Source organism: Sylvia atricapilla, chromosome W (assembly GCF_009819655.1).
Source record: "Sylvia atricapilla isolate bSylAtr1 chromosome W, bSylAtr1.pri, whole genome shotgun sequence".
NCBI lineage: Eukaryota > Metazoa > Chordata > Aves > Passeriformes > Sylviidae > Sylvia > Sylvia atricapilla.
Window position 1 is genome coordinate 5,001,325 of NC_089173.1, and position 144,179 is coordinate 5,145,503.

General features: G+C 43.3%; 1 protein-coding gene across 1 annotated transcript; it reads left to right on the forward strand.

Annotated features, from left to right (window-relative positions):
• The first annotated feature begins 1,382 nt into the window (after positions 1-1,382).
• Positions 1,383-111,898, forward strand: LOC136373338 (Golgi phosphoprotein 3-like). Its single transcript, XM_066338245.1, has 4 exons — positions 1,383-1,870; positions 31,029-31,160; positions 63,208-63,322; positions 110,782-111,898. Exons 1-4 carry the CDS (start codon positions 1,655-1,657, stop codon positions 111,204-111,206), a joined length of 888 nt encoding a protein of 295 aa, XP_066194342.1. The 5' UTR covers positions 1,383-1,654; the 3' UTR covers positions 111,207-111,898.
• Positions 111,899-144,179: the final 32,281 nt, after the last annotated feature.

Consider the following 144,179-nt stretch of genomic DNA (forward strand, 5'->3'; position numbering starts at 1 on the left):
GACAGGGGGGCTGTGTGCAAGAACAGCAAGGAGGAATGCAAAGATGCCTGATAAAGGGGAGGATGCTTATCAGAACAAAAGACAATTATACAAGATTACCAGAGACACTGAGATAGTGAAGCGCCTTGGGCCCCCAGGACCAGATAAACCTGGCCTTAGAGCCTGGACTATGACCAGAGGATCAGTGGGCATGCGCAAGGCAGCAGGGTCAGAAGTTCATCTCTGAGGGAGACTAATCCTTCTTCATCTCTGAGACCCCCGGGATGACCACCAGAGACACCTGTGCAGGCACAAAGGACCAATAAGACAATTAGCATATGAAGCAGAGAGAGGAGGAGCCAAGGAATGTATATGCATAGGTGTATTGCAAAACTTGATGCATGTTATAAATGGCTATTATAAAGTTGGTTTTTCGCAAGATGTGTGCTATATGATTGATGGCTTTGTGGGAAGGATGTAGGTTTTTTATTTTCTGCTGTTAGTGGACAGGATTGGGCATAGTGGTAGTAGTGATGTGGTGTGCTTGAAATGTCTGTTTGGCTGGGATAGCATCCAGTGAACATGTAAAGAAGACTCTGCTATTGATACACCAACTATCAGCGTCTGCCATCCGAAAGAAGCATGGACCAAGGCCCAATCTGGAGGTGATAATGAAGACACAGCCAAGAAACACGCATGCTCTAAAAAGGCAGACCCAAGGAGGGGCCATGCAAAACAGTTCCTGGAATATGGAAATTAGTTCATGGAAAAATATGAATATTCAACAGACTGATACAACAGAAAGGGTATTTAAAGAAAGCCTGTGAAATAGCAGTTTGTGGACTTGGCTAAATGCCAAGTCACCCGGCCGGCCGTACTTTGCTTTTTTTCCTTATCTCCTAATTGTCTTATCTTTTATTAAAACCTATTTCTTAAAATCTACCAAAAAGTGAATCTCGTTTTTCACAATTCATATGTAACATGCTAGAGGTTAAAGGAGAATGGGAGTGAGTGAGGGGCGCGCGTGCCTTTGGGATCTATCCCGCATCGAGCCCAGCGCTGAATAAATCACATACCTACTTTAAAACTCACTTTGTCTCTGAGTTTTAGAGTCTTTCTGCGTGTCAAGAGTGTACTACCCAGCGCCCGGGTTATGCCGCGGCGGGCACCGGCTGTCCAGCCCCTATTCCCCTCCGCTCTGAGCGTTGGATTAACCGTCCTCCACAGCCCAGGGTAATGATTAGTAACAGTCAATAACAGCCGGCACCACCTGCACTCCCTGAGGCTGAGGGGGCCGCATCCCTGAGGGTCTCCGTCCACAGCTCCAGCCCAGTGAGGAGCTCCTCCCGTCCGCAGCACTTTCCGGTCGTACCCCTCCCGCCTGCCACTACCACATCCTCCGCTGACATCAGCCTGCGCCGCCATATTGGAGGAGAAATCACCTCCGCCAGCTCAGCCGCAACAGGCGGGGAATGTCGGCTCCCACCGCCACTGCCTCCGCCTCTCCTGCCTCGGCCGAATCCCGCTCCCCATGATTTCCCCTGGCCGGCCGCTGCCCCGGTGCGGGTAGGGCGGAAGCAGGAGCGGCTTGCCGTCTCTTCTTTTTCCTCCCTCCTGATCTGTCGCCAAGTTCCTCTCCCCGTGGCAGGCCTTTGACCTTCCACCGCCTCCAGCCATGACTTCCTTGACCCAGCGTAACTCCGGGCTGGTGCAGCGCCGGACAGAGGCCTCCCGCAACGCCAACGCAGCCGCCAAGGAGCGGGAGGCAGGAGGCGGCCCTGAAGAACAAAGCCTCCAGGACGAGCCCGGCGACCATGAGAAGGGCGACTCTAAGGAAACACGCCTCACCCTCATGGAAGAGGTGCTGCTCCTGGGCCTCAAGGACCGTGAGGTGCGGCCGGGCGCGCTGAGTACGGGGTGGCTGACGGGATACCGCTTATTCGGGGGCTTATGGAGGTTGTTGATGGGGAAGGGGAACGTAAGTGACGCTAGGGCGCGGGTGGGATGGGAGCAAAGATGCTGCTGGGTGAGCGTTGCTGTAGGTTTGGGGCAGAGGCGTTGTGAGGGACGGTGGACTGTTATGTAGCTTAGGGGTAGGGGCGCGTGCTGGAACAGGCTCAGGATTTAGGATGAGGTGAGGAAGGTGATTGGATGTTGAGCGGAAGGAAACCTGTCGGAGATTTTGGATTGCCCTTTGAATGCAGGGTTTGCAGAGGGGCTCTAATATTTGTAGCATCTCAAGGAAGGCAGAGTAGGGCTTGGAGGAGGAGGACCTGGAGCCTCTGATTGCGTTGGTAGTTTACTTAGAGGCCCTGGTTAGACCCTTAATCTTTTTCTACTCCTCTACTTACCTGTAACTCTAATGTGGAAGGCTTATGTACTCATATGTATTTTGTCAGACACAACTTTATGGTGCTTATGGGGTTCTCAGGTGCTTTAGTATGTTTAGTGGCTCTTTTTAATAAGACTTTCCAGATTACTGTTGTGTTAAAAATGTCTTTAACTTTGGGGAGATACATTTCACAAAAAATGGGCCTTGAATAATGAGAAGTTTGTCAAAATGAGGAAATGGCATTATTATGTAATTCTGCAATTTTACTGAATTTATAGCTTAATTAGGTGACATGAAACTGTTAATAACAGTCATTGAGGAAGGTATATTTCTACCAGTGTGCTGGATTTTTTGTTTCATTTGAAAGAGGTAATCAATATAAAAAGCATGCACACTACAGAAAATCCTGTCAGTTGTCTGATGCAATGTATGATGAAGTATAATATACCTTTATTTATGTATTATGAGTTTTGTTAAGCAACCTCCTCTTTTTTTTGTGAGAAATAAACTAATGAAGCAGTTCATTGATTTGGGTGGAAGTCTCCTAAAACTGTTTGTGAGTGCAGAATAATGGGGGGAAAGCTGCCTAGTTGTGTTTGACTCTACACTGCATCTAAAATAGATTTGATGGTTGATAAAGAATTGGTTAAAGAGTAATTTTCCTAAACATTTGTTTTTTAATGCATGTTTGTATATCTGTAATATACTTGCCACAATAACATATTTTATTTCTCCTTTGGATTGTGTATTTTGGGCCATATTCCTGTAATCACTTTTTTTTTTTCAGTTGGTCCTTGCCATGGCATCCTAATAAAGTCAGTAGATATTCAGTGTTGTGTTCTTCCATCTGTTGAATCTGAAGGCTTGTGTGTATGCACATTTCTCTTTCTACATACCTGAATAGCTGCATGAAAGTAAGTTAAGCATGACAAGACAGATATCTGTCAGGATTACCTAGGAGGTCTTGCCTTGAGGAAGGTGGGATAGACTGGATGATCATTCAGCCCTTTTTTTTCCTCCCCATGAGTGTGTGCTAAATCTGAATTTTGTAGGCATTAGGCTGTAAAGATTTCAAGGTAAGGTACAATCTGTCTGCCTAGAAAGAATATACGGTGCAAGTATACCTAGTATATCCAACATTTGGCCTAAAAATCCAGCTTTGCATTGGTGTGCATCAAAATTGTAAATCATCCAATGTTGCTAAGTGCAACAGTGGAAACACTGCAGATGATCTAATATTTATTTGCATGCAAAAAGTAGCTAAGTGATTACAGTGGCATATATATTCGTGACTCCCTTGAGATTTTGCAGTTGAGATGTCAGACAAAAAGGATGATAATGTCTCTAGGGTAGAGATCTTATGTGCACAAACCTCAGCATGCACCATGATTCATTGGGGTTTGTACTTTGGTTTTGTGTCTGACTGTACTTTTTTTCTAACATTATGTAAACGGCTTTGTCTCAATGAGTTAAAATCTCCATGATTTAAATTTTAAAATAAAACTATAGATTAATTTTCAAAGATTTTTTTTTTGTTCTCTGTTGTTCTAATGATAAGTTAGCAAAACTTAGGTACTTTATGCATCTGGAAATGCTTTTAATAAAATTTTTACTTATGATAAAATTTATTTCCCGTGAAATTTGTGTGAGATCTTGTCATGACAGCAAGCAGAGAAAAGTAATATAGGCTCTGGAAAGTATAATTGTGAAACTACATGAAGTGTAAGGGAAAGGCAAAAGAAAGCCAGTAAATTTAAAGCTGATAATGTTCTTCCTTTTTATTGCAATGGGATAAAATAATTAGTGTTGAGTTTAAAATAAATAAGTAAAATAGTCTGACTTAGCCTAAGAACGTTTCCCTAAAAATAGCATTTTTTCTCAGAAAAATCACTGAGAACTGCATTGATAACTTAGTTTTGAGGGTCTTTTTTGCTAATTTCACTTCCAATATTAAACATTGGTGAATATGGCTTAGCACTATGTAAATTCTATTAAAGAAACCCTGCATGTAAGGACCTGCCATTAATAATTTTTAAGTGTAGATTGCAGAACCTTTACTCATAGGAGAGAGAATTTCAGGCAGGTTTAGACAGTGATGAATTGATTACATCAGTGTTTCTAGGACACTGTTATATATTTATGTGAATCCTGTTTTCAGGATAGAGGAATGGTTGTAACAACCACAAACAAAAGTTTTGTGTTGTTGCTGCAGTATGGGTGCAGTCATGCAGTCATCATGGGAATGTCCAGCTGCCCCAAAACAAACACAGCAGACCTCAATCCCATTCTCAATGCTTGAACAGAATTAACTTTTTTTTTTTTTTCATTTGGACTAATTAAAGGGTAGTTTATGTATGTGGGCTGGTTGCCCTTTTTTTTTTTTTTTTTTTTTTTTAACCAGTGATTCTTCCATTTGTATCTTCTGTGTATATATAACTATTTCTGTATTTCAAGATCAAGATAGGTTTTAAGGGGTATGTGCTAAAATATATTCATGACAGATTTGGTGTCCTTAGGGGAACAGAAGCACTAGAACAAAAGAAGCATCTATAATTTATTTGGAAACCCTTCAGAAACATGACTGGGAAAGGGAATCATGTTCCTCTATTTAGAATAGAGCAATACTCTGTTGCTATAGGAATAAAAAATACTTACTGAAAAAAAATACTTTGCTGTGTTAGGTTAAAAATATTGCAGTAGGACCAGTCAAAGCCATAGTAAAAGGGAAGCTATTCTGTAGAATTACTGAAGCTTCTGAGGTCACCTCTCCCAAAAGAATGAAGTGGTAAATATTGTTAGCTGATTTACAAGTGACAGCTGAGATGGATACAGGTCCCTTTTTTCATTACAGTTCTTCCAGACATCTTGTAACTCAGTTCCATAGAAAACTGAGGGATTGCTAGATTCTCTGTAACTGTCACTCCATTTAAGTTTTTTATACATGTAGAGGAGTTTATGGTTGATTTGTTGTTTGTTTTTTTTTTGTGTGTGTTTTTGGTTTGGGTTTTTTTTTTTTTTTTTGAGTTCTCATTCAGTACAAGTTGGGAATCTATTAAAATACAGTAATACAAACAGCTGATCTTGTCCTCTAAACAATGTGCCACAGCTAAGGAAATTGAAGCACCTATAGAGACACAATACCTTCTTCTGTAGTTCAGGCAATTATATTCAATAAGATAAAATACTTATTTGATCTGTAACTAATTTCTTATTTGCTGAAAGAAAACTCACATAAGGTACACTGAAATAATTGCCATATACTGTAGTCTGCTGCAACAGTAAATATTTCTAATTTCATTTACACTTTCATTGGTGAAAATTAAAATGTCCTTTGTGAGAGTGAAGTAATGTTAATTCACTTCAGTACAGAAATTCTCTTGGACCTTAGCTACTCATGTTTGGCTTTTAGAAACTTCATTTACTGTTGAAGATTTAGTGTTACAGCATAGTTTCTTGTCATGTGAAGGTCTCTAGTTTATGATACTTTTCATTGTATTGAAATATGTTATTAGGGAGCTAGTTTGCCTGCTTCAGATGTGCTGTTTGTGTTGATTAGATTTATGCTAAAATGTAGTTTCTTTATTCTTACAAAATCAGAGTAGCTGGATTTCTTACTTAATTTTATATTTTAATCCTAAAGAGACTTTTTGGAAAGGTGAAATAGGAATTTTCAAAACCTTCAAAATACGAGTGGTATTTTCCTTAATTTTAAGATTTGCCTTTGTGAAATTCATATTAGGATTCCAAAGTCTGTGATTTTTTTTGCCTATGTAACAAACAAGTTTTCAGAAGGCATCTTTGTATCTTTTTTTTTCTCTCTTCCTCCTCTCTTCCCTCTCTCCCCTTAAAAAAAGTTTCAGCAACAGCCTGAATGTCGACTCAAAAACTCCCAAGTGTTTTTTTTAAATTTCTGAGACATATGAGTGAAGCATGAAGAGGCATCTACTGGGAATTTGCATTTCAGTTGAAGAATGATGTATGAATGTGTTAAAACTTTGGCAAAGGCATGCTTTATCTCCAATTGTAAAACCATTTAGGTTGGAAAAGCCTTCTAAGATCATAGAGTCCAACTGTTAAACTAACACTGCCAAGTCCACCACTAAAGCATGTCTCTAAGTCCCACATCTACATGTCTTTTAAATACCTCCAGGGATGGTGATTTGACCACTTCCCATGGCAAAATGTTCAGGTCCTAATAACAACAAAATGAAAATTTTTCTCTTTTGTATTATAGGCCTTTTTGGTCCTTTTTTAAATTTCATGTCCATACCTAAATTACAGGCTAGCAGAAGGTAGGAGGTATGTGCTACAAGATGCAGTGAAGTGCCTCTTTACTGTGCTGCTGAGTAAATCCTGCTTTTGTGCTCTTTGGAGAACAACATGCTGATTTGGAAGCAGCACGTTGGATACAAGTTGACTTTGTGTTGAAATGGTGTTTATATTTCATGGTTCTGTATGCAGCTAATGTGGTTATCTAGCATGGCTAATCTGTAATCTATATTATCTATTCATGGATAACTGAGTATAATGTAGTCCTTTCATGTCAAGCTGTCTAGTGTAAGACAAAGGCAAAAACAATGTTAAAGCCTTTTTAGTGATACTTCTCAGTATTTTTAAGCACTCCTAAAAAACCAAAGCTGTAACCTTTTCTTCTCCTTTAGCAAGCTGTTTTATAAAACATTTTGCATGAAGTATAGCTGAGAAAGTATTGCTGTTAATTGCTAGAAGTAGAACTAAAAGTTAACATCATTTTATGTTAAAGTGATGTTATTTTAGGTGTTCTTTGATCCTAAAGTAGTTGAAGTACTGCAGCATTTATCTCAGTTACTTAAACTTCACAGTAACAGGCCACCTTTGCAATGCTAAGTTGACCAGGCTGTTACGGATAGTATATTCAAGAACGACTTTGCTACTCACAGAGCAAATAAATACTAGAGCACATAATAATTTCTGTTTTTCATTACTGGGGAAATCATAGAGTGGTTTTAGTTGAAAGGGACATCCAAAAGTCATTTCATCCAACCCTCCTGCAATGAGCAGGGACATCTACAAGATCAGGTTGCTCAGAACCTTGTCCAGCCCGACCTTAAATGTTTCCAGGGATGGGGCAGCTATCATCTCTCTGGACAACCTATGCCAGTGTTTCACCACCCTCATCATAAAAAAAATCTTCTATCTAGTTTCTTATTTCTTCCTTATAGTCTTTCTTATATCTACTGTCTTTTAGTTTAAAACCATTACCCCTTGTCCTATTGCAACAGACCCTACTAAAAAGTTTATCCCCACATTTTTTATAAGCCCCCTTTAAGTACTGAAAGGTCACAATGAGGTCTTCCTGGAGTTTTCTCCAGGCTGAACAACCCCAACTCTCTCAGGAGAGTCTTCACAGGAGAGGTGCTCCAGCCCTCTGATCATCTTCATGGCCCTCCTCTTGATCTGATCCAACAGGCCCATGTCTTTTCTGTGCTGAGGACTCCAGATGGGGTCTCATGAGAACAGAGTAGGGGGGAGAATCATCTCCTTCAACCTGCTGGCCACACTGCTTTTGATGCAGCCAAAAAAGTAAAGAAAGAAAAAAATATTAGTCTGTTCATCATGTGCCACTTTTAACTGTTTTTTTTTCCAGTTTGCAAACAGGTCTTGGATCAATTTCAGTAATTTATTTTCTTTCCTTTCAGAAATATCCATAAAATGTTACTGCAGGATGATTTCACATACACATATCAGACATTAAAAACATTATTTTGTTTTCTGTTTGTGATGAATCATTAGGATAATAAAATAGTATGTCTTGTAAGCTAGATCTCTGTAATTGGAGAGCTGTTAAACACTCATAGGTCTTTAACTATTTGTGGATGTTACAGGATTTATGAATCACAACAGGAAATTAGACCATCAAGCTTTTTGCATATCTTTCTGATGCTGAATGTTCTTTTAAACACTTGTTAGTGCCCTGGTTCTGGCCAGGACACAGTTAATTTTTTGCAGCAGTCAGGATGGATACAGCCAGGACCTTCAGGTTATTTAATACCACCTCATGCCATGCACAGGGGGGAAGGAGTAGAGTGGGTACCCTTCTGATTTGGCCAGGGTATGTGGAGTCCTGGTCCCCCCGTGAGCAATCATGTGTGAATCATTCGCTTATCTTGTACACTCTGCTATTAGTATTGTTGCTGTTACTGTTGGTTTTCTTCTCTCATTGCTGTTTCTGGTAAATTGTTCTTATCTCAACCTGTGATCTTTGTCTTTTTATGTCTCTAATTCTCCTCGGGGGGGGGAGGGGAGAGTGGGGAGTGATCAAGTGAGTCAGAGTGGGTTCAAAACAAATTTGATCTAAGCATTTGTTGTATTAGGTCACAATGTTGCTTGATCTTTTCATTTGGGTATGGTACCTAACCCTGTATATATTCCTGTATGTGCTCCTCATGGTGCTCTTTTTCAGAGCAGGGAGAGGGAACAGGATTACTTTGTTGCTGTACTGTGGGATATCAGTTTATGGCATAACATCAAGGGCAATGGGGGTAATTTGTGATGTGTATTCAGTTTTGTTCTTCTGCCCTGGTCTTGGCTGCTATACCTCTGGAGATCCATTAATAATCATACCCAGCCTGTGGGGGGAACAGGGGAGAATGATTTTTCCAAGCCTTTCACCCCCTTCTCCTTCAGGCCTGTTACAGTAGCTTTTCAGAATTTTGAATTCCCTCTGGATGTTAAGGAAAGCATGTTCTTGTTGTTAAGTGTGCCAGGTCTCCTCAGTGTGGTCCACACCATGTTTACAGTCAGAGATTTCTAGGGAGGTTTTTCAGAGATCTGCCCCAAGGGTGGATAGTCATGAGTGGCATGGAATGTGAGAAGAAATGGGGCAGCTTTCAAAGGAGTATTCTGCTCCAATGGTTTGGAGGTTCACCCCTGAAAAAATACAGGACTCTGATAAAGTGGAAGAATATTTCAAAGAAAATCACTGTGGCAGTTCCAGAGAGGGGCAACATATTGCAGTGTGCTGGGCCCTGCCTACTACTGATTGGACACTGCTTGTCATTAGATGGCACCCTCAAGGGGAGAGGAAGGAAAGCAGATCTACATGCATTGTGTCCACACAAACTGCAACTGGACCAGAGGGACAACCCATGCCAGTAACAGTCGCCCCTATAGAGAAGAAATCCAAGAGTAAATCAGTTCACGTAGTGAGTCACGAGGAGGAAGTAGGGCCCTCACAACAGAAGGAAGAGGCAGGGCCAGAGATAATCATCCAATCCCTATTCCTGGGTGAGCTGTGAGATATGTGAAAAGATTTCAGCTGCCATCTGGGTGAGCCCCTGGTGACCTGGCTGCTCTGATGTTGGGATAGTGTAGCCCACAGTTGGAAACTAGAGGGTAATAAAGCCAAACAACTGGGATCCCTGTCCAGGGATGCAGGCATTGACGAGGGGTTTGTGAATAAGATTAGAAATCCTCAGCCTCTGGAGGCAACTCCTGTCAAGTGTGAGGGGAAAGTATCTTTTCCAGGACAATCTATCAGTGCACCAAGGCAAGTGGAACACCATGGAGAAAGGTACCCTGTACCTGAGAGAATTAACTGTGTTAGACATACTCTATAAGGATTCAAGTAACAAGCAGTCCCCTATAGATTCAGATGAAGTCCAGTGTACACAACTGATGTGATGGAAGTTCCTGCAGAGCAGAGCACACCATCATCGTATACCAAGTCATAGGCAGTGATGTCATGGAAGGAAGGAGAACAAACGGTGGATAATTTGGTTGTCCAACTCCAGCAGTACAAAGAAAGTCTCTCTTTTCCCCTTTGAGCCTGTGTCTTGTCCATGGGAAGACTGTCAAAGGACCTCCAGCAATTTAAATAGGAAATGTCCCATGCCCCGCCAGTACAGACCAATGTCTCTGCTATTGGGAGCAAGTGCCTCCCTGCTTGAGAGAGGATCCATACGACAAAGTAACCTGTGATTTTGACCTGCGTGACCATGGAGAGAGTATGTCCTGAAGTAACTTTATAATGCACGTATCCCCGATCATCTTTTCTGTTTGTGCTGTATAGTGAATTCTGTGCTATTAGAACTAGTTCTGAGAGCGAAGCAAGAAAAAAAGAAGCGCGGTTTGTTTTGAAAACAGCGTTCACTCCTCTACATTTTTTCTTGCAACAGTGTTATTCATCTGAGGCATGGACAGCAGCAAGACAGAAATCTTTTTTTGCTTTAATTAGTTTAGCTAGCTGAGGCAGAGAAGCTTCCTGGACTGTTTTGTTTTGTTTTTTTTTTTTTTTTTTCTTGAGACTGTTTAAACCTGCTCTAGACTGAAAAACCCAGAGTGTTGCAGATATTGGCATTGGGGTTTGAGCTACCCAGCCTGGGCCCCAGTGCAGGCCTGTGGGGCCTGTGGTGCAGCAGAAAAATTATGTTAATGTGTGCACATGGAATAGTGGGTTTCTAGGTGTAGTTTTGTGACGTGAACAGTTCAGCCACCTCAAGAATAAGATAAATAGTGTTTGTTTGCATTCCTTTTATGACCTGTAATTGTAAATTATCCTGGAGTGTATGAAACCCACCATTTGAGAGAGAATAAATGGAGAACATTATGCTTAACCACATTGGCTTGACGTACGTTGCTCTTTTCCAACCTACTATAATTCAGAGCCTTCTGTCAACACCAGAGGAGCACTGGGGAGCTGGCACCTGCGGCCCACTGGGGCCTGGACCGACAGAGAGATTGATAAAAGACTGAGCGAGTTAAGCTACACCCATGGCAAGAACTTTCTCAATTTACCATCTCACTCCAAAACAAGAAGTTTTATTTCATAGTATTCATTTTTTATGCTTGTAGGAACTTTGTTAAATAAATAATTTTTTCTACTTTTCTCAAAAAAAGTTATTTTCCCAGACTGACTGAAAAAGGGACTGTTTGAGTTTGCTCTCCAGAGGAACCCTATGTCAAGGGTTTTCTCCCAAATTTGCCCTGAACCATGACAGGGTATGAGGAAATGGGATGGAAAACCCACCTGTGCTCTAGGAGCATGGGTATGTGAGTTGAAAGGAAGAACAACCACTGCAGGAAATTCTTTAAGAATAAATGCTGCTTCAGTTTCCAGTGGGCAGGTCCTCAGACAGAATAGGAGGGCTGATGTTGCTTCTGATCCTCTTGAAGGGACCTCCAGGTCATATTTACAGGAAGTGAGTAATGAGTACTATGACCAGGAATAGGGGGGTCCTGCCTCCATGCAGGTGGAGAAAAGGGACAAATGGATCTACTAGACTGTGTGGACCTGATGGTCTGGCATATGAGACCCATAAGAGTAAGGCTTTAGTTGACACTGTCACACAATGTATCCTGATGCCATTGAGATATGTAGAATATGGCAGAATCCATCTGTTTCTGGGGTGACAGGGATACCAACAGCTGACTACTGGAAGCCAAAGTGAGCCTGACTCAGAACAAATGGCAAAAACACTCTACTGTGACTGGCCCAGAGGCCTCAGGCATCCATGGCATAGATTACCTCAGGAGAGGGTATTTCAAGGACTCAAAAGGGCACCATTGGGCTTTTGGGATAGCTGTTGGGGAGACGAAGGGAATTAGACAGCTGAATACCTTGCCTGATCTCTCAGATGACCCTTCTGCTATTGGTCTGCTGAGGGCTGAAGAATGATGGGTAGTGATCGCTACCACAATAGTGTACTGTCAACAATACCACACCAGCCAGGACTTGACTTGGGGATATTAACTGAATTTATAAAAATAAAATCAGAGCAGGATAATGAGAAGTAAAACAAATCTTAAAAACCCCTTGCCCTGACTTCTCCTTCCTTCCTGGGCTTAATTTTATTCCTGATTTTCTAGCTCCTCCCACCCCAGAAGCACAAGGAAACAGGGAATTGGGGTTACATAACCTTTTGTTTCTGTTGCTGCTTCCTCTCCAGGGAGAGAAGTCACAGAATCACAGAATCACAGAATCAACTAGGCTGGAAAAGACCTTTGAGATCACCAAGTCCAACCTATGACCTACACCACCTTGTCAACTAAATCATGGCACTAAGGAACACATTCAGTCTTTTCTTAAACACCTTCTATGGACAGTGACTCCACCACCTCCCTGGTCAGCCCATTCCGATGCCAAATCACTTTCTGTGAAGAACTTCTTCCTAATGTTCAACCTAAACCTCCCTGGGCACAGCTTAAGATTGTGTCCTCCTGTCCTTTTGCTGGTTGCCTGAGGAAAAGACACTGAGCCTTACCTGGCTACAAGCTCCTTTCAGGGAGTTGTAGAGAGTGATAAGGTACTTCCCCTGCTCCAACGTGGGGTCCCTCCCTTGGGAAGCAGTCTTCTATGAACTTCTCCAACATGAGTCATTCCCACGAACTACAGTTCTTCATGAACTGCTGCAACATGGATCCCTTTCCACAGTGCCATCCTTCAGGCACAGCCTGCTCCAGCATGGGTCCTGCACAGGGTCACAAGTCCTGCCAGCACCCTGCTCCAGCATGGGCTTTCCATGGGGTCACAGTCTCCTTCAGGCATCCACCTGCTCCGGCATGGGTCTCCTCCATAGGCTACAGGTGGATCTCTGCATCTCCATGACCTCCATGGGGTGGAGGGGCACAGCTGCTTCACCATGGTCTTCACCACAGGCTACAGGGGAATCTCAGCTCTTGCACCTGTAGCACCTCCTCCCCTTCCTTCTCGACTGACCTTGGTGTCTGCAGAGTTGTTCCTTTCTCATATGCTCACTCTGCTCTTCTCTGGATGCAATTAATTCTGTGCAATAATTTTTTCACCTTCTTAAATATGTTATCACAGAGGCATTGCTACCACCTCTGATGGCCTTGGCCTTGGCCAGTGGCAGATCTGTCTTGGAGCCAGCTGGCATTGGCTCTGTCAGACATGAAGGAAGCTTCCAGCAGCTTCTCAGAGAAGCCACCCCTGTAGCCCCCTCACTCCCAAAACCTAGCCACTCAATCCAGATATTCTAATCTGTCATCAATGAATGTTGCAGTGAAGCTTTTCCTTTTTCTCTTCCATCATTATTTTCTGTTGTTTGCATTTTCCCCCAACTTCTTATGAGTATGTTTAGTTATTCTGGTAAAAAGACTTTTAATTACCTCTCACTAGAGTTTAAAGTGATTTATATGCTTGCAGTCTGTGATACATGAAGGGATGAGACCTACCAGCAGAGAGAGAGTGAATCTGAGATTTTATTTGGAAGCATCAGTATATATAGCTTTACTCTTAAGAGCCTTTTATTTTTTTGTTACAGCATACAGACGTAAGCACAGTTCTATAATAAATCTGTCCTCTTGACATTTTCCATTGTTCTCTCCAAATCCATGGTAAAGGAGTATGAAGAGTGTACAGCTCTGTGTTGATGAAGAAGTAGAAACTCGTTCGTCCAGTTCTGTCTCAGGTACATGCTTTCCAGAGATGTGCTGATGCTGCTGGCACTGCTCTCTTTGACTCTTTCCTTACACCAACACCTGTTACTCCAACAATTCCCCCTTTTCTATTTTTTGGGGTCATGGACAAAGCAAGTGCAACCATAGCTTGTTTTTGTGTGCCTTTAACGGATCTGAATATGTTGAAAAGGACTAGACAGAAAATTAAAAAAGATATCACTGCCAGACAACTCAATCCAATAAAAACCCAAAGTTGTAAAATTATTCCTGAAAACCAGTTTTTCAGATTTAGCCAAGATAATTTTTTAAGGCCTTAGTATATTTTCCTCCCTCAGAGTTTGCAAATCTCTGAATTGATCTTTTGAGTGTGAAGTGAGTGGATATCTTGTCTTAAGGCTTTATCAAAGGCTCCTTGGAGGTGGTTTTTTGATTGTTTCCCAATTTTGTTTCTGTAGCAATGGGTCCCGACGATTAGGAGGTCGGACAGGACAAACGACACATCTCAACCGATGTGGCTACCATGTCGAATTCCGTTTATTCTCTGCCTGCAGCGAGATATATAGGTTCACCACATAGTTTACAGTTACAGGCTATACAAAGAATGCAAACAACCCTTATTTATCTAAGTCTTAAGGTGGCTAACATGTCAGAACTACAATTCTACATTTAGAAACCCATTACTTCCCAGAACACCTTAATATAAACTGTGAATTTTCTACTGCGCCAACAAATGTGAATTTCTAACTGCGTCACTGTGGCCTGCAGGCCCTGTGGCCTCAGAGGCCCACAAATCCCCCTTTTTCTTTTTGAGCAATTTCAGACCGAGTCAGAGGTATAACTAATTATTTTTTGCACACCTCCTACAGCCTTTCATGATACTGCAGACCAGGCTCAATCTCCACAAATGAGAAAAATTCCTGGTGGCAGTTCTCTTGGAACACCTGTCAATGGTGTCACAATGCTCTACCGACTGAGCTATCCGGTCTGGGTAATCCATCAAAAGCAATGTAACAATAACACATATAAAGTTGAATGATTATCTATTACTAAAATACTGTCTCATTGTCCCAGATTCTGCAACAGCTGAAAACTTTCCCAGTAATGACCTGGATATCCTTTCCCGGGCAAAGTTCTCAGGTTCATTCCAAAAGTTGGTTCAGCTGTCATATTTACAGGGTCAAATTGTCAAGTCAAAGTGACTTGTATCTAGTTTTTTCTTGTGCAGAAAACATCTGGGTTTGTTGATGAAAACATCTCCTCTAGTTAAAGTCAAAGTGTGGCCAGGACCATGGCTTTATCCTAGAGTGATATCCTTTAAAACATTTTTAAAACAAAGCTCTTAACAGTAGGTAACTACAAAATGCTTAAGCAATTAAAAAATATGTCTTTTAGATAATTATCTTAAACTTACTTAACTTACTTCTTATCTTAAAACAAAACACAAAAACCTTACAAAATAGCTTACAACTTATAACAATCCTGATATAAAAATCTTTTTTTTTCCCCATTCACAAACTTCTCAGTGTTTCATCCCTACTGTTTCTGTCAAAGCCATCTTATATCTCAGAAAACCAAGTAAACTCTGTAAATTAAATGAACATATTTTAACAAAACTTAACTTTAAAACCTTCATACATTAAATCTTTAAATTTATGAAATATAAATCTATCATCACTTAAACTTTATAAACCCTAATCTTAAATTCAATTAGTACTTAACAAAGCCTAAACTTAAAACAAACTACATAAAAATTACATTTAATATCAATAAAATAATAAAACGAAATCTAACTTGGATCCAAGTACATAAAATTATTACAATTAAAAATCCACTTTTATTTTAACAAAAAATAAATTATTGCTGTGTTTTCTTTCGTGTACTTTGCTTGTGATCATGCACCTGCATTGCAGGCATTCTGTGGGTTTCACATTTCTCCGTTTCCTGCATGAGGCGTGGGGGCTTAGAACTCTTGTGGGGCACATGTGGTTTTGTTTTGTTTTTTCTTTCTCTGTCTGGGACCGCTGTTTGCTCTGGAGACTGAAGCTGGAATTCTCCCATCCCCCGATGCTCGTGGTGGAGGAGGGAACACCATCCGCTGCCGCCATGGTGTCCTGTGAGTGAGCTGGTCGCACCGCCACCGCCTCTCCCGCTGCTGCGGGAGACACAGCCGCAGCCTTTGTCCCCCCTCCCCCCGACCCCCCCGCGCTCCGCCTCTTCCCCACTGTCCGGGGAGGGAGGGGACTGTGCCACCTTGCTCCGATCTCCGCCTTGCACTCCGCCCGCCTCCTGTGTCGTCCCGGCTGCCAGCCCCCCTTTCACTCCCAGCTCCGCCTGACCCCTTGTTTTTCACCACGCCCTCAGGGTCTGGTGGCTGAGCCACTTCCTGATCGGTCAGTTTGTTTTCAGAGCTGGCGAGAGAACTTCTGCTCCTGAAGCCATGAGGTCTATTCAATGCAGCGGAGTGCGACAGGCAGGAGCCATTGTGCCTCTCTCGGGACAGGGATTACAAATACTAAAAAAGTTCGCGATCTTGGAGGACTTTTGCATCTCTCTGCTTCATTCCTCCGTTCCGTTAAAAGCCTGAATGGCGGTCTCGGCAGTCAGACAGTCTTGGCAGCCTTTGTTTTCGGCTGGGACAGTCCACAAGGTAATTAAACTCTCTTCTCAAACCGTGCCAAACTCCCTAGTCATTGTTCTTAATCTTTTCACCTGTCTTAGAGAGAATATTCAAGAAGAGCCGTGTCGCTGTCTGAAACTTTCTATCCATATCTTTTCCCTTCTGTTTCTTTGTTTCACAAGTTCTGCTTACCGCAGCATACGTGGCTTACCTCATCAACCACGGTGTGTCGCTGTGCCGCACTTTTCAAGCCACGCGAACGTCTTCCGACCTCCCAGCTCCCACTCTTGCCTTCCCTGCTGGGTCCGGCCACTTGCTGATCCCAGTCCGGAGGCAAAGATGGAGTCTTCCCGCATTAAGGCAAAAATCCCACGTTCAGGTACTTATTTCTTCACATAAATTGCCGTGCCGCGTCCCGTGTGTGTCCCAGCAAAAACTACAACCACATTTAAGTGCAGTGATCTGTGTCCAGAATCGCTGAATGGCCCGTGTCCAGACCCCGCATCAAAGCAAAAAGAACAGGTCCCAAGCTTGAGCACCACTATGTAGCAATGGGACTCTGACGATTAGGAGGTTGGACAGGACAAACGACACGTCTCAACCGATGTGGCTACCATGTCGAATTCCGTTTATTCTCTGCCTGAAGCGAGTTATATAGGTTCACTACATGGTTTACAGTTACAGGCTATACAAAGAATGCAAAACAACCCTTATTTATCTAAGTCTTAAGGTGGCTAACATGTCAGAACTACAATTCTACATTTAGAAACCCATTACTTCCCAGAACACCTTAATATAAACTGTGAATTTTCTACTGCGCCACAACTTTGAGTTTCTAACTGCATCACTGTGGCCTACAGGCCCTGTGGCCTCAGAGGCCCACAAGCTCTGCAGGCCAAAGGGCCCAGTCTGGAATTGCTCACCCTCAATCAATCCAAATATAAATCATTTCTTCACTCTCTAAGAACTCTAAGAAATCCCAACAGTCCGTGTTGCAGGCAACACAGTCCAGGAGGCGAATGTGGAGGAGTGAGTGCAGTTTCTGAAAACAAACTCGGCGCTTCTCTTTCTCTCCACTTCGCTTTCAGAACTAGTCTTAAAGGTATAGAACATAATAGCCAGCATAAACAGAACAGACGACTGGGGATACAAGCATCATAAAGTCGTCCTAGGAGAAGGGCTTTCAAATTTCCTGCGCTTACAGACATGATTGGTCAAGTGTCTCAACTCCGTCTAGCTCACTGGCCAATGATATGGGTGTATCCATGCTTCAAAGGGGTTGGCTGAGGTCCTCAGTCTGGGTATGAATCTGACCTATAATTGTTGTTTCTAGGGACTTGTTTACTTCAAGCTTGGCTGGTCAAGCTGGTATCTGTTAAGCCACACCATCTGTGCAGATATAGTCCAGCTATATCTGTTGCAGTTCCCCCTTCCAGTCTTTATAAAATGCAAAGTGTTCTCTGTTATCTTAACTGCAAGGGCCCTTTGCAGATAAGATGACAGGATAGCATGATGAAACATGAATTTACCTTACTTGACAAGCCTAGTCTCTCTTAGCCCGTGATGCATCCCACATATCATAGAAAATGTTGCATCCATTCCCAGGAGTCGTCAGGCAGGATTACCAACAATACAAGCTTTCAATTGGCACATCACAGGCTTATTACTTGGAAGTTATAAACTTACAGCTTAACTCTATGAACAAGAAATATTTCAACTTTACAACCATGGGAAAACCACATAACAGGAAAAGCAATTTGTCCAGTTCAGTTTTTTTGCCTTAAATAAACTTGTCATCTCAAAAAGTCCCAGATTACAATGTATCAATTGCACAAAGTCATTCAACTCACTGCTCCATGACGTCTGCTGGAGCTTCATCAGGAAGATGTCATCTCCGGTCCCAAGCAGGACATAGGGCAGGGTGAACACATCTGGCCAGTATCCATCATGTTCCGGTGTCCATGGAAACACAGGCATACCCACATCCCCATATAATGAGGTCCCATGGACCTTCCCACTTGTTTGTGATAGTGTCTTATACCATTACTTTAGGTTTAGGTGACTGGGCATCTCCAGATGACTGCAGTGATAGGAAATTATTTAAGATTATTGGTTTTTGGGATTGTTCTGGTACTGTTAAGTGATTCAAGGTGTAAACAGCTTTTGCTACTCTGTTCTGTGGGGTTTCACTACACACTCCCCTTTTTTCTCTATCTAAGGTGCATTTTAAAGTGCCGTCTGCATGTTCAACGATGGCCTGTGCAGTTGGTAAATGGAGTATACAACTTTGGTGTGACACACCCTAGAGCTGCAGAAATTATCTAATTTTTTGTGATGTGTATGCACGTCCATTATCTGTTTTGATGTTATGAGGGATACCCAAAGCAGCAAAGACTAATTGCGATGGCATCCCGGCCCTTTTCTCCTGAGTGGACTGCTGCCCATATGGCAGAGGAAAAACTATCAATTGATACATGCACATATTTTAATCGCCTGAACTCAGGAATATGGATGACATCAGTCTTCCAGGTTTGTAATGCTTTTAAGCCATGGGGATTAACTCCCATCTGTGGTGGTGCAGTGTGGCTTTGTCAGCACAAGTATTGACTATGTTACGAGCCTCTGTGTTTGACAGCAGAAATTGCCTCTGCAGAGCTTGAATACGTTGATGAAAGAAGTCATGTGAGTCTTTTGCTTGTGCCAGCATGTCTGGCTGTGGTGCTGTCCAGGCAGGGCTAGCTAGGTGATCTTCTTGTGCGTTGCCCTCTGTAATAAAACCTGGGAGATTTGTATGGCTTCTAATGTGTAGAATGTAGTACAGGTAGTTTCTTGTTTGGATGGTGTGCCACAAAGTTTTTAGTAGGCCAAATATTGTGCATTGTTGATTTTTTTCAACAGAGCTTGGTCTAATCTCTGTGTTATGTCAGCAATGTAGGCAGAGTCCGTGACAATATTTAAAGGGGTATGGGGAAAACGCTGAAAAGCCATAGCTACGGCATGGCACGTAGCTCCACCAACTAAGTTGACCCATTCTTATAACCTTCCAATGTTTGCCATTCACTCTCTTCCTTCCATGTCACAATTGCCTTTCCCATTTTCCCAGAACCATCAGTAAACACAGTAATACCTTTTAAGGGTGTGTGACTGCTAAGGGGTTTTAGGGATAGTGCAATGGTTTTACTCATTTGCAGTAATGTATGACTTGGTAAATGATAGCAAATTTACCCTGAGAAATTTTGTAGGGCACTTTGCAAAGCAGTGCTGTTGGCATAACACAATTCAAATTCTTTTTCTGTCACATGTATAATGATTTTTGAGGGATCTTTTGCAGCCAGTTGTAAACACCTTTGACGGCATTTCATGATTGACTGGGCAATTAAATAAAAAATGGTGGAGGCTGTTTTTCTAGGTTGGTGAGGTAGGAACATCCATTCTAAAACATTGTCCTAGGGTGACTTTATGATGCTTGTATTCCCAATCGTCTGTTCTATTTGTGCTGTATATTGTGTTCTGTACCTTTAAGACTGGTTCTGAGAGCGAAGCAGGGAGAAGAAGCGCCGAGTTTGTTTTGAGAAAACTGCCTGACTCCTACACATTCCTCTCCTGGACTGTGGTTTGTCTGAAGCACAGATCACAGCAGGACAGAGATCTTCTTTGCTTTTGGTTAGCCTTGGCTAGCTGAGGCAGAGAAGCTCCCTGGACTGTTTTTTTTCTTTACCTCTGGACTGTTTAAATCTGTCCTGGACTGAAAAACCCAGAGAGACATCCGGATCTCATACCTGCTCCCCCCAGGGCCCAGTACAGCATTTTTCCAGTGCCCGAGGAACTTATAAGAGACTGAGTGAGCTGAGCTAGCCACAGCAAGGACTTTGTGAATTTACCATCTCACTGAAGAGCAATGAGAGGTTTTATTGTTTCATATTATTAATTTTTTATACTTGTGGGCACTTTGTTTCTTAAATAAATAGGTTTTTTCCACTTTTCTCTGAGTAAGTTCTTTCCTGGACCAGGTGGGGGGAGAGACCATTTGGATTTGCTTCCCAGAAGGACCCTATTCGGGGGGTTTCTCCCAAATTTGCCCTAAACCAGGATAAACATGCAAAGGGTCAGACCACTGACTATCCCAGTGTCCAATAACAGCAGTAGGATGGAAATCAACATTGAAAATAATTACAGTAATACACAGTTCTAGACATATGTGGTCAATCTGTCTTTTTGTGATGGCTTGGTCTACTATCTCAAGAGCAGTCTTTGCCTCCGGGATTAATTTTCTGGGAGAAATTAGATCAGGATCACCATTTAGAAGGTGAAATAAGGGTAGTAATTGTGGAGTGGTCAACCCTAGATAGAGTCTGAACCAGTTGATGGTACCCAAAAGTTTTTGAGCATCATTTAAATTTTGAATTTTTGTCAAGAATTGAATTGTCTGGTCTGATCCATAATTTTGAGTCCAAGGTACTTCCAAGGTGGTTGCTGCTGTACCTTTTCTGGTGATACTTGCAGCCCAAATGTTATTCATGCTTGCAACACACGGCCAAATCTGTGAGAGTTGCCTTTTTGTTTGGGTTGCTATATAAATGTCATCCATGTAGTGGTAACAGTATGCCCCTGGAAATTGTTCTCACTGATAAGAGTGCCTGAGCAGCATACCACTGACAAATTGTAGGGCTGTTTTTCATATCTTGAGGAAGTACTCTCCATTGATAACACTCCACTGGTACAGTATTATTAATAGAAGGCACGGTAAAAGCAAACTTTGAGGTATCATCTGGGTGTTATGGAGTAGTGAAGAAAAAATCTTTCAGGTCCACAATTAGAATATCTCAATTGGCAGGAATCATTGTAGGAGATAGCATACAAGGCTGGAGGGCACCTATGTTCTCCATGGATGAATTGATCTTTCTCAGGTCATGAAGCAGACTCCATTTACCAGACTTCTTTTTTGTAACAATCACTGGAGGGTTCCAAAGGCTTGTGGATGCCTCTATGTTCCCTTGAGCCAGTTGTTCCTGCACCAAAGACTTAAGGGCGTGTAATTTCTCTTTCTCGAGGGCTCACTGTGGTACACTCACTGGCTGAGTGATAAGCCAGTTTAAGGGTAGTGTGGGATATTTCACGTCCCTTAAAACACTGGGCCCCATTAAAAATCCGTCCCCACCCAGACTCCCCAAGTAGATAAAGCATCCCTCCTCCACAGGTTAAGTGGTTCTGCAGTGATGGAAGGTCGAATGGTAGCTGTTTGTTCCTTAGGATTTTTTACAAGAACAGGTTTGCTGCTCAAACAGCTCTGTGTGGTCCCTCTGAGGCCAGCAACAGTGGATCTCGCAGGCTCAGTGGGCCACAATGGAGGCCAAGTGTGGGCAGAGATGATGGTGACATATGTGCCAGTATCAATCATGCCACTGACCTTTATTTGGGAGAGTCTTGCTTGAGGCATCGTGAAAATACACACTATGTTGGGCCTCTGCTCACCCATTATGTGGGTCCAAAATACCCGAGATTCTACCTGTTGACCCAAAGCCTTGGTCTCCTCGCACTCTGGGATCTATATATGGAACACAAGACTTTTGCCAGACACTCACAGGATCGGGCAGGGTTGTCAGCAGTTCAGCAATGGCAGGGATATCACAGTGTTTCACAGGAGGCTGATGGTTCTGGCTTTCTCTGCTGGTATCCCTTGTGTCCCTTGCTGATATATATTCCAGGGGCAGCTCCAGTTCTGGTAATGGAGGTGCACTCAGGACAGCGGCAGTGGTGATTCCAGGGTCCCCAGGTCTGCTGTTACTTCCGGGTGTTATGTCTCCAGGAACTCCTGGTGGCGCATATCCTGGACCCGACCATGGAGGCTGGGTCAGAGGCACTGGCACGCCCCTTGGAGGCTGGGTTAAAGATGAAGCCACGCCCCACGGAGGCTGAATAGGTGGCAGAGCCACGCCCACAGAAGCTGGATTGGAAGCGCTGGCATGCCCCTAGAGGGCTGGTTTGGAGGCAGAGTTACACTCCATGGAGGCTGGGTCAGAGCCATGGTCTTGGAGCTGGCCCACTCGGTCTCAGGAGGAGGCGGTCCTGGCACACGTGTGCTAGCTGGGGGTGTAGATGGCTCCTGCAAACACTGATTGAATCCCTGCACAGATGTGGTTGGAACAGCTGTAGGGAGCCCTGCTCCTTCAAGAGCTGGGCATCCCCGTGGTGCGATTATAGAGCTAGTACAGTCGGGGGGGGGGGGGTCACAGCATGCTGTGACTTCTCCACCCATCCTCCTCTCCTGCTCACCTAGTGCAGTGTCTGAGCCCTCCATTGCCTCCCCTGGCACCATGCTTTTCACTGTTCACCTCTGCAGGCGCTGCCAGCAGCGATCCCTCTGCTGGCTTCACCTCCCACTCTCTCTTCAACTGTTCTAATAAGTCCATGACAAGCCTCCAGGGTTTCATAACACTGATGGCTGTCTCATCGCCTGTGGAGGCTGCGGCAAGTATACCTCGGCTGGCCTACTCTCAAGTTTTTAAGTCTAGGGTGTCCCCTTTGGACACATTTAAGTCATGGCTCTCACACTATGTCAGCAGGGCTAGGAGAGCCCGCTTTTTAAGAAAGTCCATACCTTCAGAGTGAGATTTTCTGGTGTTGAGCTCCCCACTTCCATGTTCCCAGCAGCGGCTCTCTCCCACAAGGGGGGGTCTAGACCTATGCAGCTTTCCTCGACACCTTCCGCAGCAATATTCTGCTGCTCCACCAGGACTTTGCAGCAATCCTGCTGCCCGTGGCAAAAACCCACGGTCTTTTGCAGCCTCACTGGCTGTCCACAGCAATCCTGCTGCCCTGCTGCACTATCCCACAGCCCCCTGTCTCCCCGCAATGCCGTGGCTGCTTGTTGCTTTCATGTCAGGAGGTCACTAGATGTCGCCGTTGATGGAGACAGGGATGCGACATTAACACACTGAAGATCATGCAGCAACAGCCCACATTTATTGAAGGGCAGCTTACAGACATAATTGGTCAAGGGTCTCAACTCTGTCTAGCTCACTGGTAAATGATATGGGTGTATCTGTGCTTCAAAAGGGTTGGCTGAGGTCCTCTGTTTCGGTTTGAATCTGATCTATCATTGCCATGTCTAGGGACTTGTTTACTTCAAGCTAGGCTGGTCGAGTTGGTATCTGTTAAGCCAAATCATCTGTGCAGATATAGTCCAGCTATATCCATCACACTGCCTGTCTTCAGTAGGTTTCAAATGGGTGACAGATGATGATTTTGTATTATATGTTCTGTCTGAGCTACTAGTGCTGTCCTGTCAGATTTAAAGAATAAAACTTCAAATTTATATTGAATAAGGTAATTATTGCTGAGGTCTAAAATGAGAAGCTCAAGGTAGCGCTGAATATAGTGCATATCTTAAGCATTATGTCCTTTGTGTTTTCTGAGCAGACTGTGCTCATGAATGGTTTGATATAGGTTGCCTAATAATGTATTGTTTTTTCAATAATTTTTTTTAGCTCTTTATCCCAAAGACTAACTTAATAGTTTTAGCTGTAACTATTCAAGTTGTGAAAACTATTCAGTTTTTGAAGTAGGCTTATCCATTGAACTGTGAGGTTTCACAGAAAGGGGTGCTCTTGCCTTTTGCTATCTGTCCCAACTGTGTTCCTTCCCTTTTCCATGATGCCTCTGCAATTTGCTCATTTTCTTACTGAATCAGGTGAAGAGACTGAACATTAGCTTTCAGACAGGTCATGTTCTCATCTAGTTGACTACACAAATGCTACTGAGACGTCAAAAGAGATAGCAGCAATGGGGGGAAAAATAAATACTTTGTTTTCAGCAGCAGTTCATGCTTTCTTGGACTTCACTGTTAGGTTAAGTCCTCAAATGACTAAAAATTAAGACATGAGGGTGGGTCTACCTTCTCAAGTTACATGGTTTTTTACAAGGTTAAAATGAGATGTGTGTCACCGATTTGAAAAGTCAAAAAACCTGAAATTATTATCTCAAAGAATAGTTGAAGTGGTGTGCACAGAAAGTAATGGTTCAAAAGAGATGCTTATGCCTTGAAAGTAATTAAACACTGGGATATAATTTTGTCTTCAATTTATTTTCCTGTTCCCCCTCCTCCATCATTTCTTTGCCACTTTAAGTATCTCTAAGAAAAGATATCTGAATTTATGTATATACAAAACATGAGTCTTTTTCTCAGCATTGAGATAGCTGCTCAGAGCAATCATTCAGGTATTCTCACTTCATGACACTGCTGTGTAAATGTTAGAAGCAAGCATACTTTTAGCCAATGGTGCTATGCAACATGAAAATCATTGCATATATAATTTATACCAGCAGACTACTCAATTTGCTTTGCCTAATCCTACAAATGACCTAGACTGACTTTCAGAGTTTCTCCAAGTTCCGTATTTGCTTTAGTACATCCATCTCTGGCTATGCATCTGTTGACAATTATTTCTTCTCATTCTCATTTTAAAAGTAGAACTGAACCTTGTATGTTTTACAGGTTTCAAGTTGTATTTTTATTATGCTGACATGTAAATTTTGTGAGGATGGTTAATGAGACCTGGAGATAATTGCTCTCAATAACTTCCCATGATGTCAGTAAGCACATAGTATTTTTCAGTATGTCATCTGTGATTTCTGAGAATTGTCATGGGTTGACCCTGGCTGGATGCCAGGCACCCACCAAAGCCACTCTATCACTCCCCTGCTCAGCTGGACAGGGGAGAGAAAATATAACAAAAGGCTCATGGGGCAAGATAAGTACAAGGAGGGATCACCCACCAATTACCATCATGGGCAAAACAGACTGGACTTGGGGAATAAATATTAATTTAATATCAATCAAATTAGAGTAGGATAATGAGAAATAAAAATATCTTAAAAACAGTTTCCCCCACCCCTTCCTTCTTCCCAGGCTCAATTCCTGAATTGTCTACTTCCTCCTCACCCTAGTGGCATAGGGGAACGAGGAATGGAGGTTGTCATCAGTTCGTCACATTCTTTCTGCTGCTCCTTCCTCCTCAGGGGGAGGACTCTTCACACTCTTCTGCTCAAACATGGGGTTCCTCCCACAGGAAACAGTCCTTCACAAACTTCTCCAACATGAGTCCTTCTCACAGTCTCCAGCATGGGTACCTCTAGTGGGGTGCAGTCCTTCAGGCACAGGCTGCTCCAGTGTGGCCTCCCCCATAGGGTCACAACTGCCAGCAAGCCTGCTCCAGCATGGGCTCCTCTTCCCACAGGTTCTGCCACGATCCTATTCCAGGGCGAGCTTCCCACAGGGTCACAGCCTTCTTCAGGCATCCATCCACCTGCTCTAGTGTGAGATCCTGCATGGGCTGCAGGTGGATCTCTGCTCCCCTGTGGATCTCCGCTCCCCTGTGGATCTCCATGGGAGGCAGGGGGGGACAACCGTTGTCTCCATGGTCTTCACCATGGGCTGCAGGGGAATCTGCTCCAGCACTTGGAACACCTCCTCCTTCTTCACAGATCTTGGTGTCTGCAGAGTGGTTCCTCTCATATTCTCACTCTGCTCTTCTCTGGTTGCAATTGTTTCTGCACAACAGCTTATTTCCCCTTCTTAAATATGTTATCACAGAGGTGTTGATACAACCATCACTGATTGACTTGGCCTTGGACAACAGTGGGTCCCTGTTGGAGCTGGCTGGCACTGACTCTCTGACATGGGGGAAGCTTCCATCAGCTTATCATAGAAGCCACCCCTGTAGCAAACCACTCTAACCTTGCCATGCAAACCAAATGCAAGAACATACCATAAAAATAGTCTGCCACATAGAATAGATGGCAAGGAAGAAACCATTGTTTAAGAAAGCTAGCTAGTTGTTTATGTATAAACAAAACAATAGTTTTATGTCTCACAGCTTTTGTATTGCTACCTACCATCGACACAGTACTTGAATGCCATCCATGCAGAATTAATAAATGTAAAATCAAACTCCAGCACAGTTCAGGAACTTTAGGTTTACTATCTTTCAGCATCCAAGTAGAGCTGGCTGAAATTTTTCCTCTGAAGTATTCTTCATATGAAAAACAGGCTATCTGTAAATTCAGAATTTACTATTTGCTGAAGTGAAAGCTTTCTCTAACATGCTTTCTGTCTCCTAACTGAGAAACCCTGAAATTTCATGTCTTCTTGATAGACTGTCAGATATATTGCCTTAGAGCTAGGACTTTTTGATTCCTCAGGAGCTGTAATTGTCTATCTTGGCTTTCTGTTTCTTTTCACATTGGCCATCTCCCTTTCTGATGGGACTATCATGACTAAAAAGGGTTAAAACTTTTTATTTCTACTGTCTCTAAATAAAGTTTCAAAAATTGCATTCATTACTAAATTTTAAAATCCTTTTTTTTTTTTTTTTTGTGTGTGTGTGTCTTTCATAAAAGAAGAATTTGGAATTTCCTGAAAACAGGTTTTGGGTAACTCTGGTGATATTCCTCCTTCAGAAGTTTCCCCTTTGGCTCATTTCAGTTTGGTTACAATAGATATTTTGTTTTGCTTTCAAGCAGAGGGTGCTAGGTGAGGATTTTAGGGTACTATTAAATATGAATATAAAATGAAAGGCAGTTAAAAAGTGAAGTTTAGACTGGGCAGTGTTACATGCATTGTCCCAGAGAAGTTGTTGTTCTTCATAAATGTAAATTGAGTTTGAGTCAGGGCCAAGACTTTGACCTAACACTGACCTTTAATACTGAATATGCAGATCCATCTGAGGATGGGCCCAAGGGGCCTGTTGTTGTGAAAGCAAATTGTCCTGGTTTAGGGCAAATTTTGGAGAAAACCCCTGAATGGGATCCCTCTGGAGAGCAAACCCAAACAGCCCCTCCCCCCAACCGGTCTGGGAAAGAACTTCCTCAGAGAGAAGTGGAAAAAACTATTTATTTAACAAACAAAGTGCTCACAAGCATAAAGAATGAATAATATGAAACAATAAAACCTTGTGTTGTTCTGAAGTGAGATGGTAAGTTCAGAGAGTCCTTGCTGTGGCTAGCTCAGCTTGCTCAGTGTCTTTATCAGTCCCTCCAGAGGTCCAGGCCCCGGTGGGACTCAGGTGTAAGCTCTCAGTGCTTCTGTGGGTTTTTCAGTCCAGGACAGATTTAAATGGTCCAGAGGTAAAGAAAAAAACCAGTCCAGGGAGCTTCTCTGCCTCAGCTAGCCAAGGCTGACCAAAAGCAAAGGAGATCTCTGTCCCATTGCTGGTCTGTGCTTCAGATGAACACAGTCTAGGAGAAGGAATGCAAAAGAGTGAACACTGTTTTTCAAAACAAACTGAGTGCTTCTCCTTCTCCCTGCTTCACTCTCAAAACCAGTCTTAAAGGTGCAGAACACAATATACAGCACAAACAGAACAGACGATTGGGGATACAAACATCATAAAGTCACCCTAGGACACAAATACATATTTTATTTTATTTTATTTTATTTTATTTTATTTTATGGTGAGCAGGCTATCGTAACCTTCCATTATCTTCACAGACTATTACAGGCCTTTATGATGCTTTTTTAAAGACTCAAAAGTTGATTACTATTTTCTGTGACTGTGGATCTACAAAGTAATCTATAATAGCTTGAGACTCACTGGGTTAGATCAGGAAATGTGTTGACAGCTAGTTTTCATTATGCTGTAGAAGGTTCTGTCAATAGGTGCCCTTAACCAACTAGGTTAAACATAACTTTTTATTTTGTTAGCATGTGTGTATCTTGAAGCCTCAGGTGGAATTCTGCAAGTGCTTTTTTTTTTTTCCTTTCTTTTGAATTGGAGATTTTCACGGATATTTCATTCTTCTTCAGCCTTTTCTGGCCTGTGCCAGGTATAGTAGACCTGCTTCTCCCCTATTAGGAGTTAACTGAAAAATAGAGAGAAAATGTATATTTCTGTAATGGGAAGTATTTGGGTTCCCAATACCTCTGAGGGTCCAGCCCTTGCAGAGAAATGGCATAAGTTAATTAGTGAGACAGCATGATCGAGTGTATCTTAAAAAAGCAAAAAGATTTTAATAAGGAAAGAAAATAATACAAAAACAAAAGTAAAGCCAAGCACAGTATGGGGACAGGTCCCATCCACTTGCTACAACACTCCGAAAATGCATTGAGCACCTTTGTTCTTTTATTTTTCTACTTAACAATTGAGGATGGTTCCATTTGCAACCTGACAATAGAACAAGGTACAGGCTTTGATGAACAGTCACAAGGTCCAACAGGTGCTTCTCTCTTGGTACTGAGCCAATTACTGTCAGAAGGGTATGGAAAGTTCTAGGTAAACTTCCTAAAATGTCTAGAGGTAAATTGAAACCCCTTTCCTTATATAGGAATGCCCACTGGGGTGTGGGGGGTGCCTTTTACAGGTAAAACAAAGTATTCTGAAAAACATTACATGAACTGCAGGAAAAACAAAAACCCTCCAACAACATTTTTAGAGAATCAAGGCATTACTTTATTCTGGCCAGGATGTTGTTCTGGCCAAGATGTGCAACAGATATCATTTCATCCACACATTGCCTGGGTTGCACAGAGAAAATCATTCTATCACACATGATTTCTACTAGGTTTTTAACATATACAGTCAAAACCCAGAGAAATTAATTGGTCAGTGTTCATTGGTCCCAAGTTACACAGTTCTTAGTATTTGGTTTCCTACTGGTTATTGATCCCTTTGCCTTTGATGTTAATTAGGTTCTCATTCTTTGTTCTCTTATCTCTTCCCAGACCAGGTGTCACCATGCCAGAGGTGATGTTTGGAGTTGATGTTTGTTAATGGTCGCTATTTTTTGTGCATCTTCTGTGCTACTCCCAGTCTTGTTGAGATGTTAAGCTCATCAGGCCTCGAGTGGTGAAACAGTCTTTTGAAAAGAAACTTCAATTCCTTTCCCCCCGGGCAACGGCAAACAAAGCCCCTGACTAAAGTTATATTAAAAAAAAAAAATAAAAATTAAACTTTGTAACATTTCCAACACTTGGAGTGGTATAGTAAAGGTCACTTAATTGAAAAATATTTTAAAAATAAATTCAGTTTTCATTGCTAAAGAAGGGGAAAAAAATTCTAGCACTTGAATTGTTTGCACTTGTAACACTTGTTTGCAATTGTAACACTTTCTGGAAATAGAAAGAAATATATATTTATCATGCCACAGCTGTAAGTTTGCTCGTGTAAAGTCTGATTTCAAAAATTATTTTCATGTAAAGAGGCTATTTAATTGAAAACAGTAGAGTGTAGGAGTCTTTCTTTTTGTATGCATTGCACACCATTTTGCATGTTTTTTGGCAAAGAAATGTCTGGTGTGAACCAAAATCTTAATTTACAGAATGGCTGACTTCTTTGTGAGTAACAGCTACTCTCAAGTCAGCTCTGAGTTGACTTACCCAAAATCTTAAATGCCTTTCCAACTTTCTATTTATGGCCTTTTAAAAAAGTCTGTGACATACTTCAGTAATTACTTTCTAGAGATCCAGAACTTTTTTAGAACTTTCTAAAATATTGGTCATCTATATAATCTATATTATCATGTTCCTAGAAATCTATATTTAATGGCATGCATTAGTGACTGGTTTGTGTTTAGCAGACTTCAGATGTATGCATCTGATATCTATATATTGGCAGCTTTTATTTGCAAAAAGAATAAAATAAAATTGCATTGCCCTTGATTTAAGTGAGTCTTTGCTACTGGTTAAGATAATTTTGTGAAAGGGCGTTTTTTTGTTTTTTTTTTTTTTACTGAATTTTTCTCTGAAGAAGCACAAAGTGGATGTTTTCACAGAGATGCAACAACATGGAAGTTTTGGAAAGTCTTTCTGGATTTTAACAAGTGTTTTCACAGTAATTTCTCAAAAAACAAATAATTTCTCAGAAATATTTTGTCTTAGATACTGTTCTTGCATGTTTTTTAATATTTAACTATTGCTACTCCTGTGAGAGACTGTAATGTTATGGTTAATGGCTTAAACATTGTTATTAAAGACTTTTTGCCCATTATGGCAAAACTGTATGTAAAAATATAGTTGAAAAAGTGTGGTAGTGTGGTTCATAGAACAAATGTAGCTTGAAGTTTGGCAGTCCATATTAGAACAACTGTATTGGGTTTGTGTGGTGAGGTTTTGGTAGTGGGGGGGCTACAGAGATGGCTTCTGTGCAAAGTGCTGAGAACTTCCTCCATGTCCAGCAGAGCCAATGTCAGCTGGCTTCAGGACAGACCAGCTCCAACAGGGACCCACTGCTGGCCAAGGCCGAGCCAATCAGAAATGGTGGTAACACTTTTGTGATAACATATTTAAGAAGGGGGGAGAAAACTTCATGAGAGCAATTGCAGCCAGAGAGGAGTGAGAATATGTGAGAGAAACAACTCTGCAGACACCAAGGTCAGTGAAGGAAGGAGTGGAGATGCTCCAGGTGCTGGAGCAGATTCCCTTGCAGCCTGTGGTAAAGACTACAGTGAAGCAGCTGTGTCCCTGTTCTTGATATCTTGCTGGTTTGTTTTACATATCTTTCCTGAAGTTTCCCTTCTTTTTAAAGAGCAGAGACCAAGTGTCAAAACTAATAGGAGATGAGTCTGTTTCCTCTTTCATGTTTCAGTACAGGAATGGTGTTGACTAGTGATGCTAGTGTATGAGGGCCAGAGTACTATTTAGAGAATGCTCTTTTTCTATTTGCTTTCAGATGGAAATGGAAATATCTTATTGCCTTTCATTCTTCACAGGGTTACACATCATTTTGGAATGATTGCATCTCCTCGGGATTGCGTGGCTGTATGTTAATTGAATTGGCATTGCGAGGGCGTCTTCAGTTAGAGGCTTGCGGAATGAGGCGCAAAAGTCTATTGACAAGAAAGGTAAGTGGAGGAAAATGGTCACATTTACTTTTGTGTCTGCTTCAGGCAATATAGTAGTTATAAATTAAGGGTGATTGTAACAAATATATTTTTTTTTCTTTATATGGATTTTGGAGGTGAGGATTTTTCCCTTTTCTTTCTGTTATGGAAATTTGTCCCATTTTTTGCTAAGAGACAATAATGACTGGTACTTAAGGGAGACAAAAGATGTAGCCAAGGGGGAGGGGGAGGAGTGCAGATGGAGGCACTATCTTAGCTGGGGGACTTTCTCTTGAGAAGGGCAGAGATACTGTGAGATTTTGGCTGGAGGATGAGGGACTGGGCTCGACTTCTCTCTCATTCTCTTGGGATTGAAGGAGAGAGGAGACAGGCTGCTGTCGCTGTGGGAAGAATTCACCAGACTGCTGCTGCCCTGCCCCACCATTTCTCTGCCACTGCTCTGGGTTTTTTGCTACACTGTAACTCCTTGCCCCCTGCCTGTTGGAAAATCCCACGGCTCCTGCTACAGCTGTGGAGTTTCTGTAACATTTTGTTTGCCACTCTGGGCAAACTGCCATTCCAGCTTGCTGCTTCCAAGGTTCCTGCTACAGCTCATTTCACTATCTGGAGGGACACTTGGGACCCGCTGTCCCTGTGAGGTTGTAAAGGAAGCCCTTTTTCACTATCTTCCACTGGCTGCACCCACTATTACTCACATGAAGAAGCGACTGAGATCGCACCACAGCACCCTCTACAGCCATGGAAGAATTAGTGCACCTGACTTGTCTGGCTGGGAGCCAACAGCACCCCTGCCGGCTGTGACCATAACTGCACCAAAGGGGAATATGCTTGACAGCTGAGAGAAGGCTATGGTTGGGTTTCTGTTTTTGTTTGTTGTTGCTGCCATTGTTTCTGTTTGTTTGCCTTGTTATACATATACCTACTAGTAAAGAACTGTTATTCCTTTTTCCATATCTTTGCCTGAAAGCTCCTTAATTTCAAAGTTATAATAATTTGGAAAAAGGGGTTAATATTTTCCATTTTACAGGGAGGTTCCCACCTTCCTTGGCAGACACCTATCTTTCAAACCAAGACAATGGGGATAGGGATTCTGAATAGTGACCTAAGATAGGTGCAGTTATTACCTAAAAAGTTTTAATGATGAGCTGAAGTACCTTATAAAATCTTCTGCATTTGTTCTCTGTTCCTGTTTGTTCTCTTGATGTGTTCATGCTGCACACAATCAGTTGGCAGTGGCTCTGGCCAGGGTATGGTGGCAGCATTTGCTGCTGAGAAGCCAGTTACACTAGTTGTAAACTGCTGAAGCAACTGGATTTTGCAATGTTCGTGAGATGGAGGTTGGGGTTGAGAGGGATGGCTGAGAGACTCAGGTGTATCCTGCAAGTCACCAGTTTAATACTGGTGTACACAGTGTTGCAATTAGTGCTTGCAGTGCATGTGTTGGGGTTTAGGAGTTCTCCTTTTGTTTCTTTCTCTTTAAGAGAATTTTCTCCCATTTTTTGTTGCTGAGACAATAATGACTGAGTACTTAAGAGAGACACAAGAAGTTTCCCTGGGAAGGGTGCAGCTGGCTGTCCTCTTATCTGGGAGGTTTCTTGTGGAGGGGCAGAGATACTGCAAGAATTGGGCTGGGGAAAAGGGGTTGGATGCAGCTCCCACCACTCTCTTGCTCTCGACTTCGGAGGAGGACAGTTGCAGCTGCTGCCTGGGGGGGGAAATTTGCTACTACTGCAGGAGCCCAGCCAGGTCCTTCTTCTGCCATGGGGTGAGCTTTTGCTCATGAGAGCAACCACTGAACTGGGACCTCATTAACACCTTACCTCACTAAAAAACAAGGACTTTCACCATCTGCTCAGGTGCCTCAGGGGAAAACCCTGGAATCCCCGAGTCCCCTCCCCCTCCAAGGGGGCCTCTCTCTCTCAGCTGTGTTCAGGAGCTGGGCAGCCACTGCCCAGCCTTTGCCATTTTCTCTGCCACTGCTCTGAGTTTTCTTTGCTACATAGGAATTTGTACCCCCTGCCTGCCAAGATGCCCCGTGGTTCCAGCTACAGATGCCAAGTTGCTGATACATCTTGTTATAAATGATTAGAAGCAAATCCAAAATAAAAGAATTTATTTAGCAATTTTCCAAAATCAAATTAAAGAGCCACAATAAAATCAGACAACACTGATCAAATGCTGGGTGGACAGGTAACGACAGCAAAGGTGCCATCCAACCCTGCCACAAATGCTGGGTCTCGGCATACGGTTTTTATACAATTTATTTGTCCCTAGGCTAAGTCTATTGAAAGTCCGAATATTCATGTATTTCTCTATTTCCAAGTAAGGTTTTGAAAGGGGTTCCCGTAAGTATGAAAAAACGTCTCAAGAGTCTTCCCGGATTTTTTCTTTGGGGTGCTGATTTGATCATCCTCCGGATCCTCCTCCAATATTGATATCAGGTCTTGAGCAGCTGTGAAGTGGAAGCCCATCATTGATGAATGGACCATCTCCAGTCTGGCCCTGTTGTTTCTGTTGCAAATTTTGTGGTTTCACAGCTGCACAATAGGCCTTGGAATCTCAGAGATGCCCTCGAGTAGCCTTTTAATTGTCCAGACTTTTGATACAATATTTTATACACAAATTTATACATTACATTTATCACAATCTCATCTACCGATCTGGGACTTTGCTTATCCCTGCCTTCCCAGCTTGCTACTCCGAGGCCCCTGCTACAGCGCCTTTTGCTGTCCAGAGGGGCCACTGAAATCGGTTTTCCTCGGGTGTTCATAAAAGGAGCCCCTCCTCCATCCCTTTCTGATGGCTGCATCTGACATTGTCCAGGTGGAGAAAAGATTGCTGGACTCATGCCACATCACCCCCTGCAGCCACGGGAGAATCATCGCACCTGCCCTGACCACTGGGAGCCTGCCAGCACCCCTGCCTGCTGCAACCATTAACTACACCAAAGAGGAAAGTGCCTGCAGCTGAGAAGGCTGTTACTGGGTTTCTGGTTCTGTTTCTTGTTGCTGTCATAGTTGCTGTTGTTTGTTTTCCTTGTTATACATACAAGTATAGAACTTTTACACCCAAGGTGGACTTTAAATGGTCATGAAATGGACGACCAGTCATGAGGTCTTACACTTTTATAAGTTTTGGTTCATTTGCATATTGGGGTTTAATTGTCTAATTACAACTTTGGATTGCAAAGCCTCATCTTTCTTGTTTTCTCTCTTCAGTCCACTGTTGTTTATGCTTTTGGGCCTGAAAGTTGTACTCATTGTCCTTGGTCTTCAGCAGAAAAAGGATTTCTTTTGTCTACCTACTCTGTGAAGAGAGCTTACTAGCACTTAATATGAGGCTCAGAACTACACCCCTAGGCAGCACAGAATCTGAAAAACATTAAATTTAAAACCTTAGGCATCACAACTAATTCCTTATCCACTGAACAGTCCATCCATTGAATCCTTCTTTCTTCAATTTTTAGAGAAGGATATGGGAAACCATGTCAAAAGCTTTACAGAAGTCCAGATAAAGGACATCTGTAGCCCTTTCCTTTTCCACTGATGTAGTTACTCCATTGTAGAAGGCCACCGGGTTGGTCAGACAGGACTTGCCCTTGGTGAAGCCATGCTGATTATCCTGAATCACCTCCTTGTCCTCCATGTGTCTTAGCATAGCTTCTAGGAGAATGTGTGCCATGATCTTCCCAGATACAGAGGTGATGCTGACAGGCTAGTAGTTTCCAGGGTCTTCCTTTCTACCCTTTTTAAAGATGGGCACAATGTTCCCTTTTTTCCTGTCACTTAGGACTTCACTTGACTATCCTGATTTTTTGAATATCATGTAGCTTGATAACTACATCAGCTAATTCCCTCAGAACTCTGATTCATCACATCATGTCTCATAGACCTACGTTCAATCAGGTTCCTCAGGTGGTCATGAACCGGATCTTTACTTACTGCTGTTGAAGCTAGAAATGTGGGATAGGGAATTTACATTGGAATTTTATAAAGCATATAGAAAAAGGAATAAACATATAATGCTCACAGTTAAGAGTCCTGCCCCTCCTAAATCACTCAGCTAGCCAGGCATCCCTGATAGGTTGTGTTATTCTATGTATTAAGTCCAGAAGATGTTGAATGTCATCATCCATACTAGCTGATTCAGCAGTTATGTTAAAGCAGCACATGCCTTCAAATTTGGAACAGCATTTATGATGTTGAAGAGAGAGGTAGTTTATCAGTAATCCATGTTGTAAGGTTCCTCAGTGTACAGCAGTTACTTCCAAATTTAAGGCAATAATTGCCATGGATGTCCAATTAAAACCTTGTACAAGGGCACACACTAGGTGCTCTTTATTTGCTTCTTGAAAAGAGTAATAGGTTAGTTACAGTAAAAACCAAGCACATACGAGTATTTACATATTGATCTTTCAGAAATGTATCCAGTGTATATGCTCATAGTACAAGCCTCCAAAGCATGATGAGCCAACCTGTGAAAAGGAAGGAAAAGAGGAGTGTCATCTCCTCCCAGTAATACATACGCTGTTCCTCCAGCTTCTTCAGCCAATATTGCTCCAGGCTTGGTAACAACATGGGGTAATTGCCCACAGATTGAAGAGCTGTGGCTTGTACTTTTTCAGATCAAACTGCTATTTGGTATTGGGTTTGTAATACCAATAACAGTTCCAATGCTATACCCCTAGATAAGGCACAGGAAATCATCAAACATACCTGAAATACAAGAAGTCAAGAATATGATTAAAAGAGGATGTAAAATAAGGGAAGAAGTCAGAGTATAGGACCATACTGTACTGTCAGGGGTGTTGCAAATGAGTGGTACAGCTGTCTCAATTGTCTGGGGGATAACTATCATCTATTTCAGGCCATGCTTTTGGGCAGAGCCTTTGTAGCTAGGAAAGCAGCCAGAGGGCCCAAGAATTTAGTGCTAGGGCATCCTGGAATGTGAGAAGTCACCATCACAGCCTCGCAGTCTCCATCTTTTTTCTCGCCATGACATGGTTGTTCCTGGATCCTGCTGACTATACGAAATGTTTGAGTTAACACAGGCAGAATAACCACAAACTCATGGCTGAAACACAAAGAGTAAATTTATTTTTGTTACCTTACTAACCAGAGGATCCTCAAAGGAACATGTGGGCAAGGGTACACAAGAGGGGATGCAGGCAGCATTAAGCTCCGTTCCTTCTAAGAGTCACCTTGTCATGGAAGGATATCAAGTTATTCAAGCAGGACCTGTTTTTCCTAAACCCATGATGGCTGGGCCTGATCCCTTGATTTTCCCATATGTGCTGCACGATGGCACTCAAGATGATCTGCTCTGCAACCTTTGCTGGCACTGAGTTCAGGCTGTCAGGCCTGTAGTTCCCCAGATCCTTCTTCCAGCCTTTCTTCTAGATGGGCAACACATTTGCTAACTTTCAGTCAACTGGGACCTCCTGGTTGTCCAGGACTGGTGAGGAATGATTGAAAGTGTCTTAGTGAACCACTGTCAGCTCCTTCAGTACCCTTGGGTGGATCCCATCTGACACCATAGACTTGTGTGTGTCCAAGTGGTGTAGCAGGTTGGTGACCATTTCCCCTTGAGTTATGGAGTTTTCATTCTGCTCCCCATCCCTGTCTTCCAGCTGAGGGGGCTGGGTACCTGCAGACCAGCTGGTCTTACTATTAAAGACAGAGGTGAAAATCATTAAGTACCTCAGCCTTATCCTTTGTTCCCATGTTTCTCCCTCATCCAATAAAGGAGATTTTCCTTGGCCCTTCTTTTATTGACAGTGTATTTATAGAAACATTTCTATTGTCTTTTATGACAGTAGCCATATTAAGTTCTAGTTGGGCTTTGGCACTTCTAATTTTCTCCCTGCATAACTTCATTACATCCTTGTATTCCTCCTGAGCTGCCTGCCCCTTCTTCCAAAGGTCATAAACTCTCATTTTTTTCTGAGTTCCAGCCAAATCTGTCTGTTCAGACAGGCCATTCTTCTTCCCTGCCAGCTCATCTTTTTGGCACATGGAGACAGCCTGTTCCCATGCCTTTGAGATTTTCTTGAAGAATGTCCAGCCTTCCTGGACTCCTTTGCTCTTCAGGACTACCTCTCAAAGGACTCTGTCAACCAGTGTCCTAAACAGGCTGAAGTCTGGCCTCTGGAATTCCAAGGTGGCAGCTCTACTAACAGTTCTTGTGCTGTTAGGACTCTGGAGTTAACCAAGAAGCATCTGTCAGTACATCTTCCTTCAAGAAAGAGCAGATTCTTGAGCATAGGAGAGAGGTGGATGTGCTTCCCCTGTTGTCTATCTGCATGTGCCGGGAAAAGAAGGGGAAAGGAAATACAGTGAAAATGTGAACCAAAATACTTTTGTTTGAGAGTAGGGTGTGCTGGTTTTAAAACTCAGTGGGAAAATGAAGTCCACTCAAACCACCCCCTTTCAAGAGTGGAGGAAAAAAACTAGGAGGGATTATAAGTTGGAGTCACAATTTACTGAAGAAATTGTAGCGAACATGCCAATTGTACAAAAGATTGGTTTACTCACAAAAAAAGGGTATTAACCACTGAAAAATGTTACCTGGCCCACTAGGACAAAACCAAGATGGTGGCTGTTCCCAAGCTGCTGACTCCATGTAGTTTCTCCAGAAAAAGACAAGATGGCAGCTGTTCCCACACTCTGCATCATGTGGCCCTCTGGGAAAAATGGCAAGCTGGTGGAGGGCTCCTGCACTGGACCAGTGGCTCAAGGGAACAAAGGAAACAATGTGGCAAATGAGTTTCCACGGTTTAATGCCCTCCCCTATCAAGAAAACAATAGAAAACAGAGGCAAAGCAAAACCTGGAAAGCTATTTTGTCCAAAAGGAGTTATGCTGCTGAGCTGCTAACTCCACATCACCCAGCAGAGTTGTCCCTGGTGGCTTTGATATCAGGTGGCAGCTGGGGTCTTGCAGGGCAACTCCATCTCCTGAGTGAGCCTGACAAAAGCCCCTCCATGTCTGCCCATGTTTTTTAAAAGGGACAAAACCACTACCTTCCACAACCAGGATGTCATGGTCTGGTCTGGTGGTGAAGGTGCTGCAACCTTCCTCACTAGAACTGTCTTTAAAAAGACACCTAGATCGACAGAGGCACAGGCACTCTCAGGCAGAGAGTGACTCAGCTCTTTGTGCACCCTTAAGTGCAAAGTGATCAGCCTTTTAGGTGCACTATCAAGTGCAATGATTTGCTCTTTGTGAGGCTGCCTGAGCAGCAGAGCTGCATTTGCCACCTCGGGTGACACAGGAGTAAAAGTGAGATGGGGTCTTTCTGAACTCCAGGAAAGCTTCTTTATTCCACGAAGTCCACAGGGAAAAAATCCCCTGCTCCCAGGGGAGAGGGATTATATAGGGTAGCTAGGGGTGGGGTTTCACAACTTGGCCAGTGGGGAGAGGAATTGTGAAAGGGTCCAATCAGGGGAAGGATCCAAAATGGACCAATCGGCTGGGGTAAATAAGAACCAATGGAGTATAACTGATTAACATATTTATTCATCATAACATAGAGAGCTGTTTGCCAGGGCTTCTCCTTTAGGGGGTTATGTTTATATTCTGTCTGGCCTAACTGCTCTCTTTCTAAGGGGGCATGTTTATAGTATTATCTGGCTTCTCTCCAGGGGAGTGTGTTTGTATTAACACTGTCTGGCTTAACAGCCTCCACAACTGCCCTTAAGCCGCAAGGAAAATTCTCAAAGGGATTTCCCAAAGGAGAGTCTCTGCAAACTGAGACAGCCTAGGGGCTGGACACTCTTCAAGGGAGTGAATAATCTTCTGTGAATGGTTCAGGGACCACCACACCAGGGTAAGAAAAATGTTCTGGTTCCTTGCCAAAAACTGCTCTCCCTCCAATGAAGTGGGTGGTGTGGAATAAACAGCACTAAAACTCTGCCCCTTATCCCTATACCTTGGACATAGGGATAATTAGAAGAGTCAGTGCAGTGAATATACAATGTAGCAGAGATGTGAGAAGAAATAGTGCTGTATGCCTGGCTGCAGAGAACAGTAAATTTAGAAACAAAATAACTGTATTTTGGTTCCCAAGAGCTTATAGACTCCTGAGCTGAATGGGAGAATGTCTTTCCTCTAAATACTTGTATGTTTAGGGTCATACGGTCATGATGTTTTATATTCAAAAGAGCTTCTTAATCTTCTTTATAGTGGTAGAAAAACATATCTTAACCCCAAGTAAAAAGAAAAGCTGTTTTCTAAACTTTTTTTTTAAATTGCTTAAAAAATGCTTTTACATTTAGGATGCATCTCTTTTGTGAGGTTTATGTTTATGTGTTGGTTTGCTTGTTTTTATAAAGCAGGTCAAAAAGATGATTTCACATCTTACCTGTTAAAGTGAGATGGTGAATAGTAGGTTACCAACTGCAGTAAACTGGAGTGATCCAATGTAACTAAGGTTACTGTGAAACAAATCATATTAATCACATCAAAGAAATTAAAATAATGATGGAATGTAATTTTTAAAAAGAAGTAAAGATAAATATGTTGGGTGGTTTTAGGCTAATTATTGAAGGGTGTCTATTAATAACCAGTCTAGTAGCTTAAAAACTCAAAGTATGCTCTTGTATAATTAGAGAAACTACAAAAAATTCAGTCTTGATACAAACCTGGAAGATATGTAATATCATTATATAAGGTTAATAAAGGTTAATGCAAACTTGTAAATCAGAAAGATAAATATGCATTGTTGTGTGTTTAGTTTTAAAAATGAACTACCTGGATTAAAACATTGCTATGTTCTTGAAACTAAATATCTGATATTTATGGCTGGGGTGATGTCCAGCTTCAAAAAGTGGAGGTCAGACCACTATCTCAAGGAACCATTTAATCTTGATGCAGTAACAGAAAATCATGTTTCTCTGGTTACTCCCTGTCACGATCCGCTAATACAAGCAGGGGTCATGATGGTTCATTTGTTGATCTCAGAGTGCAAAAGAAACAACAAAATTACAGTTTAAATCAAAACAATGCACCTTTATTGAGTGCCCATGTTGGGGGTTAGGTTTGTTCCTTTTTTACTCTAAAGAATTTTTTCCCCATAAGTTACCAAGGAAACTAAGTATTGGACACTTAAGAGTACTCAACCAAAACAAAGAGGTGGCCAAAGCTCGGAGGGAGAGATAACAGGAGATTTGAGGCAGGTAAAGGACAGAGCTTGAGGCAGCTTGGCACTCTGTTTTTTTGGTGTTTGGGGAGAGAGAATGGCTGGGTTGCTGCTCACTGCTAGAAGAGTTCACTGTCTCTGGAGGGGTCCAGTCCTGGGAAATCTACCATCATCTGCTCGCCCTGGAATTCTGAGCTTCTCTGCTGCCCTGCGGGAGCTGGGCCAGCCCTGCCCTGCTGTCGCGTTTTCATCGGCACTGCTCCTCTTGCTACAGGGTGACTCCGCACCCCCCTGCCCTGCCGGGACACCCTGCCCCTGCCTGCTGGGACATCCTGCCATCACAGCCACCAGCCTGGGACTTTCCACTGTTCCAGCTTGGTGCTCTGAGAATCCTAAAAGGGCACCAAGACCAAACTGCCCTGGGTTTTTGTGAAGCAAAGCCCTCAAGTTTCTTGGTACTGTTTTTCTTATTAATGCTGTAGTAAAGAACTGCTATTCCTATTCCCAAATCTTTTGCCTAAAAGCCTCTAACTGCAAATTTATAATTGGAAAAAGGGGAGGGGGGTTACATTCTCCATTCCAAGGCAAACTCCAGCTTTCCCTGGCAGATACCTGTCTTCCTAAACCAAGACAGCCCACAACATGGTAATGTGATAGAGGAGAAAGACAGAGAGAGAGAGACTAGAGAGAGGAAAAGAGAAAGGAATAGCTACCAACAGAAGACACTAAGTCCTCGTGGTCATCAGCCAATAGATCCGTCTTCTTCCGTGGGGAGATCTCCAGTTTTGGTTAAACTAGGGAGTATTTTTATAGTCTTTTCCAAAGCGACAGGCAGTTGGCCAAAAGGTGGGGAGATCGATATGAAGTTCATACAGAACAGACCAGTCCGGCAGCAAGCACAATCAGTCCACCGTGACTTGCCCATTGTTTCTGCTCAGGTTCTGATGGGAATGCATGCCAGGTTTTTGGTCCAGCAAACACACCTGCAGGCAGACATCCCACCTCAGCCAGGCCAGAACTCCTGTGTGAGGGTTTTAGTGTTTTCAGTCTCTGTTCTTGACCACAGTAGTGAGGCAGATGAGGGATCTTTGGACTGTCTCTTACACTCCCTGGCAGATGTTTAGTCTTAAAATTCTCCACTGAATGCAATTCAATAACCTCCCTGAATGTTTAATTTGCATGCTGAAGTTTTTGACAATACATCCTGCATCTTCCGTATATCCAGAATAAGCTGGTATATTTTATTTTCTCCAAAGTAGACAGCCGAAACTACTGTTCGATATCCTCTTTGTAAAAATATCTTTGTGCTGGTTCTGGTTGGGATAGGGTTCATTTTCTTCCCAGTAGCTGGTATGGGGCTGTGTTTTGGATTTGTGCTGAACACAGGGTTGATAATATCGAGATGTTTTAGTTATTGCTGAGCAGGGCTTACACAGAGTCAAGGTCTTTTATGCTTTTTGTATTGCCATGCTGGCAAGGAAATTGGGGGTGCATGGGAGATTGGGAGGAGAGACAGTCAAGACAGGTGACCCTAACTGACCAAAGGGATATTCCGGACCACATGACATTGTGCTCAGTATATAAAGAGAGAAGAAGGAGTAACTGGGGGGGGACTTTTGGAATGATGGCATTTTTCTTCCTGAGTAACCATTATGCATGATGGGGCCCTGCTCTCCTGGAGATGGCAGAACACCTGCCTGCCCATGGGAAGAAGTTAATGGATTCCTTGTTTTGCTTTGCTTGTGTGCATGGCTTTTGCTTTACCTAATAAACTGTCTTCATCTCAACCCATGAGTTTTCTGGTTTTCATCCTTCCAATTCTCTCCCCGATCCTGCTGGTAGCGGAGTGAGTGAGTAGCTGTGAGGGTCTTGGTTTCCAGCTGGGATGAAACAATGACAATCTTACAGGCTTCTTTTTAGATCTAAACATCATTGATTTTACCCTGGCATTGAGGACTGGTTCATTCTTGCTGATTTTTATTTAAATCTTGGTTTCTGTGCTTTACAGAGATCATCTAAATTGAACATAGTATTCCAGCTATGACATGTGAAGTATCCACAAAGATCTCTCGAGCAATTTCCTGTTAATACAGCTTTGAATGAAATTCTTACTTTGTTGAAAGACTTGGGTTTTGTTGATTCGTTTGGGTCTACTGCTAGAATTACTAGATATTTTTTCTGTCATTTTGAATAATATAGTTATTTATTGCATCTTTTATATTTGTCATCTGTTTTCTCACACTGACTGTACTATTTGTGTTTCTTTTTCATTTCATTTAATTGACTTTGTACACATCTGTGTTGGTTATGCACAATCTGGTTTTCTGGGCATGGAGGTGGCTTCTGTGAGAAGCTGCTAGAACCTTCCATCATGCCCGGTATAGCCAATCCCTGATGGCTCTAAAAATGGACATTCCACTGGCCAAGTCTGGGGCAATTAGAGATGATGGTAATGCCTCTGTGATGACATATTTAAGAATGAATTCAAAACAAAGTCACAAGGTTTTTGCTTCTAGTCAGAGAAGAGGAGGAGGTAAGAACATATGAGGGAAAACAACATGGCAACACCAAGGTTGGTGAAGAAGGAGGAGGAGGAGATGCTCCAAGTGCCAGAGCCAAGATTCCTCTGCAGGTAGTGGTGATGACCATGGTGAAGCAGGTTGCCCCCCTGCAGCCCATGGGTCCACAGGGGATGCAGAGATCTACCCGCAGCCCATGGGGGACGTGCCCACGTCATAGCAGGTGGATGCCTGGAGGAGGCTGTGATCTAGTGGGAGACCTGGTGGAGAGAGGGAGGCCCTGCTTCTAGGCTGGAGCATCCTGTTCTTGGAGGACTGCACCCCGTGGAAGAGTGACTCATGACACAGTAGTTCTGGGATGACTGTTTGCCCATGGGAGGTACTCACGGTTCAGCAGTTTTGGAAGGACTGCTGCTTATGACATTGGAACCATGCTGGAGAAGTTCACGGAGATCTGTCTCCCATGGGAGGGACCCTACGGAGTAGCAGGGGAAGGACTCCTTTCCCTTAGAAGTGGAAAAAGATCTCAGGTGACAAACTGACCAAAACCCCCATGCCCTGTGTCTCTGAGTTGTCAGTGAAATGGAGGGAAGGGCTGGGGGAAAAAAAGGTCTTTTTGAGGGCCTATTTTACTTCTCATTATTCTCCTCTGACTTTGTTAGTAATAAATTCACTTTGTACCTCTAAGCCGAACCTGTTTTGCCATTGGAGTGTTTTCTCCCAGTCCTTAGCTCATGAAGCCTTCATTAATTTTTTCTTTGCTCTGCCCAGCTGTGGTAGGGGAGGGTGAGTGAGCAGCTTTAGTAGGTGCCCAATGTTTGGCCTGTGTCAAACCATGACATCTCCAGTTTGGAATCATTTAAGTATTTAAGCTGTCTTGACATTGCAACTCATTTCAGTGTCATCCTGAAAATGTGTTGTACTCCTCTATTGTTTGTAGTAAGGATTATTAGAACTGCAGAACAGAACTGGAGATGCATTTCAATAGGACACTTAAAGCTTTTCTAGGGTACCTTTCTGACTACTGTGAAGCTTTACCAAAACGAAGATCTTTCACTTGTTGCTTCCCTTGTGCATATAGAACAGTTTTGATGTGTACATTTTTCCTTCAATTGCCTGTTATCTTTTTACCAGATGCTTATAAAGTGCTACCTTGTTGTTACATGAGGGAACATGAGACAGACAAACGACACAAACTCACCATCGATCATGAGACAAACAGCCTGTTTTATTGTTCAGAACTTCCTTTTATGGGGGCTTTGAATTTCCCAGGTTTAGACAGCTGATTGGTCTGGGTCTTAACACTGCCCAGCTCCTTAACCAGTGATATATTTGCACTTAGGATCAAATGGGGTTGGCTGAGGTCCCTGCATGGGTTTGAATCCAACCTATCCCTGCCTTATCCAGGGACTTGTTGTTACTTCTAGGCTGCTCGAGTTTTGGGGGTCTTATATGGCCATATTTATCTGGCAACTGCATGCCAGCTACAACCGTGACCATTCCCCCTTTTTGTTTTATTAAAAAATGCAAATTGTTCTTTGTCTTCCTTTCCAGGCACCTTGCAGTTAGGATGACAAAGACAACATGATGACACAGATAATAAATTTAGTTTGAATAAGACTTCCCACTCAACTTGACAAGCCTAGTCTCCCTCAGTCAGTGATGGATCTCATGTATCATTGGTGTTGTGACATTCACATTCAGGAGCTGTTAAAGGGGATTACCAGAAATATAAGTTTTTAAGATGGCATGCCACAGACTCATTACTGAGAAGTTACAATTTTACAACTTAACACTACAAATAATAAACAATTAACTCAAAACCATTTCAATTAAAAATACACATCTATCTGCCACTGATGTTTCCCAAATGTTTGAGTTTTGGGGTTCAAGTAGGGTGATGGGTAAATTGTCTTACCATTGACAATCTTCTGCTTGTGACAAGCTGTTGGCTTGCTAGGCTATGTTGTGAATTGATTGAAAAATATGAGATGAACATGAGAGCACCCAAGACTTTTGAGGGAGGTCTACATCCACCCCACACTTCTCCCCTTTTCTTTGTTTTAACAACTATAACAGGAATAAAACATGGACCTCTGAACAAAATTAATAAGGTGAAACTTATAACTGCCTATATGCTTTACCATCATCCAGGGTCTGCCATCACTGAGGAGCCTCCTTTTCACAATGAGGACTTGAAAGGACTCTTCCTGAAGAGTCCTCCATGTTTATCTCAAAGGAAAGGGGTTCAGTTTCTGCAAAGCCCAATCAGCTAGTCAAAGTGACTTGCTTTCATCTTTAGCACAGAAACACCTGGGTTTGATACTTTTCCTTCCAGTCAAGGTCATAGCCTGGCCAGGGCTAAGACCTAGACTAGGTGGAGCTTCCCTATCATAACTTTAAAAGAAATCTTTTAGTAATAACTCATAGAACAGCTGGCTTTGTCATTTATCCTTAGCTAAATAATCAGTGATATTATATAGAACTTATAAATAACTATAACTATGTACATATATATACAACTCCTTTGAAAGTACTATTTACCTTTTTGTTACAAACAAACCAATTCAAAACTATCAAAGGAAACACCTCCTTGTCTCAGGTTTTACAGGTTATATTGTGGTACAGGATTAAAAGTGACACGTCCTTGTGTCAGCAATGTCCTTAAAATATTTGATTTTTGAGGTCTTTTGAACAAAGTTATAAGTAAATTCTTATTCTAAGAGTCTCATAGATCATGTAACATGTATATGTGGAGTTTTCGGATTTCTCTTGTGAAGGCTTCTCTGGGTTGTGATTTTAGCTTATTATTTGATGGGTAGATACAATGTTGATAACATCATTCAGTTGGATTTGTAGAATTGCTTTGTAAAATCACAATACAAAAGACAGTGTAAAATTGGGTTGTTTACTTCTATAAATATAGTTTGTAGTACTACAGAACAGAGATAATAAAGGTGAATCATTTTGTTTTCTAAAGACACTTATGAAGTTGTTTCTTGAGGTTGGAAGAAATTAAGTTACACAGTTATTGTACTATTATTAGTATACTTAACAACATTGCTTAATGGCAGTAGTGTAAATAATGAGCCTTTTCCTTTTAAGAGTTTTGAAATTGAGTTAGACTTAGTGAAAAAAAAAAAAGGGAGATGAGAATTTATAGTATACATGGGCTAATCAACAATTTCAGTTAATTTAAGCATGCTTTTGGGATGATTATGCATTTTTATTTAATGTTTTTTTGTAGTACAAATAATTTTTGTTAATTAGAAATTCTTGTTAATACTTTCTCACACATAGTTTTTGACTTTTTTGTAATCTCAAATGACTTTAGTTGTGTGATTAGTATCTGAATACTTAGCTACAAAAATTCAATAATAGAAGTTATGGTTATATTTTGGTTTAAAAATAAGAAAACATTCAATTAGTATTTCAGATATGAAAAGTAGTTAGGGTTAGATTTTCCATTCTAGTGGTAATCTTTTGACATCAGGGAAAATGTAAGGTGGAGGTTGTTTTTCTAGAAAGAATACCTTGAAAAAACATTAGCTAATTTCTACTTGAAAGGATATCTTATTAATTAGAATTATTACATGAATATTTATTCACAAAGGCAATTAGAGCAATGTAGGGGTGTAATGGTTTCACCTTTGCCAATTCCTGTTTCCCAAAATTAGTGTAGTGGTTTGAGTGTCTCCCAGAATCATCTATTCCTTTTCCTGCTGTGAGATAGAATTAGGAGAAAAGCAAAGCACACTCAGAAGGTATAAAGGTATATTTATTAACAAACACTAAAAAAAAGAATAAGAATCAAAATGAAACCTTCAAAACACTTCCCCTCCCCCCACAACTGTTCACATTCCCACTGACAACAAAAAGAGAAAAAATCTGTGATTTTGAGTCAGTTTCATCACTTTAAAATAGTCTTTCATCAGTTCTTAGGGAGAGGAGCCTCTCTTAGAACTCCCATGGAGACATCGCCACAAGAAACAATTCTCTGGTGGCTCCCATGTCACGAATCTGCAGCTGCCCGGGGTATTCCTCACCAGCCTTGTTGCCCTCCTCTGGACACGCTCAAGCATCTCAACGCCCTTCATAAACTGAGGGGCCCATAACTGGACACAATACTCAAGGTGTGGCCTCACCAATGCCAAGTACAGGGGAAGAATGACCTCCCTGATCCTGCTGGACACACTAATCCTAATACTGGCCATGATGCCATCGGCCTTCTTGGCCACTTGGGCACACACTGGCTCATATTCACCCAGCTCTTGACCAGCACCTTCAGGTACTTTTCCACTGGGCCACTTTCCAGCCACTCTGTCCCCAGCCTGTAGAGCTGCATGGGGTTTTTGTGACCCAAGTGCAGGACTTGGCACGTGGTCTTGTCGAACTTCATGCCATTTGGCCCCTCAGTTTAGGAAGGATGTTGAGATGCTTGAGCGCATCCAGAGGAGGGCAACAAGGTTGATGAGGGGCTTAGAGCACAAGTCCTATGAGGAACGACTACGGGAGCTGGGGTTGTTTAGCCTGGAAAAAAGGAGACTCAGAGGTGACCTTTTCACTCTCTATAACTTCCTGAAGGGTGGCTGTAGTCAGGTGGGGGTTGATCTCTTTCTTCAGGCAGCAACTGACAGAATGAGAGGACATGGTATCAAGCTGCGCCAAGGGAAAAATAGGCTAGATGTTAGGAAAAAGTTTTTTACACAAAGGGTAATAAAGTATTGGAATGGTCTACCTGAGGAGGTGGTGGATTCACCATCTCTGGACGTGTTTAAGAAAAGACTAGATGTGGCACTCGGTGCCATGGTTTAGTTGAGGTTGGGGTTGAGTTGGACTTGATGATCCTGGAGGTCTCATCCAAACTAATTATTCTGATTCTGATTCTGACAAACCGTGAAGTCCCTCACATTTAGCAGCTTTCCTGTTAGCTGCACTCATGGGCCATATCAGCTTATTTAGGGTACAGTTTAAGGATGACTCTTCTAGTATAAAACAAAGATTGTCTTCATCTATCTCCAAAATCATCTTAATCTCAAGAAACAGAAGTCTTCTTTTCCCTGGGGACAGAGGGTGTCTCTATCTTCCTCAGTTCAAAATTCTCCAATGGATCACAGCTATATCAGTCCATGGCTATGACTAGAACTTTGCATCCCCCTCTCCTAGGGTGACTTTATGATGCTTGTATCCTCAATCGTCTGTTCTGTTTGTGCACTATTGAGTTCTGTGCCTTTAAGACTGGTTCTGAAAGTGAAGGGGGAGAAAAGATGAAGCACAGAGTTTGTTTTTGTTGTAAATGCATATTATAAAGTGCTATATGATTAATAACTTTGTGGTAAGGATATAAGTTTTTATTTCTGCTGTTAGTAAAGAAAATTAGGCATAGTGGTAGTAGTGATATAGTATGCTTAAACTGTCTGTTTGGCTGGGATAACATCCAGTGAACATGTAAAGAAGACTCTGCTATTGATACACCAACTATCAGCATCTACCATCTGAAGAAAGCACGGACCAAGGCCCAATCTGGAGGTGATAATGAAGACACAGCCAAGAAACACGCATGCTCTAAAAAGGCAGACCCAAGGAGGGGCCATGCAAAACAGTTCCTGGAATATGGAAACTAGTTTATGGAAAAATATGGATATTCAACAGATTGATACAATAGTAAGGGTATTTAAAGAAAGTCTCTGAAATAGCAGGTTGTGGACTTGGCTAAATGCCAAGTCACCCAGCCAGCCGTACTTTGCTTTGTGTTATCTCCTAATTGTCTTATCTTTTATTAAACCTATTTCTTAAAATTTACATAAAGGTGAATCTCGTTTTTCACATTTTGAAAACGGCATTCACTCCTCTGCACTCCTTCTCCTGGACTGTGTTCATCTGAAGCACAGACCAGCAATGGGACAGAGATCTTTTTGCTTTTAGTTAGTTTAGCTACCTGAGGCAGGCAAGCTTCCTGGACTGTTTTTTCTCTCTTTTTCTTGGGACTGGTTAAACCTGCTCTGGACTGAAGAACCCACAGGAGCACTGAGAGCTTGCACCTGTGGACCATCGGGGCCTGGACCTCCGGAGGGACTGATAAGAGAATGAGCAAGCTGAGCTATCCACAGCAAGGACTCTCTGAATTTGCCATCTCATTTCAGAACAACACAAGGTTTTATTGTTTCATATTATTCATTCTTTATGCTTGTGGGCACTTTGTTAGTTAAATAAATAGTTTTTCCCACTTTTCTCTGAGGAAGTTCTTTCCTGGACCAGTTGGGATAGGGGCTGTTTGGGTTTACTCTCCAGAGGGACCCCATTCAGGGGTTTCCTCCCAAATTTGCCCTAAACCAGGACACCCTCTAAAAAGCATTCTATAAGCTACAAGGATATTTTAGTCCATTCTCCATGGCCTCACAAGAGAAGTCCAGCTCAAACTAGGCAACTCCTCAATCTTCCTCCAACTTAGAATCTTTTACTCTCTCTTCACTGACTTTAGCCTCATGCTGTGTCTCTCCAGTTCTTAATCACTCTGTATTTCCTCCCACTCAGAGAAGGGTTAGTGCTTTTTAAGTTTCATCTGTGCAAGGAAAGAATTAACATCTCCCAGGTCTGCAGAGGGCATGATGGTTCTTCCCCAGGAAGTGGCTGAAGATGGTAGGGTCAGGCCATGCCCAAACTCAAACTGCAAGTCCAATCTACACAGCTGGGCCCCCTCCCCTCTGCCGGATGACTTGGTAGCAGCAGCCAGAGCCACGCTGGGGGCGTAGGGTCCTGGCTCCTGGCAGGGGCTGCCTGGCCTAGCTAGGCCTCCTGGACCACGATGAGGGGGCAGCATAGCAGCAAGGTCATAGTAGCCACTCCTGGGGGCCCGGGAGACACCTCCCTCGGCAGCTGCTGGGGCCCGAGCAGGCCTGGCCAGGCCTCCTGGGCTTCGACATTAGCAGCAGGATGTTTAACAGCCGGACGAGTTCAATCTGGCTGAGACGGGGCCCTCTCTCTTCCCCTCCCCCTGCCTAGTGGCCCCAGGCAGGACTGCCCAGCCTGGCCCCCTGCTGCAAGCAGGGAGCCGGACTGGCTTACCTTACCTCTCTCAAAACCCAGAAGAAAGAAGACACTTCCAGTGATTTCTCCGACTTTTAACCCTGTGTGTTCGCAGAGGCGTGTCACCTATCTAATGGATATATTAGCTGTCAATTTTCATGCCTAGTCACTGATTGGTCTTGCTATAAATTCCTCAGAAGAATTACTTTTTTTGTTAAACCACCGCAAAGGGTCTACAAGGTGGTATTGTTGCCCGAAACGAAGTGAAAACACAAACCAACAAGAAGTCAGTTTATGTCGTGCTTTATTTGGGGCCCGGGGTCCCGGGGACTAGCGGCCCAAATCAGGATTCCCAAAGACCCTCATCAAGACTCAGGTTTTTATACCTTTTTTACAAAGATTACTTCATCATACTACGTGACAAACAGAAAAATTCTTTGATCAAAGCAAAGACATTCATCTACCAGGTAACAGACTCCTAAAGTAATAAATTCTGCATGCTTGTCTTGTTCAAAACTATAGGTTAATTACCAAAGTTTACTTTTCCCCATCACTAGACCTCCTCCTAGTAATATTTCAAACTTTATCTTTAAAACAGTTTGCCCCCTTCAGTATGTTTTTCATGCTTTACTAATCCCTTTGATTATTGTTTCCACAGACCCAGCACATTCCCAGGCTACTTTCCCAAGGCCTAGTGCCCTAATGCTAGCCAAGAAGCCTTAGCATAACTACTGCTATACAATTTTCTGATATTTGGTAACAGTATTGTAAAAAGGGGCAAGTTCTGGCCAGGATGGCATGGCACAGAGCCTTTAGTAAGTCAAGTAACCGTGTATCGGCGATTGATGGAGAGACAGGAATACTGATTCATGATCAGAATTCGATTTTACTCAGGTTTTCCAAGTCTTATATACCATTTCAGTGAGGTTAATAATTTCTACTACAATAATTAGGTTAAAAGATCATTCAAGCAACTTATGCATTTTGCAACATCTTTATCATAGGGGGTTGATTGAATCTTTTCCCTTAAGCAGGTTTTAATCCCATCTTCTCATAAGCTCAAAATTCTGTTTGTCCTTGCCATGGCATCCTAGTCACCAGACCAGTTATGCTAATTAAGTCTGTCTTACTCTCAGACTTGTGTATTCCCACATCTCCCCCTTCTGTATTAACCAAAAACACTCCTTTAACAGCCTTATCAATCAGTCTCTGCACACATTGAAGCAAGCAAGGTATCATAACAAACATAATTATTATTAAAATCATAACATGCATTCCTATTCTAAGAAAATCTTTTAGCCAAGGTGTCAAACCCCAGCCACTAAACAAGTTATCTAGCCAAGAACCAGATTCTACCTTTAGTTTAAACACACTATCCTTCAGCAGCTGAATGCTTTTATGGATAGATTCTGAGTGATCAGAAAGATTCATAAATAAGCATAGCATCTGATTCAGCCCCATGGTTTTTTGCTTGTTTGTTTTGATCTGTGTTGTGGAGAGAAAAAGATTCCTTTTAGCCTATATCCTTTTTTAAAGATCAGTCAAATATAAGGCACTCACTTAATTGTTTTGTCTGCATTCCAGTTTGCAAATATGGCTATTTTCGGATTTCCTCAGTACTTCCCCCTGAGAGTAGGGAGGTGAGGACTATCCTTTTCTTGTGCCCTGCTATAATTAAAATTTCAATGGCTGTTTACCTGAATTACACCAAAAGGACTCTCTAATATCTCTAGTTTTCACACCCTTTATACTGACACAAAACTCAAAGTTCACAGTTTCCTAGACAGGACAAAAGAACATCAGCTACAGTCCGGGTGGGGTTCCTCCTCTTCCTCCTCTTTTGTGGATTTGGTGGTGTCGGCTGCTGGTGGCTGCTGGTAGAGGTTCTCGGAAAGGCTTCACAATCTTTGCAGGAATCCAGCGAGGTCCTCTTTCTGAGGAGATACAAGCAAAGCCCCTTCCCAAAGTGATCAAAGGGTAAGGGCCCAGGATTTTACCAGATTCTGGGTCATGGATTAGTACTGGTGGTTTTTCCTCGCAGGAAAGTGATGTGGATGATGCAAAATGCCTAGTCATGGGGGGATTCAAGTTTGTCATTGAACAGTTTAAGAAATTAAAAACGTATAGGGCTTTTCATAGCCTTTCAGTAGGGGTGTCTCCAACTCCCCCCTTTTGTTGTACCAGAAGGCGTTTGAGGGTGCCATGGGCACACCCTATAATGGACTGCCTTGTAGGTGAGTGTGGTATGCTTTTTTTTGGGTGATACTCCATAAGGAGAAAAAATCTGCAACTCTACGGGAAATGTATGCAGGTCCATTGTCTGTCTTAATTTGTTGGGGGATTCTTAATGTAGCAAAGGCAGCAGCGAAGTGACGACAGACATCCTTCGCTGTCTCTCCTGTGTGAGTTGAGGCAAAGCACCTGAATATGTGTCAATGGAAGCATGCACAAATTTCAAGCGGCCGAATTCAGGAAAGTGGGTTACATCTGTTTGGCAAATCTGTAGGCTTTGTAAATGTCTTGGGTTGACTCCTGTGTTTACATTAGCAAGGGTGCAATGCTGACAGTCGGGACATGTGGCGATGATACTAGAGGCCTGAGCTGGAGTTAAATCAAAAAGTGTTATTAAGGCTTCAGTATTCTGATGGAAAAAGGCATGACTTAGCCTACCTTGCTCTATTTTGTTTGTTAAAACATGCTGCACTGCTAAAGCTAGCAAGTCTGCCTGGGCGTTACTTTCAGTGAGATAACTTTGGAGACTGGAATGTGATTTAAAATGCATAACAAAGTAAGGAGTCGTCCTCTTGTCTAACAGACTAACTAGCAGTTTTAACCAGGAAAAAAGAGTAATGTTTAATATTTTTCAAAACAGAATTTTCTGCTCTTTGAACAATACTTGAAACATATGTGGAGTCAGTAACCAGATTAAAAGGCGTACTGAATTTTTGAAACACTGATGACAGCAGCTAATTCTACTATTTGTGCAGACCTTTCAACAACAGCAATATCAGATTGCCAGGTTCTAGTTTCAGAATCCTTCCATACAATCACTGATGTATGGGTTTTCCCAGAACTGAGATATTAATTTTAAAGAATTAAGGACTTTAGTTAAAGAATTGGACGTGGACTTGCTGACGTAGACTTCCCTTTACATTTTGAAGAATAAAAGACTTTAGCACGTAGACTCCCCTTTTACTAACTAGACATTGCTGAGGTAAACTTCCTTTTTTTAACATAAGCCGGATTTAAGGAACCATAAATCAGGAGACCTGTCAACTTAATCAATAGACTCCAAGAACACAATGTGATCATAAATCAGATAGTCTTGAGAAAACAGGATCCAGGTGTCACCAACACTAAAAGGTTAAAAAGGCAAAGCGAGGAAGACGCATCTTACTTCATCATTTTGAGATCCCACCCCCTAAAAAGGACCACCGACCCATTTCAAAGAAGAAACTACGCATGCTTAATTGCTTTTTGGCTAATTACCATACGAAGCGGGGGAATGGGATGGACCAGAGTCATGAATATGCATTTGTGTTTTGGGTATTCAACACTTTTGTACATAAAAAGACCCTGTGATCATCTGTAAATTGCGCGTGTGTATTTGGGAGCTATCCCTCACGCTGCCCGGCGTCGTAATAAACATACACTTTCTAACTTCAAACTGTTAGAGAGTCTTTGTTCGTCATAGTTGGATATTGGTATTAGATCAATATCCACATGTTTTTAACAAATCAGAACCATCTGTGAATATTGTCATAGCTCGCAAAGGAGTCTCACTTCTCTTTGGTTTAGGGAGTAAGTTAAAAGAAGAACTTAACAATTTGTGTTTAGGTGAATGGATAGATATCTGTCCTGGGTAATCTGCTAAAGCAATTTGCAATTTTTTAGACATCTGTAGCAACCAATTCAAATAAAACATAGTGAGAGGCAGAAAGATACAATCAAAATCTTTCCTAGCCAAGGAGGTCAGCCTTTGACAAGCCTTGAGAATTAACATGGCCATAAGTTCATCCTGCATGGAAATAGTCTTGGGCATATTATTAGGCAAAAAGACTCATTCGATTATTAGTAAAGCGTCTACTTTTTTTGAGTCTTACTGAAATATTAAGGCATGGCGTTGCTTGTTGAGGTTCAGAACGATTAACCACAATGGTAATTCAGGGGCCCAATGGGCTGATGATAGCATCAGCCACTTTCTGAAGCGCAGTCTGTGGTCCTTTGTTTAAATGCCTAGGTGATAAAAGGTCGGGCTCTCCTCCCAGGAGGGCAAACAATGGCTCTAAATCTGCATTTGAAATCTCAAGCAGGGGACGAACCCAATTTATCATTCCTAGCAGTTTTTGTGTATCATGTAAAGTTTTGATTTCAGTTGAAATTTGGAAGAGTTGTGCCGAAATAGAATGCATGGTTATTCGCCAGCCCAAATATTTCCAGGGAGATGTCTTTTGAACCTTTTCAGAAGCAATGGTCAGGCCCGCTGATGTAACAGCCTGGCAGACCGCTCGCATTGCTTCTTCCACACGAATCACAGTTTCTGCAGAGATGAGGATATCATCCATGTAATGATAAAACAGAACATCAGGCATTTTTTCCCGTACTGGACTCAGAATTTTTACCACATACCACTGGCATATGGTCGGGCTGTCTCACAATCCTTGAGGCAGTACTAACCAATGATATCGATCAAGCGGTGCCTGCATATTAATGCTTGGCACAGAAAAGCTAAATTTGGGTGCATCATCTGGATGCAGCGGTATATCAAAAAAGCAATCCTTTAAATCAATCACTATTAGATGCTAATTTTTAGGGATCATGGAAGGAGAAGGGAGCCCCGGTTGTAGAGGCCCCATTCCCTCGATTGCCTCATTTATTTTTCTCAAGTCATGCAACAGCCTTCACCCCCCAGACCGCTTTTTAATTACGAACACAGGTGAATTCCAGGGACTATTATATGGGATTATATGTCCCTTTTTTAGCTGTTCTTGTACAAGTTCATGTAATACGCACAGTTTTTCTAATGACACGGGCCATTGATCCACCCAAACGGGATTGGAGGTTTTCCAGGTAAGTTTGGGAGTGTCGGGCGCACCAATGACCCTTAGGCAAGATTTGCATAAAAATTCCCCACTGAGATAAAACATCTCTGCCCCACAAGACCAGTGGTGCAGAGACCACAAAAGGTCTGACAGTAGTTACCCTTATCTCAGGTCCTGTAATTTGCACCAGGTGTTGGCTCTGATAGCTTTGACTGTTCTCACCCACCCCTGAAAGGACTTGGGGGACCGGTATTAATGGCCAATCATTAGGCCATTGACTTCAAGAGATAAGACTAGTGTCTGTGCCAGTACTAATAAGTTCGGTTAAAATTAACTCCTTCCTTTTCAGAGACACTTTGCATTGGCATGTGGGACGCTGAAAAGTGATACGTTGTGTCCAGAAAATCTGTGGCACCTCTGTGGAACCAAACCCGCCCCCCCTCCCCCCCTCTGTGTAGCTATCGGGAGTGTGGACAATAAAAAGTATAAGCTGAGCAATTTTGCTGCCTGCAGGGATCATGCAGGGGGGCTGTGGAGTTCAAGCCATAATTTTTATTTTTCCAGCTGTATCACAGTCAATGACTCCTGGCAAAAGAAACAGTCTTGTTACTGAGGTAGAAGATCTACCTAAAAGCAAAGCATGGTAACCTTGTGGTAAAGGGCTACAAGTCCCTGTGGGGAGACAAAATATGGAGCTGTTGGTTAACATTACTGTGTTACTGGTTGATATGTTTAACTTGGCGCTTCTGGGGTGGCTGCCTGTAGTTTTGCGATGGTTTGGGTAGCGGGGGCAGGGCCGGCTGGAAACTGAAGGTTGGTTCTAGCAGCTGTGCTTGGGGCGGCTGTGGAACTTGTGTCTTCACGCGTCACCATCCCGCGCTGCGAGATGAGTTTCCCTGCAAAGGCTGCCCATTTTTGTGAAATTTAGAGCGACAGGAATTAGTATAGTGAGGACCCTTCTGGCAGCAAGGGCATACATTCGGTGTTTTTGCACTTTTTGGCAGTCTTTTTTAATGTGCTCAGGCTTTTTGCGGCTAAAATAAACTGACTGCTTTTTGGGCAATATTTTTAAAGCGGCAAAGGTATCAGCTATACTTTGCTTTATGGTTTGGTTAAGTAACTGCTGTTGTGTTTTGCAATGTTTTCAGGTGATTGTATGTCTTAATCATTTGTAGCAATGTAGGCTTTGGTTTTGGGGGCAGGGTTTTTAAAAGGCGTTTGCAATTTTTATTAGCATTTTTAATAGAAAGTTTTAGTAGTACAACTTTTTTGGCTTGATCATTATTAATTTGTTTTTTTAGAGTTTGTTTCAGTTTGTCTACAAACTTCATATAGGGTTCTTGTGGAGCTTGCTTAATATTTATGAAGGATTGTTGCGGGGTTTTGTTATTAGGTACTTTGAGAAATGCATACTTAGCTGCTTTAGTGATTTTTTAGGGTTTTATTTTGTAAGGCAGCTTGGCCATTAGGATTGGTATGTGCTCTCTTGCTAGCCAATTGGTCAATAGTTAAGGTAGTCAGGGCTTGGGTTACATGCTCTGCATATGTTAAAATTAAGTTTTCTAGTTTTTTTTAATTGTGTCATGAATATTTTATATTGCGTTGGGGTGAGTAAAAGGTTTGTCAGGAATTTAATGTTATGAGGAGTCATCAGGTGGGTAGTGAAGGTTGCTTTTAGTAAATTATTGAAGTATGGGGATTTCAAATTCTATTCTGTCGCTGTATGGCGCAGTTCTTTAATTTTTGAGTGGTCTAAGGGTTTTTATCGCAGATTGTTTTCCTTCGGGCCAAGTTGCACGGGGGCTACAAAGATTTTTGCTGCAGTTTTAAACTTTTTGTTTTTAAGGGCTTTTTTTTTTATATTCGTAATTAATTGTTATGCGTATTTGGAGGGAATAGGTCTAGATCTTTTTTGGGGTCAGGGTCGAAAGATTTTTTGTTGCTATTAGAGTCACTTCGCATAATTACTTAATGTTTGGCGGCTCTGGGGTTGCTGGTGGGATAGTGGTAAGGCTACAGGTGGCATCTGTGCTTTGTCCTTGGCTTTTGTTGGGGAGAGGGTGTGGACGGGAGAGGGAGAGTGGGACCCGGGTTGATAAGGGTTTAACACAGCTGCAGGGACCGTCACTGTGGTTGCTTTACAGGTTACTTTGCTTTTTCCTTCTTTTTTAATTACGTCTATGAGTGTCTTTCAAGCAGGGAGCAGGCGAAGCTCTGGCTCATGGCCAGGCAGCGTAGCCAGGTAGAGTTTTACACTGACTTTGTTCTAGTAGTAGAGAGTAAAAATAGAAGTGGTGGTATTGGGAAATATGCGTGACACCTATTGCAGAAGTGACTTAAGGTCCTTTTTAGGGATGGTGGATCCATGCTTGCTTAGGAGGCGTAGCATGGTTTTATAGACCTTTGTTTGGTGGACATTTCTTGTCTCATATATTTAGTTTTTCTGGTTTGGAGTAAATTAGGGAAGAACCTCCAAAAGGAGTCCCCTAAACCAAACCTCCACCACCCCTTCCCCCCCTAGCCCTGGGTTCGGGAAGGAAAATACCTCAGAGGAAAGTGGAAAAACCGGTTTATTGACAAAAATACACTCCCCAACACCGAATAGTGGGAAAGACGGGTTACTGTGATGAGGAGGGTGCTGACGCATCTCTGTCTGGCCCGGGACTTATCCAACTTCTCAGGTCAGGTCAGGTCTGGAGCTGGTTCAAACCTTTGGGGGGGGGGGGGGGGGGAAGAAGGAAGGAGGGAAGAAAAAAAAACCAAGCAGAAACAGTGGAGGGAAGAAAAACGGCGGCAGGGGCAGCCGGAGAGCAAAGCAAAGCAAAGCGAAGAAGGCAAAAACAGCTGAGCTCACAAAAGCAAGAGCCGAAACAGCCAAGAAAAAAAACAAGGAAGGGACTGCAGGCTCCCGCCCAAGAGGGCGGGATTCAGCTGCGAGACATAACAACATATCCAAGATATGGGATGGATATATGGGATAGGAGGCAGCTCAACCCAGAACAACTTGTTACGTTGCAGCGTACAGTGGTTGTGGGCTCAAACACGGTTCTTTTATCGTTACGATCAGTTTTAGGGGCGTCGCTGATTGCTGTTAGATAGTTGGTTCTTCTTCCTCACACCGGGCACCAATTATCGGCGATTGATGGAGAGACGGGAATACTGATTCATGATCAGAATTCGATTTTACTCAGGTTTTCCAAGTCTTATATACCATTTCAGTAAGGTTAATAATTTCTACTACAATAATTAGGTTAAAAGATCATTCAAGCAACTTATGCACTTTACAACATCTTTATCGTAGGAGCTTGATTGAATCTTTTCCCTTAAGCAGGTTTTAATCCCATCTTCTCATAAGCTCAAAGTTCTGTTTGTCCTTGCCATGGCATCCTAGTCACCAGACTAGTTATGCTAATTAAGTCTGTCTTACTCTCAGTCCTATGTATTCCCACATGAGACCATGTCTTCTCATTCTGTTAGTTGCTGCCTGAAAAACGAGACCAAATCCCACCTGACTTCAAACACCTTTCAGCAAGTTGTAGAGAGTGATAAGGTCACCTCTGGTTCTTCTCTTCTCCAGGCTAAACAACCCCAGCTCCTGTAGTCGTTCCTCATAGGACTTGTGCTCCAAGCCCCTCACCAACCTTGTTGCCCTCCTCTGGATGCACTCAAGCATCTCAATATGCTTCCTAAACTGAGGGACTCAGAACTGGACACAATACTCAAGATGTGGCCTCACCAATGCCGAATACAAGGGAAGAATGACCTCCCTGATCCTGCTGGACACATTATTCCTGATACAGGCCAGGATGCCCTTGGCCTTCTTGGCCACCAGAGCGCACTGCTGGCTCATGTTTAGTCAGTTCTTGACTAGAACCCCCAGGTCCCTTTCCACCTGAACACTGTCCAGCCTCACTGTCCCCAGCCTATGATGTTGCAGGGGGTTATTGTAGCCAAAATGCAGGACTCGGCACTTGGACTTATTAAACTTCATCTTATTGGATTCTGCTCATCCATCCAATCATTCCAGGTCTCTCTGCAGAGCCCTCCTACCTTCTAACAGATCGACAGAAGCTCCAAGCTTAGTGTTGTCTGCAAATTTACTAAGGAAAGACTCAATATCCTCGTCCATGTCATCAATAAAAATATTGAACAGAACTAGCCCCAACACAGACCCCTGAGAAACACCACTAGTGACTGGCCACCAACTGGATGCAGCATGGTTGACCACCACTCTCTGGGCTCTGCCATCCAGACAGTTCATAACCCAGCAAAGACTGCTCCTGTCTAAGCTGCGAGCTGCCAGCTTTTCCAGGAGTATGCTGTGGGAGACAGTATCAAAGGCCTTGCTGAAGTCCAAATAGACAACATCCAGAGCCTTTCCTGCATCCACCAGGTGGGTCACCTGGTCATAAATGGAGACCAGATTGGTTAAACACTATCTACTCCTGCTAAACCCATGCTGGCTGGGTCTGATTCCCTGGCCATCTTGTAAGTGCTGCATAATAGCTCTCAATATAAACTGCTCCATTATCTTACCTGGCACTGAGGTCAGGCTAACTGGCCTATAATTACCAGGATCCTCCTTTCTACCCTTTTTATGAATGGGAATCACATTGGCCAGTTTCCAATCATCTGGAACCTCACCAGTAAGCCAAGTTAGTTGGTAAATGATGGAGAGTGTCTTTGCAAGATCATCTGCCAGCTCCCTCATCACCCTGGGATGGATCCCATCTGGTCCCATAGATTTATGGACATTCAAGCAGCTCAACACTTCTCTGACTGCCTCCTCCTGGATAATAGGACCATTCTGTTCCCTGACACCATCAACCAACCCAGTATGACAGTTATCCTGAGGACAAGCCATCTTCCCACTAAAGACTGTTGCAAAGAAGGCATTAATCACTTCTGCCTTCACCTCATCTGCAGTTACTAAGTTCCCTCCTGCATCCAATAGATAACAAAGATTGGTCTCATTCTTCCTTTTACCATTAACATATTTGTAAAAAGATTTTTTATTATCCTTTACAGAAGTTGCCATTTTAAGTTCATATTGAGCTTTGGCCTCCCTAATTTTTTCCTACATGCCCTAGCAACCCCCTCAAAATGCTTCCTGAAAGACCAGACCCTCCTTCCAGAGGTGATACATCCTTTTTTTATTCCTGAGCTCTTTCAAAATCTCGTTACCCATCCAGGCTGGACATTTGCCTTGTTGACTCATCTTTCAGCACACAGGGACAGTCTGTTCCTGTGGTCTCAAGATCTCTGTTTTGAAGCACGCTCACTTTTCATGGACTCCTTTGTTTTTAAAAACTACTTCCCAAGGAACTCGCTGGACAAGCCTCTGGAATAGGTCAGTCTGCCCTCCGAAAGTCCAATATAAAAGTCTTGTTGATACTCTTCCTAACTTCACCAAATATTGAGAACTACAATTTCATGATCACTATGCCCCAAGTGGCCTCCTGTGGATGCTGAATGTGAAAAATCAGACAGCAGCACAGTGTCTGTGTGAAACTAAATTTTCTCATACTGGTCTGAGATATTGTGGCCTGAGAAATTGTGAGGAGGAATTCACAGTCCTTGGAGAAAGTAAAACAACCTTTGCAGGTGTTGTTTGTCTCCCTGTTGTTTACTTGCAAGACATGATTGAGGAGTGTTGTTCCTGACTGACTAATGATGGTGATGTGTTGGTTTGCTGTCCAATTAACTTTATTCTCTCGGAACTGTCTATAAAAGAGGATTTCGAAGAGTAAAGATCGCTCTCACTTGCTAACAAGCTGGAGAGTTGTTCTGGGTTGACCTGCCTCCTATCCCATATCCTGGATACATTGTTGTGTCTGGCAGCTGCCCCTCCCTATCTGGTGGGGACCACCCCTCCCCCCAGCCCTGGGTTCAGGAAGGAAAAATACCTTGGAGGAAAAGTGGAAAAAAACCAGTTTATTGACAATGAAAAGAACACTCCCCAACACAAAAAAGTGGGAAAAAGAACCGCGTTACTGTTGGAAAGGGTACTCAGCTTCTCTTGCAGACCCAGGAGTTCTCCAACTTCTCAGGTCAGGTCAGGTCCGGAGCCGGTTCAAACCTTGGGGGGGGGGGGGGGGGGAAAGGAAGGAAAAAAAAACCCGAACAGAAGCAGCGAGAGCCAGCGGCAGGGGCAGGCCAGCAAACAGAGAGAGAGAGAGAGAGAAAGAAAGAAAAAAAAAAGAGAAACAGCAGAGGGAAAATAAACAGCAGGCCAAGCAAAGGCAAGCCAAGCAGCAGAGAGCAAGCCAGCAGAAGAAAAAAAAAAGCAGGCCCCGCCAGAGAGGGAGGGGCAGCTGCCAGACACAACAATGTATCCAGGATATGGGATATATGGGATAGGAGACAGGTCAACCCAGAACAAGAGTCTTGTGTAATTTCTGCTGCTGTTGCTAATTAGAGCGACAGCCTTCAACTACCACATCGCCACCAGCCCATCTCTATTTGTAAACAACAGATCTAACATAGTCCTACCCCTGGTGGGCTCACTCACCAGCTGCAACAAGAAGTTGTCCTCGATACATTCTAAAAACTTCCTGGACTTCCTCCTTTCTCCTATATTAAGTTCCCAGCAGATGTCTGGTAGTTAAAGTCACGTACAAGAACAAGAGCTGGTGCTCCTGAAACATTCTCCAGCTGCTTATAGAATAGGTTGTTCACCTCTTCTTCCTGATTGGATGGGTAACAGACTCCCAGTAGGATGTCAGCCTTATTGGCTTTCCCCTTAATTCTTACCCATAAGCATTCAACTTCATAATCATTAGTCATAATATCTATGGCATCAAAAGCCTTCCTAATATAAAGGGCCACCCCTCCACCTCTTCTCCTTTTCCTGTCTCTTCTGAAGAGCTTGTAGCCATCCAGTGCAGCACTCCAGCCATGTGAGTCGTCCCACCATGTTTCTGTGATAGTGACTACATCATAGTTCCACTGTTGCACCATGGCTTCAAGATCTTCCTGCTTCAGCAGGGAGTGAGAAAGATGATGAGGAGACTGAAACATCTCTCTTAAGAGGAAGGACTGAGAGAATTGGGCCTGCTCAGCCTCAAGAAGAGACAACTGAAAGATGACCTTATCGATATCTATCATTATCTGAAGGGAGGGTGTCAGAGGATGCAGCCAGGCTCTTCTCAGTGGTGGCAACCAATAGGACAAGAGGCAGTGGGCAGAAACTGATTCACCTGAATATGAGGAAGAACTTCTTTCCTGTGTGGGTGACTGAGGACTGGAACAGAGACCAGAGAGGGTATGGAGTCACCATCACTGGAGATATCCAAAAACCATCTGGACACAATCCTGTGCCATATGCTCTGGGATGACCCTGCTGGAGCGGGGAGGTAGGATGAGATGAACACACTGGCGTCCTTTCCAACCTTACCCATTCTGTGATTCTGTGACTTGGGTTGCTAGTTAAATCTGTATGTTTTAGTTTGATGTTATTGTTTTTCTAACCAGAAAAAAAGGGTATCTATACATGGTTTATACAACTACTTAGACTGGTAAACAAGCAGTTACATTCTTAAATTTTATTATGCTTCTGTAAATGACTTTTTTTCTCTCTCTCCTGTGCTCTCTTGGGGGAAAAATAATTTTACAGGTTATTTAATAACAAACTTAAATGATGTTTCATTTATGACTGCATATTAAGGGGTTTATTGGTACACACATATTTTGTCTAATATGTGTATTTTAACTGTTAGTGAATGGAACTTAGTGTTGCTGGTTAAAATGTTCCTCAAAGCTGTAAAACTGATAGATGTTGTCTTGAACCTATTTTATCCATCAACATACGGAAGATGAAAAGTATTTTTCCTGCCTTTTCACTTTCTAATTGATTTCTCAATTTCACATGCCCTAATCGTCTATCTGCACTATTCTGAATAAATTGACTTGAAGCAGTAAAATGGACTGTTATCAGAGAGCAATTTAGCACAGTAGTATACTTTGTTTTGGGGACAAAGTGAAGGACCTGGCCAGGTTAGTTGATTATCTTCCTTAAAAAATTAGGTATTAAACATGTTATTAATACTATAGTTCTGGTTAATTAAGGTTAATAGAGGTTATAGATAACTTAAAACATAACAGAGCTTTGTCATTAAAATCCTAAATAGTTTTTCTAACAACTTTCTATACCTTTCTAACAAGGTATTTCTTAAACTTGCATATTCTTTGAGAACATTCCTCACTCCTTAAAATTTTCCTAGGTTCTGATAACAGGTAGATTTTTCAAATTTTTATTGTTGGGTGTTTATGGTATGGTATATGAATAAAGTAAAAATGCTGACTGCATTTTATTCTATCCTAGGTAATTTGCAAGTCAGATGCTCCTACAGGGGATGTTCTGCTTGATGAAGCTCTGAAACACATAAAAGACACCCAACCTCCTGAAACAGTACAAAATTGGATTGAACTGCTTAGTGGTAAGCCTTGAACATAATGTATTTGCTTTTTCCCTCCCGAATAAAGCTAATTATCTGGCATCACTAGTGATTATATTGTTAGATTTTCATGGAGATAGCATGCAAAAAAAGTTCATCACTGTCCTCTAGAGTAGTCTCTTGCTAATTTTAGACTTTAATCAAATATAAGTTACTTGCTTTTGACAACTTGGTACAGAAAGGATCTAGATGGAAGAGTCAGAGGACATCTGTGGAAGAGGTGTCTTCTGCTGACTGAAGTAAATCAGCACTGCGCCCTGGAGATATAATGGCCTTTCCCTGTAACTGGAAATGAAGGATAGTGGAAGTTCGGAGTATCACAGAATCATAGAATAGCCTGAGTTGGAAGTGACCTAAAAGGATCAGAGTCCAACTCCTAACCATGCACAGGACAGTCCCAAGAGTCACACCACGTGCCTGAGAATATTGTGCAAGCATTTCTTGAACTCTGTCAGGCTTGGGGCCATGACAACTTCCTTGAGAAGCCTGTTCCAGTGCCCAACTACCCTCTGGGTAAAGAACCTTTTCCTAATATCCAATCTAAACCTCCCCTGACACTGCTCCAGCTGTTTCCTCAGGGCCTATCACTAGTCCTTCTTATATTGTGATGCTTGTGCTCAGAACTGCACACAGGACTTGAGGTGAGGACGCACCAGTTCAGAGCAGAGAAGGAAAATCACCTCCCTCAAGCAGCTGGCAATGCTTTGCCTCATGCACCCCAGGATATGGTTGATCCTTAAAGGCTCCAGGGCACACTGTTCTCATATTCAACCTGTCATCCACCAGGACCCCCAGGTCCCTTTCCTCAGAGCTGCTCTCCAGCCTCTCGTTACCCAGTCTGTCCATATATCCAGAGTTGCCCCATTTCAGGTGCAGAATCTGACACTTGCCCTTGTTAAACTTCATACAGTTGGTGATTGCCCAGATCTCTAATTTGTCAAGGTCTCTCTGCAGGGCCTCTCTGCTTCTGAAGGAGTCAACAGCTCCTGCCAATTTAGTGTCATCAGTAAACTTACTCAATATAGCTTCAAGTCCTACATTTAAGTAGTTTATGAAGATGTCGAAGACAATTGGGCCAAAAATGGTGCCTTGCGGTGTTGCCTGGAAATAAAGCAAAACCTTCCCAAACAATGTTAAAACAATAATATAAAAGCGAACGTTTACTTGAAAGCCTTCAGGTACACAATATGGCAAAAAAACACTCCTGGAATTAGATTTGTACAATTTTATAAGATCGGGCAATTAGTATATCTAGCAAATATTGTCCAATTCGAAGAGCAGTTGGTTAGGTAATCTCTCCCCCAGGTTCTGCCCTGTAGGCAAATCCGCGGACGGCTGGGACAAGGAATTCTGCCAACCTGTATATTCTAGAACATGTGGTTTTATTGCAAGGGTCGTGGGTAAAAGGGCCTTGCCTTCAGCCACCAGCCTCGGCTGAAGGGAAGTCCCAAAGAGAGAGGGAGAAAGAACAGTCGGGTGAGAGCTAAGAGAGAAGGGAGCGAGAGAGCAAAGTGGCAGGGGGAAGACAGCAGGAGAGAGCAAGAATAAGGGGAAGAGGAAGGGTAAGAGAGAGCGAGGTCCTTGTTACAATACATTATATCTCCTTTTGTGATGAATATTCTAATTTTCAGTGACCAACAAACACAAGACACAAAATCCTATAGAATCTACATACAGCCTATAAGAACTACTACATTACCATACTGTGTTATATTTTAAACTCTAAAAACTACTCTTTAGACTTTTCTGTTTTGCTACATTGACCTTTGGATCCCTTAGCAAGCAGAAAGGTATTGTTCAATCAAAAGGGATTCTCCTTCTGCTAGCTAGACCATTGTTTTCAGGTTATATAGTAACTAAGACTCAGTATCCTACAACTCAAAGTAAGCTTTCATTTCTATTTCGATTATAGGTTTCATATTTTCAGAACCTTTTGCTAAGCAATCATATTTATAAGGTTTCCCTGATTCATCTTCCCCAACACTGCCCCATTGGATCCCTCCCTCCTGATCCTCTAACTCTGCCTTTGTTATGTCTATGATACATGGTGCAAAACAAAATGTCCTTGCTAAACTAACAAATAAGACTAAACAGAATTTCAGGAATGTATTAATAAGGGTTTGTTTGCAGTGGGAAAGAGCTGGAAAAGTACTAGAAGTTACAACCATGCATTAACAGTTTACAAAGCTACAAATACATGAAGAATACATAAAAGCTAAAAATCTTTAGGCATCATTCCCCCCTTTAGATACTTGACAAAAATACCACATTGTTTAGTCTCTACCACAGATTTGATGTTAGACCATAAAGATGACCAGAAATCACAGCTATTATGCAGAAAGCAACTACAAATATAGCCAGTATGAATAGTTGTTTTATCCAAGCTCAATTTAGTAACCATGAAGCAAGTGTATGAAAGATCTGTGAGAGTTACCTGATGTAGAATTTGAGTTTGTCTTCAGATTTTAGCCAAATCATTATTAATCCTTCCTTTCTGATCTACATAAGAACAACACTAGTATTAATGACTGTACACACGTCCCCTTGTGAGGCTAGTAGGAAATTGACGGCCATTCTGCTTTGCAAATTTTGAGTCTACACCTGAGTCATGGTTACCATCGATGTGGATAACAGACACAAAAGAACAGTTTAAACCATACCATCAACTGTATCTGGCTCTGTTTTTCCAATTATTTCAGGAGCAGAAGCCTTTTTAACTCTGGAGTAGTGAGTGAATCCAGGGTCCTTTGCCAGTAAGTTTGACTGCAGTGAGGGTAGTCAGCAGGACTCAGAATGGTCCTCTCCACTTGGCTTGTAGGGGGTTAATGTCCCACCATTTAACACAGACCCAGTCTCCAGGCTGGAACAGATGAGCAGGTGTGTCCAGTCCCATGGGTCTGGATAACATGGCAAATCTCTGGAGCTTCTGCAAAATGGAGCTTAAAGCCATTAAATATTTTTGTTAGTCAGTTTTCCCCCTCATATGGATTTCTCCAGGGATATGTGGAATTTGATATGACCTGCCATACAATATCTCATAGAGACTTATGTTGCCCCTCTGCCTTGGTTGTATGTGAAATCTCAGTAAGGCTATAAACAAAGCCTGAACCCATGTCACAGATATCTCGACAAATTTTGCTAATCTGTGTTTTGAGTAGTAACAGCAAAATTCACCTGCCAATAGTCTCTGAGAAGGTCTCTGGCCTTTGTCACCCCTAGCACTACTCTTTTGCTCATATCAGGATTATTTTGACAGCAGATTTCACATTTGCTCACCACAGACTGCACAATTTCAATCATTTCCCTTTCCTATTGCTACCTTTTTCAGATGCTTCAAAAGATTTTCTGTTCCCCAATGGGTACCTTCATGTTCCTGCTGAACTATCTCCCAAAGGAGCAGGGGTGGGACTACAACCTGTCCCACAGCCCATCTACTTTCTTTAATTTCAACCTTAATGGACCCAATTAACTGGTGGTCTTTCTGATCATACTTTGGGGTAAACCCTGACAGATTGATTTCTTTTTGTGGTACTATCTGCAGCCCTTTTGCTGTTCCACTGGCAAAACGATTCCCTAATTTGGGACTTGTTTTTGCTTTTGATGAGCCTTGCAATGCATAATAGCCACCTCTGTAGGCTTCCAAATACTCTGCAGGAGTGCAAGGATCTGTTCAGCATGTTTGTTCCCAATACCTTGAGCAGTCAGCAGCCCTCTCTCCTTCCAGATGGCTCCATGGGCATGCACAACACTAATAAATGCATATTTAAAATTAGTCCATACATTTACCTTCTTTCCTTCGCTCAGTTCTAGAGCTCTTGTCAGTGCAATCAATTAAGCTTTCTGTGATGATACATCTAGTGGCAAACCCTTTGCCCGATTACCTTATCTGTAGTTATTACGGCATAACCTGTTATTTGTTTACCATCTCTCATGAAGCTGCTTCCATCTGTATATAATTCCTAATCTGGATTTTCTAGAGGCACATCCTTCAGGTCTGGTCTGCTGGAATAGGCCTCTTCTATGGGCTGTAAACAGTCATGCTCAAGCACACTGTCAGTCAACATGGAGGACAGAAACGTGTTGGTGACAGAGGTTGTTTTTAGGGTAACATCATCTTGCTCCAACAACCCAGATTGGCACTTTAGCATCCTGCTAGGGGACAACCATTGCCCTGCCCTTTTATTCAAGTACAGTTAGCACTGCATGGGGTACGTACATGACAATGTGTTCCCCAAGGGTGAATTTCTGAACTTCTTGGATCAATATAACAGTAGTCGTCACAACTTTCAAACACCCAGGCCACCCTTGGCTATCTGTTTTGAAAAGCAGGCCACAGCTCTTCGCTGGTTTCCAAGGAACTGTGCTAGTACCCCCAAAGGAACATTCAATCACTCATAGGTGAATAATTCAAAAGCCTTAGTTAAGTCTGGCAGCCCTAATGCTGGAGCTGACATTAAAGAATATTTAAACTGTTTAAATGCAGCTCTTGTACTATCTCTCCATATCACAATTCCCTTATCAGCTGCTTTTAGTGCTCCATACAGAGGCTTTACCAGTAGTCCATAATTTGGTATCCATAAGTGACACCAACCTACTATTCCCAGGAAGACCTGCAGTTCTCTCACAGTGTGGGGTTTGGGGAGACAACAGATGGCTTCTTTCCATTCTCTGCTGAGTTGTCTATGTCCACAGAAGATCCCAAGTCCCAAATAAATCACTGCTTCCTTGGCAATCTGTGCTTTCTCTTTTAAGACTCTATACCCACTTAGTCCCAAAAAGTTTAACAAACTACAGTGACTTGGATGCAATCATATTGATCTTTGGCTGCAATTAGTATATTCCACGTGTTGTAAAACAACTCCTCCTGGTTCTTGTCTTCTCCAGTCCGCCAATTCTTCTGCCAACTGGTTTCCAAATATAGTTGGGCTATTCTTGAAACCCTGGGGTTGGACTGTCTGGGTAAGTTGGCTTCTTTTCCCTGTTTCAGGATTTTCCCACTCAAAAGCAAAAAGTTCTTGACTATTCTTATTTACAGGAATGCAGTAGAAGGCATCTTTGAGATCTAACTCAGTAAACCACCCGAAATTGTCAGTGTGATCAAATGGCATAGGGATTGGCCACTACTGAGTGAATATCCTCTGTTATTTTGTTAATTGCTCTTAAACCCTGTACCAATCGGCAGCTTTTACCATCAGCCTTTTTTACTGGCAGGCTGGACATGTTGTATTTGGATTTGCATTTTATCAATAACCCAAATATAAGGAACTTCTCAATTATAGGGGCTAACCCTTTATGACTTTCTAACTTCAAAGGATATTGTTTTTATCTTACCAGTGTGGCTACTGGTTTAAGTGCAATGCTTACAGGTTCTGTCCATTTGGACCTGCCAGGAAAATCACTGGCCCACACTATTGGAAGGACAGCATTTTCCACTTCTGTGGGGATTTCACTATGGTCCTGTATGAAAAGGGCTGCTGCTTTAACAAATTTAGTCTCAGGAATTATAATTTATATTCCCTTCCCAAAACTTAATTTCCACTTCTAACTTCTCCAATAGATCACTACCCATCAAAGGCTGAGGAGACTTTGGCATATAGACAAATTGAGGATGAATCTCCCAGTGTTTTCCCAGTTTGAATTTCAAAGGCTTGAAGAAAGGCCTTTTGTTTCACTTACCCATGTGGCATCAATCACTTTTACAGTGTCTTGACTGTTTCCCTTCTAAGGTATTTAACACAGAATATGTTGCCTCTGTATCCACCAAAACCTCAATTTTGTCTTTCCCCAGCTTAGCTATAATCAAAGGCTCTACTGGGGAAGAGACCTTTGGTGCCCCTCATTCCCCATTCACAGCTAGTTCAGGAGCTGGGTCTGGAAATTTCTTCTTCGCCAACACTGGACAGTCCTTTTTCCAGTGTCCTTTCTTCTTGCGAAAAGCACAATGGCTCTTATCCAGAGGAGTACCATTTCTAGGTTCCTTAGATGTCTTTTCCTGATGTCATTCCCTTACAATGCTGGCCTTTGCATCTATTTGCATCTATCATGGCAATTTTCCCCATCCTTTGAACCTCCACTTTTTGAACCTCTATTTCAATAAACCTTCCAAGCAATATCCAACAATTTACTTAGATCTTCCCTCTGCTCTACCTTTTGCAGTTTTATTCTTATATAATCTGTAAATTGACCTATAAACAGATAGACCAGGTGTGTCATCCCTTCACCTGATTCAAGGTCCAGAGTCGTGTATTTTCGTGCAGCCTCTTTTAGCCTTTTCAAAAATTCTGTTGGGGATTCATTTTCATTTTGCTTTATGTTGTATAATCTCGACCAATTTATTGCTTTAGGAATTTCATTTCTCATCACATAGACCACCCAATTCTGATATTGTTTCAACTGTTCCATTTGCTCTGTTACATTGAAGTCCCACTTGGGATCCTCTGAAGGGAAAAATCAGTAACTGACCCTTGAAGGGTACCAGTTGCCACCTGTGCCTCTACTGCAGACTGAACTGCCCTCCTTACCACCTCCTTCTCAGTTCTATCAAACAAAGTATCCATTATGGCTTCTAAATCGTTCCAGTCTGGATTCACAGAATCACTAGGTTGGAAGAGACCTTCAAGATCATCAAGTCCAACCCATGCCCTAACATCTCAACTAAACCATGGCACCAAGTGCCACATCCAGTCTTTTTTTAAACACATCCAGAGATGGCGAATCCACCACCACCCCAGGCAGACAATTCCAGTACTTTATCACTCTTTCTGTAAAAAAATTTTTCCTAATATCCAACCTATATTTCCCTTGGCTCAGCTTAAGACTGTGTCTTCTCGTTCTTTCAGTTGCTGCCTGGAAAAAGAGACTGACCCCCACCCGACTACAACCACCTTTCAGGAGGTTGTAGAGAGTGATAAGGTCACCTCTGATTCTTCTCTTCTCCAGGCTAAACAACCCCAGCTCCTTCAATTGTTCCTCATAGGGCTTGTGTTCCAAGCCCTTCACCAGCCTTGTTGCCCTCCTTTGGATGCATTCAAGCATCTAAATATCCTTCCTAAACTGAGTGACTCAGAAGTGGATTTGGTGATTAATTTGCTCTATATTTCTGTATTGTGTCTATACTCCTTGACTGAGGGCTTCCACTGCTGCAGCTCAACAAGAGAAAAGGGAACCCTTATTAAGACAGGACCCTGGCTACTCTGGCTTGTCTCAAGGCACCTTCTTCCTTTTAGATGTGGTCCACCCAGCCACAGGGTTAGAGGCTGCTATAGCCTCTTTTGCCTTTTTTTCCTTTCTCTTCCCAGCTGAAACAGTTTTTTTCCCCTCAGTTTCCTCCTCTTTGGAGGAGGTATTGGAGTATATGCTGGCAGGTTCACTTTTAATAGCTTTTGGTTCTGCAGTTTCCCTTCTCAAGGGAGGAGGAGAGTAGGGAGGGTGAAGCTGCCTTTCTTTTTTCTTGGAGGCCCATAATATTTCCTGTGAGAAATGGAGCCCACTCCTCAGTTGAATTTGTAAAAAAATAATAAAAGACAATAGGGGACAAAATCAATAAAGCAAAAGTAACAGTGCTGGGTACGTAGCTGTAGCCAAAGGCACACCGGCTAACCATAGCAACTCTTCTTATATATCCTTTCTTTTGCATCAGTCAAATACATATCCATAAATGATTATACATATTAAAACATCTCTTTGAATTTGTTTATATGTTCCAGGAACTTTTTAGCATGGCCCTTTCTCTGATCTGCCTTTTTAGAACATGTGCAGTAATCTTGGATGTGGTTTTGAGGGTTGTACATCATCCCTCACAATGATCCCCTGTTCCATGGTTTCAGCAGGTGACAGTTGTTGATAGTGTCAGTAGCAGGGGTCCTCATCACACCCATTCCTCAAATTTTATCTGATCATGCAGATAGTTTAGCTATTTCAGTTATTTTAAGTTAACCACAAGTACTCTAAATCAACATCAGCTACTTCACAAATGTCTGAGTTATTTTAATTATTGTCAGTTAGCTACAAAAGTAAAAGCATTAGTTATTATTTCACAACTATAGCTACTTCTGCAAAAGTTAACATTATATTATAATGCACAGCACATAGGATCCACTTTAATATTTGTGAAAGCCAATGTCACTGTGATGATGGACAAAGATGGGCACAACACTTCAAAGTTCCAGCGGCAAAAGCCGAATCTTTATTCCACACAGCTCATATTTATAGGGCTATCAGAAGGTAGCATGTTTAATTCTAATTGGTTAGTAACTTTCTTGCCACTCAGTTCATTGGTTAGTAGATGCTTCTGTGCGTACATGCTAAGGCTCTCTTCTTCCTACATGTTTACATTTTTTCTTCACAGATTCTCATGGGATAGGCTTCTTATTTTCACAGGTGTCAGATAGGTTTCATGAGCAATGGCTGATGTGCTTGCAGGTTCTCACAGGACAGGCTAGCTGTTAGCTATACTTAGCCAGAGTAACAAGGCCTGCAGCATGGTTTTACAATGTAGCAGAGACTCTAATTAATAGGAGGCTGGACAGAGCAAATGACACGTCTCAACCAATGTGGCTACCATGTCGATCTCCCCCTTTATTGTTTCCAGACAGCAAGTTATATAGATTCACAACATAGTTTACAATTAGAGGGTATACAAAGAATGCAAGCTAGCCTTATTTATCTTAGTCTTAAGGTGGCTAAAGTGTCAGAACTACAATTCTACATTTAGAAACTCACTATTCCCTGGGACACCTTAATGTGAAATGTGAATTTCTAGTGAATTTCTGACTGTGCCACTGCAGCCTGGAGGCCCACAGGCCCTGCAGACCAAAGTGCCCAGTCTGGAATTGCTCAAGCTTCACTCCAAGTATAAATCATGTCCTCGATCTCTGCAACATTACAAGGCCTTTGTTTTTTAACATTTTACCTCTATGTAACAAGCCAAAACCATAAAATGTGTTTATCACATTTCCCCACCTGCAGAATTGGAGCTACCCCAACGGGTAGGAGCCAGGTTCCACCCAGAGCCACCCCAGAAACACTCGGGTATACATAGGAAGCAGGCCAAACCATTGGCCCAAAACTGGGTCCCACTCCCTCACACTGGGCTGCGTACATGGAGGAGAGGGGAGGAGCAGATGGGAAAGCCAGGCTCCTGCCCACCGCCTCATTCCCCCTTTACTGCAGCATGGAATACTGTCCTCAACCTCAGCAGCATAGACAGGAGGGAAGAGGGAAGCAGCTGGGATGGCCCCTCCCACTACGAGAGCCAGGCTCCTGCCACCCCCGCCCTGGACCATGGGCAGCACAGGGGCCCCACTCCCCCCCCCTTACTGTCAGGGGCCACTTCTGCACGGCCCACCGTGACAGCCACAGCCGCACCCCCTGGAGTGGGCTGGTCCCTGCCCTCAGCCCCTCCCTTCAGCAGTAGCAAAGGCAATGGGGCTACCATCAGCAGTGCAGGTGGGGTTGGGGAGGTCACCACCAATGGAGGTGAGCCAAGATTGAAACAAAGAGAGTGGAGTTGGGGCCAGAGCCACCCCTGGCAGCACGGGCAGTGCAAGGCTCCACCCCCAACCTCACCTCCACCCACAAATGGCAGTGCCTGCGCAAGCCACCCCAGTAGCACTCGTGGGACCCACATCCCCAACTCCTAAGTGGGCAGCATAGAGGGGTTCCAGCGGCAGGAGGTGAGTTGGACCATGACCGTATTTGCACAGCTGGGCAGCTCCACCTGGCAAGGGCTGTGAAAGAACCAGTGGCAACTGCAAAGGAGCAGGTTGCAGCGGCAGCAGTGGCCGTGGTTGCAAAGGGATGGGTTGCAGCTGCAATAGTTGTTGAGGTGTATTGTTACGATTCAGGACGGCTCATGTAATGACACATAGAACTTCGATTTCTTCAGAGGGCTTATAGCAAAGCTTATTGAAAGACAGATTCTTTTTATACAGTGTTTTGGTACAATTAATATGATTGGCCATTTGGAGCACCACCTTTTTGTAAACATCTCTACCAGAAAACAAGTTGGAAAAACACCAGGTGTCAGGAGGAGGATATCTACAAGGTTGTTTTGGGTTCCTACTTATGATTTCCCAGGACAGACTTAGAGAGTTCTGTACTTGGCTTTCCCACAGGCCTCAAGGCACTGCTTGGAGCCTAAGAATCCATGTTCTGACCACTGTCAGTTCCCACAGTGGTGCACTGGGAGCCACTCTCATGGGTCCCTGATTCCCCAGTCCCCTCAAACTCAGAGCTATCAATAAACCTAAGTCTAATATATCTGGGTCTCTGACATAGATTTTGCTCTCTGGGGGCTCTTTACACTGTTTCTCCTTCTCTTTCTCTTTCTTTCCTTTCAAAACCATAACAGGCTTCTGCTCCACCAGAGTTTCATTTGATTCATGTGAGAAACGATCGCTCACTTTAAAATTTTAAAGGTTTATTAAACCTTAACAAATACAACAAAGGACTGAATAAGGAAAAAGGGCAGCGTTGGGAGCGTGGCCAACTGCCAGAAGCTCATCCACAAAATGGCTGCTCTGCCTTTTATATCCCTGGTGTTGCATCAGCCAACCCTGGACCCTCACAAAGTCTGGCAGTCAACTCTTCTTCACTGTCCATTGGTGGAGACTTTCTTGCAACTTGATTGGAGGTGAGGTGTTGTCATGCCACGCCTCCTGAGCAACAAGCTTTCCCCATTCCCAACTGCCCCATGCAAGGGGCACATGTACACGCCCTCTCTCCACATGTCCCAGACAACCCTGACAAACAAGGCTGTCTGGTGGCAACAATACAGATGGGGGGAAAAGGGGACTATGGGGAGAACAGAGGGTGTCCAAACAACAAACTACAACAGCATACCCATACATCAACAAAACTTATCTTAACATACACACAATATTCATCTCTTAATTGCAAGAGCAAATCATCACATTACCCATTTATAACAATCCCTGCTTTTCCTTTTTTTTAAGTCTGGGTGGTTTTATAAGGAGTAAAAATAATTCTGCATACAAAACTACCTGCCATCTTTGTTCATGGCGGAGAACAGACAGAAACTGAGCTACCATAATGGTTTCCAGGGTTCTGTATCATGGCCAAGCCTTTCCTCCCTCCAAATTATGTAAAGGCCAAAGCTGCATAGACAGCCTAATTAGTACTTGGCTTTCAAGAGATGTCTTAGAGCCAGTCAATGCCTCCCAATGTCTTAATGCCAAACCTAAGGCAGAATTATCAGGAATTTGTTCATCTTTTAAAAGTCCACACCCCATATTCTATTTTAGGCAGGGGAAGGAAAAGAAAAATAACACTTCCAAGAGCATGTATCGCACCCACTGCCTTGAGGTGTCAAGTCAAATTCCTAACTCTGGGCACCATTCGCTTAGATCAGCATGAGCAGACTACTGCAGTCTAGGAAACACTGGACCTGAGCACCCTCTTCTCCCCCACCTTTCCACAAAACCAAGATGGCAGCTGCTACGTGGCTCACTGTGGCTCAGCTGAGCCACTGCAGGGAGGAATGTCTGCCTACACACAACAAGTAGACCAATCCATGTGGATTACGAAAAACTGAGCCAAAGCAGGTTAAATTCTCACTGGAGAGGGCAAAGGAAAAAAAAGAGAGGGTAAAACCCACTTCCCTCAATCGGAAGTAGAACCAGCATACCCAAGGTTGCGATGCTGGTAGCTAGTGCTGGGCGCCACCACTCGAGTTGGGTATTTCTTGCTGCACTATAAAACTCTTGCCTCAGAACCAAGCATGGTTCAGTGCCCCAACTCCCTCCCTCCTTTTTCACTAGCCGAGCTGAGCTGGGGTTAACTCGCAGTTCCCTGGGCAAAAACGCCTCTAGGAGCCTTGAGTGGGGTACTCTCCTCCCCTGTGCTGGGAAAAACCTTCAAAGATTGAACAAATAAATGACCTCCTAAGACCACAAACAAAAGGATCCCACAAAAAGGTCATGTTCCAGTCCCCAAAACTTGTCTATTTCTGGAAAAAAATTGCTAGCACAATTACAAAAAAAGAATTGCTTTTATATTATCTTCTGCTTCTGTGTGGGCTCTTGGGACTCACAGACCCTCCTAGATTGCCATGGGAAACTCCTAAAAGGTTCCGGCAGAAGACCTTCCAGCAGAATGCAACTCAATTCAGAGAAGTTCCACAGGGTCCTGGAGGTCTCATCTGCTGGTGCCAAAACTGTTGCCTGGAATAAAACACAGATCTTTTCCAATCTGTGTTAAAATGATAATATAAAAGCAAATCTTTAATCAAAAGCCTTCAAGGTGCACAATATGGCGATATGCACCTGATACAGTATTTCTACAATTTTTATAAGGTTAGTTGATTAGTATACTGCCGAGATTTCAGCATGTCTTCATTGAAGCCTAGAAACTGGGTAGTTGTAAAAGCAAGTCCTTTATTTCATCGTTAAATCAGTCCCATGAAGGCAAAATTATTAGAGTCCATAGCAGTACACAGAAGCCTTCTAACAAAGTCCCAAGCTGAAGCAGCAGCCATAGCTGCAGTAAAGGCATCAGTAGTCTGTGTACCATGAGCGTCTTATCAGTAGCAGTCCATGCAGTAGCAAAAACAGTGGCATCGGTGTTTTCGTGAGTCCCGTGTGTTCTCCAAGTGTATGCATTCTCACATTCTTAGTGCATTTTATTCTATTTTTAGCCAATCAGGCTTAAACACGAACTCTCTACAAAAGTGTCAGACCTATCCTAAGCTAAAATTGATGTGCATTAATTTTTGTAAATTCTTTCACAAATTCTATGCATATAGCTCTATTTGTTCTATCTAAGAATGCATAGCAAGGTTACATTATTTTAAGTATATCTAGAGTTTATCTATCTTTGCAAAAGGCAAAGCTATATGAACTATAAACTAGGCTTTAGGGCTTCTCTTACTAGCTAATACAGGCACTTTAAATCCTCTACTTATTTAAAATTAAACTTGCATTTCTACCTCATGTCTGTGTGGATTTATGTATTTTAGATTTTCTGAAGGTTCTAATTCAGTTCTCACATCTCTGGGCACTCCTGGGCCTGTGTGGATTTGGCTCAGGGAATTCACACTCCAACAGTATACCTATCAAATATTGTCCAATTAGAAGAGTAGTTGGTTAGGTAATTTTGCCCCAGGTACTGCCCCATTGGAATTGGTCCAGGGGCTTCTTTGCCCCATTTCTTGTAGTGTCTTCTCAGATTCTGGTCGGAAAACAAAATGTCCTTGTTGTAGGATCTCTTCTTGAAAATAAGACTAAACAGTATTTCAGGATTGTGTTAGAAGGTTAGCTTATTGTTCTAAAATGTAGGGGAAAAGGGTAAGAAAAATGCTACATGCTACAACCATGTAGTAGCAGTCTATAAAGTTAAAAATATATGAAAAATGTTAAAAAAAGCTAAAAAATCTTTAGGCATCAGTTGCTTTCCAGTTCTTCTTCCTACAGAATAAGCACTGTGGGGTTCCATGGGTGTTATGAATGGAGATGGGAAAGTTTAGACAAGTCCTGCCTTTGACTCAGACTTCTGGCAGTAGCTCTGTTTGTGATGGCCCGCACCCCAAATGTCTCTTGTTTGCAAGTTCTTAATAATGGCCGATTAGGTATATTACAAAATGGATTATTTACTGAATAGACACAAGATTAACAAACATAAGACTCTAACCAGACTACTTACTACACAGGATAAAAAAACCACTACTAGTAGGTTCATAAGACAGTGCACAATAACAAAGGTACCTATGTTACAGCTAGTGAAGAAATAGCATAGATTAGAAGCCAATGTAACTTACCAAGAATGATAGTGGTGTAAAGAAGTCTTCTTTCACTCAACTTCCAGAAGAGTAACTCGAGGCTGATGTCTCGACTTTGAGGGGAACTCCCCACACACCCAGAGAGTGTTTAAGAGATTTCTGATTTTGTGTAAATCATAGTGGTCTTTTACAGTTTGTAAAAGTGCTGTGTCTGTCAGTCATGAATCTTTGCTTATCCTTTCCCCTGCATTCAGGGCAGAATGTTTATTGCTGGCTAAAGATGTTTTTCAGCCAAGATAATTCACCACAAAGCAAGCTATTCTGGCTTGACTGAGCCATGGGGGGAAAACAGATAAGCTTTTGCTGTATCAGGGATGAAATGTCCTGTCACAATATGCCAGTGGGTTTTGAAGAATAAGCATGGTATTAGCCCACCAGGTGCAAACGATTTTTCATCTGGCAACATTCCCCCCCTTTGAGGCTTCTGAAGCTAATCTTCCCTTCAAGCCTTCATAAGCCTCACTTTGGTTTTTTACTAACATCATATAACTTCCTCGAGTTGCATTAGCAATCATGGTTTTTATGCAGCTTAAAGCAAGTATCCTAATCACAATTATTACTGTGATCACAGTTATACTTGGCAAGAATGAGGTCAACCAACCAGTCAGAGAAAATCCAAGTATTTAAATATTTTATTCTACCATTTACTTTCTAATCCTTCCCTTAATTCTCTGCAAGATGCAGCAACCAATTTTATCCTCTCTATCTGATCATCCAATTTAGCAGTCACATATAGAATGTACACACAAGAAATATTGTTTATATTTGCATAAGCACATATTCCATGTTCATGTAACAGCAATAGGTCTAAAGCCAATCTTGCAATTGTTCCTTTATTTCAGTAAACCGCTGTTATAGATTAAATGAGAGACTTTAGACCAGCCCTGCCTTCGATTCAGATTTTTGGCAGCAGCTTTACTCAGGTGACCCACACCTAAATCACTCTGGCTTACAAGTTCTCAAGAATGGCTGATCAGGTGTATTAAAAATGAGTTATGTATTGAATAGACAGAAGATTAACAGACAAAAGGCCTTAAATAGAATTACTTACCGTACAGGTTAAAAACAAAGAACTACTAGTAGATTACATAAAACAGTGCACAACATAAGAGTACCTATATTATAGCTAGCAAAGAAATAGTAAAGATTAGGAGTCTATGTAACTTAGCACCAATTGATAATGGGGTACACATAGAGTCCCTTCATTCAACCTCCAGAAAAGTAACCACAACATAGGTGTCTCAACTTTGGGAAAAAGCCCCACACTTTTCCAGGGAATGTGCAGAAGACATCTGCTTTGTGAAAGTTTTGTGTAGCTTTTATAGTTTGTAAAGTGAAGTGTCTGTCAGTCAGAAATTCAAGCTTTTCTTCCTTCAATCTCGCTCTCAAGGCAAGATGTTTATTGTCAACTAGGAATGCCACCTCCATGGCACCAGAAACAACTCACTAGCAGACAGATGTCCATCTTGCATTATCTCACCAATTAGCAAATTCATGTGAGGGGGAAGATGCCCTGAGCTATCCCACCAGCTGATAGGAAGAACAGATAAGCCTTCCTGAGGAAGAGGAAGGTCCTGCTACAATCCCAATTGAGTTGCATTCACTAAAGTTTCCATTTGTAGAGTCAAAATTTGTATGGCTAGTCTGTTCCTAAAGGTATATATTTGAGGAGTAAAGATGGATTCTGAAATCCATGCCCCTATAGTTCCCATACTGGGATGTTTCCAAGTTTCATCACATTTAACTTTCCTCCATAGTCAGGTTCCCAAGGGTGACTCCTCTGACAAGGGACATAAGTTAATATTCCCAGTGTCCACTGCACTCTTGATTCTCCCAAGGGCAAACATGTGGTCTAAATTGCATTACTTCCTACACATACTGTGGGTCCTAATGATTTTACCTTGTCCTGCTGACAGTCTATATCTCTCCAAGTCTCGTTTGTTAGGTGAGACGAGGTGTCATTAAGAAAGGTAGAATAATTTCTACAAACACATCTCAACCTTAGAGCCTGGGCCACAGTCAGGAGCTGCTGTACCCCAGGATTCCTACTAGTACAAGTGTGTATGAGTGCAATTTCACTTTTCTTTTGTCCTTGGATCCTTTTGCCTTGATCTTATTAAATCAGTATGTTTTATACCTACCTGTAAGGGGTCCTCTGGGAGGCCTGGACTCCCTTCCCAGTCTAGACACCACTGAACTGACTGGATATATTCCCACTCTCCTGTCTGAGGTCTATTTCATACTTCTGGTATTTGACATCCTGTCCTGGTTTGTAATAAATTAGGGGAGAACGTCTAAAAGGAGTCCCCTAAAAACAAACCTCCACCACCCCTCTCCCCCAGCCCTGGGTTCGGGAAGGAAAATTCCTTTGAGGAAAAGTGAAAAAAACCGGTTTATTGACAAATGAAAAAAAACCCACTCCCCAACACAAAGGAAAAGGAAAAAAACAATGCTCAAGTTACTGTGAGGGGGAGGGTGCAGAGCTTCTTTCGCGAGCCCCGGAGATTCTCAGACTTCTCAGGTCAGGTCAGGTCCAGAGCTGGTCCAAAATCTTCGGGAGGGGGAAGGGAAAAGAAAAGGGAGGGAAAAAAAAAACAAACAGAAGCGGTGAAAGCCAGCAGGCAGGAGTGGCGGCAGGCAGGCAGAGAGAGAGAAACAGCGGCCAAGCAGCAGCAGCCAGCAGTGAGCAAAGCAGCCGAGAGAGAGAGAGCAGCAAAGCGGCAGCCCCAGCCAAAGGGGGAAGGGGGGGGGGCAGCTGTTAGACATAACAATGTAGTCCACGATATGGGATAGGAGACAGCGTCAACCCAGAACATTCCACCCCTTATCCTATATCGTGGACACACAATAAAAAACTTTCACCTCACTTACTCAGACCTTTGACACACATTTTTGTCCATCTTATTTGCTCAGACCTTTGACACACATTTCCTTCTGTTTTATGTCTAACTGATCTAACACGAAGACAATGGTAGTAACATTCAGCACATATCAATCTTACCCCACATTCAGATCTCCCTGAGGTACACATCGTATTGTTCCATCTTTTTGCATTATCCACCATGTATAACCTGGTCCTTGAGCAGAGACAACTCCACGGATGGTTTTGCCCGTACTCGAGTCAGGGTTGATCCATACTGTCTTTCCCAACAAACTTCTAACATGGGCCACTGGGACTTTATCTCCATCTACTATATTAAGGTGCAGGGACTGAGCAGGACCCGCTCGGTTGGTGGAACCTCGGGTGTTAACTAACCAGGTGGCTTTTGCTAAATGCTGCTCCCAGTTTTTTAAGGACCCCCCACCCAATGCTTTCAGGGTGGTTTTTAACAGCCCATTGTACCTCTCCACTTTACCCGTGGCTGGTGCATGGTAGGGGATATGATATACCCATTCAATACCATGTTCCCTAGCCCAGGTTTTAATAAGATTATTTTTAAAATGAGTCCCATTGTCTGACTCAATTCTCTCGGGAGTACCATGCCTCCAAAGGACCTGCTTTTCAAGGCCCAGGATGGTGTTGCGGGCTGTAGCATGAGACACAGGATAGGTTTCCAACCATCCCGTGGTGGCTTCTACCATGGTCAGCACATGACGCTTGCCTTGGCGGGTTTGAGGCAGTGTGATGTAATCAATCTGCCAGGCCTCCCCATACTTGTACTTAGACCAGCGCCCTCCATACCAGAGAGGCTTCATCGGCTTGGCTTGCTTAATGGCAGCGCACGTCTCACAGTCACTGATAACTTGAGAAATGCTGTCCATGGTTAAATCCACCCCTCTGTCTCGTGCCCACTTATAGGTGGCATCTCTACCTTGGTGACCTGAGGCATCATGGGCCCATCGTGCTAGGAACAACTCTCCCTTGTGCTCCCAGTCAAGGTCTATCTTCAACTCCTCTATCTTTGCAGCTTGATCTACCTGCTGATTATTTTGCTGCTCCTCATTAGCTCTACTCTTGGGGACATGGGCATCTACATGGCGAATCTTCACAGGTAGGTTTTCTAACCGGGCAGCGATATCTTTCCACTCTTCAGCAGCCCAAATTGGTTTCCCTCTACGCTGCCAGTTCGCCTCTTTCCATTTCTTCAACCATCCCCACAGAGCATTGGCTACCATCCAAGAATCAGTATATAGATAGAGCCTTGGCCACTTCTCTCTCTTTGCAATATCTAGGGCCAGTTGAATGGCTTTGAGTTCAGCAAATTGACTGGATCCACCCTCTCCTTCAACGACCCCTACGACCTGTCGTGTGGGGCTCCATACAGCTGCCTTCCACCTCCGACCCATCCCTATGACACGGCAGGAACCGTCAGTGAATAAAGCGTAACATATTTCCTCTGCTGGCAACTGGTCGTATGGCGGAGCTTCCTCAACCCGGGTCACTGGTTCTTGTTCTTCATCTGCAACACTGAAACTTTCACCTTTGGGCCAGTTTGTAATTACTTCCAAAATTCCAGGGCAATTCAGTTTCCCAACTCGGGCGCATTGTGTAATGAAGGCAATCCACTTGCTCCAGGTAGCACTGGTGGCATGGTGGGTTGAGGGCACCTCTCCTCTAAACATCCACCCTAGCACCGGCAGTCGGGGTGCCAGGAGGAGTTGTGCTTCTGTACCAATCACCTCCGAAGCAGCTTGGATTCCCTCGTAGGCGGCCAAGATTTCCTTTTCCATTGGGTTGTAGTTATCTTCAGACCCCCTGTAGCTCCGACTCCAAAATCCCAGTGGTCGGCCTCGGGTCTCCCCAGGTACCTTTTGCCAAAGGCTCCAGGACAGACCATGGCTCCCGGCTGCAGAGTAGAGCACGTTCTTCACATCTGTTCCCATCCTGACTGGGACGAGGGCTACAGCATGAGCAATCTCCTGCTTGATCTGGGTAAAGGCTTGTTGCTGCTCAGGGCCCCAATAGAAATCGTTCTTCTTGAGGGTAACCAGATAAAGGGGGCTCACAATCTGACTGTACTCAGGAATATGCAGCCTCCAGAAACCTATGGCATCTAAGAAAGCTTTTTATCAGTTGGGGGGGACATAGCTGTGATGTTGTTAATGACATCCGTAGGAATCTGACACCGTCCATCTTGCCACTTCACTCCTAGGAACTGGATCTCCCAAGCAGGTCCCTTAACTTTACTTTTCTTAACCGCAAAGCCAGCTTCCAGGAGAATTTGGATGATTTTCTCTCCTTTCTCGAACACTTCCGCTGCTGTGTTTCCCCACACAATGATATCATCAATATATTGTAAATGTTCTGGAGCCTTATCCTTTTCTAGTGTGGCTTCAATCAGTCCATGACATATGGTAGGACTATGTTTCCACCCCTGGGGCAGTCTGTTCCAGGTGTACTGCACTCCCCTCCATGTAAAGGCAAACTGAGGCTGGCATTCTACTGCCAGAGGAATAGAGAAAAATGTGTTGGCGATGTCTATAGTGGCATACCACTTTGCTGCCTTGGACTCCAGCTCGTACTGCAGTTCCAGCATGTCTGGTACAGCCGCGCTCAGAGATGAAGTCACTTCATTCAAGGCACGATAATCCACAGTCAATCTCCATTCTCCGTCAGATTTTCACACCGGCCAGATGGGGCTGTTGAAGGATGAGTGGGTATTGCTGACCACCTCTTGGCTCTCCAGCTCTCGAATCATCTTGTAGATGGGGATCACGGCATCTCGAGTTGTTCTATATTGTCGACGATGCACTATTGAAGTAGCAATTGGTACCATTTGTTCTTCTCCCTTCAAAAGTCCTACTGTGATCGGGTTCTCGGACAGTCCCAGGCAAGGTGTTCAATTGCCGAATGCTTTCTGCCATCACAGTTGCTATTCCAAAGGCCCACTTGAACCCTTTCGGGTCTTTAAAATACTCACTCCGGAGGTAATCTATGCCCAAGATACATGGGGCCTCTGGGCCAGTCGCAATAGGGTGCTTCTTCCACTCATTCCTAGTCAGGCTCACATCTGCCTCCACCAACGTATTGTCCTGTGATCCCCCAGTCACAGCAGCAATAGAAACCAATTCTGCCCCTACATATCTCGATGGGATCAATGTACACTGCGAGCCAGTGTCAACCAAAGACTTATAGTCTTGTGGCTTCAATGTGCCAGACCAATGAACCCACACAGTCCAAAAAACACGATTTTCCCTAACCTCTACCTGGCTAGAGGCAGGGCCCCTCTAAGCATCATTATCCTTCTTTCCTTGGGTATGTGTCTTAGAGATTCCTTCAAGGGGATTGGACATGTCATCATCATCATCATACTTAACATCCTGGCTGCAAACAACTGGAGCTGCTCTCTGTTTAGTGAGACTTCGTCTTTGAATCCTACTTTCCTTCAAATTATGTACCCGTTGTGCCAGAGCACCAGTGGGTTTTCCATCCCATCTCCTCATGTCTTCTCCAGATTCACGCAGGAAGAACCACAACTCAGCTCGTGGGATGTACCTTCTCTCCCCATTAAAGGAGCACCTGCGTTGGATACCAGGGCCTCTAATTTGCACAGCCGAGATTTGGAGGAAGTCCTCCTTAATCTCTTCCCTGAGTTTCTTATGATTCTCCTCTATTTTGTCTTCTAATTTCTGCAGTCGTGTTTCCATGGCTGCAATTCTGGCATGAGTTGGGCCATGTACTGCATCAGCATATGCTCAAAGCTTTTTGGCCATATCGAGCACAGTCTCATGTGTCTCCGCCCGCTTCATTATTGCTAGAGCAGAAGCGTATTCAGATGGTCCAAGTCGTACAAGTTTTCACCACATCACGGGTGTACATGGTACCAAGTCTGGGTTCCTAGTGTTTAGGTCATCTGAGAAGATGATCTCTGCCACTGCCATTTCTCTCAAGTGTTGAATCCCTTGTTCTATGGTCTTCCACTGGGTCTGCTGCATGTAGAGATCATCTGCACACAGGTATCTTTGTGCCACACTTCCCAGAACTTGTTCCCAGAGACTGTAAGGGGTAGCCTCCCTCATCATTCCTTGGTCAATAACTGGATCATGTGACAGGGAGCCCAAATGCCTTGCTTCAGTGCTGTCCAGAATTGTAGCCTCACCTGCAGCATCCCGAAGATGGACTAACCAACTAATTATAGACTCATCTGGTCGTCGAGTGTAATCCTTTCTTAGGCCTCAAAGGTCCTTCAGGGAAAAGGACTCAATAGTGGCTCCTGATCTTGTGCCAGATGGTTGGGCATTTGATCTTAGGCCAGTTGGTCCGGCTTCCCATTGGGTGTCAGTTGGTTCGACTTCTGATTTTATGTCAGTTTGTCCAGCTTCTGATTGGGTGTCCTCGGGAGGCCTCGAGGGTCCTTCACCTGCATCATCATCCACTGGTGGATCAGTCTTTTGTGCTCTCTTTGCCCCAGCGACTGCCAGTGTCTTAGACTCCCTGTCTGGTTTAGCTGTTGGCCTGGAGCCCAGGATATTAGCTGCAGCCTGAGTGACTGGGATGGTAACTAGCTTATCTCCCTGTTCCCTTTCTTCTATCTGCTGTCCTTCAGTATCTAGCAGAGTACGATAAACATATGCCAGGGCCCAGCTCACTGCAATAATCCTTTTCTCTTTAGTATTACCACGGCACTTCTCTTTCAAGTACTTTGCCACCTCAGCTGGGTTCTGAATTTGTTCAGATGGCAAGTCCCAGACTATAGGATCAGAGAATTCCTTTAAAATTTGGACCATATCTTCCCATTTCCCACTCCACTCAAGATTTCTCTTACTTGGCTTTACCCCTAAATCAGGAGTCTCATTAGCCCCTTTGGAAATCTCAGCTTTCATTTTATATAAACTGCAGACAGTATAGAGGAAACTTACTAAATTAAATGCCAGAAAGATGGTCTCTTTAACACTCAGGGGAAACTGAACATTTTCTAATAGAGATGTAAACAATTCAAAGGAGAAGAGGGAAGACAGAGGCTGAAAAAACTCTTCCCCTGCTTCTCCCCTAACAAACTGAGTGCACAACCATAACAACGAACTATACACTCCTGGAATAGATTGAAGCATCTTAACAGCCCTCCTATAAAACATCACAAACCACCCCAGCCCAATGAAAATTCTGGTTAGTGCCCCACGGCCACAAGAACTACGTATTAGGAGCAACACCAGAGCTATTTCTGCGTAAGGAAATAACCCTAGGTACCACAAAGGTATTAAGACCTCAAAAAACCCTGGGGACCAGAAATATTGGCAGGCTTTCACCCCGAATGACATTATGAGTCCAGAAAAAACCATCCTAATACACCCACAAAACAACTAGAACCACCAATATTATTATTAAGGTTTTTTCCACTTTCTCTGGCCCTTTCCCGGCCAACGCACCAAGAAATATCCTGGTTTGTAATAAATTAGGGGAGAACGTCTAAAAGGAGTCCCCTAAAAACAAACCTCCACCACCCCTTCCTCCCCCCCCCAGCCCTGGGTTCCGGAAGTAAAATGCCTTGGAGGAAAAGTGGAAAAACCGGTTTATTGACAAATTAAAGAAACACTCTCCAACACAAAGGAAAAGGAAAAAAACAATGCTCAAGTTACTGTGAGGGGGAGGGCACAGAGCTTCTTTCGCGAGCCCCGGAGATTCTCAGACTTCTCAGGTCAGGTCCAGAGCTGGTCCAAAATCTTCGGGGGGGGGGGGGGGGGGGGAAGGGAAAAGAAAAGGGAGGAAAAAAACCAAACACAAGCGGCGAAAGCCAGCAGGCAGGAGTGGCAGCAGGCAGGCAAAGAGAGAGAAACAGTGGGCAAGCAGCAGCAGCCAGCAGCGAGCGAAGCAGCCGAGAGAGAGAGAGCAGCAAAGCAGCAGCCCCCCCCAAAGGGGGAGGGGGAGGGCAGCTGTTAGACATAACTATGTAGTCCACGATATGGGATAGGAGACAGTGTCAACCCAGAACACATCCCCAAAGGTGTATTAGTGCAGTGTGTCAGCCAATAAACAGCTCCTGAAATTATTTTCAGATCCAGATTTGAGATATTACAATTCTCAAGAATATTGTTCTTATGTGTCTATTTTAAGGAATATTCTCCTTCTATCCTTGTCCAATTGGCATGAGTACTATTTCCTTCCCACATGTGTTCCCATATTTTTGTCAGATTGCTAAGACACCCCACAGAACTGGATTTTCTGCAGAGGTTGGTATTGGTAATTAAGCTGTTACAAAACTCTAATCAATAAACAAGTAATACAAATTCTCCCCATGAGAAATAAAATAGAAAATTTCCCAGTGTTAGTTAATCTTGTATCCTTCATATTTTCATGCACAAAGGATTATCCACCAGTTCAGCATTATATGCAATTGCTTTATCCATGTATGATGAACCCAGTGCTTGATTCCTTCTACCTTGAGTGCAGTGTAGTTGTTATGGACAAGAGTTTGTAATTGCTTATAAAATCACTGGCAAGGGCATGAGCAAAAGTCAGATTTAATATTAAGCAACAAAGTATGACAAGTTCATTGGGAAGATTCACTCTATTACTTACAGGACAGCTAAGGCACAACAAGGGAAAACAAGCAACAACAAAACCAAACAAAATACAGGCAATCAAACCAGAAATGAACTGAGAACTATCTAGGGGGCTATGGGTTGATGTGTGGGTATGGGGGATAGGTACATGTGTCAAAAGACAGTGTGGGCAAGGATAAAAACGAACATGGCATAAAAGCTTAACAACACTCAACTTAGCAGTACTTTAACTTAACTTATACCTTAAGCCTAACAATTTAACATAGGAAAACCACAACTTATACCTAACTTGAATTATAACTTAATTTATAGCTTAACCATAACAATCTAACAGAGGAATAATGCTTAACAGCAGTTAACCTAACTTATAACTTCGAAGTTATACTTAGCAACAGCATAAGAACACTTCACAACACTTAGCTTATAAGTTATGTTTAACAACTTAGCAAAAGAACAACACTTAGCAGCATTTAAGTAAGTTTATAACTATAACTTAACCTTACTGACAGGCCTAACTTACTTGGATATCTGAGGTACTTAAACATCTAAGAAAGCAATATTTCTCTCAGATTTGCTATAGCATGTTTGCAGAGGCATGCACCGAGGCAGAAACAGTCAGTGCAAGGAAGGTACCTGTGAAAAATTCCCCTCAGGGCTCAGTGAAATACTCACTTCTGATCCTTTTGCATCTCCTGATGGGTGAAGGATCCGGCCTCGAAAAGTGAGGATATTGGCCCAGGATACATTGTGTTTCAGTGATCCTCCAAGTATAGCAAACCTGAGGGTTTGCTGGCTCTGAGAGGCATCCCACTCAGAGGCAGGTTGCTGGTCGGAGCCTGCTGCATTCCACAAGAGCTCAAAGGGTCTCCTTTTGGACCGCTGTTTCTAGGATTGCAAGACAGTGGGCTTTAGTCATAACACTGTTTGATCCTGGCCATAGTTTGAGTTGGCACTTTCTTTGAAAGTGTGAGAACAGGAATGTGTCTGGGTTTAAAGACAAATTTAGGAGAAAAACACTATGGAAATGAGTGTTTCCTCTAAAGAAAAGGACTCCAACAATCCCTTTCCACCAATAAAAAGAATAATATTAGTGGGTGAAAGTGAAAAAACCAACTGTTTATTGACAGAGTGCCCACATGGCACAGGAAAAAAAGATGAATAAATGCTATATATTGAATTGTCAGAACTTACATCCCCCACACACACCAGAACAAAAATCCCCAAAATGCCAGGGAAAGAAAAAAAACCATAATAGTTGGCCGTATGGTGGGGAGAAAAAAAATTATGCCGACACCAGTCTCAGGGAAGGAAAAAAAATCCCCTAAGAGTTCACACAGCAGCACGGGCAAAACAGATGAGAACCTGATGAATCTCTGATATGGGTCCCCTCTTCACAGCAGATGAAGTTGGTGGATTTGGTGGCCTTTCTCTTGTTGGTTCTGCTGTTCTGAGGTCTGGGGCCTGGCCGGAGCGGCCCCTCACTGTCCCACCAGGCCCTGGCTGATTCATCTCCTGTCAACTGTTCTCTCTGATCTCGGACTAAACCAAACTGAACAGTTCAAGGAAAAAAAAATGCCAAAGGATTGCCATCACAGTCTCCAAGGCCAGGGAAAGAGGAAAAACCTTCTTGCCTAAGCTAACAAAAATCAAGGTAACTAAGGAAAAAAAAAAAAAAAATGAGGAAGGAGTCTACACGGCACCACAGATGCCTGAGAGTAAGGCTTTGAAAAAAGCCCACTTAAGAGCCTTAAGGTCTCTTCCCCCTCCCCTGGACCCACCTTAAAGCTATAGCAACCATTTCTGGGCATAGAGCAGATCACCCCAAGACATTCCACCCCTTATTCCATATCATCTCCTTAATGCCCAAATTAATACACTTCAACTCTAAGCACACACATCTATAAATATCTCCATATAACTATATACGAATAGTGACAGTGACATTCAGCAAGCAGTGGTACATGGTACATAGGCATTCCAACATTACAAGTTCTTCTCACCCAAAATCAAATCCCCTGAGGTACACAACATGTTTCCCCATACCTCTGCATTACCCACTGTCCTGGGTTGTAGTTTAGGATGTATTCTATCACCATCTTCAGTTAATGGCCCATCAATGCCTTTTGCATGACTCAGAGATAACTCCCTCCGGGAGTTATCTCTCTCTTTAATGGGCCATTAAGGCTCTCTTCCATGACTCATCATCCCATTGTGAGATGCTCCGCCCATGGGGAAGAGCCAAGCATTCTCACCTGGATATAAGCTGGGATTTGGGACAGTAGAAGCAGCCCTCTCCCATTGGATTCCCAGAGGACCGGAGCTACCAGACCTTTCTACAAGATTTCTGTTTCAAGAAGACCACCTCATCTGGACTGTTTCCATCACCCTGATCAGGTTGTATTCTGACTCTGTCACTGGTTTTTCTTTTTGTATTTATTTTATTTTATTCTATTTTATTTTCCTTTTCTTCTCATTAAATTTTATTTCTGACTTAGAGCCTCTTACTTGGTTTGTTTTTAAACCACAACACCCACCAAGTGCAACCAGGTCCCTGAGCAAAGAAAACACCATGGATGGGTTTGTGTTTACACGAGGCAGAATTAATCTAAACATTCTTCCCTAACAAACCTCTGACATGTGCCACTGGAACCTTGTCTCCATCTGCTGTATGCAGGGGTTTGGATTGGGCAGGGCCTGCTCAGTTAGTGGAGCCTCGGGTGTTAACCAACAAGGTGGCCTTTGCTTAATGCATCTCCCAGTTTGTTAAAGTACCCCTTGCCCAGTGCTTTCAAGGTGGTTTTTAGCAGTCTGCTGCACCACTCAATTTTCCCAGCAGCTGGTGCATGATAAGGAATATGGTACACTCACTCAATGCCATGTTCTCTAGCCCAGGTGTTGATAAGACTGTTCTTGAAATGAGTCCCCTTGTCTGACTCAGTTCTCTCGTGGCTACCATGCCTCCAAAGGACTTGCTTTTCAAGGCCCAAGATGATGTTCTGGGCAGTAGCGTGAAGCACAGGGTAGGTCTCCAGTCATCCAGTGATGGCTTCTACCATTGCGAGCATGTAACGCCTGCATTGGAGGATTTGAAACAGTGTGATGTAATCAGTCTGCCAGGCCTTCCCATACTTATATTTGGACCATTGCCCACTGTACCATAGGAGCTTCACCTGCTTGGCCTCCTTGATTGCAGCACACATCTCACAGTCATGGATAACCTGGGAGATACTGTCCATGGTCAAATCCACCCCTCAGTGTCATGCCTACTTATAGGTGGCATCTCTGTCCTGATGGCCTGAGGCATCATGAGCCCATCGAGCTAGGAACAACTCTCCCTTGTGCTGCCAATCCAAATCTATCACATGCCTCTATTTTTTCAGCCTGATCTACCTGTTCATTGTTTTGGTGCTCCTCATTAGCCTGATTCTTGGGACATGGGCATCCATATGACAGACCTTCACAGTCTGAAAAACGAGGTTTACTTTCTTGGTAAAATTTAAGAAGTTTAATGAAAAGACAATTAAGACAAATAGGAGACAGAATAAAGCAAATTAGTTAAATGATTATGGCTGGGTGACTTGGCATTTAGCCAAGAGCACACTATTGTCTCAGAACACTTCTCTAAAAGCACCAGCATGTTACATATTCAAAGACCCTAATGCATTATTCAAACATTCCTTTGAGTTTAGATGTTCTCTTGGTTTCAACCCTCACCAACCTGCCCCCATTTCATCAATTCAGCATTTTATTACTCCATGCAGATAAATCTCTTTGTGGCTCCACTTGGTCATTCCACATCCCACTCCCTGATAACAGAGGATCAATAAATTATTACTTTGGAGCTCTGGGGTCTGTCACTATTACCTCCATCCAGATAATTCAAGAATGTGGGGAATTTCCTGATTATCTTTCCCATTCTTCTGAGTTAGCTACAAAAAGTATCTTACATTACATAGTTTTTATTTTATTATGCTATAACCTAAAATATATATATACATTCATCACACTACCATTTCTAAGCCCTGTTAATAGCAGAAAATAAAAGAAACTATATTAATACAACAAAGCCTTCTAACATTATACATATAGTATTCATTTTAATATTTGCGAAAAACCAACTTTATAATATGTATCTATAACAACAGGTAGCCTATCTACCCAGGAAGTGATGTCTTTCCACTCTTCAGCAGCCCAAATTTGTTTTCCCCTACGCTGCCAATTGTCCTTTTTCCACCTTTCCAGCCACCCTCACAGAGCATTGGCTACCACCCATGAATCAGTATAGAGGTAGATCTTTGGCCACTTCTCTCTTTCAGCAATGTCCAGGGCTAACTGGACTGCTTTGAGTTCAGCAAGTTGGCTCAATCCACCTTCTCTTTCAGTAGCTTCTGCAACCTGCGGTGTGCGGCTCCATACAGCTACTTTCCACTTTTGTTTCATCCCTACAATGCGACAGGAACCAGCAGTGAAAAGAGCATAGTGTGTTTCTTCTTGTGGCAGTTGGTTGGTACGGTGGAGCTTCTTCAGCATGTCACCTGTTCCTGCTCCTTTTTGTCAGTCAGACCAAAGTTGTCACCTTCAGGCCAATTTGTAATAATTTCCAAAATCCCAGGACAGTTCAGGTTTCTAATATGGGCACACTGTGCGATGAGGGCAATCCATTTACTCCATGTGGCCTCAGTGGCATCAGAGCCTAAGAGCCCCAAGGCTCCCCCGTCCCCATGATCCACCTTAAAGCTACAGCAGCCATTTTGGAGCATAGAGCAGATGGTCAGGGAATAAGAAACCACCTCAAGACAGAATGTTATACCATTCAGGCAAGAGGATTATTTTCCAAGGCTGGTCATAAGGAAAATGGAAGCTTGTTAGCAATTCCTGGTAGCAGACAGTATTTCTGATAAACTCAAAGAGCTGAGCCCAGGTTCTGTTTTCAAGGCTAAAGCCTAACAAGCATTTCTCAGATCACACTGCAGCCTGGAAAGGAGGATGATGGGGGAGAATGCACGATCACAGTAGGTTACCAAGATTACTTGATATGATCCCTTCCACTTCTCCTGGACTGGTCAAAAATTCCAGATTCTGACGCACACCACATCTCCTGGTTGGAAAGGATGTACATGCGAGTCTAGTCTCAATGATCTGTTGGTAACAATGTGTCTTTTAAGACTTAAAAGAGTTAGTCACAGTGGTATTAAATATTAATTTCAGCAAAATGTTTAAGACTTCCCTCACCTTGTTGGTGCAACATGGGAAAGCTTCTGGCCATCCAGAAAAAGTATCTACCAATACCAAAATGTACCAGTCCCCATTCTGCCTGGGCAGTTCTGCAAAAACAATTTTCCAATAATCACCTGGTGAAGTCTTTTGTTTAACTAGTCCCGGAGGCAGCCTTCTTCCTTTCTTTGGATTATTTTGCAGACAAATCCCATATTTTTCAAGAATGGATCTATTAATTTCTGTCATTTTTGTGCTTACTATATTCCTTGGTAAACTAGCTACCATATTCTATATTTCCTAATGTGTTTCCTGATGTTTCAGTTCTGTTATCTTATACATTAATTGTGGAGGTACAATTACCTGCCCACATGAGGTTACAAATTATCTGCTGGGATTTTCTGTAGCTTCTAATGATGGGGCTAACTGTCTGTCCTGATTACTATAATTTGATTTTTGTTCCAGGACATTCAACTTTTTGCTAGGTATTAGTGCAAGGATACCTTGTTCAGTAACCTCTTGAGCTGTTTTGTTAGCTAATTGATTCCCTGTATTAAATGGGGAGTTTCCAAACTGATGGGCTTTACAAGTGCATCAGGGCCACTTCTTTTGGCTTTTGCACACCCTATAGTAGTTGACTAATTTCTTCTTTGTACTCAGTAGAAGACCTGTGCTGATAACAATCCCCTTTCCTTCCATATGGCTCCATGTGTGTGTATTATTCCAAAAACATATTTTAAATCAGTCCATATGTTTACCCTTTTCCTTCTGTGATTTCTAGCACTTAGTTTAAGGTCATTAATTCTGCTATTTGTGTGGATGTGTTAAAAGATAAAGCCTGGGCTTCTATTACCTGGGTCGAGATTCCCACTGCATACCCAGCTGTCCATCTTCCATTTTGTATCATGCTGCTCCCACCAGTGTACAGGTCCAGTTCCAGGTCGTGGATGGGATCGCTCTTGAGATATGGTCTACCAGAACACACTTGTTCAATGGTTACCCAGGCCGTCATGGTACAAAGATCTCTGGGCTTCTTCTGAAGCCTGAAGAAACATGGCTGGGTTCAAAGTAGTGGTTACCTTCAGCTCAACATTGTATTGCTCCAATAGGGCAACTTGGTATTTCAGCATCCTATGCAATGTCTTCCTTTTTGTTCCAAACCAGCTATTACCATGTGGGGCTCATTTCAGCTTTTGTGCTTCCTGGATTCAAAGCTCTGCAGCTACCACCACTCTCAAGTAAGTATCCGGGGCATCCTTTACTTGCATTTTCCAGTTGTTGGAAAAAGTACCTCACAGGCTGCTTCCATGACCTCAAATGCTGTGCCAGTACCCCTAGTGCCAGGTGCATCCTTTCATGCACAAATAATTCAAATGGTTTGGTTCAGTCTGGGAGTCCCAGTGCAGGGATTGCCATTAAGGCTCTTTTTAGGGCTTTAAAGGCCCTCTGACTATCAGGAGTATTTTTCGATGGAGGATCATACAAGGGTTTTGCCAGTACCCCATAATTGGCAATCCATAACCAACACCATCTGGTCATACCTAAGAAGGCTTGTAGAACTCTTATAGTCCTTGGCTCCAGAGTGTGGCAAATGGCTTCTTTTCATCTGCTTCCCAAGCTTCTTTTTTCCCTGAAAGATCTCAAAACCAAGATATATTTCTGTTTCTTTGCCTATTTTTTGCCATTTGCTTTGATACCCTGCATCCAGATTATACCAAGAAATTTAACAGGCTTACAGTAGCATCAAGGCACTTCCTTTCAGTCTTGATTGCTGGCCGAATATCATCTCCACATTGTAGTAAAGTTCTGTTCAGATTTTCCAGCTTTCCAATTTCTTTTGCCAACTGATTGCCAAATATAGTGGGGCTCTTTTGAAGCCCTGGAGTAGCACAGTCCATGTTAGTTCCATCTTCCATCCAGTGTTTGGATTCTCCCACTCAAAAGCAAACGATTTCTAACTATCTGGGTCAAGAGGTATAGAAAAAGGCATCCTTAAAATTGAGCACTGTGAACCATTTGTACTCACCTTTCAGTGCTGTCAAGATTGTGTACAGATTAGCTGCTACTGGATGAATATCAGGTACTATTTTTTTAATGGCCCTTAAATCTTGTACCAAATCAATATTCCCCATTTTACTTTTTTGCTTTTCACCTTGTAATATTGATTTATTATATTCTGATTCACACTCTTTCCATAATCCATATTCTAAAAATTTTTCTATAAGCTTCTCCAACTTTTTCCTTGCCTCCTGCTTAATAAGATATTGTTTTTGTTACCAGTCTGGCTTCAGGTTTGAGAGTAATCCTCACCAGTTTGTCCACATTTGATCATTCAGGCATCTCAGTTGCCCGTGCCAGTGGGGTTACAGCATTCTCTACCTCCTCTGGGATTTCTTCCTTCTCATTTAATTCCTGTAACATAAAAATCTTTGTCTAAATGGCTTTTGATTTGGGAATTTGAATTTGTATTTCCCCATCCTGGAAAGTTATTTGAGCATTCAGTTTTCCCAATAAATCTCTCCCCAACAAGGGGATTGAACATTCAGGCTTATACAAGAATCGGTGTGTCCCCCACCATTTTCTTAATTTAAATAGCAATGGTTGTATAAAAGGCCTGTTCTTTTTCCTCTGTGTCACACCCACAACACTTACTGGTTCCAAGCTAAATTTTCCTCTGCACGTATTTGGTACGGAATAAGATGCTCCTGTATCAATTAAAATATTTTCATTTTCATTCCCCAGCAATAATGTAACTAGAGACTCAGATGAGGATGATTCCCTTGATCCCCTTCAGGGAAATTCTTCATCTTTGCTTAAGGTCATGAGCTTGATGGTTTGAAGAGCCAGGTTTTGGTTTCCTGTCTGATATCCCCTGACATTTTCCAATGTCTCCCTTCTTTACAAATTGCCAAAGTGTACTTCAGCCACCAATTATTACAGTACAAAATGTCAAAGTATACTTCAGCTACCAACTATTACAACACTCAACCAATTGTTTCTGAGTAAGTGGTCCTGTCTTGGGTATGGTTTCTATCTCATATATTTTTGGGGGGTTTTGTTCTGTTTTGTCTTGTTTCTGAGGTGGCTGCTGCCCCCTCTTCCCCCCTCTCCCCACCCATCCTCCCTGGGAGTATTGAGATGAGTGGGAGCCAGACCAGGGTTTCGGGAGATGGGGGCAGGGCAAGGGGCAGCCCCTTCCTTCTGGGCAGGCTGTTCGACTGGCCACGTGGCTGGTATCTCTGACCAGGTATACTGCTGCTTCTGTGGGTTTTGCCTGTTTCCTTTTGTTTCTTTTGCTTCGGCACTGTGACTGGGCTTGCTGGCTTACTTCTCTGCTGCTCTGCTGTTGGGAAGCTGTCCTAGGGTGACTTTAAGATGCCTGTATCCCCAATTGTGTGTTCTGTTTGTGCTGTATATTGAGTTTTGTGCCTTTAAGACTGGTTCTGAGAGTGAAGCAGGGAAAGAAGCAGCATGCAGTTTGTTTTGAAAAACAGTGTTCATTCCTCTGCATTTTCTTCTTCCTTGGGATGGTGTGTTTGTCAGAAGCATGAACAGCAGCCAGACAGAGATCTTTTTTTGCTTTTAGTTAGTTTAGCTATCTGAGGCAAAGAAGCTTCCTGGACTGTTTTATTTTTTTTTCCTTTTCCTTGGGATTATTTAAACCTGTCCTGGACTGAAAACCCCAGAGGAGCACCGGGATCTCACACCTGTGGCCCACCAGGCCTGGACCTCAGCATTTTCCAGCGCCGAAGGGACTGGGGCTGATAAGACACTGAGAGAGCTGAGTTAACTCACATCAAGGACTTCCCTCAGTTTTGCCATCTCTCTTCAGAGTGGCGAGAGGTTTTATTGTTTCATATTATTCATTCCTTATGCTTGTAGGTATTTTGTTTGTCAAATAAATAGTTTTTTCCACTTTTCTCCAAAGAAGTTATTTTCCCAGACTGGCTGGGGGGAGGGGTCGTTTGGGTTTGCTCCCCAGAGGAGCCCCATTCGAAGGTTTCCTCCCAAATTTGCCCTAAACCAGGACAGAAGCCCAGAACCAGTGAGTGCCATGCCAGCACCCATGAATACCCTCGTTTCCTGCTGGGGGCTGCCCTCCTCTGCACAGCCCAGACCAAGGGACCAGCCAGCACCACTGAGAAATGCCAGGGAACCTCTCCCTTTGGTGTACAGAAGCCAGCCTGCCCAGTCCCTGCCATTTCTCTGCCACTGCTCCATGTTTTTTTGCTACACTGTAGCCTTTCACCCCCTGCCTGCCTGGACGATCCATGGTTCCAGCTACAGCTGTGGAGTTTCTGATATATCTCATCTACCACTCTGGGATTTTGCTCGTCCCGGACATTCCAGCTCGCTGCTTCTTAAGTTTCCTGCTGCAGCTCTTTTTGCTATCCAGAGGGGGCACCAGGGTCAACTACCTCTGTGAGTTTGTAAAGGAAGCTGCTTTCCCATCCCTTCTGCTGGCACGCCCACCATTGTCCACGTGAGAGAGACAGCCAAACTCACGCTACAGCTCCTCCTGCAGCCATGGGAAAATCATCGCACCCCCTCACCCAGCTGGGGAACGACCAGCGCCCCTGCCGGCTGTGACCGGAACTACACCAGAGGAGAAAGTGCTTGGCAGCCAAGAGAAGGCTGTTAATGGGTTTCTGGTTCTGTTTGTTGTTGCCGCCATTGTTGTTTGTTTGCATTCTTATAAATACTAGTAAATAACTGTTATTTTTCTCATATCTTTGCCTGATAGCCCCTTCATTTCAAAATTATAATAATTCAGAGTGAAGAGGGTCATATTTTCCATTCCAAGGGAGGCTCCTGTCTTCCTTGAAAGATACCTGTCTTTCAAACTAAGAAAGGTCCTTCCACAATTTTCCCCAATGTTTTAATATGCATCCCTGGGGGGATTTTTTCAGAATGCCCCCTCTTCACTCAATGATCCATTTCCCATTTAATCCATGTGGTATTACAAACCAATTACTATTTAGCAGCTCTTAGAAGGGACCCTTCCCTGTTCCCACCTTAGGTACCTTTAAACTTAACTCTGTGAAGCTTTTGCTGCACCTTATGGGCAGGTTAACACCTTTAAAGAAAAGAATGCCTTTATCTTACATGGGGTCTTGCTCTGATTTCCTTTGGTTCAGGGATTGCATGTTCTCCCCAAGAATCCCTCAGTGCTGGCTGGAGGTCCTGCAATCCCTCAGATCAGTTGAAATTCAAGAGTAGGTCCTATCAGGGGTCGCCAAAACTGTTACCAAAAATCAGTAAAAAAAAACCTCCTTAACACCAATGCAGCATTAAGAACTAGGCATTGTTTATTCGGCTGGATGCACAAGGGGATAGCTCCTATGAGAATTGGGCATGCTGAGTACAGAAAAAGCTCCTGTTTATATACTATATTTAACATACATATTCATTGATTTTCCTGGAATAAGCACACATATGATTGTCACTGTTAAAGACACAAAAGAATGAAGCAGGCAGCAGGAGGTCAGCAGGAAAGCTCTCCACTTTATTTTTTCTGACTCCATCTTAAATACCTTTTACAAGCAGGCCAAAGATTGGCTACATAGGAAGCCACCTCTTCGACCGTGTTGGTGAACATCACCATCAATCATCTTTCTCCTCCCAGAGGATAAATATGTAAACAATTCTAAAAACATACATAGTTTACTTGAAGCTGCATGAGAACAAATGCAAACAGTAAAAAGCAGGCAAACTTGAGGCAACATCTCACCCTTTTACTGTTCAAAGAAAGAAAAAAAAGAAAAAAAGAAAATGAACAATGTTCAATTCCTTCACATGCAAGGGGCCATCGGCGTGATCATCGACATCCAAGTCGTCACTCAGTGATTCCTCAACTTGTTGACCTTCATTTCAGTCACGGTTTCCTTCTTTCAACCTGACAGGGTTATTAGAACCCTGCAGCACCTTATGGTGCTTGATGGCACACAAAGCCTTTGCCAATTGATTCTGAGGGTTTCACCCTGCATTCCCCATTTTTGTTTTGAAGAACCCAGGCCTCAAGGGCACAACACAGGGTCTTCACCAAATGAAACAAAGCAACATTGCTGACTCCCATCAAAATTGAATGACCCAACCGCTGTGCCATGTCGGCCACAGAAACGAAATCCGTGACTAAATTGAAAGGTTCTTAGGAAAACTTTGGAAATGCCATGACGGCAGCCCTCAATACAACCAATTGGGCTGTCCCATCCTCATGACCTTCCAAAACTTGACCCTCAGATCCATCCTTCCAAGCAACAATGGCCTGTCTTGTCCTTCCCGAACTGTCTGTAAAGATAACAGGTCCTTGCACTAGCTTCTGACTATTTTTGGGCTGCAAAAAAATCTTAAAGAATTTTGCCACTTGCAATAGCTCATGGCTGGGCAGATGAGAAGCGATCTGCCCTGAAAAATTTTCCAGAGCATTTGGCAGAGAAATACTGCTTACAAAGCTCCAGTCAAATTTCTCCCGTAGTACCGAGTATGAATTTTGTAAAATCCACACCCATCAATTCGCAAGCACTGTCCCCCGCATTTAATTATCAATCAAGCAATGAGCTCAAACAAAGCAATTGCCATCTTTTGCAGCTGATGGGGCAGGAAGACCCAGTCCAAAACGTGCAAGGGATCGGACCATTCATCATTCCATTGGCCACTAATACCTGTAGGATACAAATGAATCACAAGAAAGCAATCATTCAGATTCACAATGAGGATCGGCCAATCTGCAGGAAGCATGGTGGGCGATGGCACATCAGCCCGCACCATCTCCATGCTTTCCACCACGGCATTAACTTTTCGGAGGTCTCGTAACAACCTCCATGTCCCAGACTTCTTTCTGAGGCAGGAAACAGAGACATTCCAGGGACTGGTAGAAAGTTCCAGATGATCCTGGCCAAACAGCTCCCGAACCAAGTCACGAAGGGTGACAAATTCGTCTTGAAGAAGAGTCCATTCCAGATGCCAAGCAGCAAGGCAGAGACTCGCAATGTCCGTTCCAAAGACAGACAGAGTAAAAGTCATTTCAGGACAGTCTCTGGCCAGAACAACAGTCCAGCGAACATGAGGCAGCCCAGTAGCTTCAGAGCAGCCTCCTTCTCACCACCAGCTCTCTGTCCTGTGAACAGAAGACTCAAAAAACACAAGGTGAGCAATTCTGGTCCCCTCAGGAAGAGTGACAGGGGCGGGTGGGTGTGGAAACTGCGCTCACCCAGCAGACCTCCATTGGCTTTGGGGACTGGAAAGACACTCGTGTCTGAACACGCTTCCTTTTCGCGCTCCACTGCCCATCTCCCGAGCCCGATAGAGGCTGGCCATTCACATGAACAGTTGCCTTACAAGCATTGGCCATGTGACCTGGCCTTCCACACTGTCCACAGAGAAACAAAAGAGGGGTCCCCTTTTGAAATCGTTTCCCTTTTTTCTTGCCGGCCTGAGCATTTGCCTGTTTCTGCTTTCCACCCTCCTGCCCCCTCCAGGTCGGCCACAAGGTGGTAGCCACGGCAGCCACTTTAGCATGTGGTGCCCAGTTTGGCACAGGCCTTGGCCATTTGCAAGAGTGAAGGATTGCCTGGAAGAGCCTCAGTTATCCTCCTGCACTCTGCATTACAGTTGCTCCTAGCCAGATGCTTGAGCAACATCATTCTAGAAGTGAAATCATCCAGCTGTTGCTCAATCAAAGCTGTCAGCCTCTCTGCAAACTGCAGAAAGGGTTCATCAGTCCTCTGAAGAATCGTGTCAAATGACTGTTTCGGTGCAGACATCTCCATTGTCTGTACCAATGCTGCCATGCCAACCTTCTGGCACTGCTCCAGTACCAAGGGCTCACAGGTGATCTGCCTATTAACATCAGCAAACTCACCTATACCCAGCAGCATGTCTGGCCAGACCCCATACCTAGGGTCGTCTTGATGAGCCAGCAAATTCTGTGCTGCAGTCTTTTCAGCCAATTGAGACCACTTGGACTCAAATAGGTCATATTCGACCGGCTGAAAGAGAACCTTGCCCGAGCACTGAATGTCATAAGGAAGTAATACATCTGTGTCTATTAATCGGAGCACTTGCATCATCTCCGGAGACCCCAGACCGTATTTACCAACCCTATCTCGGAGATCAACCAAAGCCTGCCAAGAGAAATGGGCATGTTTCTTGCGACCAGCTTCCCGAAGCACAGGGAAAGCTCGCAGACCGCCCGTCGAGGAGTCATCGTCCTCCAAATCCTGTCCCGTAGACTCCACGGGGACAGAGGCAGGTGCCTGTCTTGCAGCACCTGCAGAGCTGGGGAATTCATCCCTGCCCTTCAGGGGGCGCCGTGCCGAACCACGGCTACCCACGGTATCAGCCTTGGATCGGACATCCTCCCAAAACCGTGCGTGGTCCAGCGGCTGGACCGTCACCTGACACGGTGGCAGCGTCCAACGGCCAGCCAAAGACGACCCGGCATCCCGGGACCCCTTGCCATGGGTGAACACTGGCCTGTCGTCGGCTGTGGCGTCCCTTCCTTTAGAAGTAAACACCACAGAGCCGGCATCCGCCTTTGCACCGGTGGCTGTGGTGGCAGCTCGCGCGGCGCCGCTGCGGCTCAGTGCGGGGGATGGGGGCGGGGGGGGGGGGGGGGGGGGGGGAGGGGGGGGGGGAGCACAGCACTGTGAGGGGTTTGCACCGCTTCCAAGGACACGGGCGATTCGGGGGGAGAAGCCTTGCCCGCCCGCAGCGGGGCAGGTCTGTCGCTCTCCGGGGCCGTGCTCCCCCGGGCAGACTTGGCTGGCCGCCCGGAGCCGCACCCAGAGCCGCGGGGGGACTGCGGGCCCCCACCGCGCGGGTCTGGGGCCGCTTGGCTCGACCCATCGAGATGGCGCGAGCCTGCTCCTTCCTCCTCTACGGAATATCTCGTGGGAATTCCACAATGTGAACGGTCTGCCATCACACCCCACCCCCCCACCCCCCCCCTTTCCGGTCCAAGCGCGCTTTTGGCGCTTCCCGCGCTGGGAATGCACGGGGGCGGGGGGGGGGGGGGGGGGGAACCTTCCGGTGCCGCCTCCGCGGCACGGGGATCGGCGGCCCCGGTGCCGCCGGTCCCACAGGGCTGTTGTAAGCCCTAAGACCCCTCGCACTCCAACGCCTGCGGGGTGCGGGTACGGGCGAGGTCCGCTCCGCGGACTCCGCGCCCACCTCTGCGGCTGCGCTGAGGGAGGGCAGGTGTTCCTGCCAGCAGCGCGTGCACCTGGGAGGGGGCTAAATCCCCTCCGCTCCAGCGGTGCGGGGACAGGAGAAAAGGCTCCACCATCTCCCCTGGCACTTAGCGCAGGAGACAGTATCAGGCTGGAGCCGTCCTCTGAAACCCCAGAACTGGGAAGCTGCGTACTGAGTAGCACCCCTTCCAGCCTTTTCCAGGTCGTTAGCAACCTAAAAAAATCCACCCCAGAATCCACTGTAAACAGGTGGAGTAGGTGGGCGCCCAAGAACCACCACTCCGATGTGGAGAAAGCAGCCTGAACGCTGCAGAAAAAAAACATGGGTTCTAGCATAATAGAACAATTCTTGGAAGTCTTCTCTAAAAACAGAAGCTCCCTCCCTCTCTAGGACCTCAAACCAAAGGTCTGTTATAAATGATAAGAAGCCAATTCAAAATAACAGAATTTATTTAGCAAATTAAAAAAAAATTAAAAAGACAATAAAATTGGACAACAGCGATCGAATGCTGGGTGGGCAGAGTGACAGTAACAACAGTACCATCCAACCTCAGCCACACACTTTAGGTCCGGTGTAAGGTCTTTTTTATACGGTTTATTTGTCCTGAGGCGAAGTCCATTGAAAGTCCAAATATTCATGTATCTCTTTATTTCCAAGCAAGGTCTTGAAAGGGGTTCCCATAAGTATGAAAAGACGTTGATAGTCTTCCTGGATCTCGTCTTTGGGATGCTGATTTGGTCATCCTCTGGATCCCCTATCGAGATTGATATCAGATGTCGAGGAGCTGTGAAGTGGAGGCCCATCCCTGATGAATGGGCCATCTCCAGTCCGGCTATGTCATTTCTGTTGCAAATGTGATTTCACAGCTTGCACCACAGGTCTTGGAATCTCGGAGATGCCCTGGAGTAGCTTTTTAATAGACCAAATCTTTGATACACGAATTTATCCATTACATGTACCACAGATCCATCACGAGGGCATCACCCGAGGAATAGGTAGAGGTCATCATCTCTTACCACTTGTTACCTCAGACACACAGAAGGCTGAATTCTTTTCCCACGGAAGGTCACCAGATGTCACTGTTAGGAACACGAAAGGACGAAGCAGGCAGGTACCTCTTCGACCTCGTTGGTGAACATCACCATCAATCATCTTTCTCCTCCCAGGGGTGAAATATGTAAACAATTCTAAAAATATACACAGTTTACTTGAAGCTGTGTGAGAACAAATGTAAACACTAAAAAGCAGGCAAACTTGAGGCAACATATGATAATCATTTTCCTAAAATCATTAACATATGTTCCCTCCCCTTTACGCATGTGTTCTACTGTCTTGGGGGTCTCTTTGGTGATCCCTGGTGGTCGGTGACCCCAAAATTGTACCTGACTGTTAGCGAGGAAAACACATAACCACCGAAATGATTATGAGGTGCTTTATTGAAGAGCTCTGGGAGCCGGGGTACAAACCCAAATCCAGCTCCAACGAGGGTCCAAGAAGGGCCCCGTATTATACCATTTCGTTACATAACTCTATGTTAATCATTAAACTTACACTGTTCTATTGTATACATCCAAGCATGAATTTTGTAAATACCTTCTTTACGATTCTGGTTTGAAATAATAATCATGTTTAGCTACCAAAAATCATTACAATTCGATCATCTATCTTATGATGATTAGGTACAGTTTCACCCGACCTAGTTTCCAAATACAAGTCGTCCCAATCTTCTCCTTCTCCCCCCATCCTGATTACCCAGGCAGAGTTATACTTGATTTGGTTAAAACAATGAAAGCAACACCTGGTTGCAGTGAAGCAGAGACTCTATTCCCAGCTTCTCTGGTAACCGAAATTATTAACCCTATCCTAACATTCCCCCCTTTGAAAGTATTTCACTTTAAATCTACTAAGTGTAAATGCTTTCATTCAGTACAGTCCATTCATCTTCTATACTGGATGTTCAGCTTCAAATCCGTGGTTGATGTGGGCTTCATTAGTGCAGATCGGAGGTGCTGAAGGTGCAGTCTTGTCTCGTGTCAGCGCCTTCATTATTGTTCTGTTCCAGGATGTTCTTCTTTGTATTTCCTCTTTTAGGATCCTATAAACTAACCAGATCACTAGAAACATAATCAGTAAAATTATTACATTTTGAAGGATAGATTTCACCCATGAATTAATATTCAATCCTAATACTTTAAAAATTTTGTCTAACCAAGTAGTAGCTAAATCTTTTTGTTCCTCTTGTACCTCATGTTCTATCTGTCCTAACTGGCTAATATCATATTCTACATTTGTTGTTACATTTGGGATGTGGATGCAGCAATGGTCAATTTGTCCTTTTAAATATCCACACACTTCGTGTTCTTTCAGGAGTAACATATCTAAAGCCAATCGATTTTGCAAAGTCATTTTGGTAGTAGCTTGTAACTGCATATTGAATTTACTAAATCCTTCTCGTGCAACTCTTGCTAATCTTTTTACCCTACCTGTGATTTTACACAGCATTTCCCTATTCTGATAATTTGCAACAGGACCAAACAGAGATTCCAGGGCCCACCCGAATTTTACTCCACTAGAGGGTTCTTGCCAGGTGTCATCTTGATTTTGATTATTCGAGATATCTTGTTTTGTTTTTATCTGCAGGAGCTTACGGCTCCCATTAAATGGGGACCTTTTCCAGATTGGGCATAAGGTGGGGAGACCCAGAGTGATTTCTTTTACCTCCCCGTCTACTGGCAAGTGTGTTGTCCAAGCACTATCACTTGTTGCTCACACAAATTGCCCCGGACTTCGGACTGTACTCTTACTACATCCTACTGTGATCCTGGGTGCGATTTTGCCCTGTTTGTGTTTGATTCCTCTGCAAGCACAACCAATTTGCAAGGCTACAGCCAAGTGTGACTATTGTTTTACCTCCAGGTTGTCAGAGGTGCAGTCATAAATCTTATCACATGTCCACCAATTTACTTTTGCTGTTTCTTTTCTGCTAGTAGTACTAGTGTTTACTATTGCTGGATCTGTTTCATTTTCAGGGCCTTTCCATTTAATGCACCAAGGAGTGCTTGCCATATATCGGAACCTCTGAAATATACCCACAGACCATGCACTATCCCAGGGTTCTGATCCTTTCCATTCATTTTCTTCACACTTCCACACTAATGGGTTTCCGGTCACATTTTCTGTTACCTGTTTACATTTAACTGTTTTGTTCTCTTTTATATTAGGTAGTTTTGATGTTATGATTCCTCAACTTACTGGGTCCCCTGCTGCCTTCGGTATTGGCAGGCAGGCTGTTATTCTAGTGGTGTTTTGCATTTTGGCAAAGTCTTTGATCAATCCAATCATCACATTTTCAGCTTGAATCGTATTAGGAGCTTCTATTACCTGTGTTCCTGTTTGTACCTCTCTCTTCACTTTAGAATGAAGAGCAATTGGTAGACCTCTGTGCATTCCATATCCCAAAGTAATTCCTAATGGTAACATTAAAATACATAAAGTTAACATTAACCCCCAAACGAGCATGGTTACTGACACCATTGAAAACAGTTACAGACGTCTTATCTTCAGCTTTGTTGGTCCTACAGCTTGCGCAGCCCACGACACAGCTCCACGAGGGACTTTCTTCACTTGGGTGTAGCATATCCAGGGTTCCACTTCAGCCACTCTGACAGCTGTAAAGGTGCTAAGTAGTACTTGATGAGGACCAGTCCACTTTTTCTTCAATGGCTCTCCATCCCAGGTCTTGAGGTACACCTTGTCTCTCGGTTTGATGTCGTGGACTGGATTTTCAAGACTCAGTGGTCTATTCTACAGGAGAGCTCTCCGGAGCTGTGCTAAAGTTTTCTTAAGAGACAGAACATAATTATACACATCTTGTTTCCCTGTAACGTGTACATTTGGATTAGGGTTTGGAGATTCATATGGCTTCCCATACTATATCTCATGGGAACTGACTGACATTCCACTCCTAGGTTTTATCCGAATCCCCAGCAATGCTATTGGTAATGCTTGTGGCCATTGCAATTTGGCTTCCTGGCATATCTTACTAAGCTGCCTCTTCAATGTCTGGTTCATCCTTTCTACTTGTCCACTTGACTGGGGTCTCCATGGGGTGTGGAGGTCTCAAGAGATTCTCAATAATCTACTCACCTCCTGTACCACCCTGGCTATAAAATATGGGCCTCTATCTGATGATATCCCTATAGGCACCCCCAAACCTGGGAATAATCTTCTGTAGTAACCACTTAACTGTTTCTTTTGCTTGATTGGTACAACAGGGAAGGGCTTCTGGCCATCCAGAAAATGTGTCAACCCCTACTATCAAATACTTATATCCTTGAGTTCTGGGCAATTCTGCAAAATCTACCTGTCAGTAATCTCTTGGTTTTGTCCCCACCCAAATTCTTCCTAGCTGTGTTTGTCATCTGGCCACTGGATTGTTCTTTAAGCAAATTTCACATTTTGACATTACTGATTTTGCCATTGTTTGCATCTGTACCGAGATTATATCTTGTTTCAGTGATTTTACCAATGCCTCTGCACCTCAATGACACTCATTATGTCTTATTTGTAAAATTTCTCTCATTACTAAGGGAGGTACCACTATTTGCCCTTGTGTGGTTACATACCACCCTTCTGCATTCTTCTGTGCCTTCAGCAGATGTGCCAGTCTGTCATCTTCTTTTGTGTACTTTGGCTTGGGAGGTAAATTGAATTGAGAGACATTAAGTTTTGACGGAATCAAGGCCATTTTTTTCTGCACTTCCCATGCCACCTGACGGGCTGTCCAATCTGCTCTTCGATTCCCTTCACAAATTTTAGAACTGCCCGATTGATGTGCCTTGCAGTGCATGATTGCTACTTGTTTGGGTTTTTGTACTGCATTTATCAGTTGTAGGACTGCATCTTGACGTTTAATATGTGTTCCTTGGGAGGACAGTAGTCCTCTCTCCTTCCATAATGCTTTGTGTACATGCACTACTCCAAAGGCATATTTTGAGTCAGTCCATATGTTGACTGCTTTCTCCTCACTCAGTTCTAATGCTCTGGTTAATGCAATCAGCTCTGCTCTCTGGGCAGATGTATTAGGTGGTAATGCTTTTGCTTCCACTACTGTGTTAATTGTGGTTACCGCACATCCAGCGTATCTCATTCTATTTTCCACAAAGCTGCTTCCATCCGTGAAGAGTTCCCATTCTGGTTGCTCCAGAGGAGTATCTTTCAGGTCTGCTCTTGCTGAATAGGTATACTCAATCACCTCTACGCAGTCATGTTCCAGTGGACCTTCCTCAGCTGTAGTACCTAGAAACGAGGCTGGATTCAAAAGGTTAGTTGTTTTTAGTGTCACATCATCCTGCTCAGTCAGGGTTACCTGGAATTTCATCATCCGACTCGGAGAGAGCCAGTGGCCTCCTTTCTGCTCCAGGACCGTGGTTACCATGTGTGGCACGAAGACATCAATATGTCTTCCCATCGTGAGCTTCCTGGCTTCTTGTATCAGTAACACAGTAGCTGCCACTGCCCGCAGACATGAGGGACCACTTAGCACTTACGTTGTCAAGTTGTTTGGAAAAGTAACCCACCGGCCTTTTCCAACCTCCCAATCGTTGGGTCAGGACTCCCAGTGCCAGGTGCTGCCTCTCATGTACATACAGCTGAAAGTCTTTAGATAAATCAGGTAACCCTAATGCAGGAGCAGTCGTCAATGCTTCCTTCATTTTCGGAAAGCCTCCCTTTGTGGTTTGCCCCAGACGAACGGATGCGTCTCCTGAGCCTCATATGAGGGTTTTGCAATCAGTCCATAGTCCACGATCTACAGGTGACACCACCTGATCATTCCAAGGAAAATTCGCAGCTTGTGTAGATTCTGGGGCTCTGGAATATCACAAATAGCTTGAACATGATTAATACCCAGCCTTCTTTGCCCTTGTGAGATTTCACATCCCAGGTAGATAACAGTCTGTTGGGCAATCTGGGCTTTTGCTTTGGACACCTTATATCCTCCCATTCCCAAAGAATTTAAAATCTCAGTTGTTACCTTTATGCAGGTTGTCTCTTCTTCAGTAGCAATCAGAATATCATCTACATATTGGAGCAATAGGTACTGGTCTCTTGGTACCTGTCCTTCTTTAGTCCAGATTTCCAGCTCTTTGCCAGCTGACTCCTGAATAGGGTCGGGGAGTTTTTAAAACCCGTCGGTAATCGAGTCCAGGTGAGTTAGGACTTTCTTCCACTTCCAGGATGTTCCCACTCAAAGGCAAATAGGTTCCTACTATCTTGGTCAAGGGGTATGCAGAAAAAGGCATATTTTAGATCAAATACAGTGAACCATTTATATATCTCCTTTACAGATGCTAACAATGTATAAGGACTGGCCACCACTGGATAAATATCTCTGGTTATCTCACTTATGCCCCTCAAATCCTGTACAAGTCGATACTCACCATTGGGCTTCTTCACTGGAAAAACTGGAGTATTGTATTCTGATTCACATTCTTATAGAATTTGATATTTTAAAAATTTATCAATAGTCTTTGCTATTCCTTGCCTTGCTTTTGTTTTATAGGGTAATGTTTAATCCGTACAGCATTTTCTCCTTCTTTCAATTCTACATGTACTGGTTGTGCCAATTTAAATTTTCTAGGTACATCCGTTTCACATACAGAAGGAATCACTGCATCTTCTACCTCCTTAGGAATATTGGGGATTGGCTTTTCTTTATCATTAAAATCTTTCCTGTTTTGACTCAGGTATCATTACAAGTTCACCATTCTCAAAAGTAATTACCACTTCAAGTGCCACCCATAAATCATGCCCTAAGAGCGGAATTGGGCACTCAGGCAAATACAAGAATTCATGTGTTAAAACATTATTCCCAAAACTCAAATCTAGGGGTTGCAGGAATGACCGTGTTTCTTCCTTCCCTGTGGCGCCAATGATTACAGTCAACTTATTCTCAATTTGCCCTTCCATACAGTTCAATACAGAATGTGTATGTAAGAAGGGTAACCTTCTTTCCTTCTAAACACAAAGTCATCATGGGTTCCTTTAATCCTGGCTTTCTTTCACATAAGACCATGACTCCAGCTACGCTGTCTGCTTGGGGCTGACCATTCTGGCTAAACCGGTTTGGGCACTCTTTTTCTAATGACTTTCTAATAAGTAAGTAAGCATAAATAAGTAAACATTGATTTATTATTAGTTTTTCATGGCTTCTGCCAAAACCACTTCTATTACAACTCCGACCAGTTCTACTACATCCTCACCCTTGTCCTTGTAAAACTGCCAAAAGACTCTGTCCCTGTTTCTTAGCAGCCACTTTTCTCTATTGTTATTAACTTTAAGCCACCTCAAGTAATTTGTCCAAATTTCTTAACTCTTGCCCCTCCTGCCTTAGGCCAGGCAGGGGCCAATTTTAACCAGGTCCAATGAGATACCGGGGTTACTGGTTTATCTTCATCACTCCCACTACTATCCACTCCTTCTGCACCCTCCCCATGTCTCTTTATCACAGCTACATCTTGGTTATTTCTCGGGGAAGGAAGGAGCAGGTGAAAATGACAGACGAAGGTCAGGGGGACAGGAGCAGGTGTCAGCAGGGGAAAGAGATAGGCGTAAGCTGGGGAGAGGTAAGAGAATCAGGTTGGGTGAGACCAAGCGAAGGGGAACTCAATGTCAAGGGAGGGGGGCACTGGTGGGAACTGTGGGTCCCACTAACAAATCATCTTCTAAATCATTTTCTCCCCCCTTTTCCCCAAACTTGCACTCAAAACCAAGTGTTCCACACAACGCTTATCCTGGACACAAGCCAGGCACTGATTGTTTTCAAAAATCATTGTTTTTAACCCATACTCAGCCAGCCACTCTGGCTTTTCCTGTAAATGAAACAAATACGTAACTTCATCCAATCTCCCCCGTTATTCGCAATACTCCATCAGCTGTGATATTAGATTCGGTTCCAAAGATCCATTCTCCAGCCACCTCTGATTATTAGGCAAAACATAACCAGGCCACCATGTATTGCAATAATTAATCAATTTATCCTTCTGTAATTCCTGACCAAAATTTTCATCCTTCCCGTGTGCTGCCAAGCACCCCAAAGGAGAAGCGGGTATGGGGGCATTGCCGCCCATAACCCCTACTTTTAAACCCTTCAGCTTCTCCATATGTTATAGTACGTAACACCACCACTGCCGAACCTGCAGGGCTTTCGCCCTGTCTGACGGACGGCGCCTAGGCAATACCAGGAATTCCTTAGCCCAACCACGCGCAGCTTTCGCCGCGTCTGACAGGCAGGCACCAGACCAGAATAAAGCACCTTACCTCTTCTCCAGGGGACGTTGTGAGCGGCGGGGGGTCCCGCCTCGATGGGCTCCCCGAGAATCCCTCGGTGCCGGCTGGAGCGTGATCGGGACGGGAGGTCCTCAGCAGCACTCACAGGGTCCCGCCTGGGTCGCCAAAATGTTAGCGAGGAAAACACATAACCACCGGAATGATTATGAGGTGCTTTATTGAAGAGCTCTGGGAGCCGGGGTACAAACCCAAATCCAGCTCCAACGAGGGTCCAAGAAGGGCCCCGTATTATACCATTTCGTTACATAACTCTATGTTAATCATTAAACTTACATTGTTCTATTGTATACATCCAAGCATGAATTTTGTAAATACCTTCTTTACGATTCTGGTTTGAAATAATAATCATGTTTAGCTACCAAAAATCATTACAATTCGATCATCTATCTTATGATGATTAGGTACAGTTTCACCCGACCTAGTTTCCAAATACAAGTCGTCCCAATCTTCTCCTTCTCCCCCCATCCCGATTACCCAGGCAGAGTTATACTTGATTTGGTTAAAACAATGAAAGCAACACCTGGTTGCAGTGAAGCGGAGACTCTATTCCCAGCTTCTCTGGTAACCGAAATTATTAACCCTATCCTAACATGACCACCTGGTGAACTGGTAAAAGTTGGCACAACTGGGCTGGTTGCTTTCCAGTTTTTCTTCCTACAGAATAAACATTGTGCAGTTCCATAGGCCAGTGGGTTTTGAAGAATAAGCATTGTAATAACTCACCAGGTGCAAACAGTTTTTCATCTGGCAACCTTAGCTTTCTCAGTAGTTGTTGATGCTGATTTTGTGCTTTTAAAATTCCCTCCTCTAAGCACATACATTGAAGTGCCCAGTTCTCCTGCCTTTACAAAAAAAATTAGAGAAAATTTTTATTGAAACTTCAAAGCTTGTGCCCAGCATGTGCCTGTGTGTAATGCGCACACCTACACTCACACAGTCCATGTTACTGTTTCATCTGGTGGGGGCAGGAAGGGAGAAAAGAATGTAAACATGAAGAAATAGAGAAGTGAGTATGACATACAGTAGAGGTGTTGCTTATCTCTGTGGCAGAAAGAATGGCAATGACACTGCTTCCAGCTTCTGAATTGATAAAAGCCTGGAAGTAGGCAAATGGACAAGATTGGAGAAGATGCTTATTTTTTGTTTGTAACTCTTTCTTCATAGCTGTGTGTGGTGTTTTTTTTTTTTTGTGATTTGTTTTGGGGGCTTATGGGTTTTTTTTTTTTATTTCCCTTCAGTACAAGAGTGGTTATTTGTCATAACCCTAATCAAGACATGGCTTAGTAGCATTTCATCCAAACTTTAAATACTGACATGAGTACAATACCTTAGTGTAATAGTCAGCTATATTAATTTGACACATCATTCTGCAGTGAGAAGGGGAGAGAATCACTGTAATAATACAGCTTAAACTTGTCCTGACTCTTGGCTTTTCTCTTTTTTATTTTAGGTGAAACATGGAACCCATTGAAGCTGCATTACCAATTGCGAAATGTCCGTGAACGGTTAGCAAAAAATCTAGTGGAAAAAGGTGTACTGACCACAGAAAAACAAAACTTCCTTCTTTTTGACATGACTACACACCCTCTCACCAACAACAATATCAAACAACGCCTCATTAAGAAGGTTCAAGAAGCAGTTCTTGACAAATGGGTGAATGACCCTCATCGCATGGAGAAGCGCTTGCTGGCACTTGTTTATTTAGCCCATGCCTCAGATGTTTTGGAGAATGCTTTTGCCCCACTTCTGGATGAGCAGTATGATTTAGCCACAAAGAGAGTGCGGCAGCTTCTGGATTTAGACCCTGAGGTTGAATGCATGAAAGCCAACATGAATGAAGTTCTATGGGCTGTTGTAGCAGCTTTCACAAAATAACTGCATTCAGACCAAAGTGTTCTCTCTTCTTTCATGTAAACCAGTTGTTTCTCTTTTATTGACTATTCATGTTTTCTGTTATTTGTACCTTCTCACATGATAAATCAACTCTTGTTTAATAGAAATTATGTGGTGAATTCTTTCCTTCTCTACCTGTATACAGGATTCTGCTGGTACAAGAGACCTTCCCATTTAAAAACAACAGAAAAAGTTTTTACTGCCATATTGGCATTCTAATTCCTATTCAGTTTTGAGTTATCTGAAATACTTTGTTTAATCTATTTTTCATCTTACTGTTATTGAAGTGGTTTAACATGAAAAATACCTCAAGAAGGAAATGTGCATGCTGTTGGATCACTGGTCTCAGCTGACACAGATGTGTGCATGCATCAATGCTTCTGCAGTACAACTCCTAACAGACTGAAGAAAGGCCTTTTAAAATCACCAAAGCTTCATGTTGAAGTATCTGTCAGGACATTTTATATACTGATGTGGTTTCAATTATATCTAACAAAATTACTTTAACAGCAAAAATGCCATTAAGCAGCTTTTCCAATAGTTCCTGTAAAATGCTCCATAAATTTTACTTTTCATTAAAGTCTCTTGCATACTTATGTTTACATTAAAATGATATCTGAGTCATAAGGCTAGAGTTGAAAGGTCCAGTTTTTTCATAAATCCATTTTGGGATGGCATGCGTGTAAGGAATATGAGCTTGACTCAGCCAATATATCAGGCAACAATCAATTTATTAATTCATTAATTCAAATGATAAAATATTAGCAAAGCAGCGTGCTGGGTAGAGTGGGGGTTTCCCCTCCAGCTGCACACCAAATGCTGAGTTTTGCTGGTATTTATTGAGCATCTTCATAAAGCACTTCTCAGCAGGTTTTTTTTTGTGGTTTCTTCCTAGTTTCTATTTGTGAAGTCCAATTTCTATACCCCTTTGTGATCAGTTCCTATAGGTGATGTCAAATTTCTATACCCTAAGGTTGTAAATCAGTGATGTTGATGTCCAATTTCTTTTTCCACAACCATATATTAGTGATGATGAGGCCCAGCTTCTCTTTCCAGGGCCATAATTCAGTGATGGTGATGTCTAGATTCCTTACATTTGTGATGGTGAGGTCCAGTTTTCCTTTCCAAGACTGTTATTCAGTGAAGGTGATGTCTAGCTTCACTTACCAGGATCATGCATCTGTGATGACAGGGTCCAGTTTTCCTTTCCAGGATCCTCAATTTTTTTAGCTTAAGATAAGTTCACTTCCTTCTTTTATTTAGGTGATTACCACTTTTTGTCACTTTTTACATTCTAAAGACGTAGTTCAAAACCTCTTATTACAAAGCAGCTTAAAGCTTATAATAATTTTGTTTTAAATCAAATAATACTTATGCATTCTTCTATCCTACATGCTAAAGGCCTAAAAAACCTTTAAAACTTATATTGTGAAAACTTTAAAATTCACATTATTCACTTATAAGTATGCAAAATATTTGTCCAAAAAGCCTCTTTCCATGCTTTTTCCATTTGTTTATTAAAACTCATTTTTATAACTGTCTCGTGGCCTCATTTCACAACTGCACAGGCCATCTTTTTTTTCTTTTTTTTTTAACCTGACACGAAACACAACTTCACATTTAACATGCATTCCATTATATCATATATATAGTTCAAATTATAAATTAACAACTGCCCCATCTTAGTTTTATACCTGGTGCCCCTAATTTGCCATCAGCCATCTGATGGAAAAAAGGCCTCCTATAAAGAGCATGTATGTGAAAGCTGTTTGTTTCCAGTGTATACAGAGTTTGCTATCCTGGTATTCTAAGTCTATACATTGTCTTTGAGAACTACTGTCTAGAAAGAGACCACTTACTATCATCATATCATCATTTGTACTTTTTTTTCCTTCTTTTACCCTCATCTATGGAAGAGACTTGTGACTAGTACAGTTCTTGACTGCAGTTTTTATGTTTGTTTGCACACAAATTAATATTTGTCTTAAACCTCTCAATCTATTTTACACTTTAAAAACAAAAAGTCAGTTCTAGTAGGTGTTGCATTTAAATGATTAGCAAGTAATGACTGCAGTTCATATTATTAAAATTGCTGTAATGGGATGCTGTGCTATATTTTAATTTTTTATATAAAATTATGCTGATTAGCACACTATTATAAAAAACATATGACTTTGTCTTTTAAAAATGTATTGCCTTTTTGCCACTGCTTTTTTATCTCCCATTTGTTTCACAGTGCAAATATGCATTGAACAAATTAAGCATCAATCTATGTATTTTTTTCCTCATAACAATGAAGATTTATGGTGGGGCTTACAGGTCTCAAGAAACTTTTTTTGGTTAATATTCAGAGTAAGAATACTAGATGGCATATAACTTTAGAGTTGAAATTTAAGAGATCACGTAGTCTGTATAATAACTTTTTACCTACAGCAAATAAATTATGATCTTAAAAGTGCCTGAAACAGAGCAAGCATGTAATTTTTTTGTTGTTGCTAATTAGAAAGGTTTTATTGCTTAACTGAAAGCTTTAGTTAATATTCTTCTTAGAAAGAGAGTTTATATCAAGTAGATCAAACTGACCTAATCAGCAGTGTCATACAGATCTGCAGGATTCTTGGCTGGGTCAGACTGAGTTAACTTCTGAGTGTTCAGTTGTTTCTGCCATAGGTAGGCCTATTCTATCTTGAACAGAACTCTACAGCCTCATCTGTGACTGGACTTCCAATTTTGCACTTAATTTTACATAATTTAAATGCTTAAGTAGGTGACTTGGAAATACAACTTAAATTCATCATACCTACAGATTCTTTTTTAAAATAAAGATTTAAAAATATAGTCCTTAACATTTAGTGGTGGAATGAGTGGCACACTGTTCTTTCAGTTCTTGAATTATGTTTCTTTATAATAATTAAAGTATAATGTAAGGTATTTCAAAATCTGATTTACAAATAAAAAGATAAACAGTGTTCTCCTAAGTGTAAGATGCTGTGTTTAAAACTTTGAGAAGCTTGGGCATGAAATTTGGACGTTTTCTTTTAAACATTTTCAGAATGTGATTGCTTTAAGTAGAGAAAAAATGAAAGTTGCTATGTGTCTTGGTTTAGGAAGACAGGTATATGCCAGGGAAAGCCGGAGCTTCCCTCGGAATGGAGAATGTAAACTACCACCACCACCACCACTCTTCTTCCCAATTATAATTTTTTCAATTAAAAGCTTTTAGGTAAATAATTTTGGAAATAGAAATATCAGTTCTTTACTAATATATAACAAAACAAACAAACACAACTACAGCATTGATAACAAAAACAGTACCAAGAACTTTGAGGACTTTGCTTCACAAAAACCCAGGGCAGTTTGGTCTTGGTGCCCCCGCAGGATCCTCAGAGCACCAAGCTGGGAACAGTGAAAAAAAAAAAAAAAAAGAGTCTCAGGCTGGCAATTGCAGAGTGGCAGAAATGTCCTGGCAGAGCAGAAGCAGGGTCTGGCAGGGCAGGGGGATGCAGGGTCATGCTGTAGCAAGAGGAGCAGCGCTGATGGAACTACCATGGCAGGGCAGGCCTGGCTCAGCTCTCGCAGGGCGGTAGAGGAGCTCAGTATTCCAGGGTGAGCAGATGATGATAGATTTTCCAAGACTGGACTGCAGTGAAATCCTCCAGCAAGAGCCCGAGTGCTTTCGCCCCGAACGCCGCAAATCAGACAGACTGGCTACCTGAAACTCTATCCTTTTCTCTGCCCCAAAACCCCACCCCGCTCTGAGCTTCGACCATCCCTTTGTTTTGTTAAATAGTCTTAAGTACGACATTTAGTCTCCTTGGTAACTTATGGGGAAAAATTCTTTAGAGTAAAAAAGAACAAAACCCAACCCCCAACACTATGTTACTCCCATATTTGAAAATTTACAGAATACTTTCTGTAACTGATAGTATATGTTAACTCTTTGCTTTCATTGTCTCTCTCTCCTGTGATCTATTTTCTCATTTTATGTTGCTGTCTAAGAGGACAGAAAATTAATTAGGCAGAAAAATCACAAAAAAAAAAAAAATAGTGGAGTATTTGGGAGCAAGTTGAGTGCACAAAATTTTTTTAAATGGCTTTGAAAATCTAAGCTACTTGAAACATTATTCAGACTAAAAGTATCTTTCATAGTCCCTTTTCTGTCCTCTCATGGTCATTCTGTCATGTTCCTTCTGGGTTCATGTTGCCTTAACACCCTACCTCACTGGAAAGTACTCTCACCATCTACTTGAGTGCCTCAGGGGAAAGCCCAGGACCTTGAGCCCTCCCCCTCTGATGGGGCCTCTCCCAGTTCAGGAGCCGAGCTGCCCCTGCCTCGCCCTGCCTCTTTGCCACAGCTCCATTTTTTTTGCTACACTGTAACCTCACAGTCCCTGACTTCCGGGTCACACTGTGGCATACTAGCAAAGAACTGTTATTTCTTTTCCCAAATCTTTGCCTGAAAGCCCCTAATTTTAATCTTATAATAATCTGGAGGAAAGGAGGTCATATTCTCCATTCCAAGGAAGGTTCTCACCTTCCTTAGCAGACACCTGTATTTCAAACTGTCTCGGTTTAGGGCAAATTTGGGAGGAAACTTCCAAATGGCGTTCTTCTGGAGAGCAAACCCAAACAGCCCTTCCCCCCAGCCAGTCTGGGAATATAACTTTCTGGAAGAAAAAAAGGAAAAAACTATTTATTTGACAAACAAAATGCCTACAAGCATAAGGAATGCATAATATGAAATGAAACAATAAAACTTCTCTCTGCTACAAAGAGAGATGGCAAATCTGAGAGTCCTTGCCAGGAGTTAGCTCAGCTCTCTCAGTCTCTTATCAGTTCTAGTTTTTTCAAAGGTGGAAAGTGTCAAGGTCCAGGCCCGGTGGGCCGTGGGCGCAAGATTCCAGTGCTCCTCTGGGTTTTTCAGTCCAGAGCAGATTTAAACAGTCCCAAGAAATAGGTAAAAAAAAAAAAAAACAGTCCCGGAAGCTTCTTTGCCTCAGCTAGCTAGTCTAACTAAAAGGGAAAAATAAACATCCTCTCTGGCTGCTAGCAGTCTGTGCATCCAACGAACACACATTCCCAAGGAAAAAATGCAGAGGAGTGAACACTTTTTCAAAACAAACAGCATGCTTTTTCTTTCTTTTTTTCACTCTCGGAACCAGTCTTAAAGGTACAGAACACATAGTGTTATAAATGGGCCAGGAGACCTGCTCCTTTGAAAAGCCTTTATTAGTCAGCTTTTTAAAGGGGGAACTCGAGGGGTCGCTTGCGCCGCCGCTGCTCCTGTCGCCGCCCTCGCTCCTGTCGCCGCTGAGGATCAGGTGTCAGTCGGACCTTCTGCTCTCGCCGCAGCAGAGTCGGGGGTTCCGGTCTCGCGGGAATCCCCGGCAACCCAACTGGGCTCGTGTGGTCTAGGGGCGTCACTTCTTCTCAGTCTCTTTTTGGTTATGGCGAGGCGGCAGAAGCAGAATTCAGTCCTTAGGTAGTTGAGGGTCTTCTCGGTGTTGTAGTGTCTCCCTTTTATCTAGATTTTGTGCTGGGTCGCGGCTTTTGGGTCCGCTTGCCGGCAACTGCACTTCGGTTTGGAGCGATGCACCATGGAAGTCCTTGGATTTTCCTATTAGGCGGGGCTGGCAGTTCGAGGAGCTGGTGGGGAATGGGGACAGCCTAGCCCGACGGAAGGGGAAGGGAACCCGGGGTTTTAGAGGGGGTATACAACTTGGAATAAGGTTTTGAGGGTACAAATTTTGGTACAAACAGCATAACTTTCTTAACAGACAGGTTACAACTGGCATAACATTTTAAACAGCATAACTTTCTTAACAAATGACAGACTGTGTCAAAAAAGGGAATTTCTTACATTTCATTCATTTCAGTCTCCCTTCTATTTCTTTGATCGGGCCTTTGCCCGCATCAATTGGCAGTTTTTGATTCATGGGAATATCTTTTATTTAGGTTTTTTTAGTTTGAGGTTCTAACTAAAGTAGAACTATTCTCTTATAGGGCACTTTCCAGTTAGGCGCTGCTTAAATGTTGCAGCATTTCATGCAATCTAATACTGCTTTATATCAAAACACGTGGGATTTATATGAGTGTGAACTCTTATAAGGGACTGCAGGTTCTCCCCGTCATAGATGGGATGGTGTGTAGTTCTCCCAAGAGTCCAGTATGAACCATTGTCTCGATCTCACCTGGTCTTGCCTCTTGGGTTGGGGAAGTGGGACAATAGCTCTTAGAGCATGCTCTTTCGATGTGTTTGCTCAATAGGACTATGTTTTAGTCCTCCCAGGAGTCCAGTATGAACCATTGTCTCGATCTCACCTGGTCTTGCCTCTTGGGTTGGGGAAGGTATTTAGCTGGCCTTATGGAGTTCCTTTCAGTGTATTCCCACTTCTTTTTCAGTTTTTGATTAGCCCTTCTGTGGTGTGCCCTATGAGAGATCTGTAATGATATTATCACAACTTTTTTTTTTTTTAAATAGCTTAACACTTCATGATATTTTAGAACAACTTACAGAGAACATTTTTAAATGACAGCTTTTGATAACAACTTGGAAAGATTTTGAACAACGGGTTTTTTTGTTGGTTTTTTTCTTGTTTGTTTGTTTCTAATTGGGCTTTGGTTGTCTTTTGAAGGTTATTTTAAGTGTGTCTGGGTATCAGAGTCACTGGGAAGTGGCAATGGTTTTTTTATTCGGGATAGTTGTGTATGGTGAAGCCCCTATGTCTGACCTTGGTCGAACTCAGATTTTCAAGAGTGCTAGGGGCAAACATTTTAGCCAATTCATTCTAGTTTTTGTTATTAATTTAGTTAATACATTTTTGAAGGTTTTATTTATTCTCTCAATTCTTGAGCTTTGAGGATGCCTGGGTGTATGTAACTGCCATTTTATTTCTAAGGCTTTAATAATATCATGCAGGACTTGTGCTACAAAGTGGGGGCCTCTGTCTGAAACGATGTTATTTATCAGTCTATATCGGGGGATGATGTGTTCTAGTAGTATCTTTATTACTACTTGTGCTGTTTCCCTTTTTGTAGGGAAGGCTTCCACCCAATGCGTTAAGTGATCAACTATAACCAAAAGATGCTTATGTCCTTGTACTGGAGGCATTTCTGTGAAGTTTGTTTGTATATTTTGAAAGGGTCTTAATGCTATTTGTCTTCCCCCTGGTGTGGGCTTTCTTATTATTTTTTTGATTTACTTTTTGACAAATTAGGCATCTTTCGGTAACTGCTCTAGTCAGGTTATAGATTCCAACACATAGGTGTTCTCTCAGAAAATCATTACACAACTCTTGGGTGCCCCAGTGAGTTAAGTTGTGTATTTCTGCCAGCATTTTTCGAGCTATTGCTTTATTTAGGAATTTCTTTCTATCTGGGGTCAGCCATTCCCCTTGCTTCCTTTGGTGTAAACCTAACTTTTTTATTTTTTGTAATTTATTTTTATTATACATTGGTTTATTATTTTTTTCAGCTGGTATATCATTCAAGGTAAGAATTTTTATTGGTTCTCCCAGCCTTTGAGCTGCTAGTTTGGCTGCTTGATCAGCTACTTGGTTGCCCCTTCCTTCAAATGTGTCTCCTTTTTCATATCCTTTGACATGTACAATTGCTATTTCTTGGGGCTTCGTAAGAGAGTCTAATATTAATTTAATTAATTCTTTATGTATCAGATCTTTCCATTTTAGGTAGCTTCTTTTTTTCCAGATCTTTCCAAATGTGTGTACTATTTTAAATACATATCGCAAGTTTGTGTAGATTGCACCTCGGTCTTGTTCTAATAAATCTAATCTCCTTTTGAGAGCATAGACTTCACAACACTGGGCAGACCAGTTTGGGGGTAGTTTTTCTTTTTTTGTAACTTTTAAATTGTCTCTTTTTCTACCTTTGACTATTGCATAGCCTGATATCCTTTTTTCTTCAGTCAGCCTAGATGATCCATCAATAAATGGCACCCTCTCATATGGTAGAGGTATATCTTCAAGATCCTCTCTTGCTTTTGTTTGTAAATCTATGATTTCCAGGCAATTGTGCTCTAAGTTTGGTGTGGGTTCCCCTGAGAGGAACTGGGCAGGATTTAGACTTTTTGATGTAGTTAGCTCTAAATCACTGGTGCTGGTTAAAATCACTTCATATTTTAAAATTCTAGAGTCAGTCAGCCATTGTTGAGCTTTTTGGCTCAACACTGTCCTGAGATCATGGGGTGTGTGTGCAATGATTTTTCTTTGCAGTGTCAGCTTTTGTGCTTCTTCTACAAGAACAGCTGTGGCTGCTACAGCCTGGAGGCAAGCCGGCCACCTTCTTGCAACTGGATCCAGATGTTTGGAAAGATATGCGACAGGCTTTTTGTGTCCTCCCCATTCTTGGGTTAATACTCCATAAGCTATTCCCCCTTCAGAGTTAATGAATAGGTCAAACTTTTTCTTAAGGTCTGGGAGACTCAGGACAGGGGCTGAAGACAATTTTGTCTTTAGGTCTTTCAATTGTTCTTCATCCTTATCTGTCCATTTTACAGGTTCAGGTTGGACTAATTTCTCATATAGAAATTTAACACTTTGGGAATATTTTTCTATCCATAGCTTGCAATAACCAAATAGTCCTAATAATTTTCTTATATCTCTTTTTGTGGTTGGAGCTGGGATTGAGAGTATACCTGAGATTCTCTCAGGGCTTAATTTCTTACACCCTTCTCCAATGAGGTGTCTGAAGCAGGTGACCCACGATTCTATAAACTGTAGTCTGTTCTTTGACACTTTGATGCCTTTTTCTCCCAGAAAATTCAGTAGATTAATACTGGTTCTCTTCACTTCATCTTGCTTTTTCCCCAACATTAGGAGGTCATCTACATACTGCAGGATTTGCACACCGTTTTTAGGGATAAACTGTCTCAGTAACTCTTCTAGGGCTTGCCCAAAGAGGTTTGGGCTTTCAGTGGACCCCCGAGGAAGACGAGTCCATCTCAGTTGCTGCCCTCTCTTACTTTCAGGGCACTCCCACTCAAAAGCAAACCAATCTCGGCCCCCCTCTGCCAAAGGACAGGTCCAAAAAGCATTCCTTAGATTTATTACAGTAAACCAGGACTGCTCTCCAGGAATCCTGCTCAGGAGCGGGTAGGGGTTTTGTACCACCGGGTGCCTGGTAATTGTCTTTTTGTTCACTTCTCTTAGGTTTTGCACTGCCTTTTTTACAGCCATAATAGGAGTGTTGTGGGGTGACATACAAGGTTTTAATATTCTTTCTGTGAGTAGATGGGTTATAATTTGGGTTAGTCCTTTTTTCCCTTCTAGAGAAATAGGATATTGCCTGACCCTTATAGGAGGTGTCTTTTCTTGTATTTTTATTTCTATAGGTGGGATATCTAAATATCCATATTTTCTCTCCTCAGCCCAGACCTCTGGCCTGACTTCCCCTAAGTCTCTAACAGTCAGCCTCATGATTTGTAGCACCATTCTTCCTTTTCTAGGAAGAATCCTTACTCCTAACTGAACTTGCAGGTCCTTTCCCAGAAGGTTACTGTCTACTTTGGGTAGATATATCGAATTAGTGACACATCTTTTGGAATTTTCTTTAATTTCTACATTTTTTATAACTGAAGCCTTGAAAGGCTCCCCTTCTGCTCCTAGGACTTCACATGTCTTTCTTCTAATAGCAATTTTAACTGGAAGTCGGTTAATACATGATTTATCTGCACCAGTATTCACTAAAAACTCAAACTCTTCATGTTGGGGACCTACTTCAAAATTTACTATGGGCCCTTCTTGATGTTTCATGGGGTCCCCTAACGCATAGAGCCCATGACACCCCCAATCCTCCTTGACCTCCTTCCTCAATAATTTTTCTAATGCCTCTTGTTCCCTCATGACAGTCTCATCAAATGACATTTTTTTGCAATGTTTCTTAAAGTGTCCTATTTCTCCACAATAAAAACAGGCTCGGGTCTCTCCTGGTCTCTGAAGAGTATCCCAAGGTGGTGGGTTCCTTTTTCTTACCTTTCCTGGTAAAGATTTTGTGTTTCTTTCACTCTTAGTATCCTTTCTGAGATCCTTTACACTTTCCCTGGCCACGGCTACCATAATCCTGGTTTTTGCTTTTGTTTTTTCTTCTTCTTTCCTAAGCTATACTCTTAGGGCTTCCCTTAATAATTCATTTATTTCTCGGTCTTGCCAGTCTTTCATCTTTTCAAGTTTTCTTTTGATATCTGGCCAGGATTTTGTGACAAACTGTAACTTTAATAATATCTGTCCCTCTGGGCTATCTGGATCCAAATTAGAATATTGCTGGAAATTCCGTCTGAGCCTGCTCAGCCAGGCTGCTGGGGTTTCATCTTTCTCTTGGGTCCTGTTAAAAGCTAATTTGGTGTTGCTACTCCGAGGAACTGATTCTTTAATACCTCTTATCATTAGGTTTCTATAATCTTCCATATTTCTCCTCCCTTCTCCTCTGTTTGGGTCCCACCCTGGGTCAGCTATTGGCAACTTCTGGTCACCGGGGGGGCCCATTCGGTTTTCTCTTTCCCAGATGCGCATTCCTGTTGCCCTAACCAGCCGAACCTCGTCTGGATTGAATAGTATATTTAAGATGGAGTTTAGTTCTCCCCATGTATAAATATTTAGGCCCAAAAACTGGTCAATCTGGTTGGCAATTTTCACTGGGTTTTCAACTAGATTCCCCAGCTTTTTCTTAAAACTTCTGACTTCTGACGCTGTTAAAGGTGTATTGACAAATCCTATTCCTCCAACTGCCCCACCCAATGGGACCTCCCTTAGGGGAAAGAGTTTTGTTTTTGACCTGGTGTTACTGTAAGGGTAACTTTCTGGGTTTTTTATTGCCTGACAGGATGCATTGTTAGGTGCCAGACCTAACTCCCAGCTGTGAGGGGGTGCAGGGATTGTGGATGGTGAAGGAGAGGAGGTTAGACCAGTGTTAGGGAATGGCAGAGGGTAAGAGGGGTTATAAATTGGAGGGGGGTAAGCTGGGGAAGGAACAGGGATTACAGTTTGGGAAGGTATGATTTTTAGGTGAGGTTGGAGGATTACTTCGGGATAAACTGTAGGAGGAGGCAAATGTTCTTAAGGGGTCCCAATTATGGCTAGCTTCTTTTTGGTTCTTCTGCTTTTCATTCCTTTGTTTCCCTTGCTGTAACTTACATATTTTTGTTGTTTTATTTTTGACTACTTGTTTTTGCCAACAGATAGCATAGAGTATCTGTTCAATACTTGAATCTCCTCGAGATTTCAAGTATTCAGTTAATTGTGAACACATCCAGGGGTCTCTAGTTCCACACCATGGCCATTTTGCAGGTAAATTTAGGTTAGGCCAAGCTTCTATGCAATAATGGATCATCTTGATTCTGTCTAAGCTTTTAGTGGCCTCATCAACCTCCCATAGTTCTAACATTTGTCCTAGTGGACTGTCAGGTGGAATATTTCTTATCTTTTTCTCTCTTTTCTCTTCAACTGGCTCCACTCTACTTATGTACGCCCCCATTTTCACTGGGTTTCAAATAAAAACTACGGTGCTCTTACCCTGACAGAAACTTTACTTCAGGGCAATACAAAGCAAAATTATCTGACCTTGTTTTAACTAAACTTCTTTAAGGTGCCCCTACACACACATAAGTTTAAAGGCGGGCAACCCAAATTTTAACTTTCACTCACTCTGTGAACACTCGTAAGTAGCCCCAGGGACCCTCTCTTAGGGTTTGGGCACTACCCCTGCCAGTGCTCGGAATGCTCCACAGGTAGCCTGGTGACCCGCCCTTAGGGCCTCAGCCACTACCCCTTAGCAAGCACTCCTTTACTCCCCTGCACCCGGACAGCGTACCTCTTCTCTGCGTACCCCCGACCAATGCAGACTCTTTTATCCCAGCACCCCGACAGCTACCCCAACCAGTCTCCAAAGCACCCCGAAAGCAGCCTATCTTTGCTACCCCAGCCGGTACTCAGAGGCTCTAGGTCGTAGCCTCAGCCAGTGCTCTCTTTCTCTCCCCACACCCCGGTAGTTACCCCAGCCAGTGCCAACTCACAAGCCCTGAAAGTAGCCTGGGCAACCCGCCCTTAGGGTTCCAGCCGCTACCCCAGCCAGCGCTAGTCTCCTGTGACACCCCGGGCTATAACCTCAGCCAGTGCGGTGCGTGCTTTACACTGCTCGAGCCCTTTTTCACGCTTGAAATTGGCCCCAGTCTTTTCTGTCACTTACTTCTTTGACGTGCCACTTACTCTCTAAATTCCTCCGCACGTCCAGAGGGGGGCGCCTATGCCCCTGGAGACGCCTCAGTCTCTCTCAGTTCACTCGCTTCCTGCTTTGGGGGTCCGAGCTGCCGGCCCCCCCCCATTCATTCCACATTCACTCGTCTCCACTCCCGCCACCGGTTGTTCTTACCGATGCTCCTCAGTGACGTCCCATGAGGCTGGCGAGCGTCGTCCTCTGGTCCGGGATGTCCAGCTGTCCAGGAGGTCCGAGGTCGGGCTGCGCCTTCCCGTCCTGGTCCTCTTCTGGGCGTGGCTTAGATCCCGGACGAGCCCCCCAAATTGTTATAAATGGGCCAGGAGACCTGCTCCTTTGAAAAGCCTTTATTAGTCAGCTTTTTAAAGGGGGAACTCGAGGGGTCGCTTGCGCCGCCGCTGCTCCTGTCGCCGCCCTCGCTCCTGTCGCCGCTGAGGATCAGGTGTCAGTCGGACCTTCTGCTCTCGCCGCAGCAGAGTCGGGGGTTCCGGTCTCACAGGAATCCCCGGCAACCCAACTGGGCTCGTGTGGTCTAGGGGCGTCACTTCTTCTCAGTCTCTTTTTGGTTATGGCGAGGCGGCAGAAGCAGAATTCAGTCCTTAGGTAGTTGAGGGTCTTCTCGGTGTTGTAGTGTCTCCCTTTTATCTGGATTTTGTGCTGGGTCGCGGCTTTTGGGTCCGCTTGCCGGCAACTGCACTTCGGTTTGGAGCGATGCACCATGGAAGTCCTTGGATTTTCCTATTAGGCGGGGCTGGCAGTTCGAGGAGCTGGTGGGGAATGGGGACAGCCTAGCCCGACGGAAGGGGAAGGGAACCCGGGGTTTTAGAGGGGGTATACAACTTGGAATAAGGTTTTGAGGGTACAAATTTTGGTACAAACAGCATAACTTTCTTAACAGACAGGTTACAACTGGCATAACATTTTAAACAGCATAACTTTCTTAACAAATGACAGACTGTGTCAAAAAAGGGAATTTCTTACATTTCGTTCATTTCACATAGCACACACAGAACAGACGATTGGGGATACAAGCATCATAGTCATTCTAGGACACAAACCAAGACACCCAGTAACAGCCTTTTTTTGGCTGTCAAGCACCTTCCCCTTTGGTATAGTTACAGTCACAGCAGGCAGGGGTGCTTGTGGCTCCTGGCTGGGCAGGGCAGGTGCAATGATTCCCCAGCGACTGCAGGGGGCGCTGTGGCATGACCTCAGACACCTTTTCATATGGGCAACAGCAGGCACAGAGGCAGGAGGGATAAAAGGGCTTCCTTTATAATCTCACAGGGGCAGCCAATCCCAGTGCCCCTCCCGATGGCAAAATGGGCTGTAGTGGGAACCTCAGAGCAGTGGCTGGAATGGCAGGGGCTGGCACACCTGGGGTAGCAAACAAAATGTAGCAGAAACTCTGCAGCTATAGCAGGAGCCACAGGGTGTCCCAGCAGGCAGGGGGTGCTGGGTTACAGTGTAGTGAAAACCCCAGAGTAGTGGCAGAAAAAAAAAACTAGTGAGGCTGGGCAGCAGCAGTTGGGCTCCTGAACGATGCTGGGAGAAGCTCCCTTGCAGGTGGGAGGGGGCTGGGGGTCCTGAGTTTTTCCCTGAGGCCCCCAAGTAGATGGTGAGGCTCCTTTCCAGTGGGGTAGGATGTTAATAAGGCCCCAGTGTAATGGTTGGTCATACGAGCAGAGCCTCACTCAGTAGAAGACAGTAGGAGATGAGACTCCACAGTAGTGGCGAATTCTTCCCAAAGCAACCGCAGTCTGTCTTCCCTTTGATCCCGAGAGAGAGAGAGAAAAAGACAGAAGCAGAGTTCAGCCCCTCACTCCCCATCCAAAATCTTGTGGATTCTCTGCCCTTCCCAAGAGAAAGTCCTCCAGTTAAGATAGTGCCTCCAGCTGGAGTCCTCCCCCATGGCTACATCTTTTGTCTCCCTTAAGTCCAGGTCATTATTGTCTCTTAGCAACAAATGGGACAAAATTCCCTGAGGGAAAAAAAAATAAATATCCTAACTGAGATATTAATTTTAAAGAATTAAGGACTTTAGTTAAAGAATTAGACGTGGACTTGCTGACGTAGACTTCCCTTTACATTTTGAAGAATAAAAGACTTTAGCACGTAGACTCCCCTTTTACTAACTAGACATTGCTGAGGTAAACTCCCTTTTTTTAACATAAGCCGGATTTAAGGAACCGATAAATCAGGAGACCTGTCAACTTAATCAATAGACCCCAAGAACACAATGTGATCATAAATCAGATAGTCTTGAGAAAACAGGATCCAGGTGTCACCAACACTAAAAGGTTAAAAAGGCAAAGCGAGGAAGACGCATCTTACTTCATCATTTTGAGACCCCACCCCCTAAAAAGGACCACCGACCCATTTCAAAGAACAAACTACGCATGCTTAATTGCTTTTTGGCTAATTACCATACGAAGCGGGGAATGGGATGGACCAGAGTCATGAATATGCATTTGTGTTTTGGGTATTCAACACTTTTGTACATAAAAAGACCCTGTGATCATCTGTAAATTGCGCGTGTGTATTTGGGAGCTATCCCTCACGCTGCCCGGCGTCGTAATAAACATACACTTTCTAACTTCAAACTGTTAGAGAGTCTTTGTCCGTCATAGTTGGATATTGGTATTAGATCAATATCCATATTTTTTTAACAAATCATTTTGGCGACCGCGGCAGGACACTGCTCTCTCTGGCCGAGGGGGCCATCGGGGTCTGGGACCCCTCAGGGCGCCCGCCCAGAATTTCCTGGGAAGAGGGCTCCCGTGGCCCCGCTGACACCCCCGGGGAAAGACCAGAGCCTGCTGGAACTACGGACAAAAGGTATGTTTAAAATATTGGGACAGGTACCTTGGAATAGAGGCGGCTTATAAGTCATAAGAGACGTCTTATGCAAAGCAGAAGCCTGACTGGGTTTTGGAAACTCCGCGGAGTCTTGTAAATGGTTGGTTGTGTTCCAGGTAGAGCTGGTAACTTGTAGCTCCCTCCCGTAGAGGGGAGGGCAGCAGCGGCCCCAGGGCTGCAGGTTTTGTTGTTTGGGGAGCAGTGGTGGCTCCGATTTTGGTAATTTAAAGCTCCCTCCCGTAGAGGGGAGGGCAGCAGCGGCCCCAGGGCTGCAGGTTTTGTTGGTTTGGGGAGCAGTGGTGGCTCCGATTTTGGTAATTTAAAGCTCCCTCCCGTAGAGGGGAGGGCAGCAGCGGCCCCAGGGCTGCAGGTTTTGTTGTTTGGGGAACAGTGGTGGCTCCGATCTCGGCTTGTAGTTTAAAGGTGCGCCTTGGTGATCCATAATCTGAAAGGCCGGCCCGAGTTTTGGGGCACGGAAGGTGCTGTCTTGGGTCGTGGTCCCGCGCCGAAGGTGTGTGTGTGGTGGTCCTGTGGTTTGGTGATTGTGTGCGTTTTGGTGAAGAAAAGAATCATTTGTGTACCGTATGTGTTGTGGTTTGTAAAAGCTTGTGTAGTACGCGTTTTGGTTTGTGTGACTTTGCTGCGTGTTACTAACCTTAGTGAGTGTTTTTGGAAGTTTTGCAAGTTTATGACGTGATTGAAGTGTATCTGTAATTTGAATCAGTGTGTTGTTTAGTAGAAAAACATCTGTGGGTGAACAAATTGTTTAAAAGAAAAGGAAAAAAAAGGAAAAACAAACAAACAAACAAACAAAAAACCCAAGCAAGGGTAAGGGGTTTTCCTTTTCAAAGTGAATGCCCGACACAGCCGCGGTGATTGGGGGTGATTTGTTTCCCCGGTAACCGCAGAGGAATCTAGGCTTGCGCAACCTCAAGCCACGTCCCTTAGCTCTTTGTAAGACGCGGAGAGGTTTTGGCGAGTGGATGTTTTAATTAAAAAGAAATATTCTTATCTGTTTGTGAGGTTTGCAGTTGCCAGTGTGTGGTAGTATCTTAAAGTGCTGGTGGCTTAGTCCTCAACCACAGAGGAGCAGAAAAGCAGTGTAAGATCAAGGACTCCCCCGCTTTCCTGCGGAAGGGTCTGTGCTATGTCCCGGCTGAAATCTGTGGGAATTTTGGCGAGACCTTGTTAAATTTTTTTGGTTCAATGTGTTTAGGGTCGCAAGGGACCCCGGCTGTTTCTTTTGTGAGCCTAAAACTGTTGGTGTTTGAAGCCAGGTCCCTGCAGAAAAGGGAAACCCGGTCTAGCAGCTTTTGATTGTGTGCAGAGAACGGAAAGCCCAGTGCCAGCCGAGGTGGCCGGGATTTTAGTAGAATTGTTGGATTCCTGCGAGAACTCGGTTGATACTCTGCAAAGTTCACATTTGTTAATTTTAATTATTTTAGTAGTAATATACCCAAGGCAAGGCATAACAGAAGACCCGGTTTAATAAGTGATTAATAACCAGCAATTTGGGGTCAAGTGCCTGGCTGATTGTGTAGTGGGTTTTTTTAAGAGGAAATTTATATTTTTTTCCTTTTTTTTTCTTTTTTTGTGTGTCAAAAGGCATTGGGAAAAATAGGATCCTGAATATGGGGGCAAATGAAAGCAAAGATATTCCCAGAGGAAGCCCTTTGGGGTGCATTTTAACACACTGGAAAGAGCTGGTGGGCTATGATGGTACAGGAGGGAGATGGTCAAGTTATGTACACGGTGGTGGCCACTCTATAAACTTGATGAGGGAGTGAAGTGGCCAGCAAATGGTAATGCTTTTCCTCCGGCGGGAACAAAGGTGGTCAGAAGTGACATATGCAGATATGTTTTTCAGCCTTCGAGATCACCCTGAGTAGCAAAGGCATTGTGGAATGAAGCCTCTATCTGATCCTTTAGTACTGGCCCTTGAAAAGGACAATAAAGCTACTAAAAGGAAGCCCAAACATTGCTGCAGCACCTGCTCTATAAATCAGAGGTGCACACATCCTGACAAGGTATATCAAGTAGAGGCTTTAGAACAGGAGACAGAAGACATACTTAAACCACCTCCAAAAAGACAGGAAAGGGGGAAGGTGGGGGGAAATGCAGACTTCATCTTCCCTTGGAAGGACAGCAACTAAGGCAGGGATTTCTCCATCCACTCCTGAACCATACTCACCACTGCCTAGCAATGACAGTGAGTGGGATGAACCTGAACTTCCCCTGTCAGCCCCCAAACTTCCCCCACAAGGGCCTATAGCATCCAGGACCTGAAAACAAACCACAGGGGTCATACAAGCATACATACAAGCAGATAAGCAATGACCTCTGATGGAGAAACAAAACTGATTAAAGTTCCCTTTTCCTCAATTGATTTAGAGATCTGGGAAAAGAGTGCTAAGGGTTATCGAAGTGATCCAATAGGGGTTGCTAAGAAAATGAAGTTTATTATTAGGCAGCATTTACCTGATTGGGCAGACCTCCAATTGCTGCTTGATGCCTTAACAGAAACTGGAAAGCAATTAGTTTTGAAAGTGGTTAAAGACCCAGGCTGGGATCCTAATAATGATGAGGGGTTGGGACAATTAAAAACATACCAAAAATTGATAGTAGAAGGGCTAAAAAGAGCAATCTTCAAAACCATAATTTGGTCAGCACTATATGCTGTCAAACAAGGCCCTTCCCAAACACCTTCTGAATTTCTGGATCATCTGCAAGATGCGATGCGCCGACACACCACCCTGGATCCTGGATCTAATGAAGGGACACAGCAATTACAGTCTACAAGAGACATCAGGTGGAAACTCCAGAAGATCCAGGGTCCAGACAGCCGGAATCTAGAAGGTTTACTGGATGAGGCCTGAAGAGTTTAATTCTTAATAGACAGCAGGGCAACATTTTCAGTGCTAAATAAGGCCCTAATACCTGTAACCAATGACTATGTTATGGTAAAAGGAGCGACTGGCCAATCTGAAAGAGGTTACTTTTGTGAATCACTGGAGAATAAATTGGGAAATAATAAAAAATCCTTCAATTTTTAAAGCTCCATCTGCACTTTTGGGCAAAAAACTGCTAGAGCAGGTAGAGGTAAAAAAAAAAAAAAAAAAAAAAAAAAAAAAAATTAAGAATGGGAAAATTATTTTGGAGGTAAAGTTAAAAAAAAAAAAAAAAAAAAATCAAGTGTTTTGTTTCCTGGAGTGTGGGCTTCTGACATACCAGGCAGGGCAAAGAATGCACTACCAGTACAAATCAAACTTAAAGAAGGAGAACAGCCAGTAAGAGTTAAACAATAACCCCCAAAAGAAAGAAGATAGAGAAGGGATTAGTCCAATTATTGAGAACTTTCTGAAGATTTTAACACTCCTCTCCTGCCAGTGAAGAAGCCCGATGGCTCATACAGGCTAGTACAGGACTTAAGGGCTGTTAACAAGATAACTTTAAACTTGTATCCAGTAGTTGCTAATCCTTATACCTTGTTAAATTGTTTAACCCCTGAACTAACCTGGTTTACCGTTTTAGATTTGAAGGATGCTTTCTTTTGCCTCCCTCTCCATGAAGCCAGCCAGAAAATCTCTGCATTTGAGTGGGAGAACCCCAAAACAGGACGGAAGAACCAGCTCACATGGTGTGTGCTTCCCCAGGGGTACAAGAATTCACCCACTATATTTGGGGAGCGGCTTGCAAAGGACTTAGAGTCTTGGGTACTTCCACCAGGAGAAGGACAGTTGCTCCAGTACCTCCTAATAGCCACCCAGACCCAGGAAACATGCGTGGACTGGACGGTAAGCCTCCTAAACTTTTTGGGCCTGCAGGGGTATCGAGTATCTCAAAAGAAAGCCCAAATAGTGACCTGGGCTATGAAGTGAGTGCTGGACAAAGAACCCTAGGGCAAGATCGCAAAGAGGCAATATGCCAGACCCCAAAGCCTCAGACAGTGAAAGAACTGAGAACCTTTTTAGGTATGACAGGATAATTATGGATTATTTGTTAAACCTCTGTATGCCTTGATCACAGAAGGAAGCAGAGATCTTCAATGGACAAAACCAGCTAAAGAAGGCCCTCATGTCAGCACCAGCCTTGGGACTTCCAGATGTGAGTAGGCCATTCTTTTTGTTTTCTCATGAGAAGCAAGGGATTGCTTTAGGGATACTAGCACAAAATCTGGGTCCATATCGAAGGGTAGTTGCCTACTGCCTCTAAACAGCTGGATACGGCAGCTAAGGGGTGGCCAGGGTGTCTCAGAGCCGTCGCAGCAGTGGCAGTGAACATCCAAGAGGCACGCAAGTTCACCCTGGGTCAGAAGATGACAGTGCTAGTGTCTCACACAGTGTCTACAGTCCTGGAAACGAAAGGGGGGCACTGGCTCTCCCCACAGAGATTCCTGAAGTACCAAGCTATACTGGTAGAACAAGATGATGTTGAGATTGTGGTAACTAACATTGTGAACCCAGCTCCCTTCCTCAGCGGCAGTATGGGAGAACCAGTGATCCATGATTGCCTGGAGACCATTGAAGCCACCTACTCCAGTCACCTGGATCTGAAAGATACCCCGCTTGAAAATGACTGATGGGAGCAGCTATGTCATCAGTGGAAAGAGACATGCTGGGTATGCAGTTGCCACAAGCAGAAAGGTAATAGAGTCCAAACCATTACCAACAAATACCTCTGCACAGAAGGCTGAGATAATTGCCTTAATTCGAGCTCTGGAGCTGGCAAAAAGGAAAAAGAATTAACATCTATACGGACTCAAGGTATGCATTTGGAGTAGTTCATGCACATGGAGCCATTTGGAAAAAGAGAGGACTGTTAAACTCACAAGGAAAGAACATTAAACACGCACAAGAAATACTGAGACTGTTAGATGCAGTGCAACTGCCTGAAGAGGTAGCCATCGTGCACATCAAGGCACACCAGAAAGTGAGCTCGGAGTTGGAAGAGGGGAACATGCTGGCGGATAGAGAGGCAAAAGAAGCAGCAAAAAGTAAGATAACTGATGATTTCTATTGAAGGTAAGCCAATATACAACAAAAAGGATAAGAGACTTATTAAGGCAGAAAAGGCAAGTTATAACCAGGAGGGATGGGCTGTGACAAAAGAAGGAAAACTTGTAGTACCCTCCTATTTGTTGTGGTCATTAGTACAGAGGGAACATAAGAAAACACACTGGGGCAAGTAACTTGTCAGTGTAGTCTTTGCCTCCGAACTAATCCCAAAAACACCCCAAAGCCTAAAGTGGGACAAATTGGGAAAGGCTGTGGACCTGGGCAACAGTGGCAAATTGACTTTACAGAGCTGCCCAGGAGGGGAGGATATCGTTACCTATTGGTGTTACTGATACTTTTCAGGATGGCCAGAAGCCTTTCCTGCTAAAAGAGCTAAGGCCCGAGAGGTAACCAAAGCACTGTTGCAAGAAATAATACCTCGTTTTGGAGTTCCAGCCACCATATCCTCATATAGAGGACCACACTGTATTTCACCCCATATCACCCTCAATCTAGTGGCCAAGTGGAAACAATGAACCACTTGAACAAATAGTGAGACTGGGGCAAGAAGCAAATTTGCCCTTGCCCCAGGCTCTTCCATTGGCATTATTGCGAATTCGGACAAAACCAAGGGCAAAAGAGAAACTGAGCCCTTTTGAAATATTATATGGAAGGCCATATGCAGTTCAAGAAGGAACAACACCCATGCAAGTAAGGGCACTAAATAGACAACTCAGAGAAATTGAGAAACGTGTCTGGAGCTCAAAACAGGGAATTAGATGGGCCAGTACATGATATACAACCTGGGGATTATGTATATATTAAGTCTTTTGCAGAAAAGACCTTGGAACCACAGTGGGAAGGACCATTCCAGGTGCTTCTTACTACCTTCACTGCAATCAAGGTCAAGGAACAGAAGGCCTGGATCCATCACTCCCGAGTGAAGAAAGCCCCAGAAGGAATCTGGAAGATCACACCAGGCGATAATGAACTGAAGCTGAAGTTCACTCGGAATCACAAATAGATGTATTGACAGTATGGACATTATGTGGAAAGTTGTAATTACTGCAGTAATTCCCTTAACCATAATGAGAGTCAATGCAGTACCATGCAGGTACAATGTGACTGAGATAAATAGGTGTCAAAGGAGAGCTTATGATGCTTACTCTCGTAAGGCTCTAAATAAGATGCTAAAAGTCACAAATGCAAGCTTGTGGGAAGGAAGAAATGTTTGGGGATGTAAATATGCATTCGTACAGGATGGGTTCCACAAGGCTTACCACCCACCCATGAGATCCATCTGCATTAGTCCTGAATGTTGTGACAAATGCTTGAGTAAATGTCCACAGTTTAGGCTCAAAATCGAGGGGTGTGCAATAACCACACATGATGCCTCAGTGGACCTGATACATCCAATAGTCCCCTTAGGATTAAACCATGAGGGAACTGTATTGTACCCTTCTGAGCACAGGATGTGGGCACGAGAAATTGAAGGAAAATGGCAAACTGTTAATCTAGAGCCCTGCACTGCGAGGAAGGTGTCAAAGACACTTGCTTAGATACAGATCAAAATATTTGTCACTTTGAAACACATCCAGGCGAACAGAAAACTTCACTGGTGTATACAGGACAAGGTTGTGTCTGTCTAAGGACAGCGTGCCCCATTATAAGAATAGACAGCCAAATTGTAAAGGAGACCAAATTCAATTTGTGTGTTTGCAATTTTGTCAGAATTAAGGGATGTGACTTTTCCTATCGAGCACCTGTAGTATCACAACAATACTGTACAGAAGATACTGCCTGTGCCCATAGGGATGAATTTGACTCTAGTTGCTCAATTGCCAACAGCAACTGGTATACTAAACACCTTAGTCCACCCCATAGTTGTGTTGCTTACTTGTTTGGAATTGGAGGATGCTACGACAAGTAGCAGCCTTAACCTCATTATCAAAAGCATATGGCTTAGTCTTGAGAGACATCAGCTGTGTGGCTTGGATAGATGAAGAAGACTCTATATTGAGTAAAAGAATTTACTCACTTTAAAGAAGAAGTGGGGAATGAGATATTAATTTTGAAGAATTAAGGACTTTAGTTAAAGAATTAGACGTGGACTTGCTGACGTAGACTTCCCTTTACATTTTGAAGAATAAAAGACTTTAGCACGTAGACTCCCCTTTTACTAACTAGACATTGCTGAGGTAAACTTCCTTTTTTTAACATAAGCCGGATTTAAGGAACCGATAAATCAGGAGACCTGTCAACTTAATCAATAGACTCCAAGAACACAATGTGATCATAAATCAGATAGTCTTGAGAAAACAGGATCCAGGTGTCACCAACACTAAAAGGTTAAAAAGGCAAAGCGAGGAAGACGCATCTTACTTCATCATTTTGAGACCCCACCCCCTAAAATGGACCACCGACCCATTTCAAAGAACAAACTACGCATGCTTAATTGCTTTTTGGCTAATTACCATACGAAGCGGGGAATGGGATGGACCAGAGTCATGAATATGCATTTGTGTTTTGGGTATTCAACACTTTTGTACATAAAAAGACCCTGTGATCATCTGTAAATTGCGCGTGTGTATTTGGGAGCTATCCCTCACGCTGCCCGGCGTCGTAATAAACATACACTTTCTAACTTCAAACTGTTAGAGAGTCTTTGTCCGTCATAGTTGGATATTGGTATTAGATCAATATCCACATTTTTTTAACAAATCATAACCTCCAACACGCACCCACAACACTTACAGGTTCCAAGCTAAGTTTTCCTCTGCATGCATTAAGTACTGAGTAAGTTGTTCCTGTATCAATTAAAATATTTACCTTTTCATTCCCCAGCAATAATGTAACCAGGGGCTCAGGTGAGGATGATTCCCCCTGTCCTCTTCAGGGGAATTCTTCATCTTCACTCAGGGTCATGAGCTTGATGGTTTGAAGAGCCAGGTTTTGGTTTCCTGTCTGATTTTCCCCGAGTTGGGGACAATCCCTTTTCCATCTTTACAAATTGCCAAAGTGTACTTCAGCCATGTCATGAATGGAGAGGAGGGAATTTCGACAATTCCCTGCCTTTTCACAGTTTTCTGGCAATAGGCAGCAGCTTTATTGAGGCAACCAGCACCCCAAAACCCACTCTCACTCACAAGTTCTTAATAATGACTAATCAGGCCTATTACAACATGAATTATGTATTGAATATACATGAGAAAAATAGACATAAGACTTTATCCTGTGTAGTGAGAAGCCTGTTAAACAAAAAGAAACACTTTTGTGTAGGTTCATAAGACAGTGCACAATAATAAAGGTACCTATATTATAGCTACCAAAGAAACAGTATAGATTAAGAGCCAATGTCCGTTACCAATGAATGATAGTTGTGTGCAGATGTGACTGCTGTTATGTGCACGAAAGGACGAAGCAGGCAGCAGGAGGTCAAGCAGGAAAGCTCTTTATTTTTTTGACTCTATATATACACAATTTTATAAACAGGCTAAGATTGGCTACACAGGTAGCCACTTCTTCGACCTCGTTGGTGAGCATCACCATCAATCATCTTTCTCCTCCCAGAGGAGAAGAATGTAAACAAAGATAATTTTCTAAAAACATACATAGTTTACTTGAAGCTGTGTGAGAACAAAATACAAACAGTGAAAAGCAGGCAAACTTGAGGCAACATGCAGAAGCCTCTTTTCACTCTACTTCTAGAAGAGTAACTCAATGTCAATGTCTCAACCTCAAGGAGAACTCCCCATACACCCAGAGAGCATGTAAGAGATTTCTGATTTTATGAAAATCATAGTGGTCTTTTATAGTTTGTAAAATGCTTTGTCTTTCAGTCACAAATTTTGCTTATCCTTTCCCATGCATTCAGGGCAGGATGTTTATTGCTGGCTAAGGGTGTTTTCAGATGAGATAATTCATGACAAGACAAACCATTCTGGCCTGGCTTAGACATTTGGGGAGGAAGCAGATAAGTTTCTGCTGTGTCAGGGGTGAAAGGTCCTGTCACAAGCCACAAACTATTACAATACTCAACCAATTGTTTCCAAGTGAGGAACGCCTCTCCCATTCCTTTTGCCATTCTGGATGATTTCTTAGGGTGAAAAACAAGTCAACATAAGGAATTTCATCCCACTTTTTCTTCCTTCTACAAAACAACATTAATTGCAATATTGTGTTATACTGTAAGGTTGCATCCTTCAGCTACTTCTCTTGATCTTCCAATGTGTAAAGTGGCCACCATGGATGTCCTGGTTTAGGGCAAATTTGTGAGACAACCCCTGAATGGGGTCCCTCTAGGAAGCAAACCCAAATGGCCCCTCCCCCCAGCTGGTCTGGGAAAAGAACTTCCTCAGAGAAAAGTGGAAAAAATTATTTATTTAACAAACAAAATGCCTACAAGCATAAATAATGAATAATATGAAACAACAAAACCTTGCGTTGTTCTGAAGTGAGATGGTAAATTTAGAAAGTCCTTGCCATGGGTAGCTCAGCTTGCTCAGTCTCTTATCAGTCCTCTCCGGAGGTCCAGGCCCCGGTGGACCACTGGTGCGAGCTCCCAGTGCTCCTCTGGGTTTTTCAGTCCAGAGCAGGTTTAAACAGTCCCGAGAAAAAGAAAAAAAAAAAAAAAAAAAAAAAAACCAGTCCAGAGAGCTTCTCTTCCTCAGCTAGCTAAAACTAAGAGCAAAGCAGGTCTCTGTGCCAGTACTTGCCCATCCCTCACATGAGCACAGTCCAGGAGCAGGAATGCAGAGGAGTGAATGCTGTTTTCAAAACAAACTCCACGCATCTTCTTTCTCCCCCTTCACTCTCATAACAAGCCTCACAGCAGTGATTCTCCAAGATCCTGCTTCATGCTCCTCAAGGTTACTCCTCCATAATGATCTTCCCCTTACCAGCTAACCTCCTCTTTTATCTCACTCATCCTTATTGGATATACCTGTTATTCATCTGGGGCAAGGCTGTATTGGTTAATTAACACAGCTGTTACTTATCAGGGGTTACTTAGTCTTAAAGGTAGAGAATTTAACATACAGCATAAACAGAACAGACGACTGGGGATACAAGCATCAAAGTCACCCCAGGACTACTAATTACAATATTTTATTAGTATTTTTCATGTAAGGGGATCACCCCCAATTTGTTTCCAATGTTTCACAATACATTCCAGGGATAACACCTGTGATATACTTCTTTTAAGGTTTTGTTTCCCATTATAACCAATTAGCATTTAGGAGCTCCTTGAAGACACTCTAAGCTTTGTCTTAGAAGGGACTCTAACCTTTTCCTCTTTCCACCTTAGGTACCTTTAAACCCAACCCTGCATAGCTTTTCCTGGGCCGTACAGGCAGGTTAACAGTTAACACCTTTAAAGTAAAGAATGCCTTTGTCTTACCAGAGGTCTTGCTCTGATTTCCTTCAGACTGGGGATTGAAGGTTCTCCCCAAGACTCCCTTGGTGTTGGCTGGAGGGCCTGTGATCCCTTAACCTCCCCTGGGCCTCCTCTCATCTACACCTGAAACAGTGGGTCTATGGGCTTTCCATCCTCTGGAAAAAAACTCTTTCTTTTCCAGGAGCCCATGACCAAAATTTGGATTGCACCTCCAAAATTCAATGCATCAGAGGGTTACTCCCAGACACAAACTACTAGGACATATGGGTCTGGCTGACCCTGACCTCCCCTGGGCCACCTCTATATCTGCACCTGAAACATGGGAACTACATGCTTTCCTTCCTATGGAAAAGAAATGTCATTCTCAACCAGGAGACTATGGCCAAAATTTGCATTTCACATCCAAAATTCAGTACATCCAAGGATTGCTCCTTGATGAAAGTTGTGAGGAAAATGAGTGTGGCTGCCCTTGACTCTGCCTGGACCTCCTCTCATCTGCATCTGAAAGAGTGGGTCTATGTGCTTTCCTTCCTATGGAAAAACCTGTAATTCACATCCAGCAGCCCATGGCTGAAATTTGGATTGAACCTCCAAAATTCAATACATGCAAGGATTGCTGCCAGACAAAAGCTGCCAGGACAGATATGTCTGGCTGGCCTTGACTTCCTGTGGGCAGCCTCTCATCTGCTCCTGAACACTGTGGCTGTGTGAAGGCATTGAGAGTCAAAGAATCACAGAATCACAAAATCACTAGGTTGGAAGAGACCTTCAAGATCATCGAGTCCAATGCAGCCCTAACACCTCAACTAGATCATGGCATCGAGTGCCACATCCAGACTTTTTTTAAACACGTCCAGGGATGGTGACTCCACCACCTCCCTGGGCAGACTATTCCAGTACTTTATCACTCTTTCCGTGAAAAATTTCTTCCTAATATCCAACCTATATTTCCCTTGACACAGCCTGAAATTGTGTCCTCTCATTCTGTCAGTTGCTGCCTGGAGAAAGAGACCAACCCCCACCAGTCTACAACCACCCTTCAGGAAGTTATAGAGAGTGATAAGGTTACCTCTGAGTCTCCTTTTCTCCAGGCTAAACAACCCCAGCTCCCTGAGTCATTCCTCATATGGCTTGTTTTCCAAGTCTTTCACCAGCTTTGTTGCCCTCCTCTGGATGTGTTCAAGCATCTCAATGTCCTTCCTAAACTGAGGGGCCCAGAACTGGACACAGTACTCAAGGTGTGGCCTGAGCAGTGCCAAGTACAGGGGAAGAATGACCTCCCTGCTCCTGTTGGCCACACTATTCCTGATACAGGCCAGGATGCCATTGGCCCTCTTGGCCACCTGCGCACACTGCTGGCTCATGTTCAGCTGGCTGCTAACCAGAACCCCCAGGTCCCTTTCCTCCTGGGCACTGTCCAGCCACACCGTCCCCAGCCTATAATTCTGCAGGGGGTTATTGTGGCCAAAGTGCAGGACTTGGCACTTGGACTTATTAAACTTCATCTTGTTAGACTCTGCCCATCTATCCAACCGTTCCAGATCTCTCTGCAGAGCCATCCTATCTTCCAACAGATCGACACATGCACCCAGCTTAGTGTCGTCTGCAAATTTACTAATGAAAGATTCAGTACCCTCATCCATGTCATCAATAAAAATATTAAACACAAGTGGTCCCATCACAGATCCCTGAGGGACACCACTGGTGACTGGCCGCCAGTTGTATGCAGCACTGTTCACCACCACTCTCTGGGCCCAGCCATCCAGCCAGTTGCTAACTCAGCAAAGAGTGCTCCTGTCCAAGCCGTGGGCTGCCAACTTATCCAGGAGTATGCTGTGGGAGACAGTGTCAAAAGCCTTGCTGAAGTCCAAATAGACAACATCCACAGCCTTTCCTGCATCCACCAGGATGGTCACCTGGTCATAAAAGGAGATCAGGTTGGTCAAACATGACCTACCTCTCCTAAACCCATGCTGGCTGGGCTGTAGACCCCGGCCATTCTGTAGGTGCTGCGTGATGGCACTCAACAAAATAAACTGTTATATTATCTTGCCAGGTGTAGGGGAGCATCCGTAGATGGCTGGGACAAGGAAGTCTGCTGACCTGAGATATTCTAGAACACGTGGTTTTATTGCAAGGGTCATGGGTAAAAGGGCCTTTCCTTCAGCCACCAGCCTCGGCTGAAGGGAAGTCCCAAAGAGAGAGGGAGAAAGAACAGGAGGGTATGAGCTAAGAGAGAAGGGAGCGAGAGAGCAAGGTGGCAGGGGTCAGAGTGCAGGGGAAAGAGAACAGGGGTAAGAGAGCAAGAGAGAGCAAGAGTAGGGGGAAGAGCCAGAGTAAGAGAGAAGAGGTAAGAGCAGGAGAGGTAAGAGTAGCGGGAAGGAGAGGAGGAAGAGGTAAGAGAGCAAGGTCCTTGTTACAATACATCTCCTTTTGTGATGAATATTCTAATTTACAATGACCAACCAATACAAGACACAAAATCCTATAGAATCTACATACAGCCTATAAGAACTACTATATTACCATACTGTGTTATATTTTAAACTCTAAAAGCTACTCTTTAGACTTTTCTGTTTTTCTACATTGACCTTTGAATCCTTTAGCCAGCAGAAAGGTATTGTTCAATCAAAAGGGATTCTCCTTCAGCTAGCTAGATTACTCTTTTCAGGTTATATAGTAACTAAGACTCAGTATCCTACAACTCAAAGTAAGCTTTCATTTCTATTTCGATTATAGGTTTCATATTTCCAGAATCTTTTGCTAAGCAATCATATTTATAAGCTTTCCCTGATTCATCTTCCCCAACAGCCAGGTACTGAGGTCAGGCTGACTGGTCTATAATATCTGGGATCCTCCCTCCCACCCTTCTTGTGAATGGGTGTCACATTGGCGAGTTTCCAATCATCCGGAACCTCATCAGTGAGCCATGATTGATTGCAAATGATGGAGAGTGGTTTTGCAAGCTCATCTGCCAGCTCCCTCATCACCCTGGGATGGATCCCATCTGGGCCCATAGATTTATGAGTATCCAAGCATCTCACCAGTTCTCTGACTGTCTCCTCTTGGATCATGGCAGGACCATTCTGTTCCCTGACACCATCAACCAACCCAGGAGGACAACTGTCCTGAAGGCAAGTCATCTTCCCATTGAAAACTGAGGCAAAGAAGGCATTAAGCACTTCTGCCTTCTCCTCATCTGCAGTTACTAAGTTCCCTCCCTCATCCAATAGAGAACAAAGGTTGGCCTTACCTTTCCTTTTAGTATTAATATATTTGTAGAAACATTTTTTATTATCCTTTACAGAAGTTGCCATTTTAAGTTCAAACTGAGCTTTGGCCTCCCTGATTTTTTTCCTACATGCTCTAGCAGCCCCCTTAAATATTTCCTGAGACACCTGACCCTCCTTCCAAAAATGATACATCCTCTTTGTATTTCTAAGTTCCTTCAAAACCTCATTGTCCATCCTGGCTGGATGTTTGCCTCATTGACTCATCTTTTGGCACACAGGGACAGTCTGTTCCTGTGCCCTTGAAATCTCTGTTTTGAAGCTGTGGTGGTTTAGAATGGATTGTGATTGACAGGTTGGCTGACGAATGAGAGTGTTTCTACATCTCTGGAAACACAGCCTTAAATCACAAGGGTTCAGGTGACTCAGGCTCTTTTCCTTTTCTGGTCATCGAGAAGGTAACATCACCTCGTGGGTCGGGGTTGTGCTGGTCCCCCAGGGGCCAGGCCTGCCGGGCCTCGGGGGGGGGCCCTGCCTGTGGGACAGTGGTTGAGGCTGGCTGTCCCCCCCACCCCCCGGCTCCTCCAATGGGGAGAGGAGGAGGACTGCAGACCAGCAGTCTGGCCCTGTGCCAGGACCACGGTGGCTGTGCTCTGGGCCTTCGTTGCCAGAGCCACTGGTCCGAAGGAGGAGAGACTTTTAAGGACTTTTTCTCCGGAGCCCCAGGAAGCTGATCTGAGTTTAAATCGCTTGAAGTCTGACCAGGGGTGAAGAAGATTTCATCTATCAATGTTCTTGAGCCTGCATTCTCCCTTCCTTTCTCCAGACCATCATCTGCGGCCTTGAGTCTGCTGAAGAAGAAAAACTCTAAGCAAAGACTTTAACCCTTTTCCCTCCTCTGCGGAAGACATTTGAAATGTAAAGAGAGAGAGCATTGAGAAAAAGTCAGTAAAAGAACTGAGAAAGACTATTTTGAAGATGGGATAGAGGAAGTGGACATTTTTGACCGGACTTCTCTAGATGTGAATTATGGGGGAAATGGATTGTTTTTGTAATATCCTAATGTTGCTTGGGGGAATGCAAGTTCTAGCCAAAGGGTTGTGTGTATTGATATACATGGGTTTTAATTGAGAATGTTGAATAGAATACGTCCCCGGCTCCTGGGAAAGAATAAGGTGGTTTCTATTTCTTTTGAGAGAAAAGTGAATTTAGAAATGAAAGAGAATCCCTGTTTTGTACTAGAAAAGCATTCTTAAAATAGTACCCCAAATACATGGAAGCCCATGAACAGCATGAAAAGCTGTTATATGGGTGAGACTGCACAGAATCTGCAAAATTCCGGGCGATTGCAGATCTCTGAAAGCCACTCAATTTTTTTTTTCTTGTGGCGTGTTCCCCATAACCCTAGAGAGGCTCCTCTCCCAAGGTGATGTAGAATCATGTGTAAATAGTGGCAACTGACTGAAAATCATAGTTTTCTCTCTGTAGTGTGTGAAAAAGTAAACAATTGGGAGGGGTCGGGGGGGTGTGTTTGAATATCTCAGCAGGTCTCTTTTTTTTTTTTCTTTCCTATTTTTTTTCTTTAGTGTGTATTAATAAAATTTATCTGTTCTTACTTTTAAGTTGTGCCTGTTTTGCCTTTTTCTCCCAAAAATCCTATCTCCCAGCTGATAAACGAAATTTGACGAATGTCAAACCACGACAGAAGCACACCCAGCTTTCCTGAATGCCTTTGTTTTTAAGGGCTGCTTCCCAAGGAACTCTCTGAATAAGTCTCCTAAATAGGCCAAAGTCTGCTGTCTGGAAGTCCAGTGTAAAAGTCTAATTGATGTTCCACCTCATTTTACCAAATACTGAGAATTCTATAATTTCATAATCACTCTGCCCCAAGTGGCCTCCAACCACCACATCTCCCACCAGCCCAGCTCTCTTTGCAAACAACACATCTAACATGGTCTTTCCCCTGCTGGGCTCACCCCCCAGCTGTTGCAAAATGTTGTCCTCCATGCACTCTAAAAATTTCCTGGACTGCCTCTTTTCTGCTGTACTAAGTTCCCAACAGATGTCTGGTAGGTTAAAGTCACCTAGAAGAACAAGGGCTGATGATCCTGAAACATTTTCCAGCTGCTTATAGAATAGGTTGTCCACCTCTTCTTCCTGGTTGGGTTGACGATAACAAACTCCCAGTAGGATGTCAGCCTTGTTGGCTTTCCCCTTAATCCTTACCCATAGGCATTCAACTCCATTAGTTTCAATACCTATGGCATCAAAAGCCTTCTTAATATAAAGGGCCATCCCTCCACCTCTTCTCCTTTTCCTGCCTCTTCTGAAGAGCTTGTAGCCATCGAGTGCAGTGCTCCAGCTATGTGAGTCGTTCCACCATGTTTCTGTGATGGTGACTACATCATAGCTTTGCTGTTGCACCATGACCTCCAGCTCTTCCTGTTTGTTCCCCATGCTGCATGCATTGGTATACATGCACTTCAGCTGGGCTACTGATTTCACCCCTAACTCCAGCTTACCACCCTTGGGCCTGGTTCCAGGCAGCCCAGCTGTGTCCCCTTCCCCCTTCAAACCTAGTTTAAAGCCCTCTCAAGGAGGTCTGCCAGCTCATGAGCTAAGAACCTTCTGCCCTTAACAGAGAGATGTATCCCATCTGGTTCTAACAGAGCAGATGCTGTAAAAGTTGCCCCATCATCAAAGAACCCGAAATTCTTCTGATGACTCCAGCCCTTGAGCCACTTGTTAATGATGTGAGTTCTCCTATTTCTTTCATCATTTTTCTCCGCCACCAAAGGGACTGAGCAGAACATTATCTGTGCTCCTGCCCTATCAACCACTTGACCCAGTGCCCTAAAGTCCCTTTTAATCAACTTGACACTCCTCTTTTCAATCTCATCACTGCCAGCCTGGAGTATCAGCAGTGGGTAATAATCAGAGGGCTGAATCAGCCCAGGAAGTCGTTCAGTGATATTTCATACCCAGGCCCTAGGGAGGCAGCAGACTTCCCTGCGGGATGGGTCCGGGTGACATATGGGGCCTTCTGTTCCCTTCAGAAGGGAGTCACTTACTATGATTACCCTAGAGTCATAGGTGGAGAATGCAAGGTATGGAAAAGCCAGGAAACGCCAGGAAAATAGGAGTGGGGAATTCAAGGTGCAGAATGTGTGAGCAAGGTAATGGAAAGCAAGGGAGGCTTTTCAGGGCAACGCAAGTAAAGGGTTCACTTTGATAGGCAAGGAAAATGATAGGTAGGCAAGGCAATGAGAATCATAGATGGAGAAGAAAAGGTCTGGGAAGACCTGGACAAAAGGAGTATGAAAGTCAAGTTGCGGGATAGGCTAGAAATTCATTGCAAGGCAGTGGATGGAAGGAAGGGCAAAGGAAAGTTACAGAGGGGTCCATAAGGCAATGCAAGGTGTGGGGAAGCAAGGCAAAGCAAAGGAATGGTCAGGAATGACAAGGAAAAATGGGTTAGGGAAAAATGACAAGGCAAGGCAAGGCAAGGGAGGGCTATGCAAGGCAAAGATTGTCATAAGAGGAACAGGCCAGGAAAAAAGGATAGGGAAGTTGACATTGGGGATGGGTGAGCAAGTCAATGCAAAGCAATGGTGTTGGATGAAGGGCAAGGGAAGGACCATGAATGTCTCCATTATGTAAAGGAAGGGATAGGAATGGCAGTGAAATGCAAGGTTGGGTAAGAATGGCAAGGAATTGCAAAGGAAGTGTAGGCCTGGCACTGCAAGGCCATGGAATAAAGCAGTAGGCAGGTCAAAGGCGGGCTGGGCATGCAAGGCAATGCAAGGAAAGAGCAGGTGTACTAGTTTGAAAGCAAACCAGTAGGAGATCCCAAATCAGAAATACAATTTAATAGGAAAAAGTTTTAAAATGCAATAATACAGAAAATCTGATAGTCAGGCTACAACCTGACACCCTGTTGGTCAGAGTGTAGGTAGCAGTCTGATTAAATGCTGGCTGCAGTCCTCTTGAAGTTATAGATGTGGTTCTGTTGAAGCAGTGATCCTGTAGAAGGGTTTGATCTTCATCTGAAGGTCCAGTGATGGTTATGGAGCTCTTGTCCTCTTGGAATTCAGTGGATAAGGCTGACTGTGGTGTTACAAACTTCAGATTATATCCGGGTAGGAATGCTTGGTTCCTCCCCCTGGGCTGAGCATCTCACAGTGGGATGAAACAGTTTTATGAGTCATGCAGTGAGACTTGATGGCCCATTAGCAGAAGATAGCTCCCCGAG

What these genes read in the sequence shown, in the direction of transcription:
- LOC136373338 (XM_066338245.1), top strand. Translation starts at nt 1,655, where the DNA reads ATGACTTCCTTGACCCAGCGTAACTCCGGGCTGGTGCAGCGCCGGACA. An exon ending in AAAGTCTATTGACAAGAAAG is followed by an intron (nt 31,161 to 63,207) that starts GTAAGTGGAGGA and finishes ATTCTATCCTAG; the next exon opens with GTAATTTGCAAGTCAGATGC. An exon ending in TTGGATTGAACTGCTTAGTG is followed by an intron (nt 63,323 to 110,781) that starts GTAAGCCTTGAA and finishes TTTTTATTTTAG; the next exon opens with GTGAAACATGGAACCCATTG.